The 144179-nt window shown below is 33.1% G+C and overlaps 2 protein-coding genes and 1 long non-coding RNA gene across 3 annotated transcripts; 1 reads left to right on the forward strand and 2 right to left on the reverse strand.

Annotated features, from left to right (window-relative positions):
• Nucleotides 1-8367: 8367 nt before the first annotated feature.
• LOC135963001 (inactive phospholipid phosphatase 7) lies at nucleotides 8368-15963 on the reverse strand. Its single transcript, XM_065514787.1, has 2 exons — nucleotides 15772-15963; nucleotides 8368-9232 (listed from the first exon to the last, which is right to left on the reverse strand). Exons 1-2 carry the CDS (start codon nucleotides 15961-15963, stop codon nucleotides 8612-8614), a joined length of 813 nt encoding a protein of 270 aa, XP_065370859.1. The 3' UTR covers nucleotides 8368-8611.
• Nucleotides 15964-37135: 21172 nt separating this feature from the next.
• LOC135963000 (uncharacterized) lies at nucleotides 37136-86624 on the reverse strand. Its single transcript, XR_010576805.1, has 2 exons — nucleotides 86568-86624; nucleotides 37136-38000 (listed from the first exon to the last, which is right to left on the reverse strand). It is a non-coding gene; the product is annotated as an uncharacterized LOC135963000 (long non-coding RNA).
• Nucleotides 86625-117138: 30514 nt separating this feature from the next.
• On the forward strand, nucleotides 117139-118143 carry LOC135963002 (uncharacterized). Its single transcript, XM_065514788.1, has 2 exons — nucleotides 117139-117480; nucleotides 117553-118143. Exons 1-2 carry the CDS (start codon nucleotides 117139-117141, stop codon nucleotides 118141-118143), a joined length of 933 nt encoding a protein of 310 aa, XP_065370860.1.
• Nucleotides 118144-144179: the final 26036 nt, after the last annotated feature.

Here is a 144179-nt window from a genome sequence, read left to right on the forward strand (position 1 = left end):
TACTTTTGATTGCAAATAAAAGCCGTTTAGTAGTTTCTATTTATTCAAATGTACAACAACAACAGAATTAAATAGTCACTCAATGTTTTTTTTATACACTGTAACGATTTCGATTTATCATTCAATCAACTTTTATTTCATGCCATTGAGATAAATTTTATATGGCAACGTTACACATGTAAATTCTATTGTCCAACACTGATCGAACACCGGTTATTTATAATAATCGGTTTGTTTCAAGCCTTTTGAAATACGAGGGCACTTGACTTGACTTCGGCTTCGTGCTTTTCGTGTTACTTACTTCCTTGTCAGTAATGAAATCAGCTTGACGGTCATCAGTGGAAAATTCCAAGGTTTTACAAATAAAATTCACAAGTATTTTTGCAATCGATTGATTTAATAAAATTAATTATATAGAATCGGTAAATCTGTTTGATCAATTTAATTCAATAGAATAAGTATTTTCGAATCCACTGGGTAAGCTAAATTTCAATAAAATTTTTGCGACATGTGATTACAATGGCATATTATTTTTCAGTTGCCCTTGGCAAAAATTATTAATTTCAGTACATGAATCTGAATATCAACGCACTTATCAAATTTTGAGAACGACCGCTAATTTTTCCAAATATTAAAGTTTTGTTTAAGAGGATACGATTAAATTGCCCAAACGCATGGTATGATTAGTTGTCGGGAAGGTAAGTTGTAGTAGGTTATTCGGCATTTTATGGAAATAATTTTTGGTCAATTTTATAGCATGATAACTACACCAACATCAATTTTACAAAACTACAATTAATTAGATGAAACAGAATATTCGAACATCTGGGATCGCAACTTACGACCATATAGAGTTGTAAGAGAATTGGGTTCCAGAATTAGACTACTTGAAATTGATCATTCATTGTACACCGTAATTATAGTGCTACAAAGATTCCCACAACTGCACAACATAAAAAAATACTATTTGCGTAAACGTAGTAAAAAAATAAATACAACAATTTCATTCATATTTAAGAACCATTCAATAATTCTTAACACTAACTTCATCCATTATTACGTTACATCCTTTATTTTTATCCTATTTTGCTAATTCCTACATTCTTGATCAAAACTCCTCATATCATATTCATTCTAATACCATCTAGCTATCCTTTTTCATCACACAGATAATTGCTTAATAGACAGTATAACTTTTGCTATCGTTAAACTTGTCCGTCCGCATTAATTTAGTTTAAAATCCAATATTAAAAAATAATAATAACTTTTGAAGAATTAAAAAATTAAATAAGTGATTTGGAATGTGTAGAATGTGAGTCCTTGATAATTAAACATAGTTTACAACATAAAATTTTAATTACGCAATTTAAGTAAATTTTGTGAGTGGTAAAAAAAACAAAGCAAATAACATAAAAATAATCAAAACATTTATAAAACCCATATTAATTTATCTGGAACCGAATCGCTGCAGTCAAAAAGGCCCTTGTCGACAACACCGAGGATAAATTGTAAGTTCCACAACATATTTTTATTAATATTTATTTATTTGTTTTTGTTTTAATTACAACCAAAAATTAAGACAAATTCTGTCATAAAAAAAAACTATAACACTTTATTTATTTGCTTTGACATTGTTCTCTGTTATAAATAGAGTTCAATAACCATATAAATTATATTTAACATTACTTATATATTTCGATTTTGTTTATACATAATCAGATGTTCACAGCAATGAACAAAACAAAGTAATAATATCAAATTTTATGAATTTTAGTAACGAAAACATATGAACTAATTATTGTATTATACATTTATACTATTTTTATTGTTATTGATTTTTTTTCTCTTTTTAAAATCCCAAATATGAATTGCTAAATATATTAACATTAGAGAAATGTTAAAAATGAATCCGTGTAGTTAAATTATTGAGTGAAGTATTTACATAAGGGGCAGTTATATAAAAGCTGAGCACCATAATTGCCATAGGCGTTTAATAAGGGTTTATAATGCGCTCCGGGTTTGTAAAATTTGTTAAATAAATATTGATTACGGCAATACCAAGAGGCATGAATCAATTTTCTATTGTTGTGTAAATTAGAAATCTAGAAAAGAACCACACCACGACTGAAGATAGCCGGAAAGAAAAACTACCATGCCTCGTACATCTAGATTATTGCAGGAAACACAGAATAGAATGGCGCCCAACAAGAGCAACTTTATCGCTCATCAAATTTTCAAACTCAAAAACTTCGAATATCATCCAAATGCATTCTTCACATGATTAGTCCCAGCAAATTGAATTATAAACATTCGAGTTGCAATCTGTTTAAGGTAGTTTTCTTTGGTGATACTTGAAGAAACGTAATAGTTAGATTGAATTTAAAAAGGTAAACAACGATTACGATTTTGTTAGTCCAGGTTTAACAATTAGGAATAGGGAAACCTTCTGCAACAAATTCATAATCTAAAATCTATAGTATAGGCAATTATTCTTTCTGTTGCGTTAAATGTATTCATATATTATTTTCAGAAGTACATAAATAAATAATGTGTCATTGATGTTCAAGTTGACACAATTTGCCATTAATATGATTCGGTATAGTCTGTGCGCATAAGATATGCTATCGTATATCCGCATACAAGTACTTCGGACAATTTTTCAATATTTTATTCACTACATGGATTCATTTTAACATTTCTCTAAAAGCTTTTATGTAATTTCAAAACTTGATAACAAATAAATACGTAAATATTTTTATTATATCGGTGTTAGCATATAATGAACACACGACAATCTTCTAGTAAACAGGGTACTAAGGGAGTCATTGATAGTAGAAATACCAGAAAAACTAATAGTAGCAATAAGAGATCTGATATCAATGCAGGAAATAGAGTTGGTAATACAAGGGGTCGTGGTAGAAATATTGGTGAAACTTCCCCCGAAACTTATTCAATTCTCCGTTTCAAACAATTTATAATCTTTTACGTACAATCCTAAAGCCAAATATTCATTCTTCAAATATTCAATTTCTAAACAATTTGGTTCACTAGAGAATGATCATGACGTTGTGGTCAAAATTTCTCTTAGAAAACAGGGCACACGTGAACTATATGATGATTTTCACACTGCAATAGTGTCCATGAATTCCAGATTGACAGAACCTATTTCGGAACGTAAACTTATAGACATCATTAAAGGAAATTTGAATCCAAATTTAAAATACATGCTTTTTAATTCAGAATCACATAACTTGGAAACGTTTAGACAAACTGCACGAAGGGCGGAAAAACTTTTGCTTGATAACAGAAACCACACTCCATTTTTTTTAATCGCCAAGTTAGTGAATTAGATAATTCTGTGGATGATTTGGATAACGATCCACAGATTGAAGCATTCCAGATAAACCTCCGGAAGATTGACTTATCCAAATTTCAATGTTGGAATTGCAACAAGTATGGACATTCTTATATATACTGTCCAGACGAAATCAGGAACATTTTTTGTTTCAAATGTGGGCAGTCAGGGGTTACTACCCCAAAGTGTCCTAATCAACATGTGGGAAACTACAAAAAGAGCGAGTTGTTAACCGGGGTCTCTCGTTCTGCCCGTTAAAACCCGAGTTAAATAATTCTAACGACAATTGTCATACACAAAAACCCAATTATGTACACTATACTCAAATTTTACAACCAAACTCTTATGATAAGCAAACACAAGTTAACTTAAATTTTTATTCTTCAATCGACCGCAAGCAGAACTACTATAATATAAGGGATAGAATTTTTGGTAATACGCCTTCTCCTAAGATTTTGAAATGCAGAAAAAGGATTTCAGGCTCGTAGAAATGTAAGAAAACAACTTGAAAGTACACGCCTTAGCACCGAAAATGATGAACGACCATTTGCTATGATCAAAATCCTTGATGTCGAAGTTGTAGGGCTACTAGGTTCTGGTGCCAGTATATCTGTCCTTGGAAACAAATGTCTTACCTTTCTTGAGAAGCACAACATCAAATACAAACCACTTAATTCGTCAGTATCGACCGCAGATGGGACGAAACAATTTGTCATTGGGTTTTGTTCACTTCCTGTTACCTATAAAATTGTTGTTAAAAGCATCACGTTCTACTTAGTTCCAACGCTCAAACAGGAGGCATATCTCGGAGTAGATTTCTGGAGAGCATATGTTCTAGCTCCAAATATCATTCCCGAAGTAGCTGATCTGGAAATTATTCGCCACGAGGAAACTAGTTTTCATAATTTAACACCTGAACAGAAGCTAGAATTAGAAAAAGTTTTGTTAGAATTCCCTTCGTTCTCAAAGGTAGGATTAGATTGCACTTCTTTGGTCGAGCACCACATAGACACAGGAGATGCTGTCCCAGTCAAGTCTAAACACTTTCCACTCTCTCCACCCAGGCAGGAAGAAGCGTATGCTGAAATAGATAGGCTCCTAAAAATGAATGTTATTGAGGAATCAAATTCCCCATGGTGCAGCCCCGTAGCCTTGCCCGGCTTACGGACAGGTACGTCTATGTCTGGACTGCAGGAAAGTCAATGAGCTCACATCATATAAATGGGCTTTTAACCAGATTAAAGGATACGCATTACATAAGCGGAATCGACTTAAAGGACGCATTTCTTCAGATCATGCTCACAGAGTCATCAAGGGAAAAGACAGCATTCGCTGTGCCGGGAAAACCATTGTATCAGTACCGCGTCATGCCATTTGGTCTGTGCAATGGTCCCCAAACGATGAGCCGGCTAATGGACAGGGTTGTGCCTTCCAGACTCCGTGAGAATGTCTTTATTTATTTGGACGATCTGCTAGTCTGTAGCGCTGACTTTGATTCCCATTTGCGGCTTTTGAGACAAGTTGCGTGTTTACGAAACGCAAATTTAACCATCAATGTGGAGAAAAGCAAATTTGCTCAAATGGAAATTAAGTACCTTGGTTTTAGGGTAGGTCAAGGTTGTCTTAAAGCAGACCCCGATAAGGTTGAGGCCATTACATCCTTTCCACTACCAAAAACTCCAAGACTACTTCGCAGATTCATCGGAATGTCAAACTGGTACCGGGTTTTTATAAAAAATTATGCCGATTTGTCGGGTCCGCTCACAGATTGTTTAAAAAAATCTATTAAGCCGTTTAAACTTTCTGAAGCGGCTATTATTTCATTCGGTTTGCTTAAAGATGCACTATCTTCCCAAGGACTGGTGCCTTGCCCAACCAGATTTTAGTCGCGAATTTATCATACAGCACGATGCATCGAAAGTAGGCGTGGGTGGGGTCCTATATCAATACGATGATGAAGGTAGAGAAAGGCCGATTGCTTTCGTCTCCCAGAAACTTAATAAGACTCAACGCAACTATAACGTTACCGAGCTAGAGTGTATGGAGGCGATAGTTTGCGTTAAGAAATTTAGGCCATATGTTGAGGGATTACCATTTCGTATCATCACAGCCCATTCAAGTCTTAAATGGTTAATGAACCAAAAAGACTTGAATGGTCGCCTTGCAAGATGGAGTTTGAAGCTCCAAGCTTTTAATTTTAAAATAGAGCACCGCAAAGGTTCCCTCAACATCGTCGCCGACACTTTATCAAGGTTTGATGTGGATGAATTAATTGTTTGAATTCTTAAAAATATTGTACATTTTTTAAAAGTGGACATAATTTCCTAAACGTTGATATATAATATGTATATCTAGATGCAATTTCTTCGACCCAAGGACGAGCCAAATGTCCTCTCGAAATTGGACTTTATCGGTCATAAATGTTTAATTCAAAAAAAAGCTTTTCTTCTCCTTTCACCACCTTTTCTTCTACACTCTATCCCCTTTCCAAAGAAAGTAACACAATTATATATAGGCATATTAATTGCCTGAATATAAGGGCAGTTTCCGAAAATCACTTTAACGAGCATAAAAATGATCTAATTTCATGGCGATCGGTCCATAATTGACCGACAATACTTTCTTACTTGTTAGAATTTAAATTTATACAATTTGAAAAAAAAAATTTAAAGCTTTTGCTGAATTTATTTTTATTTGACAATTTTATCAAAAAAATATAAATTTTCTGTATATTTCACATTTTAATATCAAGTGTCATTGAGGGTTAATTTTTGTAATTGTCCGGCACTGGGTGATCTACATGCCAGGGTTTTATGTGAGCGATCCTTTAGTATCCTCTCCGGGTTATCTGTGAAGGAACTAAGGTGCATATACGCCTTTATCAGGGAAATCAGATGGTTGATAAGACCGAACATGCAAATTGCACCTCTTAGGGACCTACCAAATATCCCATGATGGTCTGCGTTAGTTGAATTCTTCGAATTCTTAACCTCTCTCCTCCCATTTCTATCTATACTCTTGCAAATTTCTCTAACTCAATCTTTTCACCAACTTCTATTTCTCTCTTCTTTTCTCTGTTTTAAATTTCTTCTTCAGGTATCACAAAGGGAACGATTATTGGATCCAAGTAGGCTGTACGAGACGAAGGTTTTGGACTGTTGTCTGATTACCATAAAAAGGGTTAATTTCCAGTTTTGTGCTGTTATTATAAATACTAGACTTGATGTTATATTTTTTTAATTTTCATCAAAATCGGCCCAAAAATATATAACACTTCGCTATCTTTCCATTAGAAATTAATATTGAAACATTTGACCTTTGAACTTTACGATTTAACGCTTAACGTTTTCCAATTTTAGTAAAACTTTCTTACTTTTTATGCCTCCTTTCTTTTTATGCCTCCTGTTAATAGCTGCACAACTTTACTTCCCACTTCTACCGTTATTCCAGCATATTTATTCCACTTTGTTCTCATCAAAATCTGGTTATTTACTGTACCTGCACTCTTTTTCAATTTACGTTTAACAATTCTCCAATATTTCTCGATTGGACGAAGATTTGGGCAATTTGTTTAATTGTTGTGTTTTGCTATATTATTATCTTTCTAATATATAAAAATCTCGTGTCACAATGTTAGTGTTTGAACTCCTCCGAAACGGCTCAACCGATTTTTATGAAATTTTGTATGTATGTTTGGTAGGTATGAGAATAGGTCGTAAAGTATATTTCATACCGCTAGGTCATTAGGGTGACCCTATCCAGAATTTATTTTTAAAATTTTTTGACCAAAAGCTTTTTTTTGCATTTTATTTATTTGGCATTAAAAATTCCTATAACTCCAAATTTTCATCAACCAACCCTCACCCACCCGTTTTTTAGCCGAGATTTTAGTATTTTGTATGAGCAATATCCAAATATCACCTATTATCTGTTACCTATTTTTATGAAATTTTGTATATATTTTTGGTAGGTACTAGAATATTATATTTCATACCGCTAGGACATTAGGATAAATATTTTTCGCCAAAAAATTTTGTTTGTATTTCTCTTCATTTGGCATCAAAATGCCTATAATGCCAATTTCACTTAGAATACATTCGTTATTTTTTCTTTAACAACCAAAATATTCACTAGAAATAATTTGTATGACATCACTAGCTTCTTTTTCCATTGTGTCTACACTTTTTAAAGCTAAACATAATGACTTGCAATTCATTGTAGAAAAGCGGTAGATTTGTTGTTAAAAACATATGTAAATCTTTTCCATTTTGATAACTGTGAGCTTTGTTATGATTACTACAGTGCGTACGAATTTTAAGTAGCCACTTCTTTATATTTAAAAATACAAGGCCTGACTCATTCATTCACAAACTCACTCATTCACTGACTCATCCATCAGTCATGAGTGAGTGAATTAATGAGACAGGCCTTGTATTTTTAAATATATAGATTTTTTAAAAAAAACCCAAAAAGTAAATCGTACTTTAGTAACTGTGTGTATGTTAATTTTGTTCTAGTGATCTGTGACACGTAAATGGCCTGGGGAATTTTTAATAGCTAACATTTTTGAAACAATTTCTGTTTTTTATGTCGCACATTTCTATTCTTTTAAATTAAATTGCAAAAGTAATTTTTATGGCAAAATTTATACAAAAATTGCATTTTTCCCCTTGTAACCCCAACCGATTTAACTAAACATTTTTCAGTTTTTACCAATGTTCACCAAACTGGGGGGGTGAGACTGGCCAAATCCAACTTTTGTTTATTAAGGGCCACCCTAATATACTTATATATGAACCCGGTTTGCGCTGCTGACCTAATCAATTATTTTGTATTGGTGCTTTTTAAAGATACTGTACGCATTTCTTGATTTAAAATTAATGATTTGTAGAACGAAAGAAAGAAAATGTCCTAAAAACATACGGTTGCGTATGTTTAATGGTTTGTCTAAAATCAAGGATTTTAATATATTCTAAAAACCCTTTATTAGGCCTTTAAAAAACATATTGAAGTGCTTATTAGTTCTTGAGTTTATTGATTACGAACAAACACTTATATTTTATTAATATAGATAACTTCGAACCCAAAATTGGAGTACACAATTAGTAAGTAGTTGTAATTCAAATATAATTTAAAAAAAATGTGTTTTTATAAATTGAATATAAAATATACAATAAAATTACAAAATTGTTATTTATATTAATAATGTTATATTAGGCATTTAAAAACGCTGACGTTAATAAAATTAATAATTTTCTATTCAACATCAATAGGTAAATCATCATTCATAACAAAGTTTATAAGATTTTCAGCTGCACTTTCGCCTATCCATATAAAATTCAATAAATAAGACTCCACGAAACCAATAGCAAAACCAGCAACGACATCTAATATATAATGACGCTGTATCAATATACGCGATAGGCAAACGCTTAAGCACCAACATATTAACGGCATCCACCAAATTTTTGAAACAGGATTAATGCAAGTGAAAAACAATGTAACGAATGATGCTCTTGATGCATGTCCAGATGGAAAGCTAAATTTGTCAGGACCCAGTACTAACATATCAACTGGAACAGTTGGTCTTCTTCGTCTGCATATAGATTTTATTATTGCTATAATTATTATATCCATTATTAGACCGATAAGCATATTGATTTGCATTTCGCAAATATTTTTTTTGCTAAATAAATATATAAATGTCAACCAGACTGATATCCAAACTATGCCATTACACGATATTTCTAAACTTTTACAGTGGTTTTTCAGGGTTTTGAATGATGGATATTTTAAAAATCTTGAAACGAGGAGTTTAGTTAGTTGCTCGTCCTTTGAAATTATCACCTCCAAAATTTTATATTTTTCACGTTTTGCCTAAAGAAAAAAAATACTTATTGTTATAACAATTTTATGATATCTTTGAAAGATATTAATAAAATAAAATAGTATTAAATTGTATTCGACTTTAATCACAAAAAATTTAAACTTTGGTCTTTAGTTTCTACAAAAGTATATTTATACAAGTACATGCAGGGCACACTTAGAAAGGTGACTGCATCACTACAACAATACAAAAACAACAGGTACTTTGTTTTTGTTAAAAAGTAGGTGAACTGTCAAAGTTGCCTGTTGTTGTTTTTGCTTTTGGGTTTGTTGTATTTTTCGCCACAACAACCACAAGTGAATTGACAATTCAAACTGAATAAAAAAAATAGTCAGCTGTTTCATCGCAGTCACCTTTCTAAAGGTAGGGTCAGACTACGCAAATTATTTGACACAAGATGTTTCATGTGTTTGATCAAAACTACATCAAATAATTCATGGGAGGATTTTGTGTTCACACTGTACACATTTATTTGCCATATTTGTTTAATCAAAGTACACCGAAATACTATCAAACACACAAAGGGGAAAATATATTTGACTTGTGGTCACATTTATGGTAATATTTGTTCAAAATAATTATTAAATAAAGCTGCAAAACAACTTTAATTTCTTTCATCAATAAAAAAGACATTTCTAGAAAGTAAAATATTACCAGATTTTGCTTTACATTTGAAAGAATTATGAAATTTCAGTACTTTTATTTAAGCGTCAAATATTTTATGTTTCTAGTTTGAACACAAAATATTTTTGCACTTCAAAGAAGAAAACAGCTGAATTTGGTCAAACAAATTTATTTGCCAATATGAAAACATTCTTGTAATGTAACCAATGTGTGACCACTAAACAGCAAATATTTTCCTGCATTTTGGGTATTTTTTTATTTGATCTTGCAATTCATTTGCAAGAATAATGAAAACAAATCGCGAAAAGAACACAAGCTTGAACAATTTAATAATATAATTATTAAATGTTTATTTATTAAATTATATTACTATCACAATTCATATTTGAAATTGAATGGAAATGTAATTATGTTTTATCCCAGTAAGCACCAAACACCCAAAAATTCAAGCACTTGAACATTTTGTTGGAATTTGACTTGAATGCAGATGTAATTAAGTTTTAAACTTGAAAAATATTTGAAAAATTAAATATCATTCAAACAAAAAACATATGGCTTGAATTAATGTTTCCTTTTTACTGGAGAATGCTACTGAAATAAAGTGTAATACAACTTTTATTCAATTTCTTGACTATAATTCAAGGCTTGAATTACACTTGCTATCAACTTGAATTCCAGTAAAAATGCTTATTGTTTTTTTAATAAATATTATTAATCGAACACGACTTTTTCCAAACTTTTTTCATTCAGAATAAGAACAGTTTACAAATATTATAAAATTTTACGGAAATATTTACCTTTTTTACATAAATTTTTAATTAATTCCAATTCAATCATATTATCTAAAAATTTATAATAAAAATTTTTATATGATACCAAAATCAGAAAAGTAAAATATGCTATTAGAGATATTCTTCTTCTGCAGTAGAAAAAAATTTAAACAGATCATACTGTTTAAGAATAATTTTTTAATTACAATCAATTCATACCATTTATGTATGTATAAAAAATTTTCTTTGATTTTAAATTCAATCTGTACATATGAGCAATTTTAAATTTTGAAAATAGACAAACTCCACGTATAAAAATATAAATCGCATAAAATTGCAAAAATCGCAACATAGACTTCATGTCTTCAATTAGTTTTTCTCCCAGTATGTCATCCTAGGCTGAATGACTTTTATGAGAAGAAGAAGACTTCATTTATTGATGCAATTATTTAGTGAAAATAATTTAAATAACAAATATTAAAGAAATATTGAATATGTATTTATGTTTAAAAAAAAATAGTGAATTTGTGTCTTTAATTTAGTACGAAAAATATTTAAATAATCTCCTCTTATTTTTCCGCCATGCTGAGCAAATAATTTTCTGTTTTTTTCTATTTGATCAAACAATTATTTTATGAAAGTGTTTGATATAGTGTGACCACACGGCAAATATATTTACTGATTCTTTTTCGCAGCAGTTTGGTCAAACAAAAAGTGAAAAATTAAATTCAATATATGATAACAAAATTCAATAAATCTGTAATAAAATGAGGACTTTACAATTCGAAATAAGTGCTTTAACCTTAAAAATATTTGCAAGATCAAATTATATATTTTTTAGGTATTTATGTAGCTAGTGGTCACACTTTGTTCACATTAAGAAAATATTTTGTTTGCCGACAAATAATTTTGTTTGACTAAAATCATCTGTTTTGTTGTTTGCTCTAAATTTTATTTGTGGTCAGATTCAGGCAATGAAATATTTGACGATAAACGTCAAATATTAGCTGTGTGTGACCGTACCTTAAGTGTGCCCTGAGTACATGCAAGTGATCAGCTGTTCATTTTTTCTCCTTTGACTTGTGAGATTGTCAAATTTTTATACTTTTTTGAAAATTTTTAATAATAAAAGTAAAAATAACAATTGGAATTATGTGTTTTTGATCATTGTGCTAAAAATATGTACAAGTGGCAGTGGTGACTTATGCAATGTGCGAAAAGACCCGATTAAAAGGGAACGTGAGTGAAATTTGTGGCAAAAATTTTCAACTGTTTTTGACAATCTCACAATGTTTTACACAAACAAAATTAATGTTTTTTTATTGTTGATTTATTGTAGGGTTGCATGTACTTGTATAAATATACTTTGGTTTCTACTACAAACAAAAATAAAAGTCAAAAATTAATAAAAACAAGTTAGTGTAATTGTACCATCTAAATACCCTCCACCTAAATATGATGAAAATTGCAGAAATTATATTGGTATAAACCAAAGATGTAAAAGAATTCATTCTCTAATTCTTTTTTAGAAATTGAACTATATTTTAAGGAATTAACAATTCCTATAAGGCATTCTGTAAGATATAATTCGTGTAATTAATTCTTAAAGTTTTTGATGTTGTTGAATCAATTCCTAGGTGAATTAATTCCTATGGAATGATAAATTTCTTCTGAATGAATTCTTATCAAAGTTAAATTCACTATGAATGATACAATTTTCTTCAAATTGAATTAAATAATTTTTTAACCATTCTATTTGTAACAGATTGAATGAACATTTTGATTTTAAATTCAAAAATATTTTAGTACTAGCTGACCCGGTGCGCTTCGCCACCCCAATTAGAAGATTGAAATAGTACTATTAAGTCTCCCTTTGTGAATCTGATTGTAAATGTCTAATTTCATATTTCTGGGTCCATTATTATAGAAAATGCAAAATAAAGTTACCACTAAAGTCACCTTTTGTGAATTAAAATTCATTCAGAATCATGTGTGCCTAATTTTAAATTTTTAGGTTTATTATTATAAAATACTACCATTGCAAAAAGTACCATTGCAATAAACAAATAGTACCATTGATTATCACTTTTGAATTCGCACTCACTAAACAATAACCCGTCAAGTTTGCATTTTAAATTTGTATAGCCTTTCCTATATGACCAACTAGTTTTGTTTCTATAACAATTAATATTTAAAAATTATCACAAAATCTAAAAAAAAACGAAACCGCGGTTTTGAAATTCTTCGGTTTTTTGGAAACTCTAGGTCCGTTATTATTCAAAAAAGTACCTATGAGAACAAAGCAAAGTACCAATAAGTATGGCCTTGAATTTTCACTCACTTGGGACCATAGACGCCTAATTTCATATTTCTATGTCCATTATTGCAGAAAATTCAAAAAGTACCATTAGAATATATAAAAAGTACCAAAAAGCCCCCACTTGTGGTTTCCCACTCACTCCCATATAAGCTTAATTTCATGGTTTTAGGTTAATTGGTGAAGAAATTACAAAAAGTCGAATAAAGAAAAAGTACCAAAAAGTCTCCCCCTAGAATTCTCACTCACTTTAGAACATATACGATTAATTTCATATTTTTATGTCCATTATTACAGAAAATTCAAAAAAGTACCGCTACAATATATAAAAAGTACCAAAATTCAGGCACTTGTGGATTCCCACTCACTCCGGTCCATATAAGCTTTATTTCATGTTTCTAGGTTCATTGGTGAAGAAATTACAAAAAGTACCATTCGAATAAAGAAAAAGTACCAAAAAGTCTCCCCTACAATTCTCACTGACTTAGGACCGAGTATGCTTAATTTCATGTTTCTAAGTCCATTGTTATACAAAATTAAAAAAAAGTACCATTATAATAAAGAAAAAGTACCATGAAGTATCCGCTTGAATTTTTACTCACATAGGACCATATACGCTTAATTACATATTACTAGGTCCATTATTATAGAAAATTCAAAAAGTAACATTATAATACAGAAAAAGTACCAAAAAGCAGACACTTGTACATGTCCACCAACTCTGGCCCATGTAAGCTTTATTTCATGTTTCTAGGTTCTTTGGTGAAGAAATTACAAAAAGTACCATTCGATTAAAGAAAAAGTACCAAAAAGTCTCCCCCTAGAATTCTCACTGACATAGGACCGTGTATGCTTAATTTCATGTGTCTAAGTCCATTGTTCTAGAAAATTAAAAAAAGTACCATTATAATAAAAAAAGTACCATTATAATAAAAAAAGTACCATTATAATAAAAAAAGTACCATGAAGTATACGCTTGAATTTTCACTCACATAGGACCATATACGCTTAATTTCATGTTTCTAGGTCCATTATTATAGAAAATTCAAAAAGTACCATTATAATATATAAAAAGTACCAAAAAGCAGACACTTGTGGATGTCCACCCACTCTGGCCCATGTAAGCTTTATTTCATGTTTCTAGGTTCATTGGTGAAGAAAATACAAAAAGTACCATTCGATTAAAGAAAAAGTACCAAAAAGTCTACCCCTAAAATTCACACTCACTTAGGACCATATATGCTTAATTTCATGTTTCTAAGTCCATTGTCATAAAAAATTCAAAAAGTACCATTAGATGAATAAAAAAGTACCTATAGTTCAGTTCTCACATTTTGGTACCTAAATATTGTACCCTATTCCTTACACAAACTTCACTCAGATACATATCAGCTAACTTTAATGTCGATAAGTGAAATAATTTAAAATATTAAAAAAAGTACCATTAGGAGAAAAGTACCAATTTCCCTTTTCTTCCTTGAAACAATCAAGTTCGAACTTTAAAAATATTCCATTTTGCAAAAATTGTTTATGCTACAGACATGTCTCAAAATATTAAAATCTGTGTTAATGTGCCCAAGAAAAAATATGTTTTAAAAAAAGTACCAAACTGTTTACCCGGATTTGGCCCACGAGTTCCAAATAACACCCTGTTAGTTAATTTTTGTACGAATCCAGGAACCAATGTTAAAAATTATCAAAATTGGCTTAATAATTTCAATAAAATGTATTTTCCCGATTTTATCCCCTTTTTTGTACCTTTTTTATCCCCATTGCTTTGGTAGAATTTAATTCAAATAAATTTCTGTATCGTGGTGGGAGCTCATAATAAAATATTCGTATGTCTATGTCAAATTATAGAAAAACATATTTTATGAAAAAGTACCAAAAATAAACACAATTTTTATCCCTTAAGGGTTCGAATTTCCAAAAAGTACCAAACTTATATTTTTTATTTTTTGTTAATTAAAGAATACGATTTAAAATTTGTTTCTATGTTTATTGGTTTAAAAGATACATAGGGTGCAAAAAAAGTACCAAAATACAGTTTTTACCCGTTTTCTCCCCTAAAAGTTTCGAATATCCAAAAAGTACGAAACACCTGTCAGCTTATTTTTTAAATGGAGTAACATGCTATTTTAAGTTTTTTTGTATCTTTATTAGTTTTGAAGATATAAGGTTACCGAATTTACCCGTTTTTACCCTTTTTTACCCCCTAAACGTTCGAATTTCCAAAAATCCCTTCTTATCGGATCGTTTTGGGGAAGGAGGAACCCACAGATAAAATTTCGTGATTCTAGCTTCAGCCGTTTGGGCTGTGCGATGATGAATCAGTCAGTCAGTCAGTCAGTCAGTAACGTTACTCTTTTATATATATAGATTAAGTTCTTGTTAGTTCAGTTAAAAGGCTAACAAATATTTATTTAATTGGTCAAGTTTATAAACAACTATTTTAAGAACATAAAACTAAAAAATAATTATATATGTTAAGGGGGATTTGGATTAAACAAAAACACTGAATAACAGTTTTTTGCAATTAATTTTTTTATTATTGTTGTAAGATGTAATTTATTGTTATTTATTAGAATATAAGCTATATTTAACAGCTTGCAGTTTCAAACATTTTAATAGTTAAATTTTTGCTGTATAAACCTCACCAACAATACAAAAACTATATTTTGTTTAACATACTCATATATTTATTTAGATTTTTGTATTTTTTCTAAATAATAAATAAGCATATAAATGTTTGCGAAAACAAAACAAAATACCATAGTGAAAGATGTTGTTTTTAAGTTTATTCGTAATTGTAATTAACTTTTAAAATGACTAATTGTTCAAAATGTAAATCGGTTAATAAGGAGCGTCTTGGAGTATTGACCAAACCCGCGTATGAAAACATTCTTTCCACTGGCGCCGATGATGTAAGAGGTGTATTGTATTTAATAAAAAGATTCTTAAGTTTCGGATACCTATTCAGCATTTGGATTTCAGTGGATTGATCTATCATGTAATTTAGATATTTTGAAGTTGGGGAGTGTGTATTCCATTGCGCTATCTAAAAATGACATAATTTTATTTTTTCATAGAAATCAATGAAATATCATGAGTATATATCGTTAGCTAAAATGCAAAAAGGCGTAAATAACAAAAAATTCAAAATCGATTTTTTGATTGATTATTATGAATGCCATTAAATTACATGTCTTGACAAAATTTTACACTTCTGCGATCAAAAATTACGCTTTTATTAAAAAAAAAACAAAGGGACGTAACTAAGAGTGTGTTCTTTCTATCTCTACTCTTTCTTTCCCCCCACTTGTAAGGTCAATGTGATGGTAGCAGTGCCGAAGACCTGAATGGCTAGTAAGTTAAAGAAAACTAGTCGCTAACAGCTCCCCTCCGACGCCAGGGCATGGGTCGGTTGTAATACAGTTTTTGCCTAATCCATGTACGCCGTCCCTGCATGGAGTGTCCATCCCCTTACGCGCTAACTCGTGGGAACAAAATGAAAGAATTTACCAAAATACAACAAAAACAAACAACAGCAAAAGGTCAGCAGGGGAAACCTATGCTGGCTGATTGTAAACAGTCAACTGTCCAACCTTTACACCTCTAAAGCTGCATTAGCCCTCGTTGGTAATACACCAGCAACAGCCCCTTCATTGCGAAAATGCTACAGGTTGGATCGTCGAACCAGAAGTCGGGTCCAACCACCGTAGCCCTACCCGCCACTACGGCAGAACCGAACGCCCCCATTCGCAAAGAACCATCTAGGAGGGCTTTCGTGCAAAGGCGTGCCGCCATGCGCATTATCGATCGGCTTGGATCCAAGTCGGCCGATGCGCTTAACATCGACGAATTGTCGAAATTAAGTTGGGCTAAGGCCCAACTGGCTGAGCTGGTCAGTTCAAACCCTCCTCCAAGCGCAGATGCAGCGAACCAAGGCGCATCTGCTGGGCCCAAACGACAACGCTCAGAGGAGGAGCTGCTCCAGCAGCAAAATCCACAGCCGAGGACTAAACGTCCGAAGCAAGAGGCTCGTGTGATAAGAAGGCCTTACAGTGAAGTTGCTTGCAATCCACTTGTAAGGGCGATTATCGACAGGAGTGTGGAGGACGGAGCTATCTCCCAGGAGAAATGGCTGAAAATCCGTCAGGGTATGCTGGGGGTATACTGGAAGATTCTCAAGGAGAATCCCGGTCCATTCCCGCAAAACGATGATGCTGGCTGGTATCAAGGCCATGTAAAACTGCTAGCGTGTACCAATGACCGCTCAGCTCTACTGCTAAAATTAGCAATTGCGTCCTTAGGGGAATTGTGGCCTGGCGCGAAACTGGACGTGATCCCGGTAAACGAGATACCTCGCAGACCGAGATCAGTCGCAGTTATTCCGGCGGAACCACATGAACCTGAGGAGATTCTGGCATACATTCAGAGCGGCAATCCCAATCTACCAACCCATAACTGGAAGGTGGTAAAGGTTTCCGCTCCTGAAGGTGCGCACAGAAAGGTGGTTGTAGTCCTTAACAAGGAATCCTTGGCGCCACTACGTGAGAGGCAACGCAAGATATACCATGGTTTTGATAGTATCAAGCTGCGCATCTACCGTGGTGACAACAAGCTCGACCCCGAAACTTCCGGTGTTAAACTGGAAGGTCCGCAGGATATGGACTGCAAAGTTAAACTGGATGACCCCGCTAGCTCTGAGGACCAAATGGAGACCCAATCACACTCCAGTATGGTTGGGGACCTATTCTGTACTCTGAGCGATGTGGAGGATGAAGATGTTCTTCTGGAATCAGACCCAGAAGACGTCGACGTTACGGTCATAGATGATGTGGCTACGGCATTTACTTCCCAAGATTCTGACGTGTCGGCGATTTTGTCTGCCATAAGTGCTAATTTACTTAAAGATTCACTACTTACTGACAAAATTGCTTGCATTTGTTTTGGTAAACGTTGCATCCATAAATTCTTCAGAAGTTCATCTGATACTTTACCAGTAGATAATGTGGACATCTCGCGAAGAAGTGTTGATGGTTTTTTATCTCCTAACTCAATATCGCGTAACAGTTTCTTTAATTGCTTTTCTTCTGAATCTGTAAAGCGTTCTTGTAGCCGTTGTTTGAGAGTTGCATACATATTTGTCTCCGGCGGCTGCAAAATTATGTCGCTTACTTCACATAGAACATTAGCTTCAATGACTTGCAATTCATTGTAGAAAAGCGGTAGATTTGTTGTTAAAAACATATGTAAATCTTTTCCATTTTGATAACTGTGAGCTTTGTTATGATTACTACAGTGCGTACGAATTTTAAGTAGCCACTTCTTTATATTTAAAAATACAAGGCCTGACTCATTCATTCACAAACTCACTCATTCACTGACTCATCCATCAGTCATGAGTGAGTGAATTAATGAGACAGGCCTTGTATTTTTAAATATATAGATTTTTAAAAAAAAACCCAAAAAGTAAATCGTACTTTAGTAACTGTGTGTATGTTAATTTTGTTCTAGTGATCTGTGACACGTAAATGGCCTGGGGAATTTTTAATAGCTAACATTTTTGAAACAATTTCTGTTTTTTATGTCGCACATTTCTATTCTTTTAAATTAAATTGCAAAAGTAATTTTTATGGCAAAATTTATACAAAAATTGCATTTTTCCCCTTGTAACCCCAACCGATTTAACTAAACATTTTTCAGTTTTTACCAATGTTCACCAAACTGGGGGGGTGAGACTGGCCAAATCCAACTTTTGTTTATTAAGGGCCACCCTAATATACTTATATATGAACCCGGTTTGCGCTGCTGACCTAATCAATTATTTTGTATTGGTGCTTTTTAAAGATACTGTACGCATTTCTTGATTTAAAATTAATGATTTGTAGAACGAAAGAAAGAAAATGTCCTAAAAACATACGGTTGCGTATGTTTAATGGTTTGTCTAAAATCAAGGATTTTAATATATTCTAAAAACCCTTTATTAGGCCTTTAAAAAACATATTGAAGTGCTTATTAGTTCTTGAGTTTATTGATTACGAACAAACACTTATATTTTATTAATATAGATAACTTCGAACCCAAAATTGGAGTACACAATTAGTAAGTAGTTGTAATTCAAATATAATTTAAAAAAAATGTGTTTTTATAAATTGAATATAAAATATACAATAAAATTACAAAATTGTTATTTATATTAATAATGTTATATTAGGCATTTAAAAACGCTGACGTTAATAAAATTAATAATTTTCTATTCAACATCAATAGGTAAATCATCATTCATAACAAAGTTTATAAGATTTTCAGCTGCACTTTCGCCTATCCATATAAAATTCAATAAATAAGACTCCACGAAACCAATAGCAAAACCAGCAACGACATCTAATATATAATGACGCTGTATCAATATACGCGATAGGCAAACGCTTAAGCACCAACATATTAACGGCATCCACCAAATTTTTGAAACAGGATTAATGCAAGTGAAAAACAATGTAACGAATGATGCTCTTGATGCATGTCCAGATGGAAAGCTAAATTTGTCAGGACCCAGTACTAACATATCAACTGGAACAGTTGGTCTTCTTCGTCTGCATATAGATTTTATTATTGCTATAATTATTATATCCATTATTAGACCGATAAGCATATTGATTTGCATTTCGCAAATATTTTTTTTGCTAAATAAATATATAAATGTCAACCAGACTGATATCCAAACTATGCCATTACACGATATTTCTAAACTTTTACAGTGGTTTTTCAGGGTTTTGAATGATGGATATTTTAAAAATCTTGAAACGAGGAGTTTAGTTAGGTGCTCGTCCTTTGAAATTATCACCTCCAAAATTTTATATTTTTCACGTTTTGCCTAAAGAAAAAAAAAATACTTATTGTTATAACAATTTTATGATATCTTTGAAAGATATTAATAAAATAAAATAGTATTAAATTGTATTCGACTTTAATTACAAAAAATTTAAACTTTGGTCTTTAGTTTCTACAAAAGTATATTTATACAAGTACATGCAGGGCACACTTAGAAAGGTGACTGCATCACTACAACAATACAAAAACAACAGGTACTTTGTTTTTGTTAAAAAGTAGGTGAACTGTCAAAGTTGCCTGTTGTTGTTTTTGCTTTTGGGTTTGTTGTATTTTTCGCCACAACAACCACAAGTGAATTGACAATTCAAACTGAATAAAAAAAATAGTCAGCTGTTTCATTGCAGTCACCTTTCTAAAGGTAGGGTCAGACTACGCAAATTATTTGACACAAGATGTTTCATGTGTTTGATCAAAACTACATCAAATAATTCATGGGTGGATTTTGTGTTCACACTGTACACATTTATTTGCCATATTTGTTTAATCAAAGTACACCGAAATACTATCAAACACACAAAGGGGAAAATATATTTGACTTGTGGTCACATTTATGGTAATATTTGTATAATATACAAAATAATTATTAAATAAAGCTGCAAAACAACTTTAATTTCTTTCATCAATAAAAAAGACATTTCTAGAAAGTAAAATTTTTTTTTTTTTTTTCATCATTTATTTATTGTATCTTCATTATTTAATGAACTAACAATAAGTGGTTCAAATCTTATATCTAATATTATTATTTAATTAGTCCAGCCAGTGCCGGACGAAAAAATTTTGTGTTCATGGTTGTTTTGGTTAAATTGGCATTCTTCCTTCTAGATTAGGTCTGCTGTGTCCCTCCTTCTTAATCGAGTGTGGCCACGGTTATCTAATATGTTGCGGGCCAGCGGGTTTGGGTGAACTTCAAGTTTTTTTAAATATTTTTGTACGTTTTTCGAGATTTCAGTTTTTACAATGGGCACGTTTAGATCTTTGTGTATATTCGCGTTTTTGATATACCAGGGGGCAACTGTGATCATTCTTAGAAACTTGTTTTGGCGTCTTTGGATCTTTTCTACATTTGACGCTGAGGCCGTGCCCCATAACTGTATGCCATAACACCATATCGGTTTTATGATCATGTTATAAAGTAGAAGTTTACAATCTAAACTAAGCGTGGAGTTTCTGCCAATAAGCCAATTAATTTGAATTGATTTCAATTTCATTTGAGTCAACTTTGCATCTATATGACTTTTCCATGTAAGGCGACGATCGAGATGTATTCCGAGGTATTTCACTTCCGATTGTTGAATTATTGTTTGGTTATTGATATGAATAGGGGGGCATGATTCTCTACGCAATGTAAATGTAATGTGTGTACATTTTTGCTCGTTGACTTTAATTTTCCATTGTTTTAACCATTTTTCTAATTCAAATATGTGGTTTTGTAAGTGACGAGACGCTTCTTGAGGGTTTTCATGAATGCTTAGAATAGCAGTATCATCAGCAAATGTTGATGTATGAGTGCGATTGTTAGTTGGCATATCAGACGAATACATCAAATATAAAAAAGGTCCCAGGATACTGCCTTGGGGGACTCCAGCTTCAATGGGTTGTGCAGTACTTAAAAAGTTTCCCTCTTTAACCTTAAATGATCGACCAGTTAAATAGCTTTCCAACAGCTTATGTGTGTTTGCCGGTAAATTTTGACTCAATTTGTATATTAATCCAGCATGCCATACCTTATCAAACGCTTGAGAGATGTCGATGAAGAGTGCAGAACAGTATTTCTTTTCCTCAAACGCTTTTCTCACCATATTTACAAGTCTATGGGTTTGTTCGATAGTACTGTGTTTTCTTCTAAATCCAAATTGATGATTCGGAATACAATTGTTTTCAGTTAACATCGGGTACAACTTGTTCATAAGTATCTTCTCAAATAGCTTTGATATATTAGACAATAGGCTGATGGGTCTGTATGATTCTACTTTTGTGTGATCTTTTCCCGGCTTGGGTATCATGGTAACCAGTGAAAATTTCCATTCTGGAGGATAATATTCAAGTCGTAATATAGCATTAAAAATAAAAAGAATTATTTTTATTGCTATCCGGGGTAGCTCCATAAGCATCTTGTTGCTGATCTTATCCATACCAGGCGCTTTCTTGGGATTTAAATCAGCAATAGCTTTTTCGATCTCTCGAATCTCAAAACGTAGGGGTACGGCTGCTGCAAAATAGGGTGCAACAGGTGGCAACTCAATTGCTTCGTTGGATGTGTTCGGTGTAAATACTTTTTTTAAATGATTAACAAACAGATTCCCTTTTTCAGTATCATTTCTTGCCCAACCACCACTTGAATTTCGCAAGGGGGACTTACATATAACGGGTCTTTTAAGATTTTTTGTTGCTCGCCATAATGAGTAATCCGATTGTGGGGTTGCGTCCAGGCTTTCTAAATATTTATTCAATGATTCCATTTTTCGAAATTCCAAGAGCTTTTTAAGTCTTTTTATACAATCTTTAAGCTTCGATTTTAGTTGGGGGGATCTGTGCAATTGCCACTCTCTTCGAAATCTTCTTTTTTCATTTAAGAGCCGTTCGACATCTGCAGAATTAATTCTATTATATCTGAATTTTCGGGGTGTTTGGGTAGCATGTTGAGCAGCCATTCTGAGATTTTTATCGAAATTGATAAGAGAGTGATCGATGTTTTCTGGTGTTCTTAGCGGTATGTTTTCCGAGCAATGTGTACTGAGGTATTTTTTATATTTGAGCCAATTTATTCTTGTGCCTGCCATCGCTAAATTACCAGTCGGGGATACAATTTCTAGGGGGCTCAATAAAGTAATAATAGTGGGTAAGTGATCTGAAGATAGTTCCAGCGAGGATTCAATTTTAATCATTTCTCTAGGGATATTTTTCATCACGCTAAAATCAATAACATCCGGTATTTTTCGTGGGTCAGTAGGCCAGTAAGTAGGTTGGCCGCTCGAAAGCACATGCAAACCCATTTTAGAAATTGAGTCGAACAAAACACGACCTTTAGGGGTAATCAGTCGTGATCCCCAGAATGTGTGCTTAGCATTATAATCGCTAGCAGCCAGGAAACGGGGGCCTAGTGATTTAAAAAATCTATTATATTGACTTTCTGTAATTGAGAATCTTGGGGGTGAGTATATCGATGAAATCACTAAGTTTCGATGAAAATCTTCAAGACAGATTGTAGTAGCATGAAGATAATCTTCGCAAAAATCACACATTAAGTAGTGTTTTATTCGAGCTTTTATTAAAATTGCCGAGCCTCCGCATGCTCTACCTCTGGGATCTTTGGTGTCATATATTACATATCCATTTATTCGAAAGGAACTTCTGGAAGTCAAATGAGTTTCAGAAACCAGCATTACATCAATTTGTTGGTTTCTTAAAAAATATTCGAGTTCGTTTTTGTGTTGGCGTATGCCGTTTGCATTCCAAAAACATATTCTTAGGCAGTTCATGGTCTGTTAAGCACAGCCTGCAATAACATTGATTGCATCTTAAGCATTTCTTGCATCATGTTACTCATTGAGTTTGTAAAGTTATTTACCGATTGCACAAGAGTTTCTATTGTAGGTTCTAGTCGGGTAAAATTGAAAATTGGCGTTTGCTCTCTTACCTCTGGGTTCATATTTTCGTTTTGGGGTTGACGGACTTGCGGCTGAGTTTGGTTGTTTCTAAGTACATTTGCATATGTTACTTTGTTGTCATATGTCTGTTGCAACGGGGGGTAGTTCAAATTGATGTTATTTAATGGCTGAGCGGGGAAAATCTTTGGTTTCTGGCTTTGTGATTTTTTAACAATTGAGTAGACAGGACAACCCCTGTAGTTTGCTGTGTGGTTACCTCCGCAATTGCTGCATTTTTTTATTTTAGGATCATCTTTAGATTTGTTATATTGGGATGTGTTATGCAACTCCCCGCAAATGACACATACTGGTGGCAATTTGCAATATGCCTTGGTGTGTCCATATTCTTGGCAATTCATACATTGAACGGGGCCAAATCGTTTGTGTGGTTCTTCTACCGTAATTTTACGATGCAATAAGTACTTCAAGTTATATATGGGATGTGTTTCATTTTTTTTCAGGTTTATGTCACCGGGTTCAAGTTCAACACGGAAGAGTGGTTGGAGTATTTTTTCGCGATTTCTAATATTTATCACATTTTTTGTCTTATAGCCTTTATCTTCTAAGCTTTGCTTTATTTCGAGTGGTTCAACATTACAGTCAATACCCTTTATTACAACTTGTAGACCCTTGCTTCCTTTCAGCTGATAAGTGTAAAAACTTTTCTTTTGAGTTTCAAAATATGTTACAACCTTTCTATAATCGTTTTCACTATTGACCTGTATTTTAGTTTCATGAATCGTGCCTTTCTTGATTGGGATTACGTAAAAAGAGTTCTCTCCTATTAATGAGATCAGGCTCTGAACCAGTGGATTCGAATTATTTTCTCTCAAGTAAATGGGGGGTGGTTTTGTAGAATGGATTTTATTTACTGGTTCATTAGTTTCACATTCCAGAATAGAAAAACGATTTTCATTGTTTAGTCTATGAGGTTCACTATCCTTATATAATTTGGCCAAGGGTGCCGCTTTCGAGGACTTGGGACTTCGTGCCCGTTTTAAAACTGTAATATACCGGTCCATTCCAACCTGTATTTGGGATTTATTTTCATTATTTAATGGTTGACTAATCTTGGGTACAGAAAGTAAAATATTACCAGATTTTGCTTTACATTTGAAAGAATTATGAAATTTCAGTACTTTTATTTAAGCGTCAAATATTTTATGTTTCTAGTTTGAACACAAAATATTTTTGCACTGCAAAGAAGAAAACAGCTGAATTTGGTCAAACAAATTTATTTGCCAATATGAAAACATTCTTGTAATGTGACCAATGTGTGACCACTAAACAGCAAATATTTTCCTGCATTTTGGGTATTTTTTTATTTGATCTTGCAATTCATTTGCAAGAATAATGAAAACAAATCGCGAAAAGAACACAAGCTTGAACAATTTAATAATATAATTATTAAATGTTTATTTATTAAATTATATTACTATCACAATTCATATTTGAAATTGAATGGAAATGTAATTATGTTTTATCCCAGTAAGCACCAAACACCCAAAAATTCAAGCACTTGAACATTTTGTTGGAATTTGACTTGAATGCAGATGTAATTAAGTTTTAAACTTGAAAAATATTTGAAAAATTAAATATCATTCAAACAAAAAACATATGGCTTGAATTAATGTTTCCTTTTTACTGGAGAATGCTACTGAAATAAAGTGTAATACAACTTTTATTCAATTTCTTGACTATAATTCAAGGCTTGAATTACACTTGCTATCAACTTGAATTCCAGTAAAAATGCTTATTGTTTTTTTAATAAATATTATTAATCGAACACGACTTTTTCCAAACTTTTTTCATTCAGAATAAGAACAGTTTACAAATATTATAAAATTTTACGGAAATATTTACCTTTTTTACATAAATTTTTAATTAATTCCAATTCAATCATATTATCTAAAAATTTATAATAAAAATTTTTATATGATACCAAAATCAGAAAAGTAAAATATGCTATTAGAGATATTCTTCTTCTGCAGTAGAAAAAAATTTAAACAGATCATACTGTTTAAGAATAATTTTTTAATTACAATCAATTCATACCATTTATGTATGTATAAAAAATTTTCTTTGATTTTAAATTCAATCTGTATAAAATTTCAGTTAATATTCCATATGTACATATGAGCAATTTTAAATTTTGAAAATAGACAAACTCCACGTATAAAAATATAAATCGCATAAAATTGCAAAAATCGCAACATAGACTTCATGTCTTCAATTAGTTTTTCTCCCAGTATGTCATCCTAGGCTGAATGACTTTTATGTGAAGAAGAAGACTTCATTTATTGATGCAATTATTTAGTGAAAATAATTTAAATAACAAATATTAAAGAAATATTGAATATGTATTTATGTTTAAAAAAAAATAGTGAATTTGTGTCTTTAATTTAGTACGAAAAATATTTAAATAATCTCCTCTTATTTTTCCGCCATGCTGAGCAAATAATTTTCTGTTTTTTTCTATTTGATCAAACAATTATTTTATGAAAGTGTTTGATATAGTGTGACCACACGGCAAATATATATTTACTGATTCTTTTTCGCAGCAGTTTGGTCAAACAAAAAGTGAAAAATTAAATTCAATATATGATAACAAAATTCAATAAATCTGTAATAAAATGAGGACTTTACAATTCGAAATAAGTGCTTTAACCTTAAAAATATTTGCAAGATCAAATTATATATTTTTTAGGTATTTATGTAGCTAGTGGTCACACTTTGTTCACATTAAGAAAATATTTTGTTTGCCGACAAATAATTTTGTTTGACTAAAATCATCTGTTTTGTTGTTTGCTCTAAATTTTATTTGTGGTCAGATTCAGGCAATGAAATATTTGACGATAAACGTCAAATATTAGCTGTGTGTGACCGTACCTTAAGTGTGCCCTGAGTACATGCAAGTGATCAGCTGTTCATTTTTTTCTCCTTTGACTTGTGAGATTGTCAAATTTTTATACTTTTTTGAAAATTTTTAATAATAAAAGTAAAAATAACAATTGGAATTATGTGTTTTTGATCATTGTGCTAAAAATATGTACAAGTGGCAGTGGTGACTTATGCAATGTGCGAAAAGACCCGATTAAAAGGCAACGTGAGTGAAATTTGTGGCAAAAATTTTCAACTGTTTTTGACAATCTCACAATGTTTTACACAAACAAAATTAATGTTTTTTTATTGTTGATTTATTGTAGGGTTGCATGTACTTGTATAAATATACTTTGGTTTCTACTACAAACAAAAATAAAAGTCAAAAATTAATAAAAACAAGTTAGTGTAATTGTACCATCTAAATACCCTCCACCTAAATATGATGAAAATTGCAGAAATTATATTGGTATAAACCAAAGATGTAAAAGAATTCATTCTCTAATTCTTTTTTAGAAATTGAACTATATTTTAAGGAATTAACAATTCCTATAAGGCATTCTGTAAGATATAATTCGTGTAATTAATTCTTAAAGTTTTTGATGTTGTTGAATCAATTCCTAGGTGAATTAATTCCTATGGAATGATAAATTTCTTCTGAATGAATTCTTATCAAAGTTAAATTCACTATGAATGATACAATTTTCTTCAAATTGAATTAAATAATTTTTTAACCATTCTATTTGTAACAGATTGAATGAACATTTTGATTTTAAATTCAAAAATATTTTAGTACTAGCTGACCCGGTGCGCTTCGCCACCCCAATTAGAAGATTGAAATAGTACTATTAAGTCTCCCTTTGTGAATCTGATTGTAAATGTCTAATTTCATATTTCTGGGTCCATTATTATAGAAAATGCAAAATAAAGTTACCACTAAAGTCACCTTTTGTGAATTAAAATTCATTCAGAATCATGTGTGCCTAATTTTAAATTTTTAGGTTTATTATTATAAAATACTACCATTGCAAAAAGTACCATTGCAATAAACAAATAGTACCATTGATTATCACTTTTGAATTCGCACTCACTAAACAATAACCCGTCAAGTTTGCATTTTAAATTTGTATAGCCTTTCCTATATGACCAACTAGTTTTGTTTCTATAACAATTAATATTTAAAAATTATCACAAAATCTAAAAAAAAACGAAACCGCGGTTTTGAAATTCTTCGGTTTTTTGGAAACTCTAGGTCCGTTATTATTCAAAAAAGTACCTATGAGAACAAAGCAAAGTACCAATAAGTATGGCCTTGAATTTTCACTCACTTGGGACCATAGACGCCTAATTTCATATTTCTATGTCCATTATTGCAGAAAATTCAAAAAGTACCATTAGAATATATAAAAAGTACCAAAAAGCCCCCACTTGTGGTTTCCCACTCACTCCCATATAAGCTTAATTTCATGGTTTTAGGTTAATTGGTGAAGAAATTACAAAAAGTCGAATAAAGAAAAAGTACCAAAAAGTCTCCCCCTAGAATTCTCACTCACTTTAGAACATATACGATTAATTTCATATTTTTATGTCCATTATTACAGAAAATTCAAAAAAGTACCGCTACAATATATAAAAAGTACCAAAATTCAGGCACTTGTGGATTCCCACTCACTCCGGTCCATATAAGCTTTATTTCATGTTTCTAGGTTCATTGGTGAAGAAATTACAAAAAGTACCATTCGAATAAAGAAAAAGTACCAAAAAGTCTCCCCTACAATTCTCACTGACTTAGGACCGAGTATGCTTAATTTCATGTTTCTAAGTCCATTGTTATACAAAATTAAAAAAAAGTACCATTATAATAAAGAAAAAGTACCATGAAGTATCCGCTTGAATTTTTACTCACATAGGACCATATACGCTTAATTACATATTACTAGGTCCATTATTATAGAAAATTCAAAAAGTAACATTATAATACAGAAAAAGTACCAAAAAGCAGACACTTGTACATGTCCACCAACTCTGGCCCATGTAAGCTTTATTTCATGTTTCTAGGTTCTTTGGTGAAGAAATTACAAAAAGTACCATTCGATTAAAGAAAAAGTACCAAAAAGTCTCCCCCTAGAATTCTCACTGACATAGGACCGTGTATGCTTAATTTCATGTGTCTAAGTCCATTGTTCTAGAAAATTAAAAAAAGTACCATTATAATAAAAAAAGTACCATTATAATAAAAAAAGTACCATGAAGTATACGCTTGAATTTTCACTCACATAGGACCATATACGCTTAATTTCATGTTTCTAGGTCCATTATTATAGAAAATTCAAAAAGTACCATTATAATATATAAAAAGTACCAAAAAGCAGACACTTGTGGATGTCCACCCACTCTGGCCCATGTAAGCTTTATTTCATGTTTCTAGGTTCATTGGTGAAGAAAATACAAAAAGTACCATTCGATTAAAGAAAAAGTACCAAAAAGTCTACCCCTAAAATTCACACTCACTTAGGACCATATATGCTTAATTTCATGTTTCTAAGTCCATTGTCATAAAAAATTCAAAAAGTACCATTAGATGAATAAAAAAGTACCTATAGTTCAGTTCTCACATTTTGGTACCTAAATATTGTACCCTATTCCTTACACAAACTTCACTCAGATACATATCAGCTAACTTTAATGTCGATAAGTGAAATAATTTAAAATATTAAAAAAAGTACCATTAGGAGAAAAGTACCAATTTCCCTTTTCTTCCTTGAAACAATCAAGTTCGAACTTTAAAAATATTCCATTTTGCAAAAATTGTTTATGCTACAGACATGTCTCAAAATATTAAAATCTGTGTTAATGTGCCCAAGAAAAAATATGTTTTAAAAAAAGTACCAAACTGTTTACCCGGATTTGGCCCACGAGTTCCAAATAACACCCTGTTAGTTAATTTTTGTACGAATCCAGGAACCAATGTTAAAAATTATCAAAATTGGCTTAATAATTTCAATAAAATGTATTTTCCCGATTTTATCCCCTTTTTGGTACCTTTTTTATCCCCATTGCTTTGGTAGAATTTAATTCAAATAAATTTCTGTATCGTGGTGGGAGCTCATAATAAAATATTCGTATGTCTATGTCAAATTATAGAAAAACATATTTTATGAAAAAGTAACAAAAATAAACACAATTTTTATCCCTTAAGGGTTCGAATTTCCAAAAAGTACCAAACTTATATTTTTTATTTTTTGTTAATTAAAGAATACGATTTAAAATTTGTTTCTATGTTTATTGGTTTAAAAGATACATAGGGTGCAAAAAAAGTACCAAAATACAGTTTTTACCCGTTTTCTCCCCTAAAAGTTTCGAATATCCAAAAAGTACGAAACACATGTCAGCTTATTTTTTAAATGGAGTAACATGCTATTTTAAGTTTTTTTGTATCTTTATTAGTTTTGAAGATATAAGGTTACCGAATTTACCCGTTTTTACCATTTTTTACCCCCTAAACGTTCGAATTTCCAAAAATCCCTTCTTATCGGATCGTTTTGGGGAAGGAGGAACCCACAGATAAAATTTCGTGATTCTAGCTTCAGCCGTTTGGGCTGTGCGATGATGAATCAGTCAGTCAGTCAGTCAGTAACGTTACTCTTTTATATATATAGATTAAGTTCTTGTTAGTTCAGTTAAAAGGCTAACAAATATTTATTTAATTGGTCAAGTTTATAAACAACTATTTTAAGAACATAAAACTAAAAAATAATTATATATGTTAAGGGGGATTTGGATTAAACAAAAACACTGAATAACAGTTTTTTGCAATTAATTTTTTTATTATTGTTGTAAGATGTAATTTATTGTTATTTATTAGAATATAAGCTATATTTAACAGCTTGCAGTTTCAAACATTTTAATAGTTAAATTTTTGCTGTATAAACCTCACCAACAATACAAAAACTATATTTTGTTTAACATACTCATATATTTATTTAGATTTTTGTATTTTTTCTAAATAATAAATAAGCATATAAATGTTTGCGAAAACAAAACAAAATACCATAGTGAAAGATGTTGTTTTTAAGTTTATTCGTAATTGTAATTAACTTTTAAAATGACTAATTGTTCAAAATGTAAATCGGTTAATAAGGAGCGTCTTGGAGTATTGACCAAACCCGCGTATGAAAACATTCTTTCCACTGGCGCCGATGATGTAAGAGGTGTATTGTATTTAATAAAAAGATTCTTAAGTTTCGGATACCTATTCAGCATTTGGATTTCAGTGGATTGATCTATCATGTAATTTAGATATTTTGAAGTTGGGGAGTGTGTATTCCATTGCGCTATCTAAAAATAACATAATTTTATTTTTTCATAGAAATCAATGAAATATCATGAGTATATATCGTTAGCTAAAATGCAAAAAGGCGTAAATAACAAAAAATTCAAAATCGATTTTTTGATTGATTATTATGAATGCCATTAAATTACATGTCTTGACAAAATTTTACACTTCTGCGATCAAAAATTACGCTTTTATTAAAAAAAAAACAAAGGGACGTAACTAAGAGTGTGTTCTTTCTATCTCTACTCTTTCTTTCCCCCCACTTGTAAGGTCAATGTGATGGTAGCAGTGCCGAAGACCTGAATGGCTAGTAAGTTAAAGAAAACTAGTCGCTAACAGCTCCCCTCCGACGCCAGGGCATGGGTCGGTTGTAATACAGTTTTTGCCTAATCCATGTACGCCGTCCCTGCATGGAGTGTCCATCCCCTTACGCGCTAACTCGTGGGAACAAAATGAAAGAATTTACCAAAATACAACAAAAACAAACAACAGCAAAAGGTCAGCAGGGGAAACCTATGCTGGCTGATTGCAAACAGTCAACTGTCCAACCTTTACACCTCTAAAGCTGCATTAGCCCTCGTTGGTAATACACCAGCAATAGCCCCTTCATTGCGAAAATGCTACAGGTTGGATCGTCGAACCAGAAGTCGGGTCCAACCACCGTAGCCCTACCCGCCACTACGGCAGAACCGAACGCCCCCATTCGCAAAGAACCATCTAGGAGGGCTTTCGTGCAAAGGCGTGCCGCCATGCGCATTATCGATCGGCTTGGATCCAAGTCGGCCGATGCGCTTAACATCGACGAATTGTCGAAATTAAGTTGGGCTAAGGCCCAACTGGCTGAGCTGGTCAGTTCAAACCCTCCTCCAAGCGCAGATGCAGCGAACCAAGGCGCATCTGCTGGGCCCAAACGACAACGCTCAGAGGAGGAGCTGCTCCAGCAGCAAAATCCACAGCCGAGGACTAAACGTCCGAAGCAAGAGGCTCGTGTGATAAGAAGGCCTTACAGTGAAGTTGCTTGCAATCCACTTGTAAGGGCGATTATCGACAGGAGTGTGGAGGACGGAGCTATCTCCCAGGAGAAATTGCTGAAAATCCGTCAGGGTATGCTGGGGGTATACTGGAAGATTCTCAAGGAGAATCCCGGTCCATTCCCGCAAAACGATGATGCTGGCTGGTATCAAGGCCATGTAAAACTGCTAGCGTGTACCAATGACCGCTCAGCTCTACTGCTAAAATTAGCAATTGCGTCCTTAGGGGAATTGTGGCCTGGCGCGAAACTGGACGTGATCCCGGTAAACGAGATACCTCGCAGACCGAGATCAGTCGCAGTTATTCCGGCGGAACCACATGAACCTGAGGAGATTCTGGCATACATTCAGAGCGGCAATCCCAATCTACCAACCCATAACTGGAAGGTGGTAAAGGTTTCCGCTCCTGAAGGTGCGCACAGAAAGGTGGTTGTAGTCCTTAACAAGGAATCCTTGGCGCCACTACGTGAGAGGCAACGCAAGATATACCATGGTTTTGATAGTATCAAGCTGCGCATCTACCGTGGTGACAAGCTCGACCCCGAAACTTCCGGTGTTAAACTGGAAGGTCCGCAGGATATGGACTGCAAAGTTAAACTGGATGACCCCGCTAGCTCTGAGGACCAAATGGAGACCCAATCACACTCCAGTATGGTTGGGGACCTATTCTGTACTCTGAGCGATGTGGAGGATGAAGATGTTCTTCTGGAATCAGACCCAGAAGACGTCGACGTTACGGTCATAGATGATGTGGCTACGGCATTTACTTCCCAAGATTCTGACGTGTCGGCGATTTTGTCTGCCATAAGTGCTAATTTACTTAAAGATTCACTACTTACTGACAAAATTGCTTGCATTTGTTTTGGTAAACGTTGCATCCATAAATTCTTCAGAAGTTCATCTGATACTTTGCCAGTAGATAATGTGGACATCTCGCGAAGAAGTGTTGATGGTTTTTTATCTCCTAACTCAATATCGCGTAACAGTTTCTTTAATTGCTTTTCTTCTGAATCTGTAAAGCGTTCTTGTAGCCGTTGTTTGAGAGTTGCATACATATTTGTCTCCGGCGGCTGCAAAATTATGTCGCTTACTTCACATAGAACATTAGCTTCAATGACTTGCAATTCATTGTAGAAAAGCGGTAGATTTGTTGTTAAAAACATATGTAAATCTTTTCCATTTTGATAACTGTGAGCTTTGTTATGATTACTACAGTGCGTACGAATTTTAAGTAGCCACTTCTTTATATTTAAAAATACAAGGCCTGACTCATTCATTCACAAACTCACTCATTCACTGACTCATCCATCAGTCATGAGTGAGTGAATTAATGAGACAGGCCTTGTATTTTTAAATATATAGATTTTTTAAAAAAAACCCAAAAAGTAAATCGTACTTTAGTAACTGTGTGTATGTTAATTTTGTTCTAGTGATCTGTGACACGTAAATGGCCTGGGGAATTTTTAATAGCTAACATTTTTGAAACAATTTCTGTTTTTTATGTCGCACATTTCTATTCTTTTAAATTAAATTGCAAAAGTAATTTTTATGGCAAAATTTATACAAAAATTTCATTTTTCCCCTTGTAACCCCAACCGATTTAACTAAACATTTTTCAGTTTTTACCAATGTTCACCAAACTGGGGGGGTGAGACTGGCCAAATCCAACTTTTGTTTATTAAGGGCCACCCTAATATACTTATATATGAACCCGGTTTGCGCTGCTGACCTAATCAATTATTTTGTATTGGTGCTTTTTAAAGATACTGTACGCATTTCTTGATTTAAAATTAATGATTTGTAGAACGAAAGAAAGAAAATGTCCTAAAAACATACGGTTGCGTATGTTTAATGGTTTGTCTAAAATCAAGGATTTTAATATATTCTAAAAACCCTTTATTAGGCCTTTAAAAAACATATTGAAGTGCTTATTAGTTCTTGAGTTTATTGATTACGAACAAACACTTATATTTTATTAATATAGATAACTTCGAACCCAAAATTGGAGTACACAATTAGTAAGTAGTTGTAATTCAAATATAATTTAAAAAAAATGTGTTTTTATAAATTGAATATAAAATATACAATAAAATTACAAAATTGTTATTTATATTAATAATGTTATATTAGGCATTTAAAAACGCTGACGTTAATAAAATTAATAATTTTCTATTCAACATCAATAGGTAAATCATCATTCATAACAAAGTTTATAAGATTTTCAGCTGCACTTTCGCCTATCCATATAAAATTCAATAAATAAGACTCCACGAAACCAATAGCAAAACCAGCAACGACATCTAATATATAATGACGCTGTATCAATATACGCGATAGGCAAACGCTTAAGCACCAACATATTAACGGCATCCACCAAATTTTTGAAACAGGATTAATGCAAGTGAAAAACAATGTAACGAATGATGCTCTTGATGCATGTCCAGATGGAAAGCTAAATTTGTCAGGACCCAGTACTAACATATCAACTGGAACAGTTGGTCTTCTTCGTCTGCATATAGATTTTATTATTGCTATAATTATTATATCCATTATTAGACCGATAAGCATATTGATTTGCATTTCGCAAATATTTTTTTTGCTAAATAAATATATAAATGTCAACCAGACTGATATCCAAACTATGCCATTACACGATATTTCTAAACTTTTACAGTGGTTTTTCAGGGTTTTGAATGATGGATATTTTAAAAATCTTGAAACGAGGAGTTTAGTTAGGTGCTCGTCCTTTGAAATTATCACCTCCAAAATTTTATATTTTTCACGTTTTGCCTAAAGAAAAAAAAATACTTATTGTTATAACAATTTTATGATATCTTTGAAAGATATTAATAAAATAAAATAGTATTAAATTGTATTCGACTTTAATTACAAAAAATTTAAACTTTGGTCTTTAGTTTCTACAAAAGTATATTTATACAAGTACATGCAGGGCACACTTAGAAAGGTGACTGCATCACTACAACAATACAAAAACAACAGGTACTTTGTTTTTGTTAAAAAGTAGGTGAACTGTCAAAGTTGCCTGTTGTTGTTTTTGCTTTTGGGTTTGTTGTATTTTTCGCCACAACAACCACAAGTGAATTGACAATTCAAACTGAATAAAAAAAATAGTCAGCTGTTTCATCGCAGTCACCTTTCTAAAGGTAGGGTCAGACTACGCAAATTATTTGACACAAGATGTTTCATGTGTTTGATCAAAACTACATCAAATAATTCATGGGTGGATTTTGTGTTCACACTGTACACATTTATTTGCCATATTTGTTTAATCAAAGTACACCGAAATACTATCAAACACACAAAGGGGAAAATATATTTGACTTGTGGTCACATTTATGGTAATATTTGTTCAAAATAATTATTAAATAAAGCTGCAAAACAACTTTAATTTCTTTCATCAATAAAAAAGACATTTCTAGAAAGTAAAATTTTTTTTTTTTTTTTTTCATCATTTATTGTATCTTCATTATTTAATGAACTAACAATAAGTGGTTCAAATCTTATATCTAATATTATTATTTAATTAGTCCAGCCAGTGCCGGACGAAAAAATTTTGTGTTCATGGTTGTTTTGGTTAAATTGGCATTCTTCCTTCTAGATTAGGTCTGCTGTGTCCCTCCTTCTTAATCGAGTGTGGCCACGGTTATCTAATATGTTGCGGGCCAGCGGGTTTGGGTGAACTTCAAGTTTTTTTTAAATATTTTTGTACGTTTTTCGAGATTTCAGTTTTTACAATGGGCACGTTTAGATCTTTGTGTATATTCGCGTTTTTGATATACCAGGGGGCAACTGTGATCATTCTTAGAAACTTGTTTTGGCGTCTTTGGATCTTTTCTACATTTGACGCTGAGGCCGTGCCCCATAACTGTATGCCATAACACCATATCGGTTTTATGATCATGTTATAAAGTAGAAGTTTACAATCTAAACTAAGCGTGGAGTTTCTGCCAATAAGCCAATTAATTTGAATTGATTTCAATTTCATTTGAGTCAACTTTGCATCTATATGGAAGGTCCGCAGGATATGGACTGCAAAGTTAAACTGGATGACCCCGCTAGCTCTGAGGACCAAATGGAGACCCAATCACACTCCAGTATGGTTGGGGACCTATTCTGTACTCTGAGCGATGTGGAGGATGAAGATGTTCTTCTGGAATCAGACCCAGAAGACGTCGACGTTACGGTCATAGATGATGTGGCTACGGCATTTACTTCCCAAGATTCTGACGTGTCGGCGATTTTGTCTGCCATAAGTGCTAATTTACTTAAAGATTCACTACTTACTGACAAAATTGCTTGCATTTGTTTTGGTAAACGTTGCATCCATAAATTCTTCAGAAGTTCATCTGATACTTTGCCAGTAGATAATGTGGACATCTCGCGAAGAAGTGTTGATGGTTTTTTATCTCCTAACTCAATATCGCGTAACAGTTTCTTTAATTGCTTTTCTTCTGAATCTGTAAAGCGTTCTTGTAGCCGTTGTTTGAGAGTTGCATACATATTTGTCTCCGGCGGCTGCAAAATTATGTCGCTTACTTCACATAGAACATTAGCTTCAATGACTTGCAATTCATTGTAGAAAAGCGGTAGATTTGTTGTTAAAAACATATGTAAATCTTTTCCATTTTGATAACTGTGAGCTTTGTTATGATTACTACAGTGCGTACGAATTTTAAGTAGCCACTTCTTTATATTTAAAAATACAAGGCCTGACTCATTCATTCACAAACTCACTCATTCACTGACTCATCCATCAGTCATGAGTGAGTGAATTAATGAGACAGGCCTTGTATTTTTAAATATATAGATTTTTTAAAAAAAACCCAAAAAGTAAATCGTACTTTAGTAACTGTGTGTATGTTAATTTTGTTCTAGTGATCTGTGACACGTAAATGGCCTGGGGAATTTTTAATAGCTAACATTTTTGAAACAATTTCTGTTTTTTATGTCGCACATTTCTATTCTTTTAAATTAAATTGCAAAAGTAATTTTTATGGCAAAATTTATACAAAAATTTCATTTTTCCCCTTGTAACCCCAACCGATTTAACTAAACATTTTTCAGTTTTTACCAATGTTCACCAAACTGGGGGGGTGAGACTGGCCAAATCCAACTTTTGTTTATTAAGGGCCACCCTAATATACTTATATATGAACCCGGTTTGCGCTGCTGACCTAATCAATTATTTTGTATTGGTGCTTTTTAAAGATACTGTACGCATTTCTTGATTTAAAATTAATGATTTGTAGAACGAAAGAAAGAAAATGTCCTAAAAACATACGGTTGCGTATGTTTAATGGTTTGTCTAAAATCAAGGATTTTAATATATTCTAAAAACCCTTTATTAGGCCTTTAAAAAACATATTGAAGTGCTTATTAGTTCTTGAGTTTATTGATTACGAACAAACACTTATATTTTATTAATATAGATAACTTCGAACCCAAAATTGGAGTACACAATTAGTAAGTAGTTGTAATTCAAATATAATTTAAAAAAAATGTGTTTTTATAAATTGAATATAAAATATACAATAAAATTACAAAATTGTTATTTATATTAATAATGTTATATTAGGCATTTAAAAACGCTGACGTTAATAAAATTAATAATTTTCTATTCAACATCAATAGGTAAATCATCATTCATAACAAAGTTTATAAGATTTTCAGCTGCACTTTCGCCTATCCATATAAAATTCAATAAATAAGACTCCACGAAACCAATAGCAAAACCAGCAACGACATCTAATATATAATGACGCTGTATCAATATACGCGATAGGCAAACGCTTAAGCACCAACATATTAACGGCATCCACCAAATTTTTGAAACAGGATTAATGCAAGTGAAAAACAATGTAACGAATGATGCTCTTGATGCATGTCCAGATGGAAAGCTAAATTTGTCAGGACCCAGTACTAACATATCAACTGGAACAGTTGGTCTTCTTCGTCTGCATATAGATTTTATTATTGCTATAATTATTATATCCATTATTAGACCGATAAGCATATTGATTTGCATTTCGCAAATATTTTTTTTGCTAAATAAATATATAAATGTCAACCAGACTGATATCCAAACTATGCCATTACACGATATTTCTAAACTTTTACAGTGGTTTTTAAGGGTTTTGAATGATGGATATTTTAAAAATCTTGAAACGAGGAGTTTAGTTAGGTGCTCGTCCTTTGAAATTATCACCTCCAAAATTTTATATTTTTCACGTTTTGCCTAAAGAAAAAAAAAATACTTATTGTTATAACAATTTTATGATATCTTTGAAAGATATTAATAAAATAAAATAGTATTAAATTGTATTCGACTTTAATTACAAAAAATTTAAACTTTGGTCTTTAGTTTCTACAAAAGTATATTTATACAAGTACATGCAGGGCACACTTAGAAAGGTGACTGCATCACTACAACAATACAAAAACAACAGGTACTTTGTTTTTGTTAAAAAGTAGGTGAACTGTCAAAGTTGCCTGTTGTTGTTTTTGCTTTTGGGTTTGTTGTATTTTTCGCCACAACAACCACAAGTGAATTGACAATTCAAACTGAATAAAAAAAATAGTCAGCTGTTTCATCGCAGTCACCTTTCTAAAGGTAGGGTCAGACTACGCAAATTATTTGACACAAGATGTTTCATGTGTTTGATCAAAACTACATCAAATAATTCATGGGTGGATTTTGTGTTCACACTGTACACATTTATTTGCCATATTTGTTTAATCAAAGTACACCGAAATACTATCAAACACACAAAGGGGAAAATATATTTGACTTGTGGTCACATTTATGGTAATATTTGTTCAAAATAATTATTAAATAAAGCTGCAAAACAACTTTAATTTCTTTCATCAATAAAAAAGACATTTCTAGAAAGTAAAATTTTTTTTTTTTTTTTTTCATCATTTATTGTATCTTCATTATTTAATGAACTAACAATAAGTGGTTCAAATCTTATATCTAATATTATTATTTAATTAGTCCAGCCAGTGCCGGACGAAAAAATTTTGTGTTCATGGTTGTTTTGGTTAAATTGGCATTCTTCCTTCTAGATTAGGTCTGCTGTGTCCCTCCTTCTTAATCGAGTGTGGCCACGGTTATCTAATATGTTGCGGGCCAGCGGGTTTGGGTGAACTTCAAGTTTTTTTTAAATATTTTTGTACGTTTTTCGAGATTTCAGTTTTTACAATGGGCACGTTTAGATCTTTGTGTATATTCGCGTTTTTGATATACCAGGGGGCAACTGTGATCATTCTTAGAAACTTGTTTTGGCGTCTTTGGATCTTTTCTACATTTGACGCTGAGGCCGTGCCCCATAACTGTATGCCATAACACCATATCGGTTTTATGATCATGTTATAAAGTAGAAGTTTACAATCTAAACTAAGCGTGGAGTTTCTGCCAATAAGCCAATTAATTTGAATTGATTTCAATTTCATTTGAGTCAACTTTGCATCTATATGACTTTTCCATGTAAGGCGACGATCGAGATGTATTCCGAGGTATTTCACTTCCGATTGTTGAATTATTGTTTGGTTATTGATATGAATAGGGGGGCATGATTCTCTACGCAATGTAAATGTAATGTGTGTACATTTTTGCTCGTTGACTTTAATTTTCCATTGTTTTAACCATTTTTCTAATTCAAATATGTGGTTTTGTAAGTGACGAGACGCTTCTTGAGGGTTTTCATGAATGCTTAGAATAGCAGTATCATCAGCAAATGTTGATGTATGAGTGCGATTGTTAGTTGGCATATCAGACGAATACATCAAATATAAAAAAGGTCCCAGGATACTGCCTTGGGGGACTCCAGCTTCAATGGGTTGTGCAGTACTTAAAAAGTTTCCCTCTTTAACCTTAAATGATCGACCAGTTAAATAGCTTTCCAACAGCTTATGTGTGTTTGCCGGTAAATTTTGACTCAATTTGTATATTAATCCAGCATGCCATACCTTATCAAACGCTTGAGAGATGTCGATGAAGAGTGCAGAACAGTATTTCTTTTCCTCAAACGCTTTTCTCACCATATTTACAAGTCTATGGGTTTGTTCGATAGTACTGTGTTTTCTTCTAAATCCAAATTGATGATTCGGAATACAATTGTTTTCAGTTAACATCGGGTACAACTTGTTCATAAGTATCTTCTCAAATAGCTTTGATATATTAGACAATAGGCTGATGGGTCTGTATGATTCTACTTTTGTGTGATCTTTTCCCGGCTTGGGTATCATGGTAACCAGTGAAACCTTCCATTCTGGAGGATAATTTTCGATCTCTCGAATCTCAAAACGTAGGGGTACGGCTGCTGCAAAATAGGGTGCAACAGGTGGCAACTCAATTGCTTCGTTTGATGTGTTCGGTGTAAATACTTTTTTTAAATGATTAACAAACAGATTCCCTTTTTCAGTATCATTTCTTGCCCAACCACCACTTGAATTTCGCAAGGGGGACTTACATATAACGGGTCTTTTAAGATTTTTTGTTGCTCGCCATAATGAGTAATCCGATTGTGGGGTTGCGTCCAGGCTTTCTAAATATTTATTCAATGATTCCATTTTTCGAAATTCCAAGAGCTTTTTAAGTCTTTTTATACAATCTTTAAGCTTCGATTTTAGTTGGGGGGATCTGTGCAATTGCCACTCTCTTCGAAATCTTCTTTTTTCATTTAAGAGCCGTTCGACATCTGCAGAATTAATTCTATTATATCTGAATTTTCGGGGTGTTTGGGTAGCATGTTGAGCAGCCATTCTGAGATTTTTATCGAAATTGATAAGAGAGTGATCGATGTTTTCTGGTGTTCTTAGCGGTATGTTTTCCGAGCAATGTGTACTGAGGTATTTTTTATATTTGAGCCAATTTATTCTTGTGCCTGCCATCGCTAAATTACCAGTCGGGGATACAATTTCTAGGGGGCTCAATAAAGTAATAATAGTGGGTGAGTGATCTGAAGATAGTTCCAGCGAGGATTCAATTTTAATCATTTCTCTAGGGATATTTTTCATCACGCTAAAATCAATAACATCCGGTATTTTTCGTGGGTCAGTAGGCCAGTAAGTAGGTTGGCCGCTCGAAAGCACATGCAAACCCATTTTAGAAATTGAGTCGAACAAAACACGACCTTTAGGGGTAATCAGTCGTGATCCCCAGAATGTGTGCTTAGCATTATAATCGCCAGCAGCCAGGAAACGGGGGCCTAGTGATTTAAAAAATCTATTATATTGACTTTCTGTAATTGAGAATCTTGGGGGTGAGTATATCGATGAAATCACTAAGTTTCGATGAAAATCTTCAAGACAGATTGTAGTAGCTTGAAGATAATCTTCGCAAAAATCACACATTAAGTAGTGTTTTATTCGAGCTTTTATTAAAATTGCCGAGCCTCCGCATGCTCTACCTCTGGGATCTTTGGTGTCATATATTACATATCCATTTATTCGAAAGGAACTTCTGGAAGTCAAATGAGTTTCAGAAACCAGCATTACATCAATTTGTTGGTTTCTTAAAAAATATTCGAGTTCGTTTTTGTGTTGGCGTATGCCGTTTGCATTCCAAAAACATATTCTTAGGCAGTTCATGGTCTGTTAAGCACAGCCTGCAATAACATTGATTGCATCTTAAGCATTTCTTGCATCATGTTACTCATTGAGTTTGTAAAGTTATTTACCGATTGCACAAGAGTTTCTATTGTAGATTCTAGTCGGGTAAAATTGAAAATTGGCGTTTGCTCTCTTACCTCTGGGTTCATATTTTCGTTTTGGGGTTGACGGACTTGCGGCTGAGTTTGGTTGTTTCTAAGTACATTTGCATATGTTACTTTGTTGTCATATGTCTGTTGCAACGGGGGGTAGTTCAAATTGATGTTATTTAATGGCTGAGCGGGGAAAATCTTTGGTTTCTGGCTTTGTGATTTTTTAACAATTGAGTAGACAGGACAACCCCTGTAGTTTGCTGTGTGGTTACCTCCGCAATTGCTACATTTTTTTATTTTAGGATCATCTTTAGATTTGTTACATTGGGATGTGTTATGCAACTCCCCGCAAATGACACATACTGGTGGCAATTTGCAATATGCCTTGGTGTGTCCATATTCTTGGCAATTCATACATTGAACGGGGCCAAATCGTTTGTGTGGTTCTTCTACCGTAATTTTACGATGCAATAAGTACTTCAAGTTATATATGGGATGTGTTTCATTTTTTTTCAGGTTTATGTCACCGGGTTCAAGTTCAACACGGAAGAGTGGTTGGGGTATTTTTTCGCGATTTCTAATATTTATCACATTTTTTGTCTTATAGCCTTTATCTTCTAAGCTTTGCTTTATTTCGAGTGGTTCAACATTACAGTCAATACCCTTTATTACAACTTGTAGACCCTTGCTTCCTTTCAGCTGATAAGTGTAAAAACTTTTCTTTTGAGTTTCAAAATATGTTACAACCTTTCTATAATCGTTTTCACTATTGACCTGTATTTTAGTTTCATGAATCGTGCCTTTCTTGATTGGGATTACGTAAAAAGAGTTCTCTCCTATTAATGAGATCAGGCTCTGAACCAGTGGATTCGAATTATTTTCTCTCAAGTAAATGGGGGGTGGTTTTGTAGAATGGATTTTATTTACTGGTTCATTAGTTTCACATTCCAGAATAGAAAAACGATTTTCATTGTTTAGTCTATGAGGTTCACTATCCTTATATAATTTGGCCAAGGGTGCCGCTTTCGAGGACTTGGGACTTCGTGCCCGTTTTAAAACTGTAATATACCGGTCCATTCCAACCTGTATTTGGGATTTATTTTCATTATTTAATGGTTGACTAATCTTGGGTACAGAAAGTAAAATATTACCAGATTTTGCTTTACATTTGAAAGAATTATGAAATTTCAGTACTTTTATTTAAGCGTCAAATATTTTATGTTTCTAGTTTGAACACAAAATATTTTTGCACTGCAAAGAAGAAAACAGCTGAATTTGGTCAAACAAATTTATTTGCCAATATGAAAACATTCTTGTAATGTGACCAATGTGTGACCACTAAACAGCAAATATTTTCCTGCATTTTGGGTATTTTTTTATTTGATCTTGCAATTCATTTGCAAGAATAATGAAAACAAATCGCGAAAAGAACACAAGCTTGAACAATTTAATAATATAATTATTAAATGTTTATTTATTAAATTATATTACTATCACAATTCATATTTGAAATTGAATGGAAATGTAATTATGTTTTATCCCAGTAAGCACCAAACACCCAAAAATTCAAGCACTTGAACATTTTGTTGGAATTTGACTTGAATGCAGATGTAATTAAGTTTTAAACTTGAAAAATATTTGAAAAATTAAATATCATTCAAACAAAAAACATATGGCTTGAATTAATGTTTCCTTTTTACTGGAGAATGCTACTGAAATAAAGTGTAATACAACTTTTATTCAATTTCTTGACTATAATTCAAGGCTTGAATTACACTTGCTATCAACTTGAATTCCAGTAAAAATGCTTATTGTTTTTTTAATAAATATTATTAATCGAACACGACTTTTTCCAAACTTTTTTCATTCAGAATAAGAACAGTTTACAAATATTATAAAATTTTACGGAAATATTTACCTTTTTTACATAAATTTTTAATTAATTCCAATTCAATCATATTATCTAAAAATTTATAATAAAAATTTTTATATGATACCAAAATCAGAAAAGTAAAATATGCTATTAGAGATATTCTTCTTCTGCAGTAGAAAAAAATTTAAACAGATCATACTGTTTAAGAATAATTTTTTAATTACAATCAATTCATACCATTTATGTATGTATAAAAAATTTTCTTTGATTTTAAATTCAATCTGTATAAAATTTCAGTTAATATTCCATATGTACATATGAGCAATTTTAAATTTTGAAAATAGACAAACTCCACGTATAAAAATATAAATCGCATAAAATTGCAAAAATCGCAACATAGACTTCATGTCTTCAATTAGTTTTTCTCCCAGTATGTCATCCTAGGCTGAATGACTTTTATGTGAAGAAGAAGACTTCATTTATTGATGCAATTATTTAGTGAAAATAATTTAAATAACAAATATTAAAGAAATATTGAATATGTATTTATGTTTAAAAAAAAATAGTGAATTTGTGTCTTTAATTTAGTACGAAAAATATTTAAATAATCTCCTCTTATTTTTCCGCCATGCTGAGCAAATAATTTTCTGTTTTTTTCTATTTGATCAAACAATTATTTTATGAAAGTGTTTGATATAGTGTGACCACACGGCAAATATATATTTACTGATTCTTTTTCGCAGCAGTTTGGTCAAACAAAAAGTGAAAAATTAAATTCAATATATGATAACAAAATTCAATAAATCTGTAATAAAATGAGGACTTTACAATTCGAAATAAGTGCTTTAACCTTAAAAATATTTGCAAGATCAAATTATATATTTTTTAGGCATTTATGTAGCTAGTGGTCACACTTTGTTCACATTAAGAAAATATTTTGTTTGCCGACAAATAATTTTGTTTGACTAAAATCATCTGTTTTGTTGTTTGCTCTAAATTTTATTTGTGGTCAGATTCAGGCAATGAAATATTTGACGATAAACGTCAAATATTAGCTGTGTGTGACCGTACCTTAAGTGTGCCCTGAGTACATGCAAGTGATCAGCTGTTCATTTTTTTCTCCTTTGACTTGTGAGATTGTCAAATTTTTATACTTTTTTGAAAATTTTTAATAATAAAAGTAAAAATAACTATTGGAATTATGTGTTTTTGATCATTGTGCTAAAAATATGTACAAGTGGCAGTGGTGACTTATGCAATGTGCGAAAAGACCCGATTAAAAGGCAACGTGAGTGAAATTTGTGGCAAAAATTTTCAACTGTTTTTGACAATCTCACAATGTTTTACACAAACAAAATTAATGTTTTTTTATTGTTGATTTATTGTAGGGTTGCATGTACTTGTATAAATATACTTTGGTTTCTACTACAAACAAAAATAAAAGTCAAAAATTAATAAAAACAAGTTAGTGTAATTGTACCATCTAAATACCCTCCACCTAAATATGATGAAAATTGCAGAAATTATATTGGTATAAACCAAAGATGTAAAAGAATTCATTCTCTAATTCTTTTTTAGAAATTGAACTATATTTTAAGGAATTAACAATTCCTATAAGGCATTCTGTAAGATATAATTCGTGTAATTAATTCTTAAAGTTTTTGATGTTGTTGAATCAATTCCTAGGTGAATTAATTCCTATGGAATGATAAATTTCTTCTGAATGAATTCTTATCAAAGTTAAATTCACTATGAATGATACAATTTTCTTCAAATTGAATTAAATAATTTTTTAACCATTCTATTTGTAACAGATTGAATGAACATTTTGATTTTAAATTCAAAAATATTTTAGTACTAGCTGACCCGGTGCGCTTCGCCACCCCAATTAGAAGATTGAAATAGTACTATTAAGTCTCCCTTTGTGAATCTGATTGTAAATGTCTAATTTCATATTTCTGGGTCCATTATTATAGAAAATGCAAAATAAAGTTACCACTAAAGTCACCTTTTGTGAATTAAAATTCATTCAGAATCATGTGTGCCTAATTTTAAATTTTTAGGTTTATTATTATAAAATACTACCATTGCAAAAAGTACCATTGCAATAAACAAATAGTACCATTGATTATCACTTTTGAATTCGCACTCACTAAACAATAACCCGTCAAGTTTGAATTTTAAATTTGTATAGCCTTTCCTATATGACCAACTAGTTTTGTTTCTATAACAATTAATATTTAAAAATTATCACAAAATCTAAAAAAAAACGAAACCGCGGTTTTGAAATTCTTCGGTTTTTTGGAAACTCTAGGTCCGTTATTATTCAAAAAAGTACCTATGAGAACAAAGCAAAGTACCAATAAGTATGGCCTTGAATTTTCACTCACTTGGGACCATAGACGCCTAATTTCATATTTCTATGTCCATTATTGCAGAAAATTCAAAAAGTACCATTAGAATATATAAAAAGTACCAAAAAGCCCCCACTTGTGGTTTCCCACTCACTCCCATATAAGCTTAATTTCAAGGTTTTAGGTTAATTGGTGAAGAAATTACAAAAAGTCGAATAAAGAAAAAGTACCAAAAAGTCTCCCCCTAGAATTCTCACTCACTTTAGAACATATACGATTAATTTCATATTTTTATGTCCATTATTACAGAAAATTCAAAAAAGTACCGCTACAATATATAAAAAGTACCAAAATTCAGGCACTTGTGGATTCCCACTCACTCCGGTCCATATAAGCTTTATTTCATGTTTCTAGGTTCATTGGTGAAGAAATTACAAAAAGTACCATTCGAATAAAGAAAAAGTACCAAAAAGTCTCCCCTACAATTCTCACTGACTTAGGACCGAGTATGCTTAATTTCATGTTTCTAAGTCCATTGTTATACAAAATTAAAAAAAAGTACCATTATAATAAAGAAAAAGTACCATGAAGTATCCGCTTGAATTTTTACTCACATAGGACCATATACGCTTAATTACATATTACTAGGTCCATTATTATAGAAAATTCAAAAAGTAACATTATAATACAGAAAAAGTACCAAAAAGCAGACACTTGTACATGTCCACCAACTCTGGCCCATGTAAGCTTTATTTCATGTTTCTAGGTTCTTTGGTGAAGAAATTACAAAAAGTACCATTCGATTAAAGAAAAAGTACCAAAAAGTCTCCCCCTAGAATTCTCACTGACATAGGACCGTGTATGCTTAATTTCATGTGTCTAAGTCCATTGTTCTAGAAAATTAAAAAAAGTACCATTATAATAAAAAAAGTACCATTATAATAAAAAAAGTACCATGAAGTATACGCTTGAATTTTCACTCACATAGGACCATATACGCTTAATTTCATGTTTCTAGGTCCATTATTATAGAAAATTCAAAAAGTACCATTATAATATATAAAAAGTACCAAAAAGCAGACACTTGTGGATGTCCACCCACTCTGGCCCATGTAAGCTTTATTTCATGTTTCTAGGTTCATTGGTGAAGAAAATACAAAAAGTACCATTCGATTAAAGAAAAAGTACCAAAAAGTCTACCCCTAAAATTCACACTCACTTAGGACCATATATGCTTAATTTCATGTTTCTAAGTCCATTGTCATAAAAAATTCAAAAAGTACCATTAGATGAATAAAAAAGTACCTATAGTTCAGTTCTCACATTTTGGTACCTAAATATTGTACCCTATTCCTTACACAAACTTCACTCAGATACATATCAGCTAACTTTAATGTCGATAAGTGAAATAATTTAAAATATTAAAAAAAGTACCATTAGGAGAAAAGTACCAATTTCCCTTTTCTTCCTTGAAACAATCAAGTTCGAACTTTAAAAATATTCCATTTTGCAAAAATTGTTTATGCTACAGACATGTCTCAAAATATTAAAATCTGTGTTAATGTGCCCAAGAAAAAATATGTTTTAAAAAAAGTACCAAACTGTTTACCCGGATTTGGCCCACGAGTTCCAAATAACACCCTCTTAGTTAATTTTTGTACGAATCCAGGAACCAATGTTAAAAATTATCAAAATTGGCTTAATAATTTCAATAAAATGTATTTTCCCGATTTTATCCCCTTTTTGGTACCTTTTTTATCCCCATTGCTTTGGTAGAATTTAATTCAAATAAATTTCTGTATCGTGGTGGGAGCTCATAATAAAATATTCGTATGTCTATGTCAAATTATAGAAAAACATATTTTATGAAAAAGTACCAAAAATAAACACAATTTTTATCCCTTAAGGGTTCGAATTTCCAAAAAGTACCAAACTTATATTTTTTATTTTTTGTTAATTAAAGAATACGATTTAAAATTTGTTTCTATGTTTATTGGTTTAAAAGATACATAGGGTGCAAAAAAAGTACCAAAATACAGTTTTTACCCCTAAAAGTTTCGAATATCCAAAAAGTACGAAACACCTGTCAGCTTATTTTTTAAATGGAGTAACATGCTATTTTAAGTTTTTTTGTATCTTTATTAGTTTTGAAGATATATGGTTACCGAATTTACCCGTTTTTACCCTTTTTTACCCCCTAAACGTTCGAATTCCCAAAAATCCCTTCTTATCGGATCGTTTTGGGGAAGGAGGAACCCACAGATAAAATTTCGTGATTCTAGCTTCAGCCGTTTGGGCTGTGCGATGATGAATCAGTCAGTCAGTCAGTCAGTCAGTAACGTTACTCTTTTATATATATAGATTAAGTTCTTGTTAGTTCAGTTAAAAGGCTAACAAATATTTATTTAATTGGTCAAGTTTATAAACAACTATTTTAAGAACATAAAACTAAAAAATAATTATATATGTTAAGGGGGATTTGGATTAAACAAAAACACTGAATAACAGTTTTTTGCAATTAATTTTTTTATTATTGTTGTAAGATGTAATTTATTGTTATTTATTAGAATATAAGCTATATTTAACAGCTTGCAGTTTCAAACATTTTAATAGTTAAATTTTTGCTGTATAAACCTCACCAACAATACAAAAACTATATTTTGTTTAACATACTCATATATTTATTTAGATTTTTGTATTTTTTCTAAATAATAAATAAGCATATAAATGTTTGCGAAAACAAAACAAAATACCATAGTGAAAGATGTTGTTTTTAAGTTTATTCGTAATTGTAATTAACTTTTAAAATGACTAATTGTTCAAAATGTAAATCGGTTAATAAGGAGCGTCTTGGAGTATTGACCAAACCCGCGTATGAAAACATTCTTTCCACTGGCGCCGATGATGTAAGAGGTGTATTGTATTTAATAAAAAGATTCTTAAGTTTCGGATACCTATTCAGCATTTGGATTTCAGTGGATTGATCTATCATGTAATTTAGATATTTTGAAGTTGGGGAGTGTGTATTCCATTGCGCTATCTAAAAATAACATAATTTTATTTTTTCATAGAAATCAATGAAATATCATGAGTATATATCGTTAGCTAAAATGCAAAAAGGCGTAAATAACAAAAAATTCAAAATCGATTTTTTGATTGATTATTATGCATGCCATTAAATTACATGTCTTGACAAAATTTTACACTTCTGCGATCAAAAATTACGCTTTTATTAAAAAAAAAACAAAGGGACGTAACTAAGAGTGTGTTCTTTCTATCTCTACTCTTTCTTTCCCCCCACTTGTAAGGTCAATGTGATGGTAGCAGTGCCGAAGACCTGAATGGCTAGTAAGTTAAAGAAAACTAGTCGCTAACAGCTCCCCTCCGACGCCAGGGCATGGGTCGGTTGTAATACAGTTTTTGCCTAATCCATGTACGCCGTCCCTGCATGGAGTGTCCATCCCCTTACGCGCTAACTCGTGGGAACAAAATGAAAGAATTTACCAAAATACAACAAAAACAAACAACAGCAAAAGGTCAGCAGGGGAAACCTATGCTGGCTGATTGCAAACAGTCAACTGTCCAACCTTTACACCTCTAAAGCTGCATTAGCCCTCGTTGGTAATACACCAGCAACAGCCCCTTCATTGCGAAAATGCTACAGCATCATCGAACCAGAAGTCGGGTCCAACCACCGTAGCCCTACCCGCCACTACGGCAGAACCGAACGCCCCCATTCGCAAAGAACCATCTAGGAGGGCTTTCGTGCAAAGGCGTGCCGCCATGCGCATTATCGATCGGCTTGGATCCAAGTCGGCCGATGCGCTTAACATCGACGAATTGTCGAATGACCAACTAGTTTTGTTTCTATAACAATTAATATTTAAAAATTATCACAAAATCTAAAAAAAAACGAAACCGCGGTTTTGAAATTCTTCGGTTTTTTGGAAACTCTAGGTCCGTTATTATTCAAAAAAGTACCTATGAGAACAAAGCAAAGTACCAATAAGTATGGCCTTGAATTTTCACTCACTTGGGACCATAGACGCCTAATTTCATATTTCTATGTCCATTATTGCAGAAAATTCAAAAAGTACCATTAGAATATATAAAAAGTACCAAAAAGCCCCCACTTGTGGTTTCCCACTCACTCCCATATAAGCTTAATTTCAAGGTTTTAGGTTAATTGGTGAAGAAATTACAAAAAGTCGAATAAAGAAAAAGTACCAAAAAGTCTCCCCCTAGAATTCTCACTCACTTTAGAACATATACGATTAATTTCATATTTTTATGTCCATTATTACAGAAAATTCAAAAAAGTACCGCTACAATATATAAAAAGTACCAAAATTCAGGCACTTGTGGATTCCCACTCACTCCGGTCCATATAAGCTTTATTTCATGTTTCTAGGTTCATTGGTGAAGAAATTACAAAAAGTACCATTCGAATAAAGAAAAAGTACCAAAAAGTCTCCCCTACAATTCTCACTGACTTAGGACCGAGTATGCTTAATTTCATGTTTCTAAGTCCATTGTTATACAAAATTAAAAAAAAGTACCATTATAATAAAGAAAAAGTACCATGAAGTATCCGCTTGAATTTTTACTCACATAGGACCATATACGCTTAATTACATATTACTAGGTCCATTATTATAGAAAATTCAAAAAGTAACATTATAATACAGAAAAAGTACCAAAAAGCAGACACTTGTACATGTCCACCAACTCTGGCCCATGTAAGCTTTATTTCATGTTTCTAGGTTCTTTGGTGAAGAAATTACAAAAAGTACCATTCGATTAAAGAAAAAGTACCAAAAAGTCTCCCCCTAGAATTCTCACTGACATAGGACCGTGTATGCTTAATTTCATGTGTCTAAGTCCATTGTTCTAGAAAATTAAAAAAAGTACCATTATAATAAAAAAAGTACCATTATAATAAAAAAAGTACCATGAAGTATACGCTTGAATTTTCACTCACATAGGACCATATACGCTTAATTTCATGTTTCTAGGTCCATTATTATAGAAAATTCAAAAAGTACCATTATAATATATAAAAAGTACCAAAAAGCAGACACTTGTGGATGTCCACCCACTCTGGCCCATGTAAGCTTTATTTCATGTTTCTAGGTTCATTGGTGAAGAAAATACAAAAAGTACCATTCGATTAAAGAAAAAGTACCAAAAAGTCTACCCCTAAAATTCACACTCACTTAGGACCATATATGCTTAATTTCATGTTTCTAAGTCCATTGTCATAAAAAATTCAAAAAGTACCATTAGATGAATAAAAAAGTACCTATAGTTCAGTTCTCACATTTTGGTACCTAAATATTGTACCCTATTCCTTACACAAACTTCACTCAGATACATATCAGCTAACTTTAATGTCGATAAGTGAAATAATTTAAAATATTAAAAAAAGTACCATTAGGAGAAAAGTACCAATTTCCCTTTTCTTCCTTGAAACAATCAAGTTCGAACTTTAAAAATATTCCATTTTGCAAAAATTGTTTATGCTACAGACATGTCTCAAAATATTAAAATCTGTGTTAATGTGCCCAAGAAAAAATATGTTTTAAAAAAAGTACCAAACTGTTTACCCGGATTTGGCCCACGAGTTCCAAATAACACCCTCTTAGTTAATTTTTGTACGAATCCAGGAACCAATGTTAAAAATTATCAAAATTGGCTTAATAATTTCAATAAAATGTATTTTCCCGATTTTATCCCCTTTTTGGTACCTTTTTTATCCCCATTGCTTTGGTAGAATTTAATTCAAATAAATTTCTGTATCGTGGTGGGAGCTCATAATAAAATATTCGTATGTCTATGTCAAATTATAGAAAAACATATTTTATGAAAAAGTACCAAAAATAAACACAATTTTTATCCCTTAAGGGTTCGAATTTCCAAAAAGTACCAAACTTATATTTTTTATTTTTTGTTAATTAAAGAATACGATTTAAAATTTGTTTCTATGTTTATTGGTTTAAAAGATACATAGGGTGCAAAAAAAGTACCAAAATACAGTTTTTACCCCTAAAAGTTTCGAATATCCAAAAAGTACGAAACACCTGTCAGCTTATTTTTTAAATGGAGTAACATGCTATTTTAAGTTTTTTTGTATCTTTATTAGTTTTGAAGATATATGGTTACCGAATTTACCCGTTTTTACCCTTTTTTACCCCCTAAACGTTCGAATTCCCAAAAATCCCTTCTTATCGGATCGTTTTGGGGAAGGAGGAACCCACAGATAAAATTTCGTGATTCTAGCTTCAGCCGTTTGGGCTGTGCGATGATGAATCAGTCAGTCAGTCAGTCAGTCAGTAACGTTACTCTTTTATATATATAGATTAAGTTCTTGTTAGTTCAGTTAAAAGGCTAACAAATATTTATTTAATTGGTCAAGTTTATAAACAACTATTTTAAGAACATAAAACTAAAAAATAATTATATATGTTAAGGGGGATTTGGATTAAACAAAAACACTGAATAACAGTTTTTTGCAATTAATTTTTTTATTATTGTTGTAAGATGTAATTTATTGTTATTTATTAGAATATAAGCTATATTTAACAGCTTGCAGTTTCAAACATTTTAATAGTTAAATTTTTGCTGTATAAACCTCACCAACAATACAAAAACTATATTTTGTTTAACATACTCATATATTTATTTAGATTTTTGTATTTTTTCTAAATAATAAATAAGCATATAAATGTTTGCGAAAACAAAACAAAATACCATAGTGAAAGATGTTGTTTTTAAGTTTATTCGTAATTGTAATTAACTTTTAAAATGACTAATTGTTCAAAATGTAAATCGGTTAATAAGGAGCGTCTTGGAGTATTGACCAAACCCGCGTATGAAAACATTCTTTCCACTGGCGCCGATGATGTAAGAGGTGTATTGTATTTAATAAAAAGATTCTTAAGTTTCGGATACCTATTCAGCATTTGGATTTCAGTGGATTGATCTATCATGTAATTTAGATATTTTGAAGTTGGGGAGTGTGTATTCCATTGCGCTATCTAAAAATAACATAATTTTATTTTTTCATAGAAATCAATGAAATATCATGAGTATATATCGTTAGCTAAAATGCAAAAAGGCGTAAATAACAAAAAATTCAAAATCGATTTTTTGATTGATTATTATGCATGCCATTAAATTACATGTCTTGACAAAATTTTACACTTCTGCGATCAAAAATTACGCTTTTATTAAAAAAAAAACAAAGGGACGTAACTAAGAGTGTGTTCTTTCTATCTCTACTCTTTCTTTCCCCCCACTTGTAAGGTCAATGTGATGGTAGCAGTGCCGAAGACCTGAATGGCTAGTAAGTTAAAGAAAACTAGTCGCTAACAGCTCCCCTCCGACGCCAGGGCATGGGTCGGTTGTAATACAGTTTTTGCCTAATCCATGTACGCCGTCCCTGCATGGAGTGTCCATCCCCTTACGCGCTAACTCGTGGGAACAAAATGAAAGAATTTACCAAAATACAACAAAAACAAACAACAGCAAAAGGTCAGCAGGGGAAACCTATGCTGGCTGATTGCAAACAGTCAACTGTCCAACCTTTACACCTCTAAAGCTGCATTAGCCCTCGTTGGTAATACACCAGCAACAGCCCCTTCATTGCGAAAATGCTACAGCATCATCGAACCAGAAGTCGGGTCCAACCACCGTAGCCCTACCCGCCACTACGGCAGAACCGAACGCCCCCATTCGCAAAGAACCATCTAGGAGGGCTTTCGTGCAAAGGCGTGCCGCCATGCGCATTATCGATCGGCTTGGATCCAAGTCGGCCGATGCGCTTAACATCGACGAATTGTCGAAATTAAGTTGGGCTAAGGCCCAACTGGCTGAGCTGGTCAGTTCAAACCCTCCTCCAAGCGCAGATGCAGCGAACCAAGGCGCATCTGCTGGGCCCAAACGACAACGCTCAGAGGAGGAGCTGCTCCAGCAGCAAAATCCACAGCCGAGGACTAAACGTCCGAAGCAAGAGGCTCGTGTGATAAGAAGGCCTTACAGTGAAGTTGCTTGCAATCCACTTGTAAGGGCGATTATCGACAGGAGTGTGGAGGACGGAGCTATCTCCCAGGAGAAATGGCTGAAAATCCGTCAGGGTATGCTGGGGGTATACTGGAAGATTCTCAAGGAGAATCCCGGTCCATTCCCGCAAAACGATGATGCTGGCTGGTATCAAGGCCATGTAAAACTGCTAGCGTGTACCAATGACCGCTCAGCTCTACTGCTAAAATTAGCAATTGCGTCCTTAGGGGAATTGTGGCCTGGCGCGAAACTGGACGTGATCCCGGTAAACGAGATACCTCGCAGACCGAGATCAGTCGCAGTTATTCCGGCGGAACCACATGAACCTGAGGAGATTCTGGCATACATTCAGAGCGGCAATCCCAATCTACCAACCCATAACTGGAAGGTGGTAAAGGTTTCCGCTCCTGAAGGTGCGCACAGAAAGGTGGTTGTAGTCCTTAACAAGGAATCCTTGGCGCCACTACGTGAGAGGCATCGCAAGATATACCATGGTTTTGATAGTATCAAGCTGCGCATCTACCGTGGTGACAACAAGCTCGACCCCGAAACTTCCGGTGTTAAACTGGAAGGTCCGCAGGATATGGACTGCAAAGTTAAACTGGATGACCCCGCTAGCTCTGAGGACCAAATGGAGACCCAATCACACTCCAGTATGGTTGGGGACCTATTCTGTACTCTGAGCGATGTGGAGGATGAAGATGTTCTTCTGGAATCAGACCCAGAAGACGTCGACGTTACGGTCATAGATGATGTGGCTACGGCATTTACTTCCCAAGATTCTGACGTGTCGGCGATTTTGTCTGCCATAAGTGCTAATTTACTTAAAGATTCACTACTTACTGACAAAATTGCTTGCATTTGTTTTGGTAAACGTTGCATCCATAAATTCTTCAGAAGTTCATCTGATACTTTACCAGTAGATAATGTGGACATCTCGCGAAGAAGTGTTGATGGTTTTTTATCTCCTAACTCAATATCGCGTAACAGTTTCTTTAATTGCTTTTCTTCTGAATCTGTAAAGCGTTCTTGTAGCCGTTGTTTGAGAGTTGCATACATATTTGTCTCCGGCGGCTGCAAAATTATGTCGCTTACTTCACATAGAACATTAGCTTCAATGGATCCGACAATAGTATGAAATTTTGTTGAATCTGATGTGATTCCAGCGGTGATGAACTGACTTTCAACTTGCCTGAACCATAAAGCAGGATTCGTTCTCCAAAACGGCGGAACCTTGACTGAAACTCGAGCTATTTCATTGGCCGGTGGAAGCGATGCAAATTCATCTTCAGAACTATTCAGCGACATATTTCTTGTTCTTATTTTCGGGGTCACCAATTTTAGTGGTAAATGAGTTGATTAGAATAAATAAAACTCAAACACTAAATTTTTGATTTTTTATAAAAAAATAATTTATTTACAAAAACAATTATGTAATTCAATTCAAAATTTTTACAAGAATGAAAAACAAATTTAAAAACTAATGAAAATATTAAACTTGAAATTCAAAGAATATGTGATTATAAAAATATTTTATAAACAAAGTAGTTTTGTGTAAAGTACATATTTATAATTTTTATTTTTAAATACATATTAGAGTATAAATACGCCACAAGACCATGGTGAAGGTGATCCAAGTGAACCTTCACCACTCTAAGGCAGCTTCGACTGCCCTGCTCCTCCACATTGCTAGATATGGGGAGGACATTGCGTTGGTCCAGGAGCCGTGGATACACAATGACGAAATACGTGGACTCAACGCCAAAGAGTACAAACTTTTGTACATAAGACGCACAGGTAAAATAAGATCTTGCATTTTGGCTAAGAACCATCTTAATATCTTCATTCTTTCTGATTATAGCGATGAAGATACAGTAGCTGCTGCTTGGGAGACAGGTGCAGGTAAGGTGTGGCTGCTCTCAAGCTATATGGCGCACGACCAGGTTGAAACACCACCAAACAACCTGGTATCTAATATGATGCGTGCCGCAAACCAGGCCAGAACTCCGGTAATTATCGGAGCTGACGAAAATGCTCACCACACAATCTGGGGTAGCTCAGATATAAACGAACGAGGTGAGTACATTCTAGACTTCATATTAGACTTTAATCTGGTAGTTGTCAATCAAGGTTCAGAACCTACTTTCGTGGTAGCAAATAGGCAAGAAGTTCTGGACATTACGCTTGTCAGTGCAAGCCACTCGCAACTCATAAGGAATTGGAAGGTTTCCGATGATTGCTCTCTGTCTGATCATAGGTATCTGACATTCTTAATAGAATTGGAAGTTGGAAAGGAAAAGCCTTTTCTAAATAGGAGGAAAACCAAATGGGATGATCACAGGCGGATCCTTGATGGTTTACTTCCCTCACCCCCTCTTATAGGTGACACTAGGGACGCTGTGGAAAAGCTCACACTTTCTCTTAATGAGGCCACAAGACGTACATGCATTCCCTCTGCATGCAGAGGAAAGGTAAGACCTCCATGGTGGTCTTTAGACATAGCGAACACTAGGCGTAGTTGTCGTAAACTATTCAACGAGGCGAAAAGATCATGCAACTGGTCAATGTTGAACAAATTTAAGAATCAGGTCAGAAGCGCGAAACGTAAGTCCTGGAGGAATTTCTGCAGCGTCGTCGAAAGTTCCTCTGAGTTCGTCTACGCAAGATCTTGTCGAAAACACCAACTGTTCAAGGTTATATTCAGAAACAGGATGGTAGGTGGACTACTGATGGACGTGAGACACTAGAGGTACTCATGGACACTCATTTTCCGGACACTCATTTGCCTCCAGACATGGCTAGTGCATCCCAACCGAACAATCGGACAACTCCGTCAATTATAATTGACGAACATTTGATAAAATGGGCCATACGGAGTTTTGACTCTTACAAGTCTCCGGGCCCAGATGGCATAATACCCGCTGATCCCAACCGAACAATCGGACAACTCTGTCAATTATAATTGACGAACATTTGATAAAATGGGCCATACGGAGTTTTGACTCTTACAAGTCTCCGGGCCCAGATGGCATAATACCCGCTGATCTACAGAATAATATAGATCTAGTCACTCCTTGGCTGATAGCTATTTATCATGCCTGTCTTCTATGGTCGTACATACCAAAACGGTGGACCGAATGCACTGTGACATTCATTCCGAAAGGAGGGAAAGTGTCACACTCCAAAGCAAAAGATTTCAGACCGATAAGTCTATCATCATTCTTGCTGAAAACCCTTGAAATGACATGAGGTCAAATTCAAATTTTCATATTTTTGTGAATATAATTTATATTTCAAAAATATTATATAATATTCACATGAGTCAAAAATAGTTACATGAAATGATAGTTAATTAAACAGATGGAACTGGTGCTTAAAATAAAAATGAAAATTATTAGTAATTTGAAGATAATTATTAACCTTATAAATATGATTTTTTTCCAAAAACTTTAAGTTTCAAAACCTAGTGCCAAGCAGTGCAAGAGGATATTTTAATGGTTATAGCACCAATCGACGCATTGATATGTTCGCTGTCCAGAATTTTGCGACCGTCTGCGACCGTTCATAAACTTAAGAGTTATTGCCGATAATATAAAAATAGTCGTTGAAACTCAGGATATTTTTACCATGTAAAAATTTAATGAAAAAATTAAAATTAATTTTTAGTAATATAACATTTTGATGATAAAATTGGCAGATATTAGTCTCACATTTAAAAAAAAAATTACAAATTCAATATCTGTTTAACGCCTTTTTATATTTATAAGTTATATTAACTATTGTCTTGAACTATAACTTGAAATTCAAAGAATATGTGATTATAAAAATATTTTATAAACAAAGTAGTTTTGTGTAAAGTACATATTTATAATTTTTATTTTTAAATACATATTAGAGTATAAATACGCCACAAGACCATGGTGAAGGTGATCCAAGTGAACCTTCACCACTCTAAGGCAGCTTCGACTGCCCTGCTCCTCCACATTGCTAGATATGGGGAGGACATTGCGTTGGTCCAGGAGCCGTGGATACACAATGACGAAATACGTGGACTCAACGCCAAAGAGTACAAACTTTTGTACATAAGACGCACAGGTAAAATAAGATCTTGCATTTTGGCTAAGAACCATCTTAATATCTTCATTCTTTCTGATTATAGCGATGAAGATACAGTAGCTGCTGCTTGGGAGACAGGTGCAGGTAAGGTGTGGCTGCTCTCAAGCTATATGGCGCACGACCAGGTTGAAACACCACCAAACAACCTGGTATCTAATATGATGCGTGCCGCAAACCAGGCCAGAACTCCGGTAATTATCGGAGCTGACGAAAATGCTCACCACACAATCTGGGGTAGCTCAGATATAAACGAACGAGGTGAGTACATTCTAGACTTCATATTAGACTTTAATCTGGTAGTTGTCAATCAAGGTTCAGAACCTACTTTCGTGGTAGCAAATAGGCAAGAAGTTCTGGACATTACGCTTGTCAGTGCAAGCCACTCGCAACTCATAAGGAATTGGAAGGTTTCCGATGATTGCTCTCTGTCTGATCATAGGTATCTGACATTCTTAATAGAATTGGAAGTTGGAAAGGAAAAGCCTTTTCTAAATAGGAGGAAAACCAAATGGGATGATCACAGGCGGATCCTTGATGGTTTACTTCCCTCACCCCCTCTTATAGGTGACACTAGGGACGCTGTGGAAAAGCTCACACTTTCTCTTAGTGAGGCCACAAGACGTACATGCATTCCCTCTGCATGCAGAGGAAAGGTAAGACCTCCATGGTGGTCTTTAGACATAGCGAACACTAGGCGTAGTTGTCGTAAACTATTCAACGAGGCGAAAAGATCATGCAACTGGTCAATGTTGAACAAATTTAAGAATCAGGTCAGAAGCGCGAAACGTAAGTCCTGGAGGAATTTCTGCAGCGTCGTCGAAAGTTCCTCTGAGTTCGTCTACGCAAGATCTTGTCGAAAACACCAACTGTTCAAGGTTATATTCAGAAACAGGATGGTAGGTGGACTACTGATGGACGTGAGACACTAGAGGTACTCATGGACACTCATTTTCCGGACACTCATTTGCCTCCAGACATGGCTAGTGCATCCCAACCGAACAATCGGACAACTCCGTCAATTATAATTGACGAACATTTGATAAAATGGGCCATACGGAGTTTTGACTCTTACAAGTCTCCGGGCCCAGATGGCATAATACCCGCTGATCCCAACCGAACAATCGGACAACTCTGTCAATTATAATTGACGAACATTTGATAAAATGGGCCATACGGAGTTTTGACTCTTACAAGTCTCCGGGCCCAGATGGCATAATACCCGCTGATCTACAGAATAATATAGATCTAGTCACTCCTTGGCTGATAGCTATTTATCATGCCTGTCTTCTATGGTCGTACATACCAAAACGGTGGACCGAATGCACTGTGACATTCATTCCGAAAGGAGGGAAAGTGTCACACTCCAAAGCAAAAGATTTCAGACCGATAAGTCTATCATCATTCTTGCTGAAAACCCTTGAAATGACATGAGGTCAAATTCAAATTTTCATATTTTTGTGAATATAATTTATATTTCAAAAATATTATATAATATTCACATGAGTCAAAAATAGTTACATGAAATGATAGTTAATTAAACAGATGGAACTGGTGCTTAAAATAAAAATGAAAATTATTAGTAATTTGAAGATAATTATTAACCTTATAAATATGATTTTTTTCCAAAAACTTTAAGTTTCAAAACCTAGTGCCAAGCAGTGCAAGAGGATATTTTAATGGTTATAGCACCAATCGACGCATTGATATGTTCGCTGTCCAGAATTTTGCGACCGTCTGCGACCGTTCATAAACTTAAGAGTTATTGCCGATAATATAAAAATAGTCGTTGAAACTCAGGATATTTTTACCATGTAAAAATTTAATGAAAAAATTAAAATTAATTTTTAGTAATATAACATTTTGATGATAAAATTGGCAGATATTAGTCTCACATTTAAAAAAAAAATTACAAATTCAATATCTGTTTAACGCCTTTTTATATTTATAAGTTATATTAACTATTGTCGAATGTCCGATATTTATAGTTATTCTGAAAAAAAAAATCTTGAGTAAAATAGTATTTTATTACCGTTAGATATATCCCAAAATATCTACGGAAAGCTTATGTTTTAGAATAGGCCGAAACAAACATATACCACTCCCAGAAGCTGTCATTAATCTACTAGCTATACCCGAAATTTCAAAAGCAAATAATTTTATAGAAAATGAAGAGAATGATTGGGATCTACTAGAACAATTTAACGGATTAAGTAACTTGGAACTTATGACGGAAAAGGATTAATTTATTAATTTATTAAAAATTAATTTCCCTAATGAATTTCTATAATTTTTTTTTATTATTTTTATTTATTGTTATTAATATTATTTCGCATTTTTACTTACTATATGTATATTACTTTTTAATATTATTAATTATTACTTTTCTAATAAAAAACAAAAAAAATTAATATACTACCACTTACTTAGAAAACATACTTGGCTGAATAATTTTCATATTACTAATTTTGGATTCTCATTTTTAGTTTTTAGCAATAAGAATTAAGATTCATAATTATCCAGTTATCTTAATTATATATTTTCAGTAATAGTTATATATAATAACAATAAATAATAATTGATGACCGCCATATTTGATCCGCCATTTTTAATATTTCAAGTATTTCAAATTTAATTAAGGTATGGCATAGTTTTATACCTGTAATACATAAGCCAATGATTTCATAATAACTTCATCTTAAATACTTCTAAGAAATGAAATATTTAATTTTTTCTTATGTTTGATCCGCCATTTTGGATTCAGTTTACTCAATTTTCAAAATCTGACTTCATATTTGTAATCAGTGACCATAGGTCTACAAAACGTGTTCAATAAAAATTGAATTTTTAAAAATTTTTGGTCCGCCATTTTGAATTTTTACTTTTTTTTGCAGAATCGTAATCAGCGTCACCGAAAACCTTATATCTGATATTTATTTATTTCATACATCCACTGCTCTAATTATGGCCAAAAAATTGGATCTCTGGCCCAGTGTGCAGGAGTTGAATTAATCCATATATCCTCAAAACTAGTTGATGGAGAATCACTGGCAGCATACTTCCGAATTCTTAATGGAACCAATGATGGCATAAATACACTTTTATACTCTGATGATGTTTGACTCGATGTAGTTTGCTTATATTCCGAAAGTGATGATAAGCCATCACATCCCCACTTACAGATTAGTTGCAGATCATAAGTATTTATTTTGTTTAGCTGTTCTGTAGAAAAGTCGCAAGCAATCCTTAATGCTGTATTTTCGAGTAGAGTGGAGAGTCCAATTCTAGCTTTCCGATCAGTAACTTCAATAGGTGATGGTATAATACTCTTTTTCTTTTCCTGAATTGAGCCATATGATGGTAACACTTCAACTCCTTTTCCCAACAATGCCTTTCTTAAAGTTATATAATTATCACGGCTTAGTCCCAGCTGCAACATAAGCGCAATAGCCTCTTCTTCGGTAAAAGCAGTATTAGATGATGGTGTAGGTATGCTCTTAAAAATTCGTTTTAATCATCTAGGCGATGCATTCGGAAGAATATCAGCGATTTTAACAGCTTCCAAAGGCTGTTTTTCTTGCTTTAACATAGCCTTAAATGTATCCGAAACTTCCTCAGTAGACAGGGTTGATAGTAGGGTATTCAATCGATTAAATTTGGTCGGTTAACTGTTCGAATAATTCAAAATTACCGATTTTCGAATAACAAATAAACCGATTAATTTGTGTCGATTAACCGATTAACCGAAATTTCTTTTTTTTTTTTGCACTTTAACATATTTTTTTTTTATTTATTTTTCCATTTTAATTAAAATACAACATTACATATTCTTTCGAACATCCAAGAAACATGTTCAGTAGAGTGCTCCAAGATTGTATGGACGAAAAAACTTTTTTGGTACAGGCCGTCCCCCCCTCTAGAATTGTTCTATGTATTGTAGAAACACGTTGTGTAAAATATTAGGATGATAGGATAACGTTAACTGGTGGCGCAACGACGCTGAAGTTTTGAGGTGCATTTACAAGGGGAAAATATGCATTTTTTTCAGTTTTTGTAAAAATTTTGCCATTAAATAATGACTTTTACAATTTAATTTAAAAGAATCGAAATTTGTACATAATTGTCGTTATAATAAGATATAAAAGACAAAAATTGGTGAAAAAATGTTAAAGTTATTAAAAAATCGCCAGGCCATTAACGTGTCTCAGGCCACTAGAACAAGACATTTATGAACAAAATTAACATATTTTGAGAAATATTAAAATAAAAGCTTATTTTTACTTAAAATATATCCATATTTACTTGTATATGAGTTTTTGTCCTCTAGGATACCGTTAACCTATTCGCAGGTATGACCAAAAAAATTTAATTTTTATAAAGGCAGTTTCAAAACTCCAATTTCAAATTTTTAAAAATTTTGTTAAACAAATTTCAGAATTTTTTGATCATCACATGGGGATTTATTGACAACACAATAGGGAATAAAAATGTGAAAAAAGTATGTCAATACCTCCAATAGTTTTTCCGTACCTGCGATATAAATTTTGCGATTTTCGAGAAAAACTAATTTTTTGGCCATATTTTGGGGAATGACCAGAATTTCCTTACTGTAATGATTTTTAAGTAAAAGCTATTCAGAATAATATAGTCCAGGTAATTTTAAATGTAGTCTGAAAGTTTTACTAAAATCGGAAAACTTTAACCCTTAAATCGTGAAGGTCAAAGGTCAATTTTTTCAATATTTGAAATTTCTCATGGAAAGATAGCGAAATATTTGGGCCGATTTTGATGAAACTTAAGAAAAATATAAAATGAAGTCTAGTATTCACAATAACAGTACAAAAATGGAAATTAACCCCAAATGACCCTCAACTTTTAAAATCACGAAAAACACATTAATTTTGACCCCAAGTACTCTTAAGGGTTAATTTCCATTTTTGTACTGTTATTGTGAATACTAGACTTCATTTTATATTTTTCTTAAGTTTCATCAAAATCGGCCCAAAAATATATAATATTTCGCTATCTTTCCATGAGAAATTCCAAATATTGAAAAAATTGACCTTTGACCTTCACGATTTAAGGGTTAAAGTTTTCCGATTTTAGTAAAACTTTCAGACTACATTTAAAATTACCTGGACTATATTATTCTGAATAGCTTTTACTTAAAAATCATTACAGTAAGGAAATTCTGGTCATTCCCCAAAATATGGCCAAAAAATTAGTTTTTCTCGAAAATCGCAAAATTTATATCGCAGGTACGGAAAAACTATTGGAGGTATTGACATACTTTTTTCACATTTTTATTCCCTATTATGTTGTCAATAAATCCCCATGTGATGATCAAAAAATTCTGCAATTTGTTTAACAAAATTTTTAAAAATTTTAAATTGGAGTTTTGAAACTGCCGTTAAAAAAATTTATTTTTTTTGGTCATACCTGCGAATAGGTTAACGGTATCCTACGAGGACAATAACTCATATACAAGTAAATATGGATATATTTTAAGTAAAAATAAGCTTTTATTTTAATATTTCTCATAATATGTTAATTTTGTTCATAAATATCTTGTTCTAGTGGCCTGAGACACGTTAATGGCCTGGCGATTTTTTAATAACTTTAACATTTTTTCACCAATTTTTGTCTTTTATATCTTATTATAACGACAATTACGTACACATTTCGATTCTTTTAAATTAAATTGTAAAAGTCATTATTTAATGGCAAAATTTTTACAAAAACTGAAAAAATTGCATATTTTCCCCTTGTAAATGCACCTCAAAACTTCAGCGTCGTTGCGCCACCAGTTAACGTTATCCTATCATCCTAATGTTTTACACAATGTGTTTCTACAATACATAGAACAATTCTAGAGGGGGGGACGGTCAAAATTCGCAATTTTATTTTTTTAGAGCACTCTAATGTTCAGTGAGTATAACAACTGACATATTTAATTTACATCGATGGCTTAATATAGAAAGGTCGTATCTCAACTTTTAGTTACTTTACAGGAGAAGGAAAAAACTCAATAAAATCTGAAAGTGAAAGCCAAAAACTAACAAATAAAAAAATGTAATATATCAAAAAATACTTTTAGAAAAGTTGTTTGTTTTAATATAAACCAAAAAATATGCATTCTACATTAAATGAGTTAGGGGTTTTTCTTTCAAACAATTTTTGAAATGAGTTAGGGTTTTTTTTTAAATTACTGTAAATCTGTTATTCTTCAACATAGAAAACTGCATTTTTAAGGGTGGTATACTTGATTTTTGTCTACCAGAATATGTAAAAAACCCGATTTAGAAAAAAACGAGATACGACCTTTCTATTTAAGCCACCGGCATGTATTTGTCGAATGAGAACATGATAATAAACGAAACTGGAAACTCGAAATTATTAAAAGTATTTAAAATCTAAAAAAATCAAAAAAGGACCTCAATGATATAATGGAAGATTTTATATGCTTAGAAAAAAACTAAAAAAATAACTCAGATATTGGATATTCTTTATCATGCCTTAGTTTAGTTTTTTCCAACATCTACAATCAGCGAGAGAGTTTTTTCCAAGTCGAGTTTTATTAAAACTAAAGAAAATTATTTAATTTTTGTTGAATTGTTATGTTTCGTATATTTTTTATGTTTTTGTTCATTTTATTAATAAAATACTTAAATGAGTACAGAAAATACGTGGTTTTATTTTCACTTTAAAATTTAAATAGAAATTATTCGGTTAATCGAATAATTTAAAATTAACCGATTATTAACCGATTAAATCTATACCCCGATTAATTATTTGCTCGATTAACCGATTAAACCAGAAACCCGATTAATTGAATACACTAGTTGATAGTGACTTTATTATTATGCGTACTTTCGATAAATTTCAATATGAGGTTGACTTTATCTTGAAATTTACCAGTTTTATGTTTAAGTAAAATGGAGGACAAAGTTTTTTGTAATGTGATCGTCATCTTTAGCTAATTATAACTAATGTCAATTGTGGATTGAGTATGATTATATATTAATTATTCTTCATGAGTTTCATATAATAGGTTACCTGTAGTCAACGTTTATATAGGTGAAGGTATATTTGGAAATTTACCTGTTCTATTACCTTTAGTAAAAAAATAGTATTATGTATGAAATATGTTTTAGGGATATCCCAGGTATTTCATATTATACCTGGGATTCATTGTTAAAAAAGAGTTGCAATCGCTTAATGTTTGTACTTATGTATTATATAAGTACCTAACATTGAAGTTGTTATGGAAGAAAATAACTTGGTGATGAAATTTCACTAGACATGTTAATCATTCGTTCATTACTGTGACACGTGGACAAAATAAGGTAGACATATTATACATCAATATTTTGGAAATTGCATCTTCTTTTCAAAAATGTTTAAATATATTGAAAATTAAAAACTTCATAGAAGAGTTTTTGCAAAAAAAAAAGATAAATTTTTTTTTTATTTTTTGTTGAAAATTTAAATTTTTAAACTGCTATAACTTTTTGGTTTATGGATATTTTTTAATTAAATTTTACAATTATATAGACATTTTTTGTCGGAATGCAAAAGTGTTATTGAGAATCCCACAATTCCCAAAAAACTTTTCCAAAATCCCAAAATTGGGATTTTTTGATTTTTGGATCTATTGAAGGTACCAAGCTCGGGGCTATGAAATCCCTTTGCATGATATTGAAGAACAGATTGGGACATACAAAACTGGTCTTAATTTTTTGAAAGCAGCTATGCGATTTTAGAATATGTTGTCTAAAGTTGAAATTTACATAAAAAATAGGTCTACTTCGGAAGGCTCTGGACCACGCAATAATACGAATTTTGATATTATTTTGCTTTTATAATATTTCCCGAAATGTTATCTTTCAGAAAAATAGAAACACATTATTTTTTTCTCATTTTCTGTATAATTTAAAATTAATGTAGGTACTTTTTTCGAAAAAAATGGCGAAAAAACGATTTTTCGATTTTTTTTTAAGTTTGAATGCACATAACTTTTGACTCAGTAGATATTTTTTAACAATTTTTTCTTAAGATTATTAATAATTTGTTGGTAATTCAAAAAAAAGATACTTCAAGAAAATCGGGAAAGAATTGGATCCGTTATTAGCAAAATGGCAGACCAAGGTAGGCAAAAAAAATAAAATTTTACTTTTCAAATGCGAATAACTCGTAAAGTATAAGAGATAATATATGGCTCGTCTAGTACATTCCATATATATAAAAATCTTTCAAATCGGATCGCAAACAAAAATTTGGCATAATTTTTAATTTTTGATATACCCGAGGTGCCCCACTTTGGGGCATTGTGGCCCTTGGTTGTTTAAGCCCAAATTCAAAACTTAAACTTATCGACACCTCCTCTATAGCCATGGGAGATTTTATTAAAAGCGGGCTATTCGTTTAGAAGTTACAGATTTATTTCCACTTTTTTTCAGATCCCCCACTGTGTGACAGTGGACTGAGTGTAAACCAGGCAAAACTGAACTTGTACTGTTCACAAGGAGGTACAATATTCCGCATTTCTCGCTTCCCCGATTAAATGGTGTTGAACTAACACTATCGGACAATGCAAAATTCTTAGGAGTTATTCTGGATAGTAAACTATCCTGGAAACCCAATACCCTTTCAAGGACGTCAAAAGCCCTGACGGCTATGTATGTCTGTAAGAAGGCGATAGGTACGCAGTGGGGTATTAGACCCCAGTTCGTTAACTGGCTATGTGATACGGTCATTAAGCCGACACTATTTTATGGAGTTTCTGTCTGGTGGAAGGCATTAGACAGTAGCTCGACGTGTTTACTATTCGAGAGAGTTTTAAGGAGAATGGCAATCCTGATAACAGGAGCTTTAAGAACGACCGCAATAAAGTCGCTCTTTACTATATTGAACTGGATCCCTGTGGATCTAATGGCAAGAAAAATGGAATTTACTTCTGCCTTTAGGCTAAACGCGATTGGGGCGTGGAAACACGCTCCATACGGTCACGCCAGCATAATAGGTAGTATTCAGACTCTTCCGGAGAATATCGATTACTGCATTTCTAGGCCCTTCATAGCGAGGAATTTCGATTTCTCAATTCCGTATGTTACGGAAGCAATGGACGGGCCCTTACATGATACAACGGGTCTCTCAGTCTATACGGACGGTTCTGTTAAGGGAGATCGAGTTGGCGTAGGTGTCTACATTCGGGAACTCGATATTAGGTTATCTTTTAGACTTCCGAATGAATGTAGCATTATTCAGTCTGAAATATCAGCCATCAAAAGGGCGGCTAACTGACTTAGTTATAACAAGATATCAGACAGGGATATTTGTATATATACTGACAGTCAGGCCATCATCTAATTTAGTCCAGGAATGCCGGGCATCCTTAAACAGGATGGCGAGACATTCAACAGTCGTACTCAAGTGGGTACGGGGAATACTATGGGCAACTGTGTTGCCGATGATCTGGCGAAAAAGGCGCCATGTTACCTGACGGAGACATAGATTTCCTATGTGGGATTCCGTTATCCAAATGCAAGCTACAAATTAGTAACTTCTACTATGAGCTCGCTCAGGAAAGATGGGAATGTGAACCCAAATGCACTATAACCAGGACGATATGGCCCCGATTAAATCGGGGACGAACAGTACATCTTCTTGGCTTTACACGCTCACAATTGAGTGGTGTAGTTGCGGTCATAACTGGACACTGCACCTTTGGTAACCACGCTAGGAGACTTGGTTTGCCATACCACGACTTCTGCAGAAGTTGTCAAAACGAGGAGGAGGATGAAACTATTTTTCATCTTCTTTGTCATTGTCCGGCATTAGGAGATCTACGCCTAAGGTTTCTGGGACATCGTTCCCTAAATAGTCTTTCTGAGCTCTCGAATATGAGGCTTGAGGGCATTAATGCCTTTATAGGCAGTAGCAATTGGTTAAAAAGACCAGACACGGGGATCACTTCAGAGTGACCCAATAACCGCCGACTCATTGGCACGTAACTTTTTTTTTAGGATCTCCTCCCTCTCTCTTTCCTCAGACAACTCCTTCTTAACATCTTCAATCTTCTCCTTCTCTCTTTTTCACTTATATCCGTCCCTCTTTCTTCTGTTTTCTTCTACTTTCATGTAACACAAACGGACCAATGCCTGGACCCATGTGAGCTGCTCTTCTTTCTTCTTCATTTCGTGGCTGCCTGGAAACCTAAACCTAAGAGTGTGTTTATTTGATAAATGCAAAACGACGTAAATACATATTTTTTTCTAACAAAATATAATGAAATGGTTTTCTTTGAAAATTGTATAATAATACTTGCTCGAAAATTCAAAAATGTCATCACTTCAAATTTCAAATTTAATTTTCATTCGGAAATGTGATTTTATAATACATATGTATGAATATGGACTACTTTTATATAAAATAAAACTGTGTGAAACATTTACAATAATAAAAGTTAAAATAAAAGGGGAAATAAGTAATAAATTATAAACCATTACTAACTGTGAAGTTTTAATAATATAATTACTAAAATGAATTCAAATTATGAAAATATGTCTCAAACAAACTTAGATAGTGAGGAGTTTTAGAGTTACAATAAAATTGTAAAAAATCAGATGTTCTGGAATATGACGTGGGACCAAAAAATACTTTATGTAAAAAACCTGATTGAGTGCTCAAAAAAACAGCGTACTTTAGTGGAAAACTCAAGACGTTCAAATATACAATACAATTTTCTGAAGCACAATACAAATCGTATTCAAGTGTGTGCCAAAATGTTTTCATCAACATTAGAAATATCTGAAAAAAAATGGTCAGATTATGGATAAATGCTAGCGGTTTACATTGTACTAAAAGGAATACTGGAAAGCAAAAGGCTATGAAAACTCAAGTAAAGAGAGAAACAAACCGCGGACAATTATATACTAAGAGCTAGTTTCTGGGATAGAGATAATCTACATTCTTCGCTTAAACCTAAATTAAACTAAAAGTTGTGTTTCTCACTTATTGTTTATATGCTATATAATCTAGGTTTAACTGAGCATCATTGGTGAGTTAAACCTAAGTATAAAATGCCAAAGCACAAACAGATGGAAAATAAAATAAACAATTCAGCACAGCAGCTCTTTGTTTTTATTTGCTTTATTAACATCAATATAATTTTTAATATACATTTTATATACTTTTATGTCGCTTTTTCTTTTAGAAAGTTAAAATTTACAAAAAAAGTTATGTAACGCGGTTGCTTTTTCTTATAAAATGTATAGTATTGCCATATTTATATGAAAAAATTTGAAGAATAAACATGTGATTTGACTGAAAAGTATGGCAATGCTAACAAAATTAATCCACTAGTGAGAAACACAATCATTGGTTAAATTCCGGCAAAATATGTTTCAGGATTAATATAACAGCGTGTTAAGCTGAGTTTAACTGACAAGTAAGAAACTAGCTCTAAAAGACTTACGTCTATATGCATAAAAAAATTATTGTAGATTTAAAACATAATTTTGTTAACAAACACTTTAGCTTTAAAAACCATTTATAAAAGTATTGTATTCATAAAAGTTTGTTAAAGGCACAATAACTAATGTACTGATTTTTGTCTAAGTTGGCAATGCTTCTCATTTATTTCTCCTTTTTCGTTTTTAGTGTTGCTTTCAATTAGTATAAAATATTCGTTAATTTTCTTGTTTTCATTGATTGTTTTTCCTAATAATACATTTTTGAAGATAACAACTAATTTAATAAGCCATAATTTAATAAGCCATCACATCCCCACTTACAGATTAGTTGCAGATCATAAGTATTTATTTTGTTTAGCTGTTCTGTAGAAAAGTCGCAAGCAATCCTTAATGCTGTATTTTCGAGTAGAGTGGAGAGTCCAATTCTAGCTTTCCGATCAGTAACTTCAATAGGTGATGGTATAATACTCTTTTTCTTTTCCTGAATTGAGCCATATGATGGTAACACTTCAACTCCTTTTCCCAACAATGCCTTTCTTAAAGTTATATAATTATCACGGCTTAGTCCCAGCTGCAACATAAGCGCAATAGCCTCTTCTTCGGTAAAAGCAGTATTAGATGATGGTGTAGGTATGCTCTTAAAAATTCGTTTTGATCCGCCATTTTGGATTCAGTTTACTCAATTTTCAAAATCTGACTTCATATTTGTAATCAGTGACCATAGGTCTACAAAAAGTGTTCAATAAAAATTTAATTAATTGAATTTTTAAAAATTTTGACCGCCATTTTTGGTCCGCCATTTTGAATTTTTACTTTTTTTTGCAGAATCGTAATCAGCGTCACCGAAAACCTTATATCTGATATTTATTTATTTCATACATCCACTGCTCTAATTATGGCCAAAAAATTGGATCTCTGGCCCAGTGTGCAGGAGTTGAATTAATCCATATATCCTCAAAACTAGTTGATGGAGAATCACTGCCAGCATACTTCCGAATTCTTAATGGAACCAATGATGGCATAAATACACTTTTATACTCTGATGATGTTTGACTCGATGTAGTTTGCTTATATTCCGAAAGTGATGATAAGCCATCACATCCCCACTTACAGATTAGTTGCAGATCATAAGTATTTATTTTGTTTAGCTGTTCTGTAGAAAAGTCGCAAGCAATCCTTAATGCTGTATTTTAGAGTAGAGTGGAGAGTCCAATTCTAGCTTTCCGATCAGTAACTTCAATAGGTGATGGTATAATACTCTTTTTCTTTTCCTGAATTGAGCCATATGATGGTAACACTTCAACTCCTTTTCCCAACAATGCCTTTCTTAAAGTTATATAATTATCACGGCTTAGTCCCAGCTGCAACATAAGCGCAATAGCCTCTTCTTCGGTAAAAGCAGTATTAGATGATGGTGTAGGTATGCTCTTAAAAATTCGTTTTAATCATCTAGGCGATGCATTCGGAAGAATATCAGCGATTTTAACAGCTTCCAAAGGCTGTTTTTCTTGCTTTAACATAGCCTTAAATGTATCCGAACCTTCCTCAGTAGACAGGGTTGATAGTAGGGTATTCAATCGATTAAATTTGGTCGGTTAACTGTTCGAATAATTCAAAATTACCGATTTTCGAATAACAAATAAACCGATTAATTTGTGTCGATTAACCGATTAACCGAAATTTCTTTTTTTTTTTTGAACTTTAACATATTTTTTTTTTATTTATTTTTCCATTTTAATTAAAATACAACATTATATATTCTTTCGAACATCCAAGAAACATGTTCAGTAGAGTGCTCCAAGATTGTATGGACGAAAAAAACTTTTTTGGTACAGGCCGTCCCCCTCTAGAATTGTTCTATGTATTGTAGAAACACGTTGAGTAAAATATTAGGATGATAGGATAACGTTAACTGGTGGCGCAACGACGCTGAAGTTTTGAGGTGCATTTACAAGGGGAAAATATGCATTTTTTTCAGTTTTTGTAAAAATTTTGCCATTAAATAATGACTTTTACAATTTAATTTAAAAGAATCGAAATTTGTACATAATTGTCGTTATAATAAGATATAAAAGACAAAAATTGGTGAAAAAATGTTAAAGTTATTAAAAAATCGCCAGGCCATTAACGTGTCTCAGGCCACTAGAACAAGAAATTTATGAACAAAATTAACATATTTTGAGAAATATTAAAATAAAAGCTTATTTTTACTTAAAATATATCCATATTTACTTGTATATGAGTTTTTGTCCTCTAGGATACCGTTAACCTATTCGCAGGTATGACCAAAAAAATTAAATTTTTATAAAGGCAGTTTCAAAACTCCAATTTCAAATTTTTAAAAATTTTGTTAAACAAATTTCAGAATTTTTTGATCATCACATGGGGATTTATTGACAACATAATAGGGAATAAAAATGTGAAAAAAGTATGTCAATACCTCCAATAGTTTTTCCGTACCTGCGATATAAATTTTGCGATTTTCGAGAAAAACTAATTTTTTGGCCATATTTTGGGGAATGACCAGAATTTCCTTACTGTAATGATTTTTAAGTAAAAGCTATTCAGAATAATATAGTCCAGGTAATTTTAAATGTAGTCTGAAAGTTTTACTAAAATCGGAAAACTTTAACCCTTAAATCGTGAAGGTCAAAGGTCAATTTTTTCAATATTTGAAATTTCTCATGGAAAGATAGCGAAATATTTGGGCCGATTTTGATGAAACTTAAGAAAAATATAAAATGAAGTCTAGTATTCACAATAACAGTACAAAAATGGATATTAACCCCAAATGACCCTCAACTTTTAAAATCACGAAAAACACATTAATTTTGACCCCAAGTACTCTTAAGGGTTAATTTCCATTTTTGTACTGTTATTGTGAATACTAGACTTCATTTTATATTTTTCTTAAGTTTCATCAAAATCGGCCCAAAAATATATAATATTTCGCTATCTTTCCATGAGAAATTCCAAATATTGAAAAAATTGACCTTTGACCTTCACGATTTAAGGGTTAAAGTTTTCCGATTTTAGTAAAACTTTCAGACTACATTTAAAATTACCTGGACTATATATATAAAATTACCTGGACTATATTATTCTGAATAGCTTTTACTTAAAAATCATTACAGTAAGGAAATTCTGGTCATTCCCCAAAATATGGCCAAAAAATTAGTTTTTCTCGAAAATCGCAAAATTTATATCGCAGGTACGGAAAAACTATTGGAGGTATTGACATACTTTTTTCACATTTTTATTCCCTATTATGTTGTCAATAAATCCCCATGTGATGATCAAAAAATTCTGCAATTTGTTTAACAAAATTTTTAAAAATTTTAAATTGGAGTTTTGAAACTGCCGTTAAAAAAATTTATTTTTTTTGGTCATACCTGCGAATAGGTTAACGGTATCCTACGAGGACAATAACTCATATACAAGTAAATATGGATATATTTTAAGTAAAAATAAGCTTTTATTTTAATATTTCTCATAATATGTTAATTTTGTTCATAAATATCTTGTTCTAGTGGCCTGAGACACGTTAATGGCCTGGCGATTTTTTAATAACTTTAACATTTTTTCACCAATTTTTGTCTTTTATATCTTATTATAACGACAATTACGTACACATTTCGATTCTTTTAAATTAAATTGTAAAAGTCATTATTTAATGGCAAAATTTTTACAAAAACTGAAAAAATTGCATATTTTCCCCTTGTAAATGCACCTCAAAACTTCAGCGTCGTTGCGCCACCAGTTAACGTTATCCTATCATCCTAATGTTTTACACAATGTGTTTCTACAATACATAGAACAATTCTAGAGGGGGGACGGTCAAAATTCGCAATTTTATTTTTTTAGAGCACTCTAATGTTCAGTGAGTATAACAACTGACATATTTAATTTACATCGATGGCTTAATATAGAAAGGTCGTATCTCAACTTTTAGTTACTTTACAGGAGAAGGAAAAAACTCAATAAAATCTGAAAGTGAAAGCCAAAAACTAACAAATAAAAAAATGTAATATATCAAAAAATACTTTTAGAAAAGTTGTTTGTTTTAATATAAACCAAAAAATATGCATTCTACATTAAATGAGTTAGGGGTTTTTCTTTCAAACAATTTTTGAAATGAGTTAGGGTTTTTTTTAAATTACTGTAAATCTGTTATTCTTCAACATAGAAAACTGCATTTTTAAGGGAGGTATACTTGATTTTTGTCTACCAGAATATGTAAAAAACCCGATTTAGAAAAAAACGAGATACGACCTTTCTATTTAAGCCACCGGCATGTATTTGTCGAATGAGAACATGATAATAAACGAAACTGGAAACTCGAAATTATTAAAAGTATTTAAAATCTAAAAAAATCAAAAAAGGACCTCAATGATATAATGGAAGATTTTATATGCTTAGAAAAAAACTAAAAAAATAACTCAGATATTGGATATTCTTTATCATGCCTTAGTTTAGTTTTTTCCAACATCTACAATCAGCGAGAGAGTTTTTTCCAAGTCGAGTTTTATTAAAACTAAAGAAAATTATTTAATTTTGTTGAATTGTTATGTTTCGTATATTTTTTATGTTTTTGTTCATTTTATTAATAAAATACTTAAATGAGTACAGAAAATACGTGGTTTTATTTTCACTTTAAAATTTAAATAGAAATTATTCGGTTAATCGAATAATTTAAAATTAACCGATTATTAACCGATTAAATCTATACCCCGATTAATTATTTGCTCGATTAACCGATTAAACCAGAAACCCGATTAATTGAATACCCTAGTTGATAGTGAATCCGATAACCGCTTTTTCTTGGATTTTGGGCACAATTCCATGTATTCCTTACGGGGAGCACCAAAGGCAGACGTGGACACATAAAATTCTATATTTTCATCCAACCAATCACAATATTTGGATTCAAATTTCGTAGCAGAAAATTTTACGGTTTTCCATTTTATGTCAAAGGATTTAACAAACTTTTCGATTTTACATAATTCCGTTTTATCCACTTTATTATTATGCGTACTTTCGATAAATTTCAATATGAGGTTGACTTTATCTTGAAATTTACCAGTTTTATGTTTAAGTAAAATGGAGGACAAAGTTTTTTTTAATGTGATCGTCATCTTTAGCTAATTATAACTAATGTCAATTGTGGATTGAGTATGATTATATATTAATTATTCTTCATGAGTTTCATATAATAGGTTACCTGTAGTCAACGTTTATATAGGTGAAGGTATATTTGGAAATTTACCTGTTCTATTACCTTTAGTAAAAAAATAGTATTATGTATGAAATATGTTTTAGGGATATCCCAGGTATTTCATATTATACCTGGGATTCATTGTTAAAAAAGAGTTGCAATCGCTTAATGTTTGTACTTATGTATTATATAAGTACCTAACATTGAAGTTGTTATGGAAGAAAATAACTTGGTGATGAAATTTCACTAGACATGTTAATCATTCGTTCATTACTGTGACACGTGGACAAAATAAGGTAGACATATTATACATCAATATTTTGGAAATTGCATCTTCTTTTCAAAAATGTTTAAATATATTGAAAAAAAAAAAAAAAGATAAATTTTTTTTTTATTTTTTGTTGAAAATTTAAATTTTTAAACTGCTTAACTTTTTGGTTTATGAATATTTTTTAATTAAATTTTACAATTATATAGACATTTTTTGTCGGAATGCAAAAGTGTTATTGAGAATCCCACAATTCCCAAAAAACTTTTCCAAAATCCCAAAATTGGGATTTTTTTGATTTTTGGATCTATTGAAGGTACCAAGCTCGGGGCTATGAAATCCCTTTGCATGATATTGAAGAACAGATTGGGACATACAAAACTGGTCTTAATTTTTTGAAAGCAGCTATGCGATTTTAGAATATGTTGTCTAAAGTTGAAATTTACATAAAAAATAGGTCTACTTCGGAAGGCTCTGGACCACGCAATAATACGAATTTTGATATTATTTTGCTTTTATAATATTTCCCGAAATGTTATCTTTCAGAAAAATAGAAACACATTATTTATTTTTTTCTCATTTTCTGTATAATTTAAAATTAATGTAGGTACTTTTTTCGAAAAAAAATGGCGAAAAAACGATTTTTCGATTTTTTTTTAAGTTTGAATGCACATAACTTTTGACTCAGTAGATATTTTTTAACAATTTTTTCTTAAGATTATTAATAATTTGTTGGTAATTAAAAAGATACTTCAAGAAAATCGGGAAAGAATTGGATCCGTTATTAGCAAAATGGCAGACCAAGGTAGGCAAAAAAAATAAAATTTTACTTTTCAAATGCGAATAACTCGTAAAGTATAAGAGATAATATATGGCTCGTCTAGTACATTCCATATATATAAAAATCTTTCAAATCGGATCGCAAACAAAAATTTGGCATAATTTTTAATTTTTGATATACCCGAGGTGCCCCACTTTGGGGCATTGTGGCCCTTGGTTGTTTAAGCCCAAATTCAAAACTTAAACTTATCGACACCTCCTCTATAGCCATGGGAGATTTTATTAAAAGCGGGCTATTCGTTTAGAAGTTACAGATTTATTTCCACTTTTTTTCAGATCCCCCACTGTGTGACAGTGGACTGAGTGTAAACCAGGCAAAACTGAACTTGTACTGTTCACAAGGAGGTACAATATTCCGCATTTCTCGCTTCCCCGATTAAATGGTGTTGAACTAACACTATCGGACAATGCAAAATTCTTAGGAGTTATTCTGGATAGTAAACTATCCTGGAAACCCAATACCCTTTCAAGGACGTCAAAAGCCCTGACGGCTATGTATGTCTGTAAGAAGGCGATAGGTACGCAGTGGGGTATTAGACCCCAGTTCGTTAACTGGCTATGTGATACGGTCATTAAGCCGACACTATTTTATGGAGTTTCTGTCTGGTGGAAGGCATTAGACAGTAGCTCGACGTGTTTACTATTCGAGAGAGTTTTAAGGAGAATGGCAATCCTGATAACAGGAGCTTTAAGAACGACCGCAATAAAGTCGCTCTTTACTATATTGAACTGGATCCCTGTGGATCTAATGGCAAGAAAAATGGAATTTACTTCTGCCTTTAGGCTAAACGCGATTGGGGCGTGGAAACACGCTCCATACGGTCACGCCAGCATAATAGGTAGTATTCAGACTCTTCCGGAGAATATCGATTACTGCATTTCTAGGCCCTTCATAGCGAGGAATTTCGATTTCTCAATTCCGTATGTTACGGAAGCAATGGACGGGCCCTTACATGACACAACGGGTCTCTCAGTCTATACGGACGGTTCTGTTAAGGGAGATCGAGTTGGCGTAGGTGTCTACATTCGGGAACTCGATATTAGGTTATCTTTTAGACTTCCGAATGAATGTAGCATTATTCAGTCTGAAATATCAGCCATCAAAAGGGCGGCTAACTGACTTAGTTATAACAAGATATCAGACAGGGATATTTGTATATATACTGACAGTCAGGCCATCATCTAATTTAGTCCAGGAATGCCGGGCATCCTTAAACAGGATGGCGAGACATTCAACAGTCGTACTCAAGTGGGTACGGGGAATACTATGGGCAACTGTGTTGCCGATGATCTGGCGAAAAAGGCGCCATGTTACCTGACGGAGACATAGATTTCCTATGTGGGATTCCGTTATCCAAATGCAAGCTACAAATTAGTAACTTCTACTATGAGCTCGCTCAGGAAAGATGGGAATGTGAACCCAAATGCACTATAACCAGGACGATATGGCCCCGATTAAATCGGGGACGAACAGTACATCTTCTTGGCTTTACACGCTCACAATTGAGTGGTGTAGTTGCGGTCATAACTGGACACTGCACCTTTGGTAACCACGCTAGGAGACTTGGTTTGCCATACCACGACTTCTGCAGAAGTTGTCAAAACGAGGAGGAGGATGAAACTATTTTTCATCTTCTTTGTCATTGTCCGGCATTAGGAGATCTACGCCTAAGGTTTCTGGGACATCGTTCCCTAAATAGTCTTTCTGAGCTCTCGAATATGAGGCTTGAGGGCATTAATGCCTTTATAGGCAGTAGCAATTGGTTAAAAAGACCAGACACGGGGATCACTTCAGAGTGACCCAATAACCGCCGACTCATTGGCACGTAACTTTTTTTTTTAGGATCTCCTCCCTCTCTCTTTCCTCAGACATCTCCTTCTTAACATCTTCTCCTTCTCTCTTTTTCACTTATATCCGTCCCTCTTTCTTCTGTTTTCTTCTACTTTCATGTAACACAAACGGACCAATGCCTGGACCCATGTGAGCTGCTCTTCTTTCTTCTTCATTTCGTGGCTGCCTGGAAACCTAAACCTAAGAGTGTGTTTATTTGATAAATGCAAAACGACGTAAATACATATTTTTTTCTAACAAAATATAATGAAATGGTTTTCTTTGAAAATTGTATAATAATACTTGCTCGAAAATTCAAAAATGTCATCACTTCAAATTTCAAATTTAATTTTCATTCGGAAATGTGATTTTATAATACATATGTATGAATATGGACTACTTTTATATAAAATAAAACTGTGTGAAACATTTACAATAATAAAAGTTAAAATAAAAGGGGAAATAAGTAATAAATTATAAACCATTACTAACTGTGAAGTTTTAATAATATAATTACTAAAATGAATTCAAATTATTAAAATATGTCTCAAACAAACTTAGATAGTGAGGAGTTTTAGAGTTACAATAAAATTGTAAAAAATCAGAGACACGAAAATAAAAGTAATCGTATGGAAGGTAAAATATATAAAGGTATGTCCAAACGAAAAGTTATGAGTGATAAAAAAAACCGAGAGAATTGAAAAATGAGTGCAACTCAAAATTTTGCGAAAAAAGTGTATTGCGACACTGCTCCCATTTTTCGGAAGACATACGTAAGGAAATTTTTGGAATGTTCTGGAATATGACGTGGGACCAAAAAATACTTTATGTAAAAAACCTGATTGAGTGCTCAAAAAAACAGCGTACTTTAGTGGAAAACTCAAGACGTTCAAATATACAATACAATTTTCTGAAGCACAATACAAATCGTATTCAAGTGTGTGCCAAAATGTTTTCATCAACATTAGAAATATCTGAAAAAAAATGGTCAGATTATGGATAAATGCTAGCGGTTTACATTGTACTAAAAGGAATACTGGAAAGCAAAAGGCTATGAAAACTCAAGTAAAGAGAGAAACAAACCGCGGACAATTATATACTAAGAGCTAGTTTCTGGGATAGAGATAATCTACATTCTTCGCTTAAACCTAAATTAAACTAAAAGTTGTGTTTCTCACTTATTGTTTATATGCTATATAATCTAGGTTTAACTGAGCATCATTGGTGAGTTAAACCTAAGTATAAAATGCCAAAGCACAAACAGATGGAAAATAAAATAAACAATTCAGCACAGCAGCTCTTTGTTTTTATTTGCTTTATTAACATCAATATAATTTTTAATATACATTTTATATACTTTTATGTCGCTTTTTCTTTTAGAAAGTTAAAATTTACAAAAAAAGTTATGTAACGCGGTTGCTTTTTCTTATAAAATGTATAGTATTGCCATATTTATATGAAAAAATTTGAAGAATAAACATGTGATTTGACTGAAAAGTATGGCAATGCTAACAAAATTAATCCACTAGTGAGAAACACAATCATTGGTTAAATTCCGGCAAAATATGTTTCAGGATTAATATAACAGCGTGTTAAGCTGAGTTTAACTGACAAGTAAGAAACTAGCTCTAAAAGACTTACGTCTATATGCATAAAAAAATTATTGTAGATTTAAAACATAATTTTGTTAACAAACACTTTAGCTTTAAAAACCATTTATAAAAGTATTGCATTCATAAAAGTTTGTTAAAGGCACAATAACTAATGTACTGATTTTTGTCTAAGTTGGCAATGCTTCTCATTTATTTCTCCTTTTTCGTTTTTAGTGTTGCTTTCAATTAGGATAAAATATTCGTTAATTTTCTTGTTTTCATTGATTGTTTTTCCTAATAATACATTTTTGAAGATAACAACTAATTTTTAGATAAAAAATCTATATTCTAGTAATTTTATATTAAGCTAAAATGTATTAATGTGCAAACTTTTTTATATAGTTTATTTCAATTATTATTAAAAGTATTCGAAGTGGTATAGAAAAAAAATAGAGGGAAATAAATTTGTAACTTCTAGACGCTTAGTCCGATTTCAATATATCGCAAAGTGGAAATATTGCAGAGTTTAGAGTTTCGATCTCATGGGTCCACCAGATGCGCGGCCAGGGTTCCCCAAAGTAGGACACCTCGGGTATGATACATTTTTAAAACGTATCATCTCCTTGTCGAGTACTATAAAAAACCTCGTCATAGCTACCAATTATCTCTTATAGCTTAGGAGATATTTGCATTTTAAAATTAAATTTTCAAAATTTTTACACCCCTACTCGTTTTTTTGATAATATCGGATCTAAATATTTCCCGATTTTCTCCATTTTTATTTGATTGGACTAACAAGAAATGTATATGTTAAATTGAAAAAGAAATGGTGTGAATGTTTTTAGTTTCTTTCATATGGCAATCAGAAAAAAATGAGTTTACGCATAGCTCGTCATATTAAGTGTGCTCGCGTACTTTCCAGTAAAAATTATCCAGTAACTTTAATTTAGAGCGTAAAAATATATTACTCTCAATCTAAAAAATATCCAAAAAAGTACGCGAACAACAATTTGTAAAAATAAGTGGTATTTGATTATAAATCAATTTAAAACGTTTCTTTTGTGTTATTTTACTTATTTTCTTTGCAAAACTTGCAAATTGTGTTAATTTTCAACTTTTTCGTTTGTTTACATTTGCAACAATATGTTTTAAACATATTTTTTATGTTGATATTTTTTACTGGACAAAAAATGTCCATGTCTTTGAAATCTATGTTAATGTCCATTATAAATTATTTTTAATTTTGACCGCCGTTTTCATAACTAATCAAAATGTCAGCTAAGACAAATTCAAGTTCAGTTCAAGTGACTAAAATAGACATTCACAATATGATAAAAAAAATCCGATTTCAAGACTAAATAAAAAAAATTTAAATAGAGAAAAACTTTAAATTGGCAGTGAAAAGTGTTCAATTTTTAAGAAAATTTAATAATTTTAAAGTTAATTACATAAAAAATTAAAAGATGTGAATAGAAAAGTTAAAAATAATAAAATGTGGTTAAATTCTTCAATTATGTTTCCTAAAATTATAACTCAATATAAAGGTCGTCCATCCTTACCATTTGATCAATGTTCGGCACGTCGCAAACGTGAAAAAACTGAAGATTTGTGCTCTAAAAACTAAACAGAAGTTCTCAGGTTTGCTACCGAAATGAATTTACGTGGCGAAGGTAAATTAAATGAGGCAAAGATAAAGACGTTATATTAGACGTTAGAAGGAGTTCAAAATTAAAACTGGTTTGATAATTGAATATCCGAAACCCGGAATGGGGAACTATAATAACGGCAACACAGCTCGTCGGTTTTTTAAAAATTATTCAATATCATCTGAAATAACCAAAATAAATGAACAATTAATTAAAAATATATATATGTTACAATCACCGTATCATGCCGCAGTACGTCGAAGTATCGGTGCTTTTCCAAAAAGCCCCACAAAAACTATTTTGGCAGATGCAGGTATGCCTTCTATCATGGAACGAACTAGCTATTTAATATATAAACTTATCCCCAACCTTTTCAATTGCTGCAATAAAATGTTATTGGAAGAAGTTAAAAAACTATAAATAGAACTAGAACACCTAGAATTCAATCCTCCATCAGAAGATGCATAGATTTCTCCAAAAAACTAAACTTACAGATTCGCCCTTCACTTATGACCCATCATGCTGAACCACCATGGCTGACAAATGAACATTCATTTATTTTATCATTGGCAGACCTGCCTAAGGCAACTACTTCTTACCACATATACAAAACCATGTTTAAAGCTATCACCGAAAGCCTTTCTGAAAATAGCTGGAAATTTCTCTATACAGATGGATCCAAATCAACTGACTACACTTCCTTTGCCATAGGTACTCAAGATGGCAGTCTCATAAAAACCGGATTCATCGACGATTATTGCTCCAACTTTACAGCTGAAGCATTAGCCATCCTCATTGCGACAAAAAATATTTCCAAATTTGTAATTTGCTCCGAGTCTCTCAACAATCCTCGCAGTCAAAAATTCACGGTACGAATCACCGATTATCAACCAAATAAGAAATATTTGCAACCAAAATTTAAGTAACATCAAAGTCATGTGGGTTGCTTCCCATGTTGGCATTATAGGCAACGAATACGCTGACTCTGCCGCTGAAGAAGCGAAACAACGACCTTTGATAAAATATCCGACCAGGGAAACTAGTGATATCTTTAATACCATCGATACCTTTTTCACATCTACAAAAGCACAAAAATGGGCTGATTACCAGCACAATTACAAACGCATCAACCCAACGGAAGACAAACCATTATATCCCAAAAACTGGACCAGAAATGAAACTACTTTATTTGTGCGCCTTAGAATCGGTCATTGCAAACTTTCCCATCAACATATTTTCGAAAGAACTCAAGCACCAGTATGTTCCTCCTGTAACACACACCTTACAACCCATATTTTTGACGAGTGTCCTACATACAATTCATCCCGAACGCGTATTTTCGGAACGAATACACCAACTGATCTCCTTAGACACACAAGTGATAAAAATATAAAACTAATCTACAAATTTTTAACAACAAATGGTTTACAAAACCTTATTTGAAATGTACATACATATATGTATACCAACATATATACTATTATTTGTAATTAATTAACTCACTGTTACTACGTTTATAGGTAGCCTATTCGCAAATAAAAATTATTTGCAATTAACTAACTCACTGTTTATAAGTCGGAAAATTTATGTTTTTATGTGATGCCGGATGGTAAACTTTAATAAATTGGTAATGTTTTTGAACAAAATATGATACATTTTTTATTTTTTAAATGCAAAAATGGTAGAATCTAAAATTCATATTTGTCTCGCAATCCAATTAATGCAAAAACACAATGAAATATTTAAAAAAAGTCTTAATAAACTAAAAATGTTAAAACATATGGCAATGCTTAAAATCATATTTGCAAATAGTTTCGTTAATCAGGAATTGTTTTCGTGAGTTAGCTATTCGCAAATAAAAAATTAATTCACTGTTTATGCGGCAAATTTTTCTAAATGCAATATTTTTATTTGCGAATAAGTCGTGCGTATAAACGTAGTATGTCACTTTGGTTACGGAAATTCTTGATTTCATGAGATGCCGGATGGTAAACTTTAATAATTTGGTAGCAATGTTATTTGTAAAAATATGATAAATTTTGAATTTTTTTAAATGCAAAAATGAAATAATCTAAATTTCTTGTTTGTCTTGCAATAAAATTAATGTAAAAATGCAATGAAATATTTAAAAAACGTCTTAATAAACTAAAAACATTAAAACATATGGCAATGTTTAAAATGTTATTTGCAAATAGTGTCGTTAATCAGGAATTGTTTTTGAGTTAGCTAATCGCAAATAAAACAAGTAAGAGTGCTATATTCGGCTGTGCCGAATCTTATATACCCTTCACCAAATTATACTTCAAAATTTTAAATATTTTTAGGTAAACAAAATTTAGTTTTTTTTCAGTTTTTTAATTTTTTGGAAAAAAAAATTTTCGATTGTTATTTTAATTTTTTTTTTTTAAATTTAAAATTTTTTTTTTTAAATTTTAAAAATTTTTTTTTTTTAAATTTAAAATTTTTTTTTTTTTAAAATTTAAAAATTTTTTTTTTTGTTTTTTAAATTTTTTTTTTTTTAAAAAAAATTCGGGTTAAAAATTTTTTCCCGATTTTGACCCATTGTGGGTCCAACTTACTATGGTCTTATATACGTCGTTGCAAATGTCTTTGAAATATCTATTATTAGATATCCATATTGTCTATATTAATGTCTTAGTAATCCAGATATAGGTAAAAAAATAGGTAAAAAATCGAGGTTGTCTTGGTTTTTTACTCATATCTCAGCCATTTGTGTACCGATTTTGCTGATTTTAAATAGCAAAATTCTCGAAAGCATGTCTGACAGAATTATTGAAGATTTGGATCCCGAAGATATCTGGGGTCTTCAGAAAACTGATTTCAACAGACAGACAGACGGACAGACAGACAGACAGACAGACAGACAGACAGACAGACAGACAGACAGACAGACAGACAGACAGACAGACAGACAGACAGACAGACAGACAGACAGACAGACAGACAGACAGACAGACAGACAGACAGACAGACAGACAGACAGACAGACAGACAGACAGACAGACAGACAGACAGACAGACAGACAGACAGACAGACAGACAGACAGACAGACAGACAGACAGACGGACATGGCTTAATCGACTCCGCTATCTATAAGGATCCAGAATATATATACTTTATAGGGTCGGAAATGAAAAATGTAGAAATTACAAACGGAATGACAAACTTATATATACCCTTCTCACGAAGCTGAAGGGTATAAAAATAATTCACTGTTTATGAGGCAATTTTTTCTAATTGCAATATTTTTATTTGCGAATAAGCCGTGCGTATAAACGTAGTAATAGAGTCGAAAATCTTTGATGCTAGTACTCATTACTCTTTATTAGTTTTTATAATTTAATTATAATTATTAATTTTAAAAATAAATAAATAAATAAATATACAGTAGATCAATTTAATAACCGGACAATTATCCATTTTTTAATTAATTTCTTTTTTAATGTGAACAGATTTTTCTAAAAACAGAAAACCCTTCTTAATTTCTTAATTCATCTCTATATTGCATATTTCACTTGTATTAACACCGCAATAATATATGCATACCATTTTATAAGCGAAAAACTGAAGTCTGGTAAAATAAAATATCAAATTAATAATCGGACATGTGGCAACTACCATGCTTAAGTGTCATTTTATACCGGAATTCCCCGAACAAATTTAGTTGGCAATTAGCTGGAATTGTAAAAACCTTTATAGGGAGTTTTTTGAAAAAGAAAATTTTTAAATCTGTTGCAAGAGTTTCGAAAAAACGCGATATGAGCAGCAAACGTGTTCAAACATCGATAGAAGTTAGAGAGTTGATAATAAAACATCATCAAATGGGAATGGCCGTACGTGAAATTGGAGCTGCAGTTCAAAGAAGCCATTCCACAATTCACGACATTATAAAGCGCTTCAAAACAAGCAATTCCGTAGAAAATAAGACAAAATCTGGGCAACCAAAAAAGTTTACTCCGTCTGATGAACGATGGATTGTTAATCAAGTAAAGAAAAATCCTAATCTCAGTGCTCCTAAATTGACAAAATTGGTGTCAGAAAGCTTACAACCCAGAAACTGTGCGAAATGTACTGCGTAAACACAATTTCCATGGTAGAGTTGCACGTAAAAACCATTTGTAAATGACGTAAATCGGAAAAAGAGATTGAAGTTTGCTTCTGAACATAGAAATCATGACTTTTCGTACTGGAGTAATGTGCTTTTTACAGACGAAAGCAAATTTAACGTTTTCCGGTCAGATGGACAGGCGTACGTTTGGAGAAAGCCGAATGAAGAACTAAAGGCTTGTAATCTTCGTCCTACAATAAAGCATGGTTCAGGAAGTGTCATGGTTTGGGGCTGTATGTCCGCCACAGGACCTGGACAGCTAGTTTTTATAGATGGTATAATGGACCAGTTTAAGTATATCTCAATTTTAAGGGAAAATTTGGCTCCAAGCGCAGAAAAATTAGGCATTTCGGAAAACTTTATATTCTATCAAGACAATGATCCGAAGCACAAAGCGCATAACACACGTATGTGGTTGCTGTATAATTGTCCCCATGTCATGGAAACTCCCCCTCAGTCACCAGACATTAACGTTATAGAGAATTTATGGGCTTATTTGGAAAATAAATTAAAGTCTCGGACAATTTCAAACATCAGTCAACTAAAGATTGCTCTAAAGGAAGAATGGGAACATATTGATCCAGCTTACTGCAAAAAACTAGTGGAATCAATCCCAAAACGATTAGAAGCTGTCCGTAAGAGCAAAGGAATGCCCACAAAGTATTAGATTGACCAACAATATTAAATTTTAAAAGTGTCCGTTTATTAATTTGATCCAACTTGTTAACATATTATTATTTTGTTGTTGTTTCTCTTAGAATTGAGATTTTTTTTGCAAGTTATGTTAACGTTTTTATTAGCCAAAATTAAATAAATGAATTGCCTTAATATTTTTTTTAGTTTGATGGAAAAATCGTGTGTATTTGCTCAAAATTATTATTACTAGTTTCTGTCCGATTTTTAAGTTGAGCCACTGTATGTATCATTTTGGTGGTTATTTCGAGCAAACAAACTATTAATGTTTCAGAAATTAAACAATTTGGTTTGGAAACTGCCAAATTATTTACTTCTTTATATCCATGGTATTATATGTCTGCAATACTACACAGTCTTGATACATAGCACGGACATAATTAAAGCCTCAAAATTACCTATTGAAGCTTTATCGGAAGAAGCCCAGGAGGCAATGAATAAATCTTTTAAACGAGTGAGAAAAAACTGTGCAAGATGTGGGAGAAAAGTAAACATAAATGATATATTTAACTTTATTCTCATAAATTCGGATCCTGTAATAACACGACTCCGAAAAAGTCGGAATTATTCTTGCCAACCTGCGATACATCAACTTCAGATGAAAGCGATATAGGCGATAGTAGTGATCAGCCAGTGGTTGATTTATCGCCCCTTTTAACATATCTTTGCCCCTATGTGCGATCTGAAGTAACTGTTGGGCTGGTGAATGTCTTGAGTAGAATATAAATGTGCTTGTGCAGCCCTTAGTAGGCATATGGAATTGCGCCCATATTATAAAATATAGCCAACATTTAAGATTTTTATGAATATTATTCTATTGTTATTAAAATAGAATCGTTACTAATGGATGAGTCTGCGATTTCATAGTATAGTAATCTACGTCATATTCAACCATAATGTCGTTTTTGATTATTTTCAATGACTTTTTTATTAAAAAGCAATTTTATTATCAAGCAATCCAAGGTTTAATCAATATTTTCATAGATTAAAATTTTATAAACCACTCACCATTTCTACTCTAGTTTCTACGGCGTCAACTAATCAACTAGATGAAGAAAAAATTAGCATATAACAGCTGATTATAAATATTGTGTGGTGAACAAGGCGAATTCAAACCAGGTGGTGCAGTTCTACAAAATAACAATTGGCCTTAACAAATGTCAAAAAACAAAAATGAAAAATTAAACAAATATGTATTAAAACTTAATATAGTGCAGATAATTGAATAGTTAGGGTTTTACTTTTTTTATGTAAAAAATAAATATTTTGTTAATAAGCTTATAATATGTACATAGATGTATAAATATAAAAACAAGCTTTGACATCTGTTAGAACCAAAAAGCAAAAAAAAATGTAATTAGCTATTTGACTGACTCCACCTTGTATAAATTCGCCTTGGTGGTGAATTTGTGTTATTACAAGGCGTATTATCTAGGTGAGTGCATAAAATCAGCTGTTTCTTAATTCGCTGTGGTTTTATGTACACTATATGTCAAACTTTGTTTATGTTTACATTTGTTATTGTAAATAACATAGTAATATTTTAATTCGCCTTGATTTTGACATTTACCGTACATTTTAACAAAAACAAATTGCCTGTTGTTTTTGCATTGTTGTATTTGTTGCCGGGACGCACTCACCTTGTTAATACGCCTTGTATTATTGTATACAACGTTGCCCAAGGCGAATTCATACAAGGCGGTGGTAGTTCTACAAAAACAACAATTGGTCTTAACAAATGCCAAAAAACTAAAATGAAAAATTAAACAAATAAGTATTAAAACTTAATATAGTGTAGATAATTGAATAATGAGGACTTTACTTATTTATGTAAAAAATAAATATTTTATTAATAAGCTTAGAATATGTAGATATTTAAATATAAAAAGAAGCTTTGACAATTGTTAGAACCAAAAAGCGAAAATAAGTTATCAGCTGTTTGACTGATTTCACCTTGAATAAAATCGCCTTGATGTTGCCGTTCTGATCAAAATGAACCAACATTGGAAAAGGTAGGAACACACCAGGGCACACATAGAAAGGTGACTGCATCACTACAACAATACAAAAACAACAGGTACTTTGTTTTTGTTAAAAAGTAGGCGAACTGTCAAAGTTGCCTGTTGTTGTTTTTTCTTTTGGGTTTGTTGTATTTTTCGCCACAACAACCACAAGTGAATTGACAATTCAAACTGAATAAAAAAAAATTAGCTGTTTCATCGCAGTCACCTTTCTTAGTGTGCCCTGGAACACACGATATGTTTTGCATGTGTAATGTGCAGAGATCGAAAATAACTTGTCCAATTACCAAAAAACCCAAATTGTGATTTATATTTTTGTGATAAAAATAAATTACTTCGTTTCAATTTTTAAAAGTGTGAGTGTATTAGTAAAAAACTGTGAGTGTATTAAAACTTGAAAGGCAAAACTTGATCGTGTAACCCCTAAGTTAGGCAATTTGCCCTATGTCTCCACGTAGCAATATTTATTGCTACACACAAGCAATAACGTCCGCAGAACAACAGCACAGCGATTGCTTATTGCTTTAGGTGGAGAAAACGTTCGTCACAATTACAAAATTTTCAACGCGAGAAGTTCTATGAGAAACTGTTGTGTATTTAGCGTATATTTTGTGTTGAATGATTTTTTTCACTAATTTCTTTGTTTTTTCTACTTAAATAAAGAATAAATTTTACATTAATGACAACTGAACTGACAGCTTATTACTTAGCACGTCCGTGAATAAAACAGCCCGGAGAAACAAACCGGAAACAGCTGATTGTTTTTTGTTGCTGTAGATGTTGTACACATCTACATCTATAAAAAATAAAATTTGTTATTGAAATACTTTGTTAAAATGAAGTTTGTTACATATCAACAAACCGCAACATAACCTTAAAATAAAATAGTCATTAAAAAAATTGCAATTACTTTGATATTATAGAAAAAAAATTGCCAAATTTATACAAGACATCAATCATATCGGGAAACAGAAATGATAAGTGGACACTCATAGCAATCGAATGGCATACTAACTTATTTTACTTGGGGGTTACAAGTTCAAGTTTTAATACACTCACACTTTTTTACTAATACACTCACACTTTTAAGAATTGAAACGAACTTGCATTCAATTTCACATTCAAGTTGGTGTTCAATTTTTCATTCAAGAAAACAGCTGATTACATTTTTATGTCCAATTTGAACTAAAATTGTTTTCAAGTTGCCTGCTGCCTACGTCACCGCTTTCAATTTTTATAAATTTTGACAAACAGTATATGTAAAAGACTATCAAGAAAAACTTGATCGTGTGGCTGCAGTGTTAGAAAAACTTAAACGTAGGGGGTAGGTCCATTCAAACTTTGATGCAATGAAAAAAATTTTTAAATTGGAATCGAATGGCATAGAAAGAATTTTTGGAAAAACTTGAACGTAGGGAGTACGCCCATTCAAACTTTGATGTCATAACCATTTTTCATAAAAAATTTTAAATTAGAAAAAAAAAACGATAAGTGGACACTGATAGGAATCGAATGGCATACAAAGAATGTTTGGAAAAACTTGAACGTGGGAGGTAGGTCCATTCAAACTTTGATGTCAAAACCATTTTTCATGAAAAATTTGAAATTATAAAAAAAATTGCCACAATTATACAAGGCGTTGGGCATCATATCTGGGAACGGGCACGATAAGTGGATACTGATAGGAATCGAATGGCATATAAAGAATGTTTGGAAAAACTTGAACGTGGGGGTAGGTCCATTCAAGCATTAATGTCATGAACAAATTTTTCAAGAAAAAGAGCTTGATCTGTGATCACTCATATTTCTGAACAAAAATCGATTTTTTATATAAAAACTCAAAATATCTAAAATTGCTAATAACCTGGCCAATAAGCGTTTAATCAAGAAAAGCAGCTCGATCTGTGATCACTCATATTTCTGGAGCTGTGATCATCACTCATATTTCTGAACAAAAATCGATTTTTTATATAAAAACTCAATATATCTAAATTCGCTAATAACTTGGCCAATAAGCGTTTAATCAAGAAAAGGAGCTCGAGCAGAACAAAAATGTATTTTTTATATAAAAACTCAAAATATCTAAATTCGCTATTAACTTGGCCAATAAGCGTTTAATCAAGAAAAGGAACTCGATCTGTGATCAATCATATTTCAGAACAAAGATGGATTTTTTATATAAAAACTCAAAATATCTAAACGCTAATAACCTGGCCAATTAGCGTTTAATCAAGAAAAGCAGCTCGATCTGTGATCACTCATATTTCAGAACAAAAATCAATTTATTATATAAAAACTCACAATATTTCTAATCGCTAATAACTTGGCCAATAAGCGTTTAATGAAGAAAAGCATCTCGATCTGTGATCACTCATATTTCTGAACAAAACTCAAATTTAAATAGGGAAAACATCAAGGTTTCTAAAGCTGCTTTCCGTTTTTTGATCCCAACTTTGGGATTTTAGAACATGTGGCCCAAAGTTGAAATTTTTATCAAAAATAGGTCAAATTCCGCAGGATGAAAGGGCAACATGTTCAAAAAATAGGACATGTTTTTTATACCAAAATGTTCTCTGTAAAGCTACCTTACAGAAAAACATAAAATTGTTATATGTTCTTAAAGAAAGTTTTTTTTTAATAAAAAAGTGTTAAGTCACCTTTACATCCAACAGCAAAAATCTACTATTTTTTTAATTCTTAAATTTAAAATCGTTTATTTTTGGATCTATAAACGATATTACTCTGAAATATTTTGTATATTACTGATAATTAGTTGTCCAACTAACAAAAAAAAATCGAGCCCGTTCGGTACAAAAGTACGTCCTATATTATTAAAAAAGCGGACCAAGGTATGGCAAAATTTTAAAATTTCAATTTTGAAATGCCTATAACTCGAAAAGTATAAGAGATAAATAGCACACGCAAGCATATTTTTTCAAGACATAGGCGAGCGATTTCTAAACATATAAAACTCTTTGAAATCGAATGGGAAACAAAAAAATGGGACGTGTTTAAAAATTTTGCATGTCGAAGGTACCCTATTCTGAGCCCCCATAGCGCCGCCCCTGGGGCATTTGTAGGGCCCATTTCAATAATTTAAACTCGAATGCTCCTTGGCTACGCCCGCGTCAAATTTTATTCTGATCAGATCAGCCGTTTAGAAATGCCAGATTTATTTCAAACAAATTTTGATTCTACCCAACTGTACATTGGGTGTGTTTACTGATATGTTGTTATGCACTTATCAAGAACAGCAACTGATAGCATCAATTGCAGAAATGTCAATTGTGCTATAGCACAACTACAGAAGTGTGTATTTTTGCTAGTAAAGTTTGCCAGCACAACAAAATAAAACGAATGGAGTGCAATATTAGCACGACAAAAAAGTGTGTGTGCTACTAAAGCACGAACATATATTTTGGTGGATATGCAATGGATTGTGTTTGCTACTAAAAATTGCAGACTAGCATTGCAATTTTAATAGTAATACGAACGAACAGTATGAATATTTATATTAGCTGATTGTGATCAAATGAGATAAATTAATAAGAAAGTGTGTTGTGTTCCTTTTCTTTTGATTTGAGTGAAAGAGCATATGAGTTCTCATGATGAGACTGCTAGGCTCAGCTTAAACGGCAGAAATGCATACATATTTCTCAGTGGGGAGAGTGATCAAAAAAATATAACTGATCGCAATTACAACAAACATTATTTAACCGCCAAACCTATTGAGAGAGCTCGCTCTTGTTCCCCCGCTCTTCAATTATATGATGCAAATAATATGCAATCAATATCACCGAAAAGTGATTGTATAGAATATAGCACAAAAGAGAATACAAAAAATTCCAATATAAAGAACAATACGCCTGTGTTAAACACAACAACAACATCAGAGTTAAACATGTATACACAAGCTTTAAATAAACCACAGAAAACAAATTCTAGTGAGAGCGCAAGTGTAATTAACACTAATAAAACCGTAAGTAGTAACAATGGTGCATCGAAGGGTGCCATTCCAAAGGATGTAAGAAATATAACCACAACGAAACCAGCAGTATTACCAGGTATGCTTAGATACATAAGTATTAATAAATGAATTTTAAGTCCACAAAAAAAGGAGACACCTTTTAAAAAGCAGAAACTAACTACAAGTCCCTTGAATAATAATCGTTTCGCGCTTTTGAGTGAAGATGACAATATTAAGTCTGTTAAAAATGGTAATTCTAATCAGAAACCATTAAAGCCACCACCAATCTTCCTTCGGGAACCTAGTTCTAAACATTTGGTAAAAATATTAATTGATCTTGTTGGAAAAAATAATTTCCACATCGTCCCAATAAGAAAAGGTGGTGTGCATGAAACGAAAATAGTCATATACACTGAGGAGGATTATAGAAAAATCTCTCAATACTTAAACGACGGCAAGAAGAATTTCTACAGATATCAGCTGAAAAGTAGTAAGGGCCTTATAGTGGTCATAAAGGGTATAGAGTCCAGTGTAGAACCTAACGAAATCAAGGAGGCCCTGGAAGAATTGGGCTATAAAACGAAAGTAGTAATAAATATATTTAACAGAGACAAAACTCCTCAACCAATGTTTAGAGTAGAGTTAGATCCAGATGATAAAAAACTAAAAGGGAATGAAACTCACCCAATATACTCTCTTTGTTATTTACTGAATCGTAGAATAACTATTGAGGAACCTCTCAAGCGAAATCGACTCGTCCAGTGTGGTAACTGTCAAGAGTTTGGACATACGAAAAATTATTGTACTCTACGCACTGTATGTGTTGCATGCGGAGACTTGCATTCTTCATCACAATGTGATATTATCCAAAAGGGTCTCAAAAAGAAATGTGGAAACTGTGGTGGCGACCATACGGCGAATTATCGGGGATGCCCAGTTTACAAAGAATTATTAAAAAGATTGAGAGAGAGGCGTCAACCAAAGAGAGATGACTTTTTTGTTCCATCTGCGGGTAACATAGATTTTCCTACACCAGTAAATTCAGTAGTAATAATGAAAATAAGAACTCTACGACAATGAATGCAAATTTCACACAATTAAACACGGCTAAATCTGGAACCAACTCTTACGCTGGTGTTTTGAAGTCAGAAAATAAGCAGCCTAATGTACCCCAAAATACGGGAGGGTTAGAAAACCTGTTACAAGCGCTTACACAAAATATTACCTCTCTTAATGAAAACATGACTAACATAATGTCAACCATGCAAAACACAATACAAGAGCTTTTGAGAGCGCAGAACCAAATGCTTCAAATCCTCCTATCAAAAAAATGAGTTTCTTGAAAGTTTGTTTTTGGAATGCAAATGGTTTGAACCAACATAAATCTGAGGTTTATAATTTTATGATAAGTAAAGACGTCGATGTGATGTTAATTTCTGAGACACACCTTACAAATAGATACAACTTTAATATTCCAGGATTTTCATTCCATAACACAAATCATCCCGACGGAAAAGCTCATGGTGGTACTGGTATCTTGATTAAAAGCCGTTTAAAACATTATGCCCTAGATGAATTTTCAAAAGAATATATGCAAGCAACTTCCATACGACTGGAATGTTCATTTGGAAATCTTACAGTGAGTTCCATATATTGCCCCCCACGATTTTCGATGACTAAGGACAAATTTGAAGAATTCTTTGAAACTCTAGGAGATCGTTTCCTGGCATGTGGTGATTACAATGCGAAACACACATACTGGGGTTCACGGCTAATTAACCCTAGAGGAAGACAGCTCTACAAAGCCCTAGTTGACAGCAGGATTTGCCTGGATGTCATATCCCCTGGCCAACCAACATACTGGCCTACTGATCCTAGGAAAATTCCTGACCTTATAGACTTTGCCATATCCAGAAATGTAGATCGAAATTCAATATCTACGGAAATATCTTTTGATTTATCTTCCGACCATTCACCCGTAATAGTCACCTATTATGGGAAAAATATACCAAAAACTCCTGAAAATATTCCGTTTTACAAAACAAATTGGCTTAAATACAAAAAGTTTATCAGTAGCCATATCCACACAAATCCAAATATACAGTGTGAGGGAGAGATAAACGAATGCGTCAATGACTTCACGTCATTAATTATTTCGGCTCTGGATCATTCAAGGATCGAGATCTCTAGAAAGCCAAAAATGCATATTTCCAATTCAGATATTGAACGATTGCTTCTCGAAAAGAGAAAGCTTAGAAGAGAATGACAACAAAATAGATCACCTGCTGCAAAGCAGAGGCTGTCCATCGCTACTAGAAGACTGAAGAGAGCCCTTTGTTTAGAAGAGGATCGCAGAAACGAAAGATACATTGAGAGTTTGACGAATACAAAACATACGAACTTTTCTCTTTGGAAAGCCACACGTAACATCAAACCACCGGTAGAGGGAAAAACTCCGTTGAGAAAATCTGACGGTAATTGGGCAAGAAATGATAAGGACAAAGCATTAATTTTTGCCGAGCACCTACGTAATGTATTTAAGCCAAATCCACCCAACAATGATTTTGTACTGGAAAATCCTCCTGTTCACGAGACAGCGGATGATCATATCAGAGTAAGTCCCGAGGACGTTCGAAAAGTTATCAAAAATAACACAAATACAAAAAAATCTCCAGGATATGACAAAATTACGCCATCCATGATTAAAAACCTACCGAATATAGCTATAATCGTGCTATCTGTATTGTTTTCTGCGATCATTAGACTAGGCGTTTTCCCAACTAATTGGAAAATTGCTCAGATCATAATGATAGATTTAACAATGCCGTCTTCATACAGACCTATAAGTCTACTGCCATGCATATCAAAGTTATTTGAGAAAGTATTGAAATGTAAAATTATTCCATACTTAAATAACCAAAATATTATCCCAGTTCATCAATTTGGTTTTCGTGAACAACATGGAACCATTGAACAAGTTAATCGATTGACTGGAGAGATCAGAAAATCTTTTGAAAATAAAAAATACTGCTGTGCTATCTTTTTGGACATCGCCCAGGCCTTCGACAAGGTGTGGCATAAGGGGTTAATTCACAAAATTAAGTGTCTACTGCCACCAAGTACGCATCGATTGCTGGAGTCATACATATCAGACCGAGTTTTTAGAGTGAAATATTGCGATTATATAACAGGAAATTATGAAATTAAAGCTGGTGTTCCACAGGGAAGTGTTCTCGGACCAACACTTTATTTGATATATACTTCTGACTTGCCTGTGTGTGATAGACTTACCATATCAACTTTCGCTGATGATACGGCAATACTTAGCTCACATGCAGATCCGCAGGTAGCTTCTACGAAATTGGCAAATTATCTGAGACTCGTGGAGATATGGTTGAATAACTGGAGAATACGAGTAAATGAACTCAAAAGTAAACACATCACATTTACTCTCAGAAGGGGTGATTGTCCACCTATCACACTAAATAACATAAACATTCCACAGACAGATACTGTTACATACCTTGGTATTCACTTGGATAGACGACTTACTTGGCGTCGTCATATAGAAGCCAAGAGACTTCACATGAAGTTAAGAGCCTCTAGCCTTCACTGGTTACTCAATCACCAATCAAAATTAAGCCTTGACTATAAAGTCATCCTGTATAAATGTGTTTTAAAACCAATCTGGACATATGGAATCCAATTGTGGGGAACGGCCAGTAATTCCAGTATTGAACTTATACAGAGGGCCCAATCGAGAATTCTTAGGATAATGACAGGTGCACCTTGGTACATAAGAAATGAGAACATCCATAGAGACCTACAAGTACCGTTAGTTAAAGACGAATTCAAGAATGTCCGTGAGAAATACATCATGAAATTGTGGAACCACCCGAACCCGCTTGCAAGACATCTCACACAGACCCAAACAAGATCAAGGCTTCGTAGAGCCGATCTACCACCCCGCTAAGATGTGGCCCTTATGAACATCAACGCTCACGTCAGAGAGCATTTAGTTTTAATTTTAGTTATAAGATTTTATTACTTATTGTCAGGCCTAAGTAAGGCAGATTCGATAAATAAATAAACGTTAAAAAAAAAAAAAAATATTTATTGCATAGTCAAATGTAAGAAATATGTTGCTAGAGCTGAATATCGAAACCCTGTTTTAAAGTATAATTTGGTGAAGGGTATATAAGATTCGGCACAGCCGAATATAGCTCTCTTACTTGTTGCGATTTATTTTTCATGTTCGCAAATTAAAGTCGTGTTTGTTTCTTTTCTGTTTCTCTCAAACATACACCTAAAATGTTCACTAATAAATCACACTCACAGTGATATAACACAAAAAATTATTTTATATACAGGCAAACAAAATTTTATTGTAAATTTTTCTAAGCACCCTAATTTTAAGAAAATTTTTTGATAAAAATATATTTTTACTGCAATTTTATTTTTATTACTCTTTTAAATACAAGGTGGCGCAAAAGTAATCCTCCTATCAGAAAATGCTATAAATTTTGCGATTGGCCCCTAATGTCAGTTCTGTTTTGACATTTGTGTAGTAAACACATGCGAAATACACGTTAATAAACAATGTTACGCTACACTGCTCCAGAACGCGGAATATTGCCATCCTTAATCACCACCAAGAGGAAGATGATTTTTCATCAAAAATAATCATGAGTGATGAGGCCCATTTCCATCTTAGCGGGTACGTAAATAAGCAAAATTTACGCTTCTGGGGCACTGAAAATCCGCATGTAACCCACGAAGAGCCATTACACCTGCTCAAAGTCACTGTATGGTGTGCTGTTTTCGCTTTTTTCTTCGAAGACGTCGCGGGCCAAACGGTTACTGTGAATGGTGAGCGCTACAGAGCAATGATCAACGAGTTCTTTTTGCCGCAACTTGATGAATTGCGATTGGAAAACATGTGGTTCCAACAGGACGGTGCAACGGCACACACTGCACGTGCCACAACCGATATGCTGAAGGATGCATTTCCCGGGCGCCTAATCTCCCGTTTTGGCGATTTGCACTGGCCAGCAAGATCGCCTGATTTGACCGCTCGAGACTTCTTTTTGTGGGGCTTTTTGAAGTCGCGGGTTTATGTCAACAAGCCTCAGACTCTTGAAAATGCCATAAAAAGGTCTCAAATGACCATTTACATGACATCATATTCTCGACTTGATGTAAAAAAAATTAAAAGACCAAATAAAAATAATCCACAAGAAGAATCAAAGTTTTTAATTACAACCAAAAAACATCGGAAGTTTACTTTTGCGCCACCTTGTATATTGAATTTAATATTGTATTTATGTTTTCGATATAAAAAGTGAAGAGATTATTTTCAAACGCTCCTTTATTGATATCAATAAATAAAAGACAACCTATTAAAAACAGTTTATCATACCTGGGGGTTAACTTCGATAAACTTTTTAAATTTAATAACCCCAGGAGAACCCCGGGATTTTTGGGATTAACAAATCCCGAAAAATTAAGGATTTTTGATAATTTACAAAGATTTTTGAAGCTTCCAAAATACCTAGAAAGCTAAATTTCAGCTTACTTATAATACTAGGTTAGGTTACGTGGGTGGCTCGCAATTTAGCAAGTTCACTCGGAGGCCTTGTGGCCCATTGTGATACCCTTAGAAATACTATTCCCTTATGTTGAAAATTCGTACATAAAGTGAGAATAGTTTCCCTCCCTAATTTCGTTGACTATGTGATTCCTGTGGTCCCCGTGGGAACCAACCGGTACTTCTAATAAATCTGATCATATTTACCAGTGACACATCTCTGAGACAGTCCAGATCATGGGAAAGAGCTCTACCAAGATGTAGTAGTCTATGCTCTTGTAAGGCTGGGCATTCACATAGAAGGTGCTGTACCGATTCCTCCTCCTCTTCATCTAAACAACTTCTACAGTAGCTATAACGTGGGTAACCCATACGTTCCGACATATGTCCAATCATACAATGCCCAGTAATTATACCCGTAACAAGCCTGATCGAATTCCTGCTAAGATACAAAAGAGTTCTAGTTCTATCCTCTGTCAGATTGGGCCAGAGCATTCTGGATATTCTACAAGTGATGATATTTGACTACCTGAGTTCCGTCTCATTCAAAGCCCATTCATCTATCAATCTCGATACTGTCACCAGGGGAGTGTGAATATCCCTTTGCGCTAGAGATACGTCCAGGGACGACCCGTTGGTTGCGCACTCATCAGATACTTCATTTCCCCGGATGCCCTCGTGTCCTGGAACCCATATCAACTCGACATGATGTTGTGTCAGTTGTGCCAGTGATTTGATACAATTGAGAAGACATTTCGACCTGATCACGTTGGAGTTAAAAGCCTTGATTGATGCAAGGATGTCCAAGTAGATATGTATAGTCGAATTTTCGAGATTCAGTACCCGGATTCTTCTCGCGGCTGTATCGATGGCATAAATCTCTGCCTGGAAAACCGTGCAGGTATCGGGTAATCGAATAGACATCAAAAGGTCCAGTTGATCTGAGAAGATTCCCGAGCCCGTGCCTCTTTCTGTCTTTGAACCATCAGTGTAGATTGAGATCACGTCTTCCCTTAGGACAGAGTTCGCGGCCCAATGATCCCTTGTCTGGTCTTAAAAGTTCTGTCAAAATTCGGTGTAGGTATTATGTAATCCGTTTCCCGCCAATTTGATGGTGCCATGACCAATACGATCATGCTTTAGTCCGCTCGACTGTTTAAGTCGTAGAGCAGACTTAGCAGAAATGCATTTGATATATATATCAAGGGGAGTTATATTTAGCATCGTCTCTAGACTGCCCTTAGGGCTAGAATTCATGGAGCCAGTAATTGCAAGACATGCTAATCTTTGCACCTTGTTGAGAATAGAAAGGTGAGTCTTATGTCTACCAATCTCCACCAAACAAGAGCCCCATAGGTCAAAATAGGTCTTATGACCCCATCTCTTCCCAAAGGTTTTCTTACATAAAGTAAGAAAAAAGTGATTGTATAGAATATAGCACAAAAGAGAATACAAAAAATTCCAATATAAAGAACAATACGCCTGTGTTAAACACAACAACAACATCAGAGTTAAACATGTATACACAAGCTTTAAATAAACCACAGAAAACAAATTCTAGTGAGAGCGCAAGTGTAATTAACACTAATAAAACCGTAAGTAGTAACAATGGTGCATCGAAGGGTGCCATTCCAAAGGATGTAAGAAATATAACCACAACGAAACCAGCAGTATTACCAGGTATGCTTAGATACATAAGTATTAATAAAAGAATTTTAAGTCCACAAAAAAAGGAGACACCTTTTAAAAAGCAGAAACTAACTACAAGTCCCTTGAATAATAATCGTTTCGCGCTTTTGAGTGAAGATGACAATATTAAGTCTGTTAAAAATGGTAATTCTAATCAGAAACCATTAAAGCCACCACCAATCTTCCTTCGGGAACCTAGTTCTAAACATTTGGTAAAAATATTAATTGATCTTGTTGGAAAAAATAATTTCCACATCGTCCCAATAAGAAAAGGTGGTGTGCATGAAACGAAAATAGTCATATACACTGAGGAGGATTATAGAAAAATCTCTCAATACTTAAACGACGGCAAGAAGAATTTCTACAGATATCAGCTGAAAAGTAGTAAGGGCCTTATAGTGGTCATAAAGGGTATAGAGTCCAGTGTAGAACCTAACGAAATCAAGGAGGCCCTGGAAGAATTGGGCTATAAAACGAAAGTAGTAATAAATATATTTAACAGAGACAAAACTCCTCAACCAATGTTTAGAGTAGAGTTAGATCCAGATGATAAAAAACTAAAAGGGAATGAAACTCACCCAATATACTCTCTTTGTTATTTACTGAATCGTAGAATAACTATTGAGGAACCTCTCAAGCGAAATCGACTCGTCCAGTGTGGTAACTGTCAAGAGTTTGGACATACGAGAAATTATTGTACTCTACGCACTGTATGTGTTGCATGCGGAGACTTGCATTCTTCATCACAATGTGATATTATCCAAAAGGGTCTCAAAAAGAAATGTGGAAACTGTGGTGGCGACCATACGGCGAATTATCGGGGATGCCCAGTTTACAAAGAATTATTAAAAAGATTGAGAGAGAGGCGTCAACCAAAGAGAGATGACTTTTTTGTTCCATCTGCGGGTAACATAGATTTTCCTACACCAGTAAATTCAGTAGCCCGTAATAATGAAAATAAGAACTCTACGACAATGAATGCAAATTTCACACAATTAAACACGGCTAAATCTGGAACCAACTCTTACGCTGGTGTTTTGAAGTCAGAAAATAAGCAGCCTAATGTACCCCAAAATACGGGAGGGTTAGAAAACCTGTTACAAGCGCTTACACAAAATATTACCTCTCTTAATGAAAACATGACTAACATAATGTCAACCATGCAAAACACAATACAAGAGCTTTTGAGAGCGCAGAACCAAATGCTTCAAATCCTCCTATCAAAAAAATGAGTTTCTTGAAAGTTTGTTTTTGGAATGCAAATGGTTTGAACCAACATAAATCTGAGGTTTATAATTTTATGATAAGTAAAGACGTCGATGTGATGTTAATTTCTGAGACACACCTTACAAATAGATACAACTTTAATATTCCAGGATTTTCATTCCATAACACAAATCATCCCGACGGAAAAGCTCATGGTGGTACTGGTATCTTGATTAAAAGCCGTTTAAAACATTATGCCCTAGATGAATTTTCAAAAGAATATATGCAAGCAACTTCCATACGACTGGAATGTTCATTTGGAAATCTTACAGTGAGTTCCATATATTGCCCCCCACGATTTTCGATGACTAAGGACAAATTTGAAGAATTCTTTGAAACTCTAGGAGATCGTTTCCTGGCATGTGGTGATTACAATGCGAAACACACATACTGGGGTTCACGGCTAATTAACCCTAGAGGAAGACAGCTCTACAAAGCCCTAGTTGACAGCAGGATTTGCCTGGATGTCATATCCCCTGGCCAACCAACATACTGGCCTACTGATCCTAGGAAAATTCCTGACCTTATAGACTTTGCCATATCCAGAAATGTAGATCGAAATTCAATATCTACGGAAATATCTTTTGATTTATCTTCCGACCATTCACCCGTAATAGTCACCTATTATGGGAAAAATATACCAAAAACTCCTGAAAATATTCCGTTTTACAAAACAAATTGGCTTAAATACAAAAAGTTTATCAGTAGCCATATCCACACAAATCCAAATATACAGTGTGAGGGAGAGATAAACGAATGCGTCAATGACTTCACGTCATTAATTATTTCGGCTCTGGATCATTCAAGGATCGAGATCTCTAGAAAGCCAAAAATGCATATTTCCAATTCAGATATTGAACGATTGCTTCTCGAAAAGAGAAAGCTTAGAAGAGAATGACAACAAAATAGATCACCTGCTGCAAAGCAGAGGCTGTCCATCGCTACTAGAAGACTGAAGAGAGCCCTTTGTTTAGAAGAGGATCGCAGAAACGAAAGATACATTGAGAGTTTGACGAATACAAAACATACGAACTTTTCTCTTTGGAAAGCCACACGTAACATCAAACCACCGGTAGAGGGAAAAACTCCGTTGAGAAAATCTGACGGTAATTGGGCAAGAAATGATAAGGACAAAGCATTAATTTTTGCCGAGCACCTACGTAATGTATTTAAGCCAAATCCACCCAACAATGATTTTGTACTGGAAAATCCTCCTGTTCACGAGACAGCGGATGATCATATCAGAGTAAGTCCCGAGGACGTTCGAAAAGTTATCAAAAATAACACAAATACAAAAAAATCTCCAGGATATGACAAAATTACGCCATCCATGATTAAAAACCTACCGAATATAGCTATAATCGTGCTATCTGTATTGTTTTCTGCGATCATTAGACTAGGCGTTTTCCCAACTAATTGGAAAATTGCTCAGATCATAATGATAGATTTAACAATGCCGTCTTCATACAGACCTATAAGTCTACTGCCATGCATATCAAAGTTATTTGAGAAAGTATTGAAATGTAAAATTATTCCATACTTAAATAACCAAAATATTATCCCAGTTCATCAATTTGGTTTTCGTGAACAACATGGAACCATTGAACAAGTTAATCGATTGACTGGAGAGATCAGAAAATCTTTTGAAAATAAAAAATACTGCTGTGCTATCTTTTTGGACATCGCCCAGGCCTTCGACAAGGTGTGGCATAAGGGGTTAATTCACAAAATTAAGTGTCTACTGCCACCAAGTACGCATCGATTGCTGGAGTCATACATATCAGACCGAGTTTTTAGAGTGAAATATTGCGATTATATAACAGGAAATTATGAAATTAAAGCTGGTGTTCCACAGGGAAGTGTTCTCGGACCAACACTTTATTTGATATATACTTCTGACTTGCCTGTGTGTGATAGACTTACCATATCAACTTTCGCTGATGATACGGCAATACTTAGCTCACATGCAGATCCGCAGGTAGCTTCTACGAAATTGGCAAATTATCTGAGACTCGTGGAGATATGGTTGAATAACTGGAGAATACGAGTAAATGAACTCAAAAGTAAACACATCACATTTACTCTCAGAAGGGGTGATTGTCCACCTATCACACTAAATAACATAAACATTCCACAGACAGATACTGTTACATACCTTGGTATTCACTTGGATAGACGACTTACTTGGCGTCGTCATATAGAAGCCAAGAGACTTCACATGAAGTTAAGAGCCTCTAGCCTTCACTGGTTACTCAATCACCAATCAAAATTAAGCCTTGACTATAAAGTCATCCTGTATAAATGTGTTTTAAAACCAATCTGGACATATGGAATCCAATTGTGGGGAACGGCCAGTAATTCCAGTATTGAACTTATACAGAGGGCCCAATCGAGAATTCTTAGGATAATGACAGGTGCACCTTGGTACATAAGAAATGAGAACATCCATAGAGACCTACAAGTACCGTTAGTTAAAGACGAATTCAAGAATGTCCGTGAGAAATACATCATGAAATTGTGGAACCACCCGAACCCGCTTGCAAGACATCTCACACAGACCCAAACAAGATCAAGGCTTCGTAGAGCCGATCTACCACCCCGCTAAGATGTGGCCCTTATGAACATCAACGCTCACGTCAGAGAGCATTTAGTTTTAATTTTAGTTATAAGATTTTATTACTTATTGTCAGGCCTAAGTAAGGCAGATTCGATAAATAAATAAACGTTAAAAAAAAAAAAAAATATTTATTGCATAGTCAAATGTAAGAAATATGTTGCTAGAGCTGAATATCGAAACCCTGTTTTAAAGTATAATTTGGTGAAGGGTATATAAGATTCGGCACAGCCGAATATAGCTCTCTTACTTGTTGCGATTTATTTTTCATGTTCGCAAATTAAAGTCGTGTTTGTTTCTTTTCTGTTTCTCTCAAACATACACCTAAAATGTTCACTAATAAATCACACTCACAGTGATATAACACAAAAAATTATTTTATATACAGGCAAACAAAATTTTATTGTAAATTTTTCTAAGCACCCTAATTTTAAGAAAATTTTTTGATAAAAATATATTTTTACTGCAATTTTATTTTTATTACTCTTTTAAATACAAGGTGGCGCAAAAGTAATCCTCCTATCAGAAAATGCTATAAATTTTGCGATTGGCCCCTAATGTCAGTTCTGTTTTGACATTTGTGTAGTAAACACATGCGAAATACACGTTAATAAACAATGTTACGCTACACTGCTCCAGAACGCGGAATATTGCCATCCTTAATCACCACCAAGAGGAAGATGATTTTTCATCAAAAATAATCATGAGTGATGAGGCCCATTTCCATCTTAGCGGGTACGTAAATAAGCAAAATTTACGCTTCTGGGGCACTGAAAATCCGCATGTAACCCACGAAGAGCCATTACACCTGCTCAAAGTCACTGTATGGTGTGCTGTTTTCGCTTTTTTCTTCGAAGACGTCGCGGGCCAAACGGTTACTGTGAATGGTGAGCGCTACAGAGCAATGATCAACGAGTTCTTTTTGCCGCAACTTGATGAATTGCGATTGGAAAACATGTGGTTCCAACAGGACGGTGCAACGGCACACACTGCACGTGCCACAACCGATATGCTGAAGGATGCATTTCCCGGGCGCCTAATCTCCCGTTTTGGCGATTTGCACTGGCCAGCAAGATCGCCTGATTTGACCGCTCGAGACTTCTTTTTGTGGGGCTTTTTGAAGTCGCGGGTTTATGTCAACAAGCCTCAGACTCTTGAAAATGCCATAAAAAGGTCTCAAATGACCATTTACATGACATCATATTCTCGACTTGATGTAAAAAAAATTAAAAGACCAAATAAAAATAATCCACAAGAAGAATCAAAGTTTTTAATTACAACCAAAAAACATCGGAAGTTTACTTTTGCGCCACCTTGTATATTGAATTTAATATTGTATTTATGTTTTCGATATAAAAAGTGAAGAGATTATTTTCAAACGCTCCTTTATTGATATCAATAAATAAAAGACAACCTATTAAAAACAGTTTATCATACCTGGGGGTTAACTTCGATAAACTTTTTAAATTTAATAACCCCAGGAGAACCCCGGGATTTTTGGGATTAACAAATCCCGAAAAATTAAGGATTTTTGATAATTTACAAAGATTTTTGAAGCTTCCAAAATACCTAGAAAGCTAAATTTCAGCTTACTTATAATACTAGGTTAGGTTACGTGGGTGGCTCGCAATTTAGCAAGTTCACTCGGAGGCCTTGTGGCCCATTGTGATACCCTTAGAAATACTATTCCCTTATGTTGAAAATTCGTACATAAAGTGAGAATAGTTTCCCTCCCTAATTTCGTTGACTATGTGATTCCTGTGGTCCCCGTGGGAACCAACCGGTACTTCTAATAAATCTGATCATATTTACCAGTGACACATCTCTGAGACAGTCCAGATCATGGGAAAGAGCTCTACCAAGATGTAGTAGTCTATGCTCTTGTAAGGCTGGGCATTCACATAGAAGGTGCTGTACCGATTCCTCCTCCTCTTCATCTAAACAACTTCTACAGTAGCTATAACGTGGGTAACCCATACGTTCCGACATATGTCCAATCATACAATGCCCAGTAATTATACCCGTAACAAGCCTGATCGAATTCCTGCTAAGATACAAAAGAGTTCTAGTTCTATCCTCTGTCAGATTGGGCCAGAGCATTCTGGATATTCTACAAGTGATGATATTTGACTACCTGAGTTCCGTCTCATTCAAAGCCCATTCATCTATCAATCTCGATACTGTCACCAGGGGAGTGTGAATATCCCTTTGCGCTAGAGATACGTCCAGGGACGACCCGTTGGTTGCGCACTCATCAGATACTTCATTTCCCCGGATGCCCTCGTGTCCTGGAACCCATATCAACTCGACATGATGTTGTGTCAGTTGTGCCAGTGATTTGATACAATTGAGAAGACATTTCGACCTGATCACGTTGGAGTTAAAAGCCTTGATTGATGCAAGGATGTCCAAGTAGATATGTATAGTCGAATTTTCGAGATTCAGTACCCGGATTCTTCTCGCGGCTGTATCGATGGCATAAATCTCTGCCTGGAAAACCGTGCAGGTATCGGGTAATCGAATAGACATCAAAAGGTCCAGTTGATCTGAGAAGATTCCCGAGCCCGTGCCTCTTTCTGTCTTTGAACCATCAGTGTAGATTGAGATCACGTCTTCCCTTAGGACAGAGTTCGCGGCCCAATGATCCCTTGTCTGGTCTTAAAAGTTCTGTCAAAATTCGGTGTAGGTATTATGTAATCCGTTTCCCGCCAATTTGATGGTGCCATGACCAATACGATCATGCTTTAGTCCGCTCGACTGTTTAAGTCGTAGAGCAGACTTAGCAGAAATGCATTTGATATATATATCAAGGGGAGTTATATTTAGCATCGTCTCTAGACTGCCCTTAGGGCTAGAATTCATGGAGCCAGTAATTGCAAGACATGCTAATCTTTGCACCTTGTTGAGAATAGAAAGGTGAGTCTTATGTCTACCAATCTCCACCAAACAAGAGCCCCATAGGTCAAAATAGGTCTTATGACCCCATCTCTTCCCAAAGGTTTTCTTACATAAAGTAAGAAAAAAGTGATTGTATAGAATATAGCACAAAAGAGAATACAAAAAATTCCAATATAAAGAACAATACGCCTGTGTTAAACACAACAACAACATCAGAGTTAAACATGTATACACAAGCTTTAAATAAACCACAGAAAACAAATTCTAGTGAGAGCGCAAGTGTAATTAACACTAATAAAACCGTAAGTAGTAACAATGGTGCATCGAAGGGTGCCATTCCAAAGGATGTAAGAAATATAACCACAACGAAACCAGCAGTATTACCAGGTATGCTTAGATACATAAGTATTAATAAAAGAATTTTAAGTCCACAAAAAAAGGAGACACCTTTTAAAAAGCAGAAACTAACTACAAGTCCCTTGAATAATAATCGTTTCGCGCTTTTGAGTGAAGATGACAATATTAAGTCTGTTAAAAATGGTAATTCTAATCAGAAACCATTAAAGCCACCACCAATCTTCCTTCGGGAACCTAGTTCTAAACATTTGGTAAAAATATTAATTGATCTTGTTGGAAAAAATAATTTCCACATCGTCCCAATAAGAAAAGGTGGTGTGCATGAAACGAAAATAGTCATATACACTGAGGAGGATTATAGAAAAATCTCTCAATACTTAAACGACGGCAAGAAGAATTTCTACAGATATCAGCTGAAAAGTAGTAAGGGCCTTATAGTGGTCATAAAGGGTATAGAGTCCAGTGTAGAACCTAACGAAATCAAGGAGGCCCTGGAAGAATTGGGCTATAAAACGAAAGTAGTAATAAATATATTTAACAGAGACAAAACTCCTCAACCAATGTTTAGAGTAGAGTTAGATCCAGATGATAAAAAACTAAAAGGGAATGAAACTCACCCAATATACTCTCTTTGTTATTTACTGAATCGTAGAATAACTATTGAGGAACCTCTCAAGCGAAATCGACTCGTCCAGTGTGGTAACTGTCAAGAGTTTGGACATACGAGAAATTATTGTACTCTACGCACTGTATGTGTTGCATGCGGAGACTTGCATTCTTCATCACAATGTGATATTATCCAAAAGGGTCTCAAAAAGAAATGTGGAAACTGTGGTGGCGACCATACGGCGAATTATCGGGGATGCCCAGTTTACAAAGAATTATTAAAAAGATTGAGAGAGAGGCGTCAACCAAAGAGAGATGACTTTTTTGTTCCATCTGCGGGTAACATAGATTTTCCTACACCAGTAAATTCAGTAGCCCGTAATAATGAAAATAAGAACTCTACGACAATGAATGCAAATTTCACACAATTAAACACGGCTAAATCTGGAACCAACTCTTACGCTGGTGTTTTGAAGTCAGAAAATAAGCAGCCTAATGTACCCCAAAATACGGGAGGGTTAGAAAACCTGTTACAAGCGCTTACACAAAATATTACCTCTCTTAATGAAAACATGACTAACATAATGTCAACCATGCAAAACACAATACAAGAGCTTTTGAGAGCGCAGAACCAAATGCTTCAAATCCTCCTATCAAAAAAATGAGTTTCTTGAAAGTTTGTTTTTGGAATGCAAATGGTTTGAACCAACATAAATCTGAGGTTTATAATTTTATGATAAGTAAAGACGTCGATGTGATGTTAATTTCTGAGACACACCTTACAAATAGATACAACTTTAATATTCCAGGATTTTCATTCCATAACACAAATCATCCCGACGGAAAAGCTCATGGTGGTACTGGTATCTTGATTAAAAGCCGTTTAAAACATTATGCCCTAGATGAATTTTCAAAAGAATATATGCAAGCAACTTCCATACGACTGGAATGTTCATTTGGAAATCTTACAGTGAGTTCCATATATTGCCCCCCACGATTTTCGATGACTAAGGACAAATTTGAAGAATTCTTTGAAACTCTAGGAGATCGTTTCCTGGCATGTGGTGATTACAATGCGAAACACACATACTGGGGTTCACGGCTAATTAACCCTAGAGGAAGACAGCTCTACAAAGCCCTAGTTGACAGCAGGAATTGCCTGGATGTCATATCCCCTGGCCAACCAACATACTGGCCTACTGATCCTAGGAAAATTCCTGACCTTATAGACTTTGCCATATCCAGAAATGTAGATCGAAATTCAATATCTACGGAAATATCTTTTGATTTATCTTCCGACCATTCACCCGTAATAGTCACCTATTATGGGAAAAATATACCAAAAACTCCTGAAAATATTCCGTTTTACAAAACAAATTGGCTTAAATACAAAAAGTTTATCAGTAGCCATATCCACACAAATCCAAATATACAGTGTGAGGGAGAGATAAACGAATGCGTCAATGACTTCACGTCATTAATTATTTCGGCTCTGGATCATTCAAGGATCGAGATCTCTAGAAAGCCAAAAATGCATATTTCCAATTCAGATATTGAACGATTGCTTCTCGAAAAGAGAAAGCTTAGAAGAGAATGACAACAAAATAGATCACCTGCTGCAAAGCAGAGGCTGTCCATCGCTACTAGAAGACTGAAGAGAGCCCTTTGTTTAGAAGAGGATCGCAGAAACGAAAGATACATTGAGAGTTTGACGAATACAAAACATACGAACTTTTCTCTTTGGAAAGCCACACGTAACATCAAACCACCGGTAGAGGGAAAAACTCCGTTGAGAAAATCTGACGGTAATTGGGCAAGAAATGATAAGGACAAAGCATTAATTTTTGCCGAGCACCTACGTAATGTATTTAAGCCAAATCCACCCAACAATGATTTTGTACTGGAAAATCCTCCTGTTCACGAGACAGCGGATGATCATATCAGAGTAAGTCCCGAGGACGTTCGAAAAGTTATCAAAAATAACACAAATACAAAAAAATCTCCAGGATATGACAAAATTACGCCATCCATGATTAAAAACCTACCGAATATAGCTATAATCGTGCTATCTGTATTGTTTTCTGCGATCATTAGACTAGGCGTTTTCCCAACTAATTGGAAAATTGCTCAGATCATAATGATAGATTTAACAATGCCGTCTTCATACAGACCTATAAGTCTACTGCCATGCATATCAAAGTTATTTGAGAAAGTATTGAAATGTAAAATTATTCCATACTTAAATAACCAAAATATTATCCCAGTTCATCAATTTGGTTTTCGTGAACAACATGGAACCATTGAACAAGTTAATCGATTGACTGGAGAGATCAGAAAATCTTTTGAAAATAAAAAATACTGCTGTGCTATCTTTTTGGACATCGCCCAGGCCTTCGACAAGGTGTGGCATAAGGGGTTAATTCACAAAATTAAGTGTCTACTGCCACCAAGTACGCATCGATTGCTGGAGTCATACATATCAGACCGAGTTTTTAGAGTGAAATATTGCGATTATATAACAGGAAATTATGAAATTAAAGCTGGTGTTCCACAGGGAAGTGTTCTCGGACCAACACTTTATTTGATATATACTTCTGACTTGCCTGTGTGTGATAGACTTACCATATCAACTTTCGCTGATGATACGGCAATACTTAGCTCACATGCAGATCCGCAGGTAGCTTCTACGAAATTGGCAAATTATCTGAGACTCGTGGAGATATGGTTGAATAACTGGAGAATACGAGTAAATGAACTCAAAAGTAAACACATCACATTTACTCTCAGAAGGGGTGATTGTCCACCTATCACACTAAATAACATAAACATTCCACAGACAGATACTGTTACATACCTTGGTATTCACTTGGATAGACGACTTACTTGGCGTCGTCATATAGAAGCCAAGAGACTTCACATGAAGTTAAGAGCCTCTAGCCTTCACTGGTTACTCAATCACCAATCAAAATTAAGCCTTGACTATAAAGTCATCCTGTATAAATGTGTTTTAAAACCAATCTGGACATATGGAATCCAATTGTGGGGAACGGCCAGTAATTCCAGTATTGAACTTATACAGAGGGCCCAATCGAGAATTCTTAGGATAATGACAGGTGCACCTTGGTACATAAGAAATGAGAACATCCATAGAGACCTACAAGTACCGTTAGTTAAAGACGAATTCAAGAATGTCCGTGAGAAATACATCATGAAATTGTGGAACCACCCGAACCCGCTTGCAAGACATCTCACACAGACCCAAACAAGATCAAGGCTTCGTAGAGCCGATCTACCACCCCGCTAAGATGTGGCCCTTATGAACATCAACGCTCACGTCAGAGAGCATTTAGTTTTAATTTTAGTTATAAGATTTTATTACTTATTGTCAGGCCTAAGTAAGGCAGATTCGATAAATAAATAAACGTTAAAAAAAAAAAAAAATATTTATTGCATAGTCAAATGTAAGAAATATGTTGCTAGAGCTGAATATCGAAACCCTGTTTTAAAGTATAATTTGGTGAAGGGTATATAAGATTCGGCACAGCCGAATATAGCTCTCTTACTTGTTGCGATTTATTTTTCATGTTCGCAAATTAAAGTCGTGTTTGTTTCTTTTCTGTTTCTCTCAAACATACACCTAAAATGTTCACTAATAAATCACACTCACAGTGATATAACACAAAAAATTATTTTATATACAGGCAAACAAAATTTTATTGTAAATTTTTCTAAGCACCCTAATTTTAAGAAAATTTTTTGATAAAAATATATTTTTACTGCAATTTTATTTTTATTACTCTTTTAAATACAAGGTGGCGCAAAAGTAATCCTCCTATCAGAAAATGCTATAAATTTTGCGATTGGCCCCTAATGTCAGTTCTGTTTGGACATTTGTGTAGTAAACACATGCGAAATACACGTTAATAAACAATGTTACGCTACACTGCTCCAGAACGCGGAATATTGCCATCCTTAATCACCACCAAGAGGAAGATGATTTTTCATCAAAAATAATCATGAGTGATGAGGCCCATTTCCATCTTAGCGGGTACGTAAATAAGCAAAATTTACGCTTCTGGGGCACTGAAAATCCGCATGTAACCCACGAAGAGCCATTACACCTGCTCAAAGTCACTGTATGGTGTGCTGTTTTCGCTTTTTTCTTCGAAGACGTCGCGGGCCAAACGGTTACTGTGAATGGTGAGCGCTACAGAGCAATGATCAACGAGTTCTTTTTGCCGCAACTTGATGAATTGCGATTGGAAAACATGTGGTTCCAACAGGACGGTGCAACGGCACACACTGCACGTGCCACAACCGATATGCTGAAGGATGCATTTCCCGGGCGCCTAATCTCCCGTTTTGGCGATTTGCACTGGCCAGCAAGATCGCCTGATTTGACCGCTCGAGACTTCTTTTTGTGGGGCTTTTTGAAGTCGCGGGTTTATGTCAACAAGCCTCAGACTCTTGAAAATGCCATAAAAAGGTCTCAAATGACCATTTACATGACATCATATTCTCGACTTGATGTAAAAAAAATTAAAAGACCAAATAAAAATAATCCACAAGAAGAATCAAAGTTTTTAATTACAACCAAAAAACATCGGAAGTTTACTTTTGCGCCACCTTGTATATTGAATTTAATATTGTATTTATGTTTTCGATATAAAAATTGAAGAGATTATTTTCAAACGCTCCTTTATTGATATCAATAAATAAAAGACAACCTATTAAAAACAGTTTATCATACCTGGGGGTTAACTTCGATAAACTTTTTAAATTTAATAACCCCAGGAGAACCCCGGGATTTTTGGGATTAACAAATCCCGAAAAATTAAGGATTTTTGATAATTTACAAAGATTTTTGAAGCTTCCAAAATACCTAGAAAGCTAAATTTCAGCTTACTTATAATACTAGGTTAGGTTACGTGGGTGGCTCGCAATTTAGCAAGTTCACTCGGAGGCCTTGTGGCCCATTGTGATACCCTTAGAAATACTATTCCCTTATGTTGAAAATTCGTACATAAAGTGAGAATAGTTTCCCTCCCTAATTTCGTTGACTATGTGATTCCTGTGGTCCCCGTGGGAACCAACCGGTACTTCTAATAAATCTGATCATATTTACCAGTGACACATCTCTGAGACAGTCCAGATCATGGGAAAGAGCTCTACCAAGATGTAGTAGTCTATGCTCTTGTAAGGCTGGGCATTCACATAGAAGGTGCTGTACCGATTCCTCCTCCTCTTCATCTAAACAACTTCTACAGTAGCTATAACGTGGGTAACCCATACGTTCCGACATATGTCCAATCATACAATGCCCAGTAATTATACCCGTAACAAGCCTGATCGAATTCCTGCTAAGATACAAAAGAGTTCTAGTTCTATCCTCTGTCAGATTGGGCCAGAGCATTCTGGATATTCTACAAGTGATGATATTTGACTACCTGAGTTCCGTCTCATTCAAAGCCCATTCATCTATCAATCTCGATACTGTCACCAGGGGAGTGTGAATATCCCTTTGCGCTAGAGATACGTCCAGGGACGACCCGTTGGTTGCGCACTCATCAGATACTTCATTTCCCCGGATGCCCTCGTGTCCTGGAACCCATATCAACTCGACATGATGTTGTGTCAGTTGTGCCAGTGATTTGATACAATTGAGAAGACATTTCGACCTGATCACGTTGGAGTTAAAAGCCTTGATTGATGCAAGGATGTCCAAGTAGATATGTATAGTCGAATTTTCGAGATTCAGTACCCGGATTCTTCTCGCGGCTGTATCGATGGCATAAATCTCTGCCTGGAAAACCGTGCAGGTATCGGGTAATCGAATAGACATCAAAAGGTCCAGTTGATCTGAGAAGATTCCCGAGCCCGTGCCTCTTTCTGTCTTTGAACCATCAGTGTAGATTGAGATCACGTCTTCCCTTAGGACAGAGTTCGCGGCCCAATGATCCCTTGTCTGGTCTTAAAAGTTCTGTCAAAATTCGGTGTAGGTATTATGTAATCCGTTTCCCGCCAATTTGATGGTGCCATGACCAATACGATCATGCTTTAGTCCGCTCGACTGTTTAAGTCGTAGAGCAGACTTAGCAGAAATGCATTTGATATATATATCAAGGGGAGTTATATTTAGCATCGTCTCTAGACTGCCCTTAGGGCTAGAATTCATAGAGCCAGTAATTGCAAGACATGCTAATCTTTGCACCTTGTTGAGAATAGAAAGGTGAGTCTTATGTCTACCAATCTCCACCAAACAAGAGCCCCATAGGTCAAAATAGGTCTTATGACCCCATCTCTTCCCAAAGGTTTTCTTACATATATAGAAGGCACATAAAGCCTTCTTCATTCGACTCTCAGCATTACGTTTCCACGAGAGCTTAGAGTCCAAAATTACGCCAAGATATTTGGCTTCGCTTGAAAACTTCAGAAAAGTACCATCCAGTCGTGGAGGTCTGAATTCTGGAGTTTTATATCTCCTGGTGAAAAGAACCAGTTCGGTCTTGGCAGGATTAACACCTAGACCGTTTTCCTTGGCCCATGATAACAGAACGTTGAGAGCTGATTCCATGAGTTCACTTATTGTGGGAAGAAACTTACCCTGAATAAGAAGCACAACGTCGTCAGCATTTGCGACTACTTTGGTACCTTTCCTGCTGAGCCTGAAAAGGATTTTATTTACGACAAGATTCAACAGAAGTGGAGAGATGACACCACCTTGTGGTGTGTCTCTTGTCACAACTTTCCTTCTGTCCAATTTCTTATCCGCTGATCAACACCTAGGTCACCCAATGCATCAACTATTGCGGATATGTTCACATTATTAAACGCACCCTCTATATCCAAGAAAGATGCCATAACATACTCCTTTTTGTCAAGTGTCCCCTCTATAGTTCCGACCTCCCTTTAAGGTATGCGTGCTGTGCCCTAAAGAAATTATCAGGGGAGAGGATGTTCCTGACATGGATATCGACCAATCTTTCTAGTGTTTTCAATAAAAACGATGACAGACTGATCGGTCTATAGTCCTTGGCGGTACTGTGGTTTACCTTTCCCGCTTTGGGAATAAATTGTCGTGTGCACCCTGTAGATGTTGGAGAAGAGGTTGGCAACGCGGAAAATTATGACAGATGTCAAAGAGGTTTTGACAGATACAAATAAGGAAACAGACTAGAAGGATGGACATAAACAAACAAAATACAGTCGCCAGGCAAAATAGATTGCTGACAATCTATTTTGCCTGGAACAAAAAAATTACACCGAGGTGATGAGCGGAGGTTTGACCGGTGGATCTATCTCTTTTGCTGTTGAATGTGAATTGGATGGGTAAGTGGTTTAAGTGGCGCATCGTAAAAAAATCAAACAAATTGTGAAAGTTTTTGTGAAAAATTGTATTTAAAAAAAAAAGAAAAAGAAACTTTTATTTAAAGACAAAAAGAAAATCTAAAAAACTATATAAAAGATCTAAAGCTAAATTAAATATAAATAATAAACCTAAGACTAAATGAAATTTTAAAATAAAACTAAATAAAATAAGCCCAAATTTAAAACTAAAAGCTAAATCAAACTTAAACCTAAAATAAACTAAAACTTAAGAATAAACCTAAAAACTGAGTTAAAAATAAAACTAAAACTAAATAATAAACTTAAAACTAAATAAAAACTTTAATATAAACATAAATAAACCTAAAAACTGAAGTAAAAACCTAAATAAATCTAGAAGAAGAAAAACTAAATTAAGATAAAACTAAAACTGAAATTAAAGCTAAAATAAATAAAATTAAAGCTAAAATATAAAACAAACTATTTAATAAAACTTAAAATAAATTAAATAAAGAAATGAACTTAAATATAAAGAACCGAAAGAAAAACAGATAAGAAAACTAAATTAGAAATTAAAATAAGAGACAAATTTAAAGAAATTGTTAAAAATTAAAGTTACAAAAGAAAACTAAAGATAAAGAAAATATAAAAAAATTAACTTAAATATAAAAGAAATTTAGAACTTAAAGAAAGAAAAACAACTTAAATCTAAGACTAAAAAAAAAAAACCTGAAAAAGAAACATTAAACTTTATAAAAGTAAAAAAACCGCCATTTTCGCCAGCCACTTCCGCCAAATTCACCATCCGCCACATATCCTCCATCCTTCAACGCCCACATCAACTGTATCCACCAGACCGCCATCACCATTGCTTCTCCTTCTAGTCTGGTCATACGAAGTCATCTCTTTAATCCGCCATCACCTTGGTTTCCCCTACCTAGTCTGGTTATTCATCATCTCCTCATCATCTTGTTGTCAGCATCTCCACCATCATCCAACAGGCATCTCAGCAAGCACCATCATCGCATTTTTATCACCTACCACCATCAACACTGAAACATCAGGTATTCTGTAAAGATAAAAGAAAAATATATAAGTGTACATATATTATATGTAATTTTTTATTACAATGGTTAATGTTAGAATTAGCTTTTTTTATATTTATTTACCAATTAGTTAATTCCTTAGATAATTGCGAGGGAAATAGGGCCATACAAAGTGAGCTCATTTTGGTAGGGTTCCTGAGTCAATTTAAGCCACAAATTTGGCACAGTTGGTAGTAATCAAGGAAAAAGTTAGATTCTAAACAACAACAAAAAAAAAGAACCTAAGAATAAATAAAATCTATATAATATAAAATACCTTTTTATAAATACCCAATATAAAAACTTACTTGAAATCTCCTGTATATGAAAGCTGCTAAAAGAATTTTAAACTCATATGTTAAATAATTAATATTTTTTTTAATTATTATATTTTGATGTATTAATAACTTACCTAAATAATATTGTTAATCAAGTTTAATTGAATTTTTTATGAAAAATATTTCAATAAAATATAATAATGAATTTTATAACGTTTTAAATGAAAAAATATAATAGGGGAGTTCAGTATTAAGTGCGAATGGTATTGCATCATTGCAAATGCAAAATTGTAAATGTTTTTGTGTGTATTTTGTTATTGGATTATGGTAAAATTTTGCATTTGCAATGATGCTAGACCATTCGCACTTAACAGTGAATACCGCTAATATGAGTTTTTTTAAAATTATAAAAATGTAAATGTAAAAATGGTAACACCGACATCACAACAGATGATTCTGTTTGGTTATTTTTAATTTCGATTCCTGGTCAGTACAGAATGGCGCCCAACGTGGGGCCCGAAGTGAGTGTTTCCTTACATGTTAGTTTTGTGTTTTTGCTCAAGAGGTGTAAGTCCCGTTCACGTAAACATAAGAGTCCGTAACGCGTTGCGACATCTTGGCAAAAATATTTCTTTTTGTTAACTTTATAGCTAGAGTCGTAATCAATGTTGTATATATGAGAACAGGATTATTCGCATAGAAAATAAAGTTAACAAAAAGTCATATTAGATTCAATAGCCCAACTAAATTTCATTTGTTTTTTTTCATACTTTCATTTAATATGTATAAGCCTTATATTTAAAAAAATTTTATTAATTAAATTAAATATAATTGCGATACATTTTTAAATATAAGTACTTTTTAGCATTTCCAATCTCAGAGTCTTAATTAGTTAGTTTCAAATAACTAATTTAACTGCTCCCCCTGGAGACGAAAATTAAAATTTTATTTAAATATTTTTTGTTATACAGTCTTTTTGCTAGTCCTGAAAAAGGAAAATGAAATAACGTTTCAATTTTCAGTCGCAGTATTTAAGTCAGTCTATTTAGTTAAATTTCACATTTTAGTTTCAATAGGGAAACACATACTTAAAACTGAATTATACAACAAGTATAAATTTAATTTATGTCAAAATTAATCATCAAATTGTTTTTCTAATCCTACACACTCACGCTGATTTAAACCCCAATCACTTATTTACACAATATTATAATTTTTATAAATAATTTTCGGTATTAGTGCGGTATCCGTAAATACTGGAAGTATCCATTATTTTTTGTGTTAAATTTTTTTATAATTTCTTTTTTATTATTTTTATATATTATCTTTTATTTTATTATATTCGTGATTTTTTTATATATTTGATTTTTTATTATTTTAATTTTGATTTTCGTTATAATCGTGGTTTTAATCCTTGGTGTAGTATTTTCTACTCCCGAAGGAAAAACATAATTTTCCAATTTTTCCAAATAATTTGAATTTTGTTGAGTAATTTTGGTGGAATATGGTAGTAACTCGTCAGGGTAGCAAAATTTCTAATAATTTACCAACCAGCAGCAACATGGCAACCACTGAAGCAGGTGTATCTCATACTGCAGACGCAGTCACTACAGTTGGGTTTACCACAACTACTTCATCCATAGCTCCGGCATTGTCTCACGAGGTTTCGCTTAGTCCAGACGACCTTAATACCACCATTATATCTCCAGAATATAGTAGCCTCACAGCTCAAAGTGTTCGTCGCGAAGTGCGCGAAAGTATGGCTCAGCAGCAGAACCAGAATAGTAATATTCAGGAAGTTATCGATGCATCCATCGGTTTGTCCCAAGCTCAATTTATGAGGTAAGTAGATGATAGAATCAATAATGCATTGAACGAAATAAAGATGGCCTTGAATGTTAATAAGCAGCAAGACATTCCAACGAATCCGGCTCCGACCGTGCCATTTAATGATGCTCAATCAAGAGGACCAGAGCTTTTGTTTAGCCCGATGACACAAGCCAATTCTTTACCTCCCGGTACTAGAAGCTTAGTGGCACCGGTTTGCGCACAAGTAACATATCCAGGTGGAAGAGAGGTGACATCAGTCACATATACACAACCGCAGCCAGCTGTAAATCAGGCTCCTTGGTCAAATCAACCACCACCATTGTTGCCTGCACCAAGTTTTACGCAAATGAACAGCAGCGAAGGGTTTATCCAGGTTCCTGAGCCTCAAATAAACCAGGCAAACAGGTTCTTTGAGCAGTCACAACAAATGGTTCAGCCTCCGGTTAATTAGCCCCAGGCTTACTTGCAGCAACAACAAGGCTATAATAATCAACAGCAACAACAAAGCTATAGCAACCAGCAACAACAAAGCTATAACAACCAGCTACAACAAGGCTATAATAATAACCAGCAACAACAAGACTATCATCAACAGCAACAACAAGGGTATAATTATCAGCCACAACCTCATCAGAATTTGATACCGACACCTAACTATGCTTGGCCGATGTCCAATGGCTTTGGAAATCATCAACATGTAAATTTATCCAAGTGGGGGATTAAATTTGATGGGACTAACAAATCTTTGAATGCCCAGGAATTTATTTTCCGCGTCAACGAGCTACGAAGGGATTATAACTGCTCCGACACAGATATTTTGCGGCATTTCCATCATCTGTTAGAGGGTCCAGCCTTAGACTGGTATTGGAACCAACGCAAACTGACACAAATAAATTCTTGGCAAGAGTTGGAAAATGCAATTTTGAGTCAGTACCAGCGTTTCGAAAATGAGTTCCAGGTACAGATGCAAATACTCAACCGCCGGCAGTTGCCTCATGAGTCTTTTGAAGACTTTTATAACGCCATCATTAAACTACGTCATCAGCAAAAGATGACGTGAAGTCCCTGATAGACATTATGAGGGGGAATTTGAAGCCATCGTTAGCACAACTGTTGTTCCCTATAAAAGTTTACAATTTACAAGACTTTGGTCGTGAAGTAAAAAGGGCTGAGAATTTGTTGGCAAGCCAGAGGCAGAGCTACCAACAGCGTCCTAATTATGGTAGAGTAAACGAAATAGTGGTTCAGCAGGAAGAAGTGATGCCTACACTGGAAGTGGATGCGATGCAGAACACGAGTAGATACACCTGCTGGAACTGCAAGGAGGTTGGTCATGGTTTTTTTGATTGTCCTTCGTCCACACGAAGAATTTTCTGTTTTAAATGTGGAATGGACAATGTTGTGACCCCTAAATGTCCTAGGTGTCAGGGAAACCGGACACGGAACCCGTCTCGAACTGGGGAGACGCGGACAACCGAGGTATAGGCCCAGTTAGACAGTTAACAACATCAACTAATAAAGAAGGGAAAGGGCAAATTAGGATTTTGAGAAATAGCGAAGCAAAATTAGATGCAAGTTCTGAGCCTCGGCTCAGAGAATTAAAACCTCTGCATATCAGAATTCGGGAATACAATGAAGCAAAATTTAGAATTTTCGGTAACGTTTCGAGTAAAATCAAGAAGGCGCGCGAGCGATACAGAAGACGGAGAAACGTTAGGCGGGAAATTTCGGCCGCTTCGTTGTTTGAGGGCGGTGATTCTCGTTTTTATACTAGGATTGTGATAAATAATCAGGAAATCGAGGGATTGTTAGATAGCGGTGCTACGGTTACGTGCTTAGGTCGTAATTGTATGGACTTCATACAAAGGACCGGTCTAACAATCCACGATTTTAAAACGAGTATAAAAACGGCGGATGGAACCGAACACCCTATAGTCGGTAGAGTCAAAGTTGAGTTTCGTGGTATGTCACATGATATCAACTTCTATTTAGTTCCTACTCTGAGTCGTGAGCTATTCTTGGGAGTTGATTTTATGAAGGCTTTCAAATTGTTCGCCAATATCGATAGCTTAACAACTAATGGTATTAATCTGTGCGATGACGAGGATGAGACATTAGATGTTATAACTCATAAGTTGAATTCCGAACAACGACAGAAGTTAGATTTGGCAATATCGATGTTCCCCTGCTATACAAAAAAAGGACTAGGAAAAACACATTTGGAAATGCATTCAATAGATACGCGTGATGCAATTCCAGTGAAAGATCGCTACTACCCTGTATCCCCGGCTGTGCAAAAATTAATGTATGCTGAGCTGGATAGGATGCTTGACCTCGGGGTGATTGAGCTTAGCGAGAGTCCATGGAGTCATCCGGTTACTCTCGTACGAAGGGGCGAGAAGAATCAGTTATGCCTGGACGCTCGTAAGCTCAATGCGCTGACAGTCAAGGATGCTTATCCTTTGCCGCATATCGAAGGTTTGCTCAGTCGATTGGGAGATACGATTTATATTTCAAGTGTCGACTTAAAAGACGCGTTCTGGCAGGTACCACTAGAATTATCTAGTAGAGAAAAAACTGCATTCACGGTACCCGGACGACCACTTTATCAATTTACGGTCATGCCTTTTGGATTGTGTAATGCAGCCCAAAGGTTATGTCGTTTAATGGATAAAGTGATCCCCGCGGCGCTTCGTGAAAGAGTTTTTGTCTACTTAGATGATCTTTTGATAGTATCTCCAGAATTCGAGACACATCTGGAATTGTTGAAGCGTGTAGCTATTTGTCTAGCAGATGCAGGTTTGACCATTAATGTAGCAAAATCTAAATTCTGTTTTAAGGAGTTAAGATATCTAGGGTACATTGTCGGTGGCGGCAAATTGAAACCGCATCCAGCTAAAGTGGAAACGATTACTCGTTTTGTATACCCTAAAACAGCAAAACAAGTGAGGAGCTTCATGGGAGCAACAGGCTGGTATAGAAAATTTATACCAGACTATGCTACCATTGCAGCCCCAATCTTTGAAACGCTGAAAAAGGGTAAACAATTTAAGTTTTCGGAAGAAGCTAAGGTTGCTTTTGATCGCCTCAAGAATGCTCTGACTACGAGCCCACTCCTTAACCACCCTGATTTCTCCAAGCATTTCTACGTTCAGTGTGATGCGTCAGATTTAGGCATTGGGGCTGTTCTTTTCCAGAAAGACGATTCTGATGGAGAGCACCCAATAGCCTATTTCTCACATAAGCTGACACCAGCTCAGAAAAATTATTCTGTTACTGAACGAGAATGTTTGGCAGTTGTCTTGGCGATTAAGAAGTTTAGGGCCTACATAGAATTGATGCCATGATTTGACTGGTCGATTGGTGAGGTGGAGTCTCCATTTGCAGGCGTATGATTTCGCAATTGAGCATAGGCAGGGGAAACAAAACGTAGTACCCGATACCCTATCGCGCTACGAAATGGAAGAAATTAAGGAAATGGCTAATCTTATAGATTTTAATTCTTGTGCATTCAAATCTGATGACTACCTACAATTAATAGAAACAATAAAGGCGAATTCCGAGCAATTGCCGGATGTGAAGGTAGTCGAAGAGCTGGTCTGCAAGAGAACTAAGCCATACGACGGTGTTATACTTAATGAAGATTTTTCATGGAAGCTTTGGGTTCCACAGGAACTTACAGCGGACATCATTAAGCGATGCCACAATTCGCCCCAAGCTTCTCACGGTGGCATCGGTAAAACACTTAGTCGTATTAAAGAATATTTTTATTGGCCTAATTTGAATGTACAGGTAAGAGAATTTGTAAGAAATTGCCAGATCTCCAAGGATACTAAACCCGCTAATATGACCACCTATGGGTGCCGAGACACGATGCGAAAGACCATTCCAGCGTCTATTTATAGACTTCCTCGGTCCCTACCCGCGTTCAAAGAACGGAAACGTGTATATTTTTATAGTGCTTGACCATTTTACTAAGTATGTCTTTCTAAAAGCTTTGCCGAAGGCTAACACCAAAAATGTAATCAAATTCCTAATCTCGGAGGTTTTCCACAAGTTTGGAACCCCTGAAACCATTGTCTCAGACAATGGAAAACAATTTGTGAGTAAAGAGTTCGCGGATATGATCAACAATTTTGGTGTTAAACACCTTCGTACGGCTACACACTCACCACAGGCGAACGCGTCGGAACGCGTAAACCAATCGATTCTGGCAGCCGTAAGATCGTATTTGAAAAATGACCATACAGAGTGGGACAAATATTTGTCCGAAATAGAATACTCCCTAAGATCTTCGGTCCAGACATCGATTGCGGTAACGCCATATTTTGCGTTGTTCGGTATGAATATGATTGGCCATGGGAGTGTGTACAAAGCTTAAGAGATTCGGAAATGGAAATTATTCCTAAGCCTGCGCAAATGGAATTAATCCGAAAGAAAATACGCGACAACTTGCATAAAGCTTACGTCCGAAATGAAAAATCCTATAATACGCGGTGTCGGCAGCTTAAGTTTATACCCGGCCAGGAAGTCTATCGTCGAAATTTCCAGCAAAGCGATTTTAAAAGTAACTTCAACGCGAAATTAGCCCGGAAATTCATTAAATGTAGAATTGTAAAACCGATCGAAAACAGCCTGTACGAAGTTGAGGACTTGCTAGGGAAATCGTTAGGGGTATTTCACGCCAAAGATTTAAAGCAATAGCTTTAATACCCTTGGTGTATCTATTCCTAATGTTTTCCCAAATATCTAAACGTTTGGCTATTTTTCTAAATTATATTCAAAGGTTAGTAATCTAGTTAAATATTTGTAGTTAGTTTAAATAGTAATAATTTCTCATTTTTTATTCTAGTCATGAATTATGTTTGGCATAGGTTTGGTGTAACATGAATAGTATTGGGATATGTACAAACTTATATCTCATACTATTGACTTGTGGAAGTAAAGCTGTTAGAAGTTATTTATTCATTTATTCTGACTTAAGCCTACGTTTCTTAGCTGGTTACCTTTTGTAACCATCATTGCCCCGAAAGTGTAACCTCATTGTTGTTCTAGGGGAACTGTGCCATTAAGAAACTAGAAGTTTTTAGTCACCTAGGGCAATAACATACATCTGAGCCCGCATCTTACGACGAGTCAGGGTAGGAAAAAGAAATAAATATAGTTTCTAATATCTGTTTCCAAATAATAGAATTCCAACAGCCTAATTACCACAAGTTATAGTATTGGGATAAAAGGAGTACCTAATTATCAGTTTTGGACATTTTACTACCAAATACTACGTCAACATAATTCATTATCAAGTTCTATTAAAATAACAAAAGGGAAATAAACTATGTTCTGTTTATATTTTTATATACATGATTATTATCCTACCTTCTGTTATTTTAATAAGAACCGATTATAAAAATCTACGAGAAATTAATATATGTATATGAAATACTCTAAATATATGATTAGATAAATAACTTAATTTTCTAGACACTTACCGAAAAATATAATAGTTGATGGATACTAGTTTGTTTATTTTCTTCTGAATTTGTTGATGTTGATACCTTGTAGTCACTATTGTTGTTTGTGTTGCTCATTTTGTTGAGTAATTGAAGCCTGAAAATTTAATCGAAAATATGAATTAGTACATATGCTGATATATGATTGTAATCGATAAATATTTAAAATTTTATATACTTACTTTATTTTTCTCTTCTCAAAATGAAGTTGTGTGAGATCCATGAATTAGTATGACCTGTAAAAAGAAAAAAAAATATAAGTTTAAAGTATAAATATATACAGATTGTTTACCTTTAGTACAACAAACTCCTTTTTCCTTTGGTACTTCAAATGAAATTCTTAAAGCCTGTAAATAAAAGGAAAATCGTTATTTATTTCAAAAATTAACAAAATTTTAAAATTAAAAGTTCTAAAAGTTGATTTTTGAATTTCTACTATTTATTGTAGTATTTGAATATATTTCATATACATACAGACATATATATTATTATTTTTTTTTACATTTTTCTGAGAGAAACAAGGGGTAATTCCCGCCAAAGACTATTAGCTTTTGGTGGACTTAGTCCTTGTCTCTCTTTTCAATTTGCCTAAAAGTTACTTTTAGAAACTATAAAAAACTGTTTACTTACATTTTCTTTGATATTTCCTGGAATCCTGTAATTTCAGCATTTTTCTTTTCACCTTGAATATAAAGATAAGAATCTGAAAGAAAGAAAAGTAAAATACAGAAATTTTAGTAATTTGCTAATATTATTTTGTGTAAAATTTTTTTTATAGGTATATAGTCTTTATTTTTTTATCACTTTATTTGCTTCAATAAATTTTTCTAAACATATAAAATGAATTTTAAATGAAATTAGTATATTAGTAAAAAAATTTGTTAGAAAATTTATGAAGTCAAATTCCTTGTTAGTTTTAATTTTACACATTTGGTTACTAACATCACATTTATGGCTTTTGGTAAAATTTGTATTATAGAACTTTGAGATTTTACATAAATGTAATTTTGATTTTTTGCACTTTGTTATTTTTAGTCACATCACTTTTAAGTTACACTGTAAAATCTTAAATTCAAGTATTTTTGATTTTCCAACTTATTTTGAACTAATTAAAACAAGACACTGCACAATAATCACTTTTAGATTGTTAACACTTTTGTTATCCACTGTAATATTAATTCTCGAAAATTGCTTAATAATTCACTTTTACTTCAAAATATTATAAATTCCTATTAGTTTTGATTTTCACTGTAATTAAATTTTTTTTATGTTTTCACACAATCACATCACACACCAAGTTTTTTACTTAAATTATTAAAATTTAATTTTTGTCACACCACTTTTTTTTTCAGTGTAAATAATTTTTTTTTAATTAACATGCTTATTTTTTTTTACGATCACTTTAAATTTCATATTTACACTATTTTAATCTTTTTTATTTCTTTCTCACTTTTAATCACCACTGTAAATTCATTTAATTTCATATTATTTTTTTTGACAAACACTTTCCACGATCACTGTAAAATTGTAAAATTTTGTTATTATTATATTTTTGTCTTGCACTGTGTACATGATTATCACTAAAATTTTTTTTAATTTTAAAAATTTTTTACACTTTTGTCACCCACTGTAAATTCCAATTGCACAAATTTTATTTACACTTTGTAACTTTTTCATAAAGAACAAGTAAGAGTGCTATATTCGGCTATGCCGAATCTTATATACCCTTCACCTTTGTTGTGGATGCATTATTATTTCTTTTAATTAGTATATATGTATGTATGTACATTGCCCACTTTCAGCGTACAGCATCCTAAAAACAAATAAAAAACAACAACAACGCCAAAAGAAACAAAACACAAAAGAAAAACAAAATACGCAAAGCATGCACATTCTAACATACGATTTGTTCATTTTTTGTCAAAAAAACCAACACACAACCAAACAAAAGTTTAGTTGTACAAAAAACAACAACAACGCCAAAAGAAACAAAATACGCAAAGCTTGCACATCCAAACATACGTTTTGTTGTTTTTTTGTCAAAAAAACCAACACACAACCAAACAAACGTTTAGTTGTATAAAAAACAACAACAACGCCAAAAGAAACAAAACACAAAAAAAAAAACAAAATACGCAAAGCTTGCACTTCCAACCATACGTTTTGTTGTTTTTTTGTCAAAGCATGCAATACATTGTGTTTTTTGATGAAATTTTCAGAGGTTGTCTCGGATTTTTGCTCATATCTCTGTTATTTATGGACGGATTTTGCTGATTTTAAATAGCAAAATTCTCGAAAGTATGTCTGACAGAATTGTTGAAGATTTGGATCCCGGAGATATCTGGGGCCTTCAGAAAATTGATTTCAACAGACAGACGGACAGACAGACAGACATACAGACAGACGGACATGGCTTAATAGACTCCGCTATCTATAAGGATCGAGAATATATATACTTTATAGGGTCGGAAATGAAAAATGTAGAAATTACAAACGGAATGACAAACTTATATATACCCTTCTCACGAAGCTGAAGGGTATAAAAACACCAATTATCACTATTAAATTAAATTTTAATAATTGTTCTACGCTACACTTAAAACACAAACTAATTAAATTACAACACATTTTGTTTTAATTAACTTTTTATATAAAAAAACACTACACTTACCTTTAATCCATTGCCATAAATGATGATGTCCTCATTTTTTTTATTTGCATCGAAATTCCTATACCTGAAAATAGAAGAAAATAATTTTTTGTTAATGATCACTATAATATGATTTATATTAAATTTTCATATTTACCAATAATCCACCAAAAATCAGCAACATCCTTCGTCTTTTCCTGAAAAGAATATAAAAAAATAATTAAATTAAAATTTTCCTACATTTTGCCTAAAAATTTTCATTTGATCTTATAAAATTCATTAATAAATAAAAAAAATTTCATTATACATCAGTGATGTTCAAAAATAAAAATGAAGATGTATTGGTGAGAGAGCTACCCAGCAAACATAATGTCAAACACTTAAAATAATAACAAAATGAAGAAAGTTTAGATTTAGAATTTTTGTCAAATAAAACCAATTTATTAAATGAATATAATTTAAATTTGGTATAAATCAAGATCAGCGAAACAGCTTGCATTTTTATAATTTCTTTGGTGTTGATAGCTCTCATAATTAGAAGCACAAAAACGTTAATATTTTTGCCTGCTCTCTCTTAGTTTAAGAGTTATATGAATTTAAAGTCAATACATATAATAGTAAATTTCTCATATATTTGGAAAACAAACTGATCGTTATGGACATCATTGAATAGTGCTTCACAATACCTTTAATATGATATATAATATGGTACAGTTTATTAATATTGTGAACCAAAAATTCCTTTTTGATTTTATATGACAGTACTTCAGAAAATTTTGATATACAGAAAAAGTGATTTTAGCGAAGCCGGTGTTCGATACACCCCAGAGTTAAAAGTCCCTTCACACGGCCGAAGGCCGGCAATACAGAAAATGTGAATATTAACAGAAAAAAAATTATAAAAATATAAACTGTTACGGGGATCTTGATTTGTTCCTGCTTATTGAATTTCTCAAAAAATGAGACATTTATTATGCTCTTTAAAAGAGCGTAACAAATGTGTTTAAATTTTTTAAACAATTGTTGTATGGGATGTACATCACTATTATACATACTACTTACTTGATCACCGCCATTGAAAATTAATTACGCATTTACACATGCGTAGTTTTTCTATTCCTCCTCCTCCCGTTCGGTTTTTTTATTCAAGCTGATCGGTTGGGAGTTGCCATAGTGTAGAAAAATTGTGTACAGTGTTGTATTTATCAATCGTGGTGAGTTTCATATTAGAGTTTGGGGAATTTGAAAAATACCCAAAATCCCAGAAAACTTTTAAAATTAGGGTAAGGCATAGAATTTAAGGTGCTTATTTTTCCCTCCCATTCTGTATCCATAAATGGATTACAGGAATGGTTGGGTTTGTCGTATGCACCCTGTAGATGTTGGAGAAGAGGTTGGCAACGCGGAAAATTATGACAGATGTCAAAGAGGTTTTGACAGATACAAATAAGGAAACAGACTAGAAGGATGGACATAAACAAACAAAATACAGGCGCCAGGCAAAATAGATTGCTGACAATCTATTTTGCCTGGAACAAAAAAAATGACACCGAGGTGATGAGCGGAGGTTTGACCGGTGGATCTATCTCTTTTGCTGTTGAATGTGAATTGGATGGGTAAGTGGTTTAAGTGGCGCATCGTAAAAAGAATCAAACAAATTGTGAAAGTTTTTGTGAAAAATTTTATTTAAAAAAAAAGAAAAAGAAACTTTTATTTAAAGACAAAAAGAAAATCTAAAAAACTATATAAAAGATCTAAAGCTAAATTAAATCTAAATAATAAACCTAAGACTAAATGAAATTTTAAAATAAAACTAAATAAAATAAGCCCAAATTTAAAACTAAAAGCTAAATCAAACTAAAACAAAGTAAAACTTAAGAATAAACCTAAAAACTGAGTTAAAAATAAAACTAAAACTAAATAATAAACTTAAAACTAAATAAAAACTTTAATATAAACATAAATAAACCTAAAAACTGAAGTAAAAACCTAAATAAATCTAGAAGAAGAAAAACTAAATTAAGATAAAACTGAAATTAAAGCTAAAATAAATAACATTAAAGCTAAAATAAAATATAAAACAAACTATTTAATAAAACTTAAAATAAATTAAATAAAGAAATGAACTTAAATATAAAGAACCGAAAGAAAAACAGATAAGAAAACTAAATTAGAAATTAAAATAAGAGAAAAATTTAAAGAAATTGTTAACAATTAAAGTTACAAAAGAAAACTAAAGATAAAGAAAATATAAAAAAATTAACTTAAATATAAAAGAAATTTAGAACTTAAAGAAAGAAAAACAACTTAAATCTAAGACTAAAAAAAAAAAACCTGAAAAAGAAACATTAAACTTTATAAAAGTAAAAAAACCGCCATTTTCGCCAGCCACTTCCGCCAAATTCACCATCCGCCACATATCCTCCATCCTTCAACGCCCACATCAACTGTATCCACCAGACCGCCATCACCATTGCTTCTCCTTCTAGTCTGGTCATACGAAGTCATCTCTTTAATCCGCCATCACCTTGGTTTCCCCTACCTAGTCTGGTTATTCATCATCTCCTCATCATCTTGTTGTCAGCATCTCCACCATCATCCAACAGGCATCTCAGCAAGCACCATCACCGCATTTTTATCACCTACCACCATCAACACTGAAACATCAGGTATTCTGTAAAGATAAAAGAAAAATATATAAGTGTACATATATTATATGTAATTTTTTATTACAATGGTTAATGTTAGAATTAGCTTTTTTTATATTTATTTACCAATTAGTTAATTCCTTAGATAATTGCGAGGGAAATAGGGCCATACAAAGTGAGCTCATTTTGGTAGGGTTCCTGAGTCAATTTAAGCCACAAATTTGGCACAGTTGGTAGTAATCAAGGAAAAAGTTAGATTCTAAACAACAACAAAAAAAAAGAACCTAAGACTAAAAAAAATCTATATAATATAAAATACCTTTTTATAAATACCCAATATAAAAACTTACTTAAAATCTCCTGTATATGAAAGCTGCTAAAAGAATTTTAAACTCATATGTTAAATAATTAATATTTTTTTTTAATTATTAATGATATTATATTTTGATGTATTAATAACTTACCTAAATAAAATTGTTAATCAAGTTTAATTGAATTTTTTATGAAAAATATTTCAATAAAATATAATAATGAATTTTATAACGTTTTAAAATTATAAAAATGGAAGAATAAAGTAAAAGGTAAGTGATTGGGGTAAAATAATCTAGTGGTGTGTGTAGGGTTAGTTAGGGGCAACTACTGAACCCATTAAGTTGCCATGGAAAGGACAGTAGGGTCCCGTGGGAGGGAACAATATGTCGGCAGTCCATCAGCCGACAAGATGATTAGTTTTGACAGAAAATTGTTTATGTGAGTTTGTGTTGTTTTGCGTTCATCACTCACTTCGGGTTCCTTCAAATTTTTTTATATTCCCCCATAAATGCTGGTATGTATTTTTTTGTACGCCAGAATAATGGTACCAGTGTTGGCAAGAACCACCCCATCCGGCGAGCCTCAGCCTGGCATACGCCATCATACCAGCGCCGCCAACATCTGGTAACACCGACATCACAACAGATGATTCTGTTTGGTTATTTTCAATTTCGATTCCTGGTCAGTACAAAATACCACTGTAACCTCTCTCCATTCTTTAGGAATGTATCCAGGATACATTCCTAAAGAATGTATCGCGTCTACCTTTCGTAGACGCGATGCCTCCGTGGTTTTCTCCAGTTCCTCACTGAAACGCTCCCAAGATTCCTTCTTTGTCCATCTGGTTTCCCTTTTGAAAGTGTTGAAGCTTTGACGATAATCGTCCCAGCTCAACAAGTCTTGGTCCCTCTTCGCCTTATTAAAAAGTTTTCTACATTCCTTCCTTAGCTGCATTAGTCTAGGATTCCACCATGGTTGCCGGAATTTCCTAGGTCCCTGCCGCTCCCTACACGAAGCATAGTAGGCTTCCCTTAATGACATGGATAGAAAATCTACCGAGTCGTCCAAGTCCCGTGTACCATTTAGTCCATCCATTGCTGGAGGTGGTATGGTGTCACTAAGATTACTGAATTTGATCCAGTCGGTTTTCCTAGGATTTCTAAAGGGTTTTTCCCTATCCAGTGTAAGCTGTATCGTAAAAACGTATAATACTAATATCGCTACAAATCCAAACGGAGCCAGATTGTTAATTTTAATCAGGGAGTAGGTCTCCCTTGCATTGGCAGGCTTATGCACAAGTTCATTAATAAATTTGCGTTGACTTTACATTAAATAATATGAATATAAAACAAGTAAAGTTAGGATTACATGATTGCCGAAATGCACCATTTATTGGTCTACTTTATGCGAAAATCGTATAATTTTGCAATTTATTGAATCATGCGGCAACCATTGACAATATTTTTCTTATTTGCCCCAATCAAATGCAAGCCTGGTGCGGCAACTGTGCACAGTGGGGGATCCGAAAAAAGGTGGAAATAAATCTGTAACTTCTAAACGAATAGCCCGATTTTAATAAAATTTCCCATGGCTATAGAGGTGTTGATAAGTTCTAGTTTTGAATTTGGGCTTATAACACCATGGGGGGCCGAGCCACAATGCCCCAAAGTGGGGCACCTCGGGTATATCAAAAATTAAAAATGATGCCAAATTTTTGTTTGCGATCCGATTTGAAAGATTTTTATATATATGAAATGTACTAGACGAGATCTACAAAAAACATTGCTTTAGCCATATGTTATCTCTTATAGTTTACAAGTTATTCGCATTTGAAAAGTAAAATTTAATTTTTTTTGCCTACCTTGGTCTGCCATTTTGCTAATAACGGATCCAATTCTTTCCCGATTTTCTTGAAGTATTAACAACAAATTTATTAATAATCTTAAGAGAGAATTGTTAAAAAATATCTACTGAGTCAAAAGTTATGTGCATTCAAACTAAAAAAAAATAAATGGCGTTTTTTCGCCATTTTTTTCGAATTTTAAATTATACAGAAAATGAGAAAAAAATAAATAATGTGTTTATATTTTTCTGAAAGATAACATTTCGGGAAATATTATAAAAGCAAAATAATATCAAAATTCGTGTTATTGCGTGGTCCAGAGCCTTCCGAAGTAGACCTATTTTTTATGTAAATTTCAACTTTAGACAACATATTCTAAAATCGGGAAATATTATAAAAGCAAAATAATATCAAAATTCGTGTTATTACGTGGTCCAGAGCCTTCCGAAGTAGACCTATTTTTTATGTAAATTTCAACTTTAGACAAGATATTCTAAAATCGCATAGCTGCTTTCAAAAAATTAAGACCAGTTTTGTATGTCCCAATCTGTTTTTCAATATCATGCAAAGGGATTTCATAGCCCCAATAGATCCAAAAATCAAAAAAATCCCAATTTTGGGATTTTTGAAAAGTTTTTTGGGAATTGTGGGATTCTCAATAACAAATCTAAATCCAAATTTTCACTTTTGCATTCCGACAAAAAATGTCTATATAATTGTATATATAATAAATTTAATTAAAAAATATTCATAAACCAAAAAGTTATAGCAGTTTAAAAATTTAAATTTTCAACAAAAAATAAAAAAAAATATATATCTTTTTTTTGCAAAAACTCTTCTATGAAGTTTTTAATTTTCAATATATTGAAAATTAAAAACTTCATAGAAGAGTTTTTGCAAAAAAAAAAAGATAAATTCTTTTTTTTATTTTTTGTTGAAAATTTAAATTTTTAAACTGCTATAACTTTTTGGTTTATGAATATTTTTTAATTAAATTTATTATATATACAATTATATAGACATTTTTTATATATATATATATTTAAACATTTTTGAAAAGAAGATGCAATTTCCAAAATATTGATGTATAATATTTTGTCCACGTGTCACTTATTTTGTCCACGTGTCACAGTAATGAACGAATGATTAACATGTCTAGTGAAATTTCATCACCAAGTTATTTTCTTCCATAACAACTTTAATGTTAGGTACTTATATAATACATAAGTACAAACATTAAGCGATTGCAACTCTTTTTTAACAATGAATCCCAGGTATAATATGAAATACCTGGGATATCCCTAAAACATATTTCGTACATAATACTATTTTTTTACTACAGGTAATAGAACAGGTAGATTTCATAGCATACATTTCATGTGAAATATTTGATAAATAAACAAAAAACTAAAGAAACAAGTAATGTTTTTTTGGGAAAATATTTTTTATTTTTAAATTTATAATTAGCTTAATTTAGTAAAATAATCAGAAACAGAGCAATCCATATCTAAAAGATAAAGCAAATCTTTAAAGTCATGACTATTTTCAAACGTCAAACTTCTGTAGCAAATCCAACGTTTCCTCATAGATGATAAAACTGGATCTGATGATAAAATTAGATTATTCAAAATGTCTTAATTTTGAGATTGTCGAGAACACTTTCTGGAGCTGAACTGTTGAACATACTTGAAGTCCCTATTTCTCGATTCTTGGGGTTCTTCTTTATGATTTTTCCATGACATAATACTTTATGTACTGTTGGTGTCATTTCTTTCCAAGGGTACAACGATAATAGAAGTTTTGAAATAATACTCGCCAAATTTTGTTGCATTCACATTGCCATTAAAATAATATTGACTTTTTTCAGTAATTCCATATTAATTCCCGTTATATCTGAGGTTGTTTCAAAATCTTTGAAAAATCGTCTAGCTGTGTTTCCATCATTTGTGCTTCCATATCCTACGAGTGGTTTATCAATGTTTAATCCAATCTGCTTTTTGAATTCTTCTTTTCTCCGTGGCTCTCATTTCCATCAGTTCTTCATTTTTATTTACTGATTTATTGATATTTTCTGGTATGCTTCAATATTTTAAATCATATGCCAGATGTAGAAAATGTTCAAGAAATCTTATACGGGCATGTAGAGGAGATATTCCGAATTTGAGCACTTCCTCGTTAATTGTTCTTTCCTTGGATATATTCGAAAATTCCGATTTTTTTCACCACATATGGAACAGTTCCAAGTAGATGATGTTCCTGTTATGGCGTTGCTGACTTTTCCATCGATCATCGTTAGTTTCATATTAAAAGAAACGTTGAAGGAATATTGAGCTATTTGGATTGTAACCGGTACCAAGTCTTTAATTACAGATTCAATTAAGTTGATCAAATCTTGTGTCGTAATCTTTGTTTCTTTTGTATATTCGAAACATATTGGCCTACAAAAGGCTTTCGATCCAGGAGTTGAATTAATCCATATATCCTCAAAACTAGTTGATGGAGAATCACTGGCAGCATACTTCCGAATTCTTAATGGAACCACTGATGACATAAATACACTTTTATACTCTGATGATGTTTGACTCGATGTAGTTTGCTTATATTCCGAAAGTGATGATAAGCCATCACATCCCCACTTACAGATTAGTTGCAGATCATAAGTATTTATTTTGTTTAGCTGTTCTGTAGAAAAGTCGCAAGCAATCCTTAATGCTGTATTTTCGAGTATAGTGGAGAGTCCAATTCTAGCTTTCCGATCAGTAACTTCAATAGGTGATGGTATAATACTCTTTTTCTTTTCCTGAATTGAGCCATATGATGGTAACACTTCAACTCCTTTTCCCAACAATGCCTTTCTTAAAGTTATATAATTATCACGGCTTAGTCCCAGCTGCAACATAAGCGCAATAGCCTCTTCTTCGGTAAAAGCAGTATTAGATGATGGTGTAGGTATGCTCTTAACAATTCGTTTTAATCGTCTAGGCGATGCATTCGGAAGAATATCAGCGATTTTAACAGCTTCCAAAGGCTGTTTTTCTTGCTTTAACATAGCCTTAAATGTATCCGAAACTTCCTCAGTAGAGAGGGTTGATAGTGAATCCGATAACCGCTTTTTCTTGGATTTTGGGCACAATTCCATGTATTCCTTACGGGGAGCACCAAAGGCAGACGTGGACACATAAAATTCTATATTTTCATCCAACCAATCACAATATTTGGTTACAATATTCAAATTTCGTAGCAGAAAATTTTACGGTTTTCCATTTTATGTCAAAGGATTTAACAAACTTTTCGATTTTGCATAATTCCGTTTTATCCACTTTATTATTATGCGTACTTTCGATAAATTTCAATATGAGGTTGACTTTATCTTGAAATTGATCAGTTTTATGTTTAAGTAAAATGGAGGACAACGTTTTTTTTAATGTGATCGTCATCTTTAGCTAATTATAACTAATGTCAATTGTGGATTGAGTATGATTATATATTAATTATTCTTCATGAGTTTCATATAATAGGTTACCTGTAGTCAACGTTTATATAGGTGAAGGTATATTTGGAAATTTACCTGTTCTATTACCTGTAGTAAAAAAATAGTATTATATATGAAATATGTTTTAGGGATATCCCAGGTATTTCATATTATACCTGGGATTCATTGTTAAAAAAGAGTTGCTTAATGTTTGTACTTATATATTATATAAGTACCTAATATTGAAGTTGTTATGGAAGAAAATAACTTGGTGATGAAATTTCACTAGACATGTTAATCATTCGTTCATTACTGTGACACGTGGACAAAATAAGGTAGACATATTATACATCAATATTTTGGAAATTGCATCTTCTTTTCAAAAATGTTTAAATATATTGAAAATTAAAAACTTCATAGAAGAGTTTTTGCAAAAAAAAAAAGATAAATTCTTTTTTTTATTTTTTGTTGAAAATTTAAATTTTTAAACTGCTATAACTTTTTGGTTTATGAATATTTTTTAATTAAATTTATTATATATACAATTATATAGACATTTTTTGTCGGAATGCAAAAGTGAAAATTTGGATTTAGATTTGTTATTGAGAATCCCACAATTCCCAAAAAACTTTTCAAAAATCCCAAAATTGGTATTTTTTTGATTTTTGGATCTATTGAAGGTACCAAGCTCGGGGCTATGAAATCCCTTTGCATGATATTGAAGAACAGATTGGGACATACAAAACTGGTCTTAATTTTTTGAAAGCAGCTATGCGATTTTAGAATATGTTGTCTAAAGTTGAAATTTACATAAAAAATAGGTCTACTTCGGAAGGCTCTGAACCACGCAATAATACGAATTTTGATATTATTTTGCTTTTATAATATTTCCCGAAATGTTATCTTTCAGAAAAATATAAACACATTATTTATTTTTTTTCTCAGGTACTTTTTTCGAAAAAAATGGCGAAAGTTTGAATGCACATAAATTTGTTGTTAATTCAAGAAAAGATACTTCAAGAAAATCGGGAAAGAATTGGATCCGTTATTAGCAAAATGGCAGACCAAGGTAGGCAAAAAAAATAAAATTTTACTTTTCAAATGCGAATAACTCGTAAACTATAAGAGATAATATATGGCTAAAGCAAATCGGATCGCAAACAAAAATTTGGCATCATTTTTAATTTTTGATATACCCGAGGTGCCCCACTTTGGGGCATTGTGGCTCGGCCCCCCTTGGTTGTTTAAGCCCAAATTCAAAACTTAAACTTATCGACACCTCCTCTATAGCCATGGGAAATTTTATTAAAATCGGGCTATTCGTTTAGAAGTTACAGATTTTTTTCCACTTTTTTTTCAGATCCCCCACTGTGCACTGTAAGATTTTTCGCGCATAAGATTTTATTATTCTTTTATTTATTTAATTTAATTCGCCAATGAAATTACAGTTTCTTACAGGCTAGCATAATTCTTAAATATTAATTAAAATATATTTACTATAGTATAATTTAAAAAATACAAAGTTTAAATGTCATCAGTTTAATAAATGAATACTACGTTTGACGACATTAGGATCAGTCGAATAGTCAATAAGATGATAGAAGTTATTGAATTGAGCACTAACTCTACGCATCGGTTCAAAGTTTGCATAATTTGAACGGATATATTGGATCTTAAGTGGGATATAATTCCTTGTTGGTCGATTTGGAACTATGAATTCGATTTTTCGAAGTAGGAATTCCGAATTAGTTGTTCCATTCAGTAAATTAATCATGAATGAGATATTCATACATATTCTCCTACTTTTTAGAGTAGGGTGTTTTATGAGTGCTAATTTATACAGAAGAAGATCATGATTCACTTTATCGAATGCCTTACTGAAATCCGTATAGATAGTGTCAGTTTGTAAGCCGGAATAAAAAGATGTTATCACTGAAGTTGTAAATTGCAATAAATTAGTGGTAGCTGAACAACCTTTTGGTAGCTTTGTCAATTTGACAAATAAAAAGGAACAAAATGTAAATGAAAAATACAAGAACAAATTGTATGGAGTAATAAAAACTTAAATGTTTTATTATTGTTGTTGTTTAGAAACAATAAATATAAATATAAGTAAAAATAAACAAAATAAGGCTTTATTTTGAAATAAAACTGCACCACTTAAATATTCACTTATATAGAATTTTTCAGGAAGTATTTATCTGTATGAAATATTATCAGGAGCACAATTTTATAAGTGATATAAATTAATTAAATGTTTAAGAAATCACAACACAATAAATTCACGACCGAACTCTAGCAGGGTTGCCAATTCTTCTTTAAACTTGCATTCGCGCTTACACACAAAGATTTTTATTGCTGACAGTTTGTACATTAATGTCAGAGGTTCGCAAAAATAAATCCTCTCACCAACACATTCAATTCTTTATTTTATACAGAAGAAGATCATGATTCACTTTATCGAATGCCTTACTGAAATCCGTATAGATAGTGTCAGTTTGTAAGCCGGAATAAAAAGATGTTATCACTGAAGTTGTAAATTGCAATAAATTAGTGGTAGCTGAACAACCTTTTCTAACTCCGTGCTGGAATGGAGATAGAAATGATGCAACTTGATGTGATAATGTTTCAGTTACTATTTTCTCAAAAGGTTTGGGAATAACACTCAATTTAGCTATACCTATAATTATAAATATTGGTTCTGCTTCCGGATTTGAACAAAGGAATAATATATGATTTTTTTCCAGAAATCAGGAAAATAACCATTGGAAAATGATGCGTTAAATAAGTATGTTAAGGGCAATACAAACGGATATAAACACTTCAGAAGAACACAACTCGGCACACCATCGGGACCATATTTATCTGAAAATTTTAATTTCCGTATAGCTGTCATAACAGTTGATGTATGTATTGCTGGACAATTTATTTGAGTCGCTTCAAATATTGGATACGGATAATTAGATAATTGATCCAGGCTCTTATTAGAATACGAAGATGAAAAGAAGTCCGCAAACATGTCACAAATCTCCGAATAATTTGAAGATTCTATGTCACCAAATTTCATCATAGATGGATATCCAGATACTCGACGTTTCGAATTGACGAACTGATAGAATGATTTAGGATTATTTTTGAAATTTTTCTTTACTTTAAAAATATATTTATTGTAACATTGGAAATTTGCTAAATTTTAAGCTGGTCTGTGTACTGACTATCTCGCGTAATCAGCTGATAGACCAGATTTCCTTATTTTTTATAATGTTTATTTTTAAAGTTTTGTAAACTTGTAAGCTGCGTGCGTTTTGTAAACTTGTAAGCTGCTTCATCATTGGAATAGATGATTTAAAACATTTAAATAAGCCATCATAAAATTGATTTAGAATTAGATCAAAGTTATGGGGACTTAAATTGTTATTAGGATTAATTTCGAACCAATTTTCCATTGAGAGTAGGTGATTTAATTTGGAATAATCAGCTTTCTTAAAGTCAAAGACTTTTTCCTCATTTAGAGCAGGTTTAGCCAATACTTGAGTTTTTACATATGCACTAATTTCAAGGATTAATGCGTTGTACATTAAATTCATCAGGTTGATCTACAAACACTAAATCCAGTAGTTTTCCTAATGAATTCGGTATGCTATTTATTTGAAAAAGTGCCAAATCTGCAATGGAATCTAATAGGTCTACATTTGATTCGGAATTTATTGATGGACTTAAAAAACAAGAATCAGGAGTTTTGCACCACATTATGTTCGGCATATTAAAGTCTCCTAGAACAATAATCATGTCATCAGGTTTGGATAGTTTTACTACGAGCTTTATAGCTGTAGCGTGTAGTTCATATATGTGGATACTTGACGTAGGAGGAATATAAGAGCATGTGATAAATACAGTCCTAAATTTAGTTTTGACACATGTAGCGATGAATTCGATATCTTGGACATCATTAAGGATTATTTCTTCTGAAGGAAAAAGAGTTGAGACGGCAATCAAAACTCCGCCACCTTCCTTTCCAACTCTATCGCGTCTATAAATTTGGAATTTACTGCACATTATTTCGGAATTGTGGATCCTCTTCTCAGGTTTATCACGGAACCATGTTTCAGTTAGAACTATGATGTTATGCTCAATGTCAAAGCTTTAAAGATAAAATGACTTTAATTTTGTATTCATGCCACGAACATTCTGATAACCGATAGAGATTAATGTAAGATTATTAGATTGGTCAAGTCTACATTTAGCATTTAACGGTTTACTCGATTGAATTAGTTTTTTGGATTGTAATCAGCAGCCTTAGGAAGAGTAACATTGTTGTCTTCACAATAAATAAATTGACGAACAATTGTATTTTTTGGCCAAATCGGTACTAATCGGTCAAAAATACTCTCAGGAACAATAATCTTAAATGATGCTCTATTACGGGCGTTAATCTTATATATTTGGATATCATTGTATAATTCCGTGCCAAGATTTGTCCTAATATGGAAATCCACATCATTTACGGATGTATCTTGACCAAAACGTGTGGCAAATATAGTTTTCCTAGGAGGAATAATTTTTAGAGGCTTGGGTGTCACAACTGCAGTAAATGGATTTATAGACTGATTATTAACATTCGAGTTTGTTGTGACGTTAGAGGAAGTAGACGGTAAAGGAATAAGTATTAGTTCAGGAAGATGAATATTTGTAGTTTGATCAGTAGCAGAAGGATTGACTGTAATCGATTTTGGAGCAACCATTATCAAATTACCAGGAGCCATGTTTGTATTCTGATCAAGAACAACATTCGCGTAAGTTGCGATATCTGAGGATGGAGTAACAACAATTGGATTTGGAGAAACTGCCATAGGAATTAGACCTCTATTTGGAGTTTGATATTGTGTGTAAGATTGAGTAGTAGAAAACTGATTGGGAGCAACAACATCAGAGTTCATAGGAGGTGTTGATGATGACTTAGCAGTTCTTTTACGTTTGGGTTTCGGTGAAGCAGCAAAAGTGTCTAAATTTGTGAATTTATAGAAAAGTTCACCATATTTAGTCAATTTACCTTGTAAAGCTGAGAAATCCTTGTTAATTCCATCAAACTCTGCTTTGTAACTTTTAAAGAAATTGTAGAATTCGATACCAATTATTCTGCAGCTTGGACATGTCCATTGAATGTTTTTAGTTTTATCGGATAGAGCATCTGCATCACGTGCTTTGAGTCCACTACATTTTAAATGGTAATTTCCCAAACACAGCCAACAGAAAACCATACGTTCATCACTGGAGATACTACAATTTTTATTTATACAGTCCATATCAAATGTTATTCAATACACACACCATAGGATTAAGGAATATTGGCAATGTTGCGAATAGTTAGTAAATACACAAACCAAAGTTTAGTACTAAATTTACAATTTGAACAGTTGTTCAATCGAACAACTTTATGTGGTTTGGTAGCTTTGTCAATTTGACAAATAAAAAGGAACAAAATGTAAATGAAAAATACAAGAACAAATTGTATGGAGTAATAAAAACTTAAATGTTTTATTATTGTTGTTGTTTAGAAACAATAAATATAAATATAAGTAAAAATAAACAAAATAAGGCTTTATTTTGAAATAAAACTGCACCACTTAAATATTCACTTATATAGAATTTTTCAGGAAGTATTTATCTGTATGAAATATTATCAGGAGCACAATTTTATAAGTGATATAAATTAATTAAATGTTTAAGAAATCACAACACAATAAATTCACGACCGAACTCTAGCAGGGTTGCCAATTCTTCTTTAAACTTGCATTCGCGCTTACACACAAAGATTTTTATTGCTGACAGTTTGTACATTAATGTCAGAGGTTCGCAAAAATAAATCCTCTCACCAACACATTCAATTCTTTATTTTATACAGTGTACCTACAAACACACAAATACAAAAACTGAAAAAATAAAGAAAAAGTCATACACCAGTGCTCATGCGTATTCCTAGTTGTCTCTTTGAGTGGACAACGACTACTAAAATGTAAGAGCATAAGAATACGTGTGATTTGATTCTGCACAATTGTGCTATGGGCTGCGCATTACTGATTTATGTGCATGTTTGTGTGTATGTAGGTATTACGAACAAAAACACAAAACGAATTGCAAGTACATCAGAGTGTTTACCCCTTTCCTCTCTTGCCTATAAAGTAAACTTTCATGCGAGGAAAATCTGCATGTTTAAACGGCGCACAGTGGTATGAGAAAAAAAAGAGGGAAATAAATCTGTAACTTCTAAACGCTTAATCCGCTTAAAAAAATTTGAATGAAATTTCACTTGCGCAAAGAGGAAGTGTTGTCGAGTTTAAGTTTTGAATTTGGACCTCATGGGCCCACCAGGAGCGGGGCCAGGGGTCCCCAAAGTAGGCCACCTCGGGTATATTTTTTATGTAAATTTCAACTTTAGACAAGATATTCTAAAATCGCATAGCTGCTTTCAAAAAATTAAGACCAGTTTTGTATGTCCCAATCTGTTTTTCAATATCATGCAAAGGGATTTCATAGCCCCAATAGATCCAAAAATCAAAAAAAATCCCAATTTTGGGATTTTTGAAAAGTTTTTTGGGAATTGTGGGATTCTCCATAACAAATCTAAATCCAAATTTTCACTTTTGCATTCCGACAAAAAATGTCTATATAATTGTATATATAATAAATTTAATTAAAAAATATTCATAAACCAAAAAGTTATAGCAGTTTAAAAATTTAAATTTTCAACAAAAAATAAAAAAAAATATATATCTTTTTTTTGCAAAAACTCTTCTATGAAGTTTTTAATTTTCAATATATTTAAACATTTTTGAAAAGAAGATGCAATTTCCAAAATATTGATGTATAATATTTTGTCCACGTGTCACTTATTTTGTCCACGTGTCACAGTAATGAACGAATGATTAACATGTCTAGTGAAATTTCATCACCAAGTTATTTTCTTCCATAACAACTTTAATGTTAGGTACTTATATAATACATAAGTACAAACATTAAGCGATTGCAACTCTTTTTTAACAATGAATCCCAGGTATAATATGAAATACCTGGGATATCCCTAAAACATATTTCGTACATAATACTATTTTTTTACTACAGGTAATAGAACAGGTAGATTTCATAGCATACATTTCATGTGAAATATATGATAAATAAACAAAAAACTAAAGAAACAAGTAATGTTTTTTTGGGAAAATATTTTTTATTTTTAAATTTATAATTAGCTTAATTTAGTAAAATAATCTAAAATAATCTATCTAAAAGATAAAGCAAATCTTTAAAGTCATGACTATTTTCAAACGTCAAACTTCTGTAGCAAATCCAACGTTTCCTCATAGATGATAAGACTGGATCTGATGATAAAATTAGATTATTCAAAATGTCTTAATTTTGAGATTGTCGAGAACACTTTCTGGAGCTGAACTGTTGAACATACTTGAAGTCCCTATTTCTCGATTCTTGGGGTTCTTCTTTATGATTTTTCCATGACATAATACTTTATGTACTGTTGGTGTCATTTCTTTCCAAGGGTACAACGATAATAGAAGTTTTGAAATAATACTCGCCAAATTTTGTTGCATTCACTTTGTGCTTACTATTTATTGCCATTATAATAATATTGACTTTTTTCAGTAATTCCATATTAATTCCCGTTATATCTGAGGTTGTTTCAAAATCTTTGAAAAATCGTCTAGCTGTGTTTCCATCATTTGTGCTTCCATATCCTACGAGTGGTTTATCAATGTTTAATCCAATCTGCTTTTTGAATTCTTCTTTTCTCCGTGGCTCTCATTTCCATCAGTTCTTCATTTTTATTTACTGATTTATTGATATTTTCTGGTATGCTTCTATATTTTAAATCATATGCCAGATGTAGAAAATGTTCAAGAAATCTTATACGGGCATGTAGAGGAGATATTCCGAATTTGAGCACTTCCTCGTTAATTGTTCTTTCCTTGGATATATTCGAAAATTCCGATTTTTTTCACCACATATGGAACAGTTCCAAGTAGATGATGTTCCTGTTATGGCGTTGCTGACTTTTCCATCGATCATCGTTAGTTTCATATTAAAAGAAACGTTGAAGGAATATTGAGCTATTTGGATTGTAACCGGTACCAAGTCTTTAGTTACAGATTCAATTAAGTTGATCAAATCTTGTGTCGTAATCTTTGTTTCTTTTGTATATTCGAAACATATTGGCCTACAAAAGGCTTTCGATCCAGGAGTTGAATTAATCCATATATCCTCAAAACTAGTTGATGGAGAATCACTGGCAGCATACTTCCGAATTCTTAATGGAACCACTGATGACATAAATACACTTTTATACTCTGATGATGTTTGACTCGATGTAGTTTGCTTATATTCCGAAAGTGATGATAGCCATCACATCCCCACTTACAGATTAGTTGCAGATCATAAGTATTTATTTTGTTTAGCTGTTCTGTAGAAAAGTCGCAAGCAATCCTTAATGCTGTATTTTCGAGTATAGTGGAGAGTCCAATTCTAGCTTTCCGATCAGTAACTTCAATAGGTGATGGTATAATACTCTTTTTCTTTTCCTGAATTGAGCCATATGATGGTAACACTTCAACTCCTTTTCCCAACAATGCCTTTCTTAAAGTTATATAATTATCACGGCTTAGTCCCAGCTGCAACATAAGCGCAATAGCCTCTTCTTCGGTAAAAGCAGTATTAGATGATGGTGTAGGTATGCTCTTAACAATTCGTTTTATTCGTCTAGGCGATGCATTCGGAAGAATATCAGCGATTTTAACAGCTTCCAAAGGCTGTTTTTCTTGCTTTAACATAGCCTTAAATGTATCCGAAACTTCCTCAGTAGAGAGGGTTGATAGTGAATCCGATAACCGCTTTTTCTTGGATTTTGGGCACAATTCCATGTATTCCTTACGGGGAGCACCAAAGGCAGACGTGGACACATAAAATTCTATATTTTCATCCAACCAATCACAATATTTGGTTACAATATTCAAATTTCGTAGCAGAAAATTTTACGGTTTTCCATTTTATGTCAAAGGATTTAACAAACTTTTCGATTTTGCATAATTCCGTTTTATCCACTTTATTATTATGCGTACTTTCGATAAATTTCAATATGAGGTTGACTTTATCTTGAAATTGATCAGTTTTATGTTTAAGTAAAATGGAGGACAACTTTTTTTTAATGTGATCGTCATCTTTAGCTAATTATAACTAATGTCAATTGTGGATTGAGTATGATTATATATTAATTATTCTTCATGAGTTTCATATAATAGGTTACCTGTAGTCAACGTTTATATAGGTGAAGGTATATTTGGAAATTTACCTGTTCTATTACCTGTAGTAAAAAAATAGTATTATATATGAAATATGTTTTAGGGATATCCCAGGTATTTCATATTATACCTGGGATTGATTGTTAAAAAAGAGTTGCTTAATGTTTGTACTTATATATTATATAAGTACCTAACATTGAAGTTGTTATGGAAGAAAATAACTTGGTGATGAAATTTCACTAGACATGTTAATCATTCGTTCATTACTGTGACACGTGGACAAAATAAGGTAGACATATTATACATCAATATTTTGGAAATTGCATCTTCTTTTCAAAAATGTTTAAATATATTGAAAATTAAAAACTTCATAGAAGAGTTTTTGCAAAAAAAAAAGATAAATTCTTTTTTTTATTTTTTGTTGAAAATTTAAATTTTTAAACTGCTATAACTTTTTGGTTTATGAATATTTTTTAATTAAATTTATTATATATACAATTATATAGACATTTTTTGTCGGAATGCAAAAGTGAAAATTTGGATTTAGATTTGTTATTGAGAATCCCACAATTCCCAAAAAACTTTTCAAAAATCCCAAAATTGGTATTTTTTTGATTTTTGGATCTATTGAAGGTACCAAGCTCGGGGCTATGAAATCCCTTTGCATGATATTGAAGAACAGATTGGGACATACAAAACTGGTCTTAATTTTTTGAAAGCAGCTATGCGATTTTAGAATATGTTGTCTAAAGTTGAAATTTATATAAAAAATAGGTCTACTTCGGAAGGCTCTGAACCACGCAATAATACGAATTTTGATATTATTTTGCTTTTATAATATTTCCCGAAATGTTATCTTTCAGAAAAATATAAACACATTATTTATTTTTTTTCTCAGGTACTTTTTTCGAAAAAAAATGGCGAAAGTTTGAATGCACATAACTTTTGACTCAGTAGATATTTTTTAACAATTCTTTCTTAAGATTATTAATAAATTTGTTGTTAATTCAAAAAAAGATACTTCAAGAAAATCGGGAAAGAATTGGATCCGTTATTAGCAAAATGGCAGACCAAGGTAGGCAAAAAAATAAAATTTTACTTTTCAAATGCGAATAACTCGTAAACTATAAGAGATAATATATGGCTAAAGCAAATCGGATCGCAAACAAAAATTTGGCATCATTTTTAATTTTTGATATACCCGAGGTGCCCCACTTTGGGGCATTGTGGCTCGGCCCCCCCTTGGTTGTTTAAGCCCAAATTCAAAACTTAAACTTATCGACACCTCCTCTATAGCCATGGGAAATTTTATTAAAATCGGGCTATTCGTTTAGAAGTTACAGATTTTTTTCCACTTTT

The sequence above is a fragment of the Calliphora vicina genome, unplaced genomic scaffold (genome assembly GCF_958450345.1).
Source record: "Calliphora vicina unplaced genomic scaffold, idCalVici1.1 scaffold_33, whole genome shotgun sequence".
In the NCBI taxonomy this organism is placed as follows: Eukaryota; Metazoa; Arthropoda; class Insecta; order Diptera; family Calliphoridae; genus Calliphora; species Calliphora vicina.

Bases quoted from the DNA above. Each gene is read 5' to 3' on its own strand.
- LOC135963001 (XM_065514787.1), bottom strand. From the start codon at position 15,963: ATGATAGATCAATCCACTGAAATCCAAATGCTGAATAGGTATCCGAAA. The intron at 9,233-15,771 runs GTTAATTACAAT...TTTTTTCTTTAG, and splicing joins AACAATTAGTCATTTTAAAA to GCAAAACGTGAAAAATATAA.
- LOC135963002 (XM_065514788.1), top strand. From the start codon at position 117,139: ATGGCCTTGAATGTTAATAAGCAGCAAGACATTCCAACGAATCCGGCT. The intron at 117,481-117,552 runs GCAAACAGGTTC...GCTTACTTGCAG, and splicing joins CTGAGCCTCAAATAAACCAG to CAACAACAAGGCTATAATAA.